Raw genomic sequence first — 126,657 nt, 5'->3', positions numbered from 1 at the left:
GCCTTTGTGCCTTTTGTGCAGTCTTCTTTTGTGTCACTGGCGAGGAGGAGGTCATCCACATACTGGAGGAGTGTCCATGGATTTGGGACCACTGTAGGGGGACAGCTACCTCATTGATGGCCCGCAGGACCAGGTCCTCACCTGACAAGTCTCTTTTGAGTCTGGCAGGAACAGCAGAGCGGGGCCGGTCCAAGGTGACCAGGTGGGAGACTACCAAAGATTAGGCTGGGTGCGCTTTCTCCGTTACAACCCCTTGTTCCGTCACTGCCACACCATTGCCCCCAAACTTGTGGCAACAATGGGCCAGTGCGGTTGGGTTTCCCAGTGAGGGAACCAAATGTTACAGAACACGGACTGGATCCTGGCCAAAAAATCAAGTGAAACTCAGAAACCTTGGAGGATCAGAGCTTTATTTTACACCGGCAAGCTCAGAGGAGAGTAATCTCACAAGGTCTTAACCCCAAGCACAAACAAAGGGGTTATTTTGTACACTTTCACTTCCGTATCTGTGCCACTTTTGTGGCTGTGGCCAGTGGGGCTAGGGGAAGACCTGGAATGCCCCTGGGGCCGGGACTGGGACTCCTTTGCTAGATTGGTTGGTCACCTCAGAACAGAGATTTTATCAGTTCATTATATTTATTTACATTAATTAAATTACATGTATTATTTATTACAGTCTTATTTGGAAGATTCATTCCTATTTGTACAGCTTTCTCTTTCATGTGGGCTCTTGTTCAGGGATCAAAATGAAGCTATGTTTTTAGAAACCCTGTAAACTCATTGCTGTAAGCTCCTTGAGGGCAGGAATTATAACTGTTTCATTCACCACTACAAATCTACTGTCTAGCAGGTGACGAATTTGTATTTGATTAACCAATTCTGGATTTAAATAACATTTTTTTGCCGTATGCCATGTCAGTTCCATTGTACAATCAGCCACAGAACTGGATTACGGATGATGGCTAAATGTATCTCTGGTGTTTTCAGACTGCTGGCTAAAATCTACTATAAAGTACATATGTCTTTCTTTGATGATACTGTGAAAATAAGAGGAAGCAGCAGAGAACTAGTGGATCCTTTCATTTCTGTCGTGACTGCAAGTCTGCAGAACCCTTCTAGTTCATTCCCATGGTATTTTTAAACATCTTTCATTTGTCAGATGCTTCCCTAGGAACTGGGAACATATCTTTATCCTCTAGAGCCTAAATTTAATATGTTTAGAATTTCTTTTTTTCATGAATCAAAAAGAATGTTCCAGGTATTTTTATATCACAGTTTATCAACTTTGTATTCTTAGGCTTTTCTCTTCTCAAATGTACAAGTTTCTTAAAAGTGGTAACTATGTCTAAAAATGTCTTTATCTCCACATAGTTCAAACCATAGTGAATTTCATGGTGGCCATTCAGTCAGTACATGTTTAAATTTTTGCTACATGAGCCTCATGGTTATGTACACATTTTTCTTCTTATAACCTGAGACAAAAAATTTTGTAGCCATGCCACATTGTGTAACTTTGTTTTTCTCTCCTCTCACTAAGTATGCTAGGAACTTATTCTGATGAATTTGGAAACCTAGATTTTGAGCGATCTCAGCACGGTTCTGGAATGAGCAACAGGTCAACAGCAAAAAGATTTATTTCTGCTCTCAACAACATTGCTGAAAGAACTTACAATAACTTATTTCAGTTTCAACAACTTCGGCAGATTGCCAAAGAACTAAACATTCAGGTATGATAAACCAAATGCTTAATACATCTTTTTTATGACAATCTCATGAGGTCTTTAATAAGTATAGAGCTTTTAAATTTCAAAAGATTTGGTGGCTCAGTGGGTATGCCTCTGCCTTCAGCTCAGGTCATGGTCTCAGGGTCCTGGGATTAAGCTCTGCATCGGGCTCTCTGCTCGGCAGGGGAGCCTCCTTCCTCCTCTCTCTCTGCCTGCCTCTGCCTATTTGTGATCTCTCTCTGTGAAATAAATAAATAAAATCTTTAAAAAAATTTTTTTTCAAAGGATTTGGATGACTATGAAAAACAGTACAAAATTTCCCCAAAAAATTAGAAATAGAATTATGCTATGATCCAACAATCACACTACTGTGCACTTATCCAAAAAATACAAAAACACTAATTGAGAGTGATATATGCACCCCTATATTTATTACAGCATTATTTACAGTAGCCAAATTATGGAAGCAACCTAAGTGTCCATCTATAGATGAATGGATAAAGAAGAAACAGTATGTGTACACACACACACACACACACACACTGGAATACTACTCAGCCATTAAAAAGATGACATTTGCCATGTGCAACATGGATGGAGCTAGACAGTATAATGCTAAGTGAAATAAGTCAGAGAAAGACAAATACCATATGATTTCACTCATGTGGATTTAAGAAACAAAAAAAGAGAAGGAAAGACAAACCAAAAACAGACTCCTAACTGTAAAGAACAGATGGTTACCAGAGGGGAGGTAGGGGGAGGGGATGGGTAAAATAGGTGAAGGGGATTAAAAGTACACGTTACCAGGTATACCTGGCTGGCTCAGTTAGGGAGGATGCAACTCTTGATCTCAGGGTTGCAAGTTCAAGCCCCACACTTAGGTGTAGAGATTACCTAAAAATAAAAATCTTTAGGAGCACCTGGGTGGCTCAGTCAGTTAAGCATGGGACTCTTGATTTGGCACAGGCCATGGTCTCAGGGTGTTCAGACTGAGCCCCAAGTTTGGCTCTGCACTCAGCAGGAAGTCTGCTTAAGATTCTGTCTCCTGGGGCACCTAGGTGGCTCAGTCGTTAAGTGTCTGCCTTCGGCTCAGGTCACGATCCCAGAGTTCTGGGATCGAGTCCCACATTGGGCTCCCTGCTCCGCCGGAAGCCTGTTTCTCCCTCTCCCACTTCCCCTGTTTGCATTCCCTCTCTCACTGTCTCTCTCTCTCTTCTCTGTCAAATAAAAAAAATAAATAAAATCTTTAAAAAAAAAATGATTGTCTCCCCCTTTCCCTCTGTCCCTCCTACTCCCGTATGTGCTCAATTACAGGTGCATTCTCTCTCTCAAATAAATAAGTAAATCTTTAGGAAAAAAATAAAAATAAATCCTTTTTTTGAAGTACACTTATTATGAGAGGACTAAATAATATGTGGAATTGCTGAATCACTCTACTGTACCCCTGAAATGAATATAACACTATTAACTATTTCTGGAATTAAAATTTAAAAAATTAAATGGAGATTGAAAAAAATAATATTTGGATGAAAAGAATGGAATAGGATTTTTTGGAGAATTTCAAAATATAAGCTTATTTTCTTTATTTAAGCTATGAAATGAGCTGCTCAGAGCTTTTTTAAAAAGTTATCTAAACCACACACTTACCTCTTTTTCAGTATCTTGACAATTGGGAGAAACATGGCTCACTTTCCATATTTCTCTGACCGTCCCAGGTGGGCAAGTCATCTTAACATCTTTGTTTTTGTTTGTTTGTTTTTGTTATTTATTTGACAGAGATCACAAGTAGGCAGAGAGGCAGGCAGAGAGAGAGGTGGAGGCAGGCTCTCTGCTCAGCAGAGAGCCTGATGCGGGGCTCGATCCCGGGACCCTGGGATCATGACCTGAGCTGAAGGCAGAGGCTTAACCCACTGAGCCACCCAGGCACCCCCATCTTAACATCTTTGAATCTCAGTTTCCTCATTTGTTAAATAGACATATTCTACCTGCTCTACGTACTTAAAAGTTTTAGTGAAAATGGATGTAAGCACACAAAAGTTTACACAGAAAATTGCCCACTTGATTTCAGAATTGAAACTAGTCTAATTTTTGTTTTGAAGCTAATCTAAAACAAAAATAAAAAATACTCTGGGAGTGCCTGGGTGGCTCAGTCAGCTAAGCATCTGCCTTCTGCTCAGGTCATGATCCCAGGGTCCTGGGATCGAGTCCTGTATTGGGCTCCCTGCTCAGCGGGCAGCCTGCTTCCCCCTCTCTCCCGGTCTCTCCCCCAGCTTGTGCTATCTCTCTCAAATAAATAAATAAAATCTTAAAAATACTTTGGATCCTGGTGTTTTTATTTTTTATTGGCTTAGCTAATCAATTAGAATAGAATCTCATAATAGAATTGAAAGCTCATATGTAAGCAGTTTTCTCTGAGGAAATAAAAATAAATTTATTTGCCCAAGAAACTTGAGATTTGTATATATCTGTTTGAGATTCATTTTATAAATCATATTTTTGCATATTACTTAATGGGCTGTTTTTTTATATTTTATTCCAGGTTGCTGATTTTGAAAATTTTATTGGATCACTAAATGACCAAGGTTACCTCTTAAAAAAAGGCCCAAAGGTTTACCAGCTTCAAACTACGTAAAAGGACTACCAAACCAGCACCTCCAGGGATTATTAGCAGTTTAAAACCATCTCAGTAATAAAGAATATGTTAAAAAAAAAATACCATTCTCTAGAAAATGACATGCTAAAAGTAATAGGAAAAGAGTGTTAATTTAAAAAGTAACAAAGTCAGGTGCTTATTTTTTACAGCTTTTCTGAAAGATTAAAAATAAATTGTTATATTTTTAAATGATATGTAGTTTTATTTTTGACCTCTTTTATTCTTAGAAATATTTCATAGTTTTTTTTTTTTATATTAAGTGTTCCATCTGGGTAAGTATTTGCAAAGTTACATCTTAAAGTTTAAATAGTTCTGACATACAAATACTGAATATCTTTCAGAAATAAATTGAAACCAACTTTCCAAAACAAATTGGAAATATTTTATATTGACATATTTAACTTAACATCTTAGCTACTGAAAAAAATTTTAAATGATATGTTCTATTACCCAAGTTAAATATGTACCTGTTTTAAGTCAGTAGCTGTACAACGCTTATATTAAAAAACCAAGCAGCCTCATTAACTTACTACACAGAAAGTGAAAATGCTATTCTAAACCCTTCTGCATGCACACAATTTCCCATTTCGTTCGAATTTAGTTATATGTCATGATCTTATGTTAAATCTACATTTAACCTCAACATTATTACGACTATTGAATATTATTCTTTTCCTTTCTTGTACCAGACTTGTTTTCCTTAGAGTTAATAATTAGTTTTTCAACCATTTAGCTTTCTCTGTATCTACCACTAATTTGGCCCAGAGGCTCCACTGCAAGTCTATGTCTCCTCTTAGAATATGTAAACAAGAGGCGCCTGGGTGTCTCAGTGGGTTAAAGCCTCTGTCTTCAGCTCAGGTCATGATCCTGGGGTCCTGGGATCAAGCCCCACATTGGGCTCTCTGCTCAGCACGGAGCCTGCTTCTTCCTCTCTCTCTGCCTGCCTCTCTGCCTACTTACCATCTCTGTCAAATAAATAAGATCTTTTTTAAAAAAAGAAAAAGATGTGAACAAATCAAATAGTCTATTTTAATTTCTTGGGGACATTTCTCCTGGTTCTAGCATTTTCCAGTCTGAACTATGTAACTGTCATTTTGGGACTTCTCATTTTCTGTCTCATTTCCTAACTTATGTCTTTTTCTTTTGGTAGAACCCATCTTCTAGTAGCTCCCTGAGAACAGTTCATTAGGCAAATTCTACCCTTCCCTCTGGATTGATAGTTTGGACATAAAATTTTAGTTTGTAAAACTAAAAATAGGTGTTGCTCTATTATTTCTAGTTTTCAGTGTTCCTGTTTAGAAATGTAAGGCCATTAATTGTTTTTATTCTTGCCATGTGATCTTTTTTACCTTGAAAAGGTACTGGGGTCTTCCCTTTTCCCAGTTATTCTGAAATTTTATTATGTTTCATAGCTATCCTGGTAGTTTCTTAAGCCAAAATATTGGTGTTATCTTTACTCTTTTTTTCCTCTTACCCTTGTATTAGTCCATCAAAAAATTCACTCAGCACTTTTAATTACTTCTAGTTCCATTATTCTGGACCAAACCACATCTCTCATCTCACCTTGTAAGGACAAAGTCTTTGCTTCATTCTGTAACCGCTGCCCCAACAGGTAAAACAGATTCTGATACATACACCATGAAGTCAATACACATAAATGGGTGATTATATCCCTTATAAATGAGGACACAGAACTTAACCAAAGTAGGTAAGCAATTTGATTTAAGAATATGAAAATTTTCAAGAGAATACAAGAGGTTTCTAGCAAGAGATGGAGGCATTCTCCCCTTTCCTGTGAAGTTGCTCACAACAAAAAGGAAACTGAAAAATAAAAATATATAGTCCATCTTCTGTGAACTAGAAGACAACTAATCCCCAAACCCCAACACACTAGGAAAAGCTGCCAAAAGCTATCAGGATGACCCAGACAGCCTTCCAAGGGGAAGAGGCTGAGATGGTGCCTGGTGGTGAATACTGTAGAAGAAACCCAACAAAGCATATTTCTTAAAATGTACTTTGCACACCTTTTGGGGTTAAAAAAAAACACAAAACCGTTTTCAGTAGTGTGGATATGGCATATAGGTTGGCAGCAGCAGCTTCTCAGGATCTTGCTGGAGTACAGAAATTGATGAAGAGCGGTTGTAGTACATAGCCTATACTATGTTCTAGAATATATAGTATATATAGCCATATAAATATACACATTGTATTGTTCAAAGAAGAAGAAAATAAATACTGTTTAAAAAGTCAAAGGTGAGAACCATGATAGGGAGAAAGTTTATAGGGGGAAAAATTAATAAGAAGAATCTCTGGTTTTCTTCCATCTTGTATTGTTTGTTTCAGTTAATCACAAGGCCAAACTGGCAGCCAAAATTTACATCTCTGTGATCCCAGCTTTTGCAACTAACAGCCTCCAACCACAAACCCCAACACTTGAGTTTCACTTCCTCCCCAGTAAAGGCCATCCCCACCTAAAAACTTCCCACAACTATAGCAATAAAGGCCTAGGGTTCCCCTCACTCTTGTCTCCTGACCAACCTGGGTGCTTCCCCATGTGGCCCTTTGTGACATGGTGTGTGCCCCCTTCTCTTAGTAAATGTAATTAATGCTTTCCAAAAGTGGTTGTCTCTTGTCTGTCAACTCATACCTGATTAAAACAAATCTCAGGTACACATTTTAGAACAAAAGCAGCAAAAAACATTACATCATGAAAAGTGTTTTTTTTTTTTTTAAGATTTTATTTATTTGACAGATCACAAGTAGGCAGAGAGGCAGGCAGAGAGAGGAAGGGAAGCAGGCTCCCTGCGGGGCTCAATCCCAGGACCCTGGGATCACGACCTGAGCTGAAGGCAGAGGCTTTAAACCCACTGCCACCCAGGTGCCCCTCATGAAAAGTATTTAAAATAAGAGCCTAATCATGATGTTAACTTAAACCTAAGTATGTCACATTAATAAATGCAAATAGACTCATCTATTGAAACAAAAAGATTTTCAGATGGGTTCACAAACTGTTGTAAGCAAGATACACCTAAATAAATGTCATGTATTATCTGCAAGCTAACTCTAATCCTGGGAAACTCAGAATACCACTGTAGATTAGAGTGGAGTGGTGGAGCTATGGGGAGTAGCTACTGAACAGAACAACACCTTTCACATCTTACCCCATGTTCACACTCTCCCCTTGATTCCCACTTCTCCCCTGTTCCTCACTCAGTCTGCTTCAGTCATGATGGTACCAGCTAGGTGACAATACCTTGCAAGTCTGGGGTACCATTCTATGTGAACTTCTTCAACTCATACCTGATTAAAACAAATCTCAGGTACACATTTTAGAACAAAAGCAGCAAAAAACATTACATCATGAAAAGTGTTTTTTTTTTTTAAGATTTTATTTATTTGACAGATCACAAGTAGGCAGAGAGGCAGGCAGAGAGAGGAAGGGAAGCAGGCTCCCTGCTAGTGCCCACTTTATGGTTCTGTTTCTCCCACAGCCAGAAGACACGGGCCTAGGAACCAAGGTACAAATTTTAGAACAGTTTTACTGTTACTTCTAATGACCATTCATAAAGTTTTTGTTTTGCATCCTCAAAAAATTGGGCTTTCCTAGCTAGAGGTTTTACTATCTGAAGGAGGAATACATCTGTCAGAGGACACAGCAATGGGCCCAATGAACTGGAAGTTGAGACAGAAGTAGAAAACAGAGGATTAATGGGTTTACCTGAGAATGAGGGGGAAACTGAGTCACTCCTCTAAATGGGGGCGTGGGGGACATTTCTGAATCTCAAAAAGTATCTTCTGGGGAAGCTCCTACTATATTCACATCCACCAGTAAGGGATGATGGAAGGCTACAGGTAAGATCTCTGTAGGCTCAAACTCCTCAGGAATGAAGCTTTGTGTCACTCCACAAGGTAAAGAATTCAGAGCAGCTGAGATGCTGACTAAGCAAAAAGGGAGTAAGGAATGGGAATGGAGGAAGATAGTTCTAAACATTAACAACAACCTCATGGCCTTCATGACTAGTTGGGGAGAGCTCTGCACTGTACATTCACCAATTTACCTTCCCCTCTTATTTTTCTCTAGTGTTTTAAATGGATTGGTGATAATTAATTTGACAATTTAGTCCTAAGGATAGAGGTTATCAAGATGAGAATGCAGCCGAAACAGAAGAGGAACGTGTACCACATAGTCAGTGATGGGCCTGTGTGAATAACTCTCCTTTTATAAAGGAGTGAAAAAGAGTTCTTGTATTAATGTATTATATAGTTGTTATTGTTATACAGAAGGTTATGAATGGGTAGAATTTTGTATATGCCTATTGCCCAGCCAAAGAGGTGAAGGTCGTGAATACAGCGATTTGATATCCAACCTTCATTCCTACCTCCTGGTAGGCTTTCCTATCACACGAAACTTGACATTTCCACACTCCTTTTGCAGCTAGCGTTCTGAGTGAGAGCTGGCTTGCATTGATGAGACGTCCTGTGTGGGATTTGGAAGGTGGAAGCAGGAGAGAGCCATCTTCCTCCAACATGGCATATGCAGTCGAGACATTTAATTTCTCTGCACCAGAATCCTAGCAGTAGTTGCGAAGCACCTTCCTCACTGTCATGGGGGTAGTGGCTCCTGCAGCAAGCCAGACCTTCAACCTTTTCCTGGGAGTCAGCTCTGGAGACCCAGCACAGAGCGCCCACGCCTCCACCCTTCCAACAATATGACAAGCACCCAATTCCACTGTGCAATCCTCCTTACTGTGGCTACCGTCGTTTCTGTTTCCAGCAACTAAGCCCTCACGGATTCATCCTTATCCAAAGCATTCCACCGAGATCATTACACAATACTTATGGTTAGAAGGCAATATTAATTCACACAAACTGCATACTGGCTTTATTTATTTATTTTATTTTTTTAAAAGATTTTTATCTATTTATTTGATAGACAGAGAGAAATCACAAGTAGGCAGAGAGGCAGGCAGAGAGAGAGGGGGAAGCAGGCTCCCCGCTGAGCAGAGAGCCCCATGTGGGGCTTGATCCCAGGACCCTGAGATCATGACCTGAGCCGAAGGCAGAGGCCTAAACCACTGAGCCACCCAGGCGCCCCCTGGCTTTATTTAAAGTTATGGAGGTAATCATTAGAACTAAAAACAGACAAGATGTATTAAGTTTGCTCTAGGGAGTCGGCCTGAGGATGGAAAGGTAGAGTGTACCTATTTGATTTCCATCATCAGCTTTTCTCCACGGTGGAATTAGTTACCATGTGTAGATACAGCTTCGATTATCCTCAGGTTCTAGTCCCCAGAACCTATGACTATGTTGGCTTACATGGCAAAGGAAAATTAAGGTTGCTAGTTAGCTGACCCTAAAATTGGGAGACAGGCCTGATATAATCAGACGTAACCTTGAAAGTGTCAGAGGGAGGCAAAATGACAGCGTCAGTGAGAGGAAGACTGCAGGAAAGACACAACAGATGCAACACGTTGGCTTTTCCGACAGAGGGCGGAGGCATCAGACAAGGAATGTGGGTGGGCTCTGGAATCTGGAAAAGGCAAGGAAACAACCCCCTAGAGGGGATCACAGCCCTGTCAGTGCCTTGACGTTTAAAGCCCAGGGAGACCCGCATCAAACTCTGACCTACAGAGCTCTAAGGTCATAAATTTGTGTGAAGGCACTAAGTGTGTGGCAATGTATTGCAAGTAACAACAGGACACTAATACATTTTGTACGTGGTATTCTAACAGTAGCGGCCAAAATGTAGTCATGACGCTGAAAACCTGCTAGAGAAAAAAAAAAAGGCAAGTCATGTCATTCTGTTGTCTCCTGCTCTCTGAATGTTGAATAATTGCTCAGTGAAAAAAAATCTCAGCTAAAATTTCAGTTGTGGAAGTTTTTAACATTTTTTAAAAAGATTTTATTTATTTATTTGACAGAGAGCGATTACAAGCAGGAAGAGAGGAAGACAGAGAGAGAGGGGGAAGCAGGCTCCCTGCTGAGCAGAGAGCCCAATGCGGGGCTTGACCCCAGGACCCTAAGATCATGACCCGAGCTGAAGGCTCAACCCACTGAGCCACCCAGGCTTTTTAAATATTTTGTTATTGACACTTCCCCTATGATACCATGAGATGCCGCTTTCCCACCTCCCCACCCCCCGCCCTTTGGCTGTAGTTCTGTGCCATCAGAGGTTACCTAAACAGCAGGAAGACTAGAGGTTCTTGAAAGGGACCAGATGCCTCTCGGGCAGTTCTCAGAGAAAGGTCACATGCCTTCACCAAGGCCAAGAATAAAAAGGGAGAATTTCTGGGTTGCTAAATTTTGTTTTGTTGTTTTTAAGATTTTATTTATTTGACAGAAACAGAGACAGCAAGAGAGGGAAGACGACAGGAGGGAGTAGGAGAGGAGAAGCAGGCTTCCCAGCCAAGCAGGGAGCCTAATTTGGGGCTTGATCCCAGAACCTCGGCAGATGCTTAACGACTGAGCCACCCAGGTGCCCCTCTGGGTTGCTAAATCAATGGCTCTAAAAGAAAAGCTGAGGTGACAGCCCTGTGTTTTCTCCACCTAATATATGAGATTAAGGGCTGCAGAGACCAAGCACAAGACCTGACTCCTGGGAACACAGCAAACAGTTCATAAGACCACCTGAACTCTGAGCTCAGAAGATCGAGTGAGCACTGCCTAGTGGTTCTTACCTTAGGGTTGGTGAGTGGGTCTCCTGGGTGACAGGAATCCTTTAAATTTTACACAAAATTTGTGTTGCAGATGTTTTATAGCTTTTACCAGATTCTATAGGAGATCTGGAAAACATTCCTTGGAAGACATTTTTTTTTTTTACCTTTTAGGGGCTGGAGTCTAGATAGTGTGCAATCATGTAAGTTTGCACTTACATGATTGTGTAATCATCTATTTACACAGATGACTCTGTGTAAGACGTGTGCAGGTTACCTAGAATCTAGGACATGACTGGTATACAACAGTTTTCTAAGTATTTGTGGAAAAAGGGAAAGAATACATTTAGGCTAATTTGCCTCCTGGGAAATGGGTTTGGAATTGAAAAGAACAGAAGAGAGGGTTGGCTTTAGTACCAGAAAATCCATCCCAAACTCTGGTTGACATCTGCACAAGTTGACCTTACTTTGGTAATATCTAGTTTTACTGGGTAAAATATGCATTTTAATAAGAAAGCAGTGATCTCTTCCAAAAGAGATCTAGCCCTGTACTTTGTTCATAATGTCCGAAGGGACCTAGTCTAACTGCAATTTTGCCAAGAAACACAACTATTTTTAACGCTATCAGTACTGAGCTGCCCAGCTCTGTCCCCTCTTATCCTATGTATCAGCCTGTGCACCAGAAATAAGGTTATTAAATAACCTGATTTAACCAGGAAAAAAATTAATGCTGAGTTACACGGAGACATGGTTTATAAAAATATGAATAATAACTCTGCTCAATTCTTAAGGACTATGAAGTATGTGCAGAAAACTAATAGCTAAAGAATACGTACCATATTCAGAAACACTTTAAGATTTTATTTATTTATATGAGAGAGAGAGATGCGCACACACACAGAGTGCAGGAGTGGGTGGGGAGGGGCAAAGGGAGAGGGGGAAGCAGACTGCCCACTGAGCAGGGAGCCCAGTGTGAGCTCGATCCCAGGACCCTGAGATCATTACCTGAGCTAAAGGCAGATGCTTAACTGGCTGAGCCACCCAAGTGCCCCCCAAAACACAAAACACTTGAAAAATTATATTTGCATTCCATTTTCAGTAATTACATGAACTCCTTTATTTGTTCTTATGTAATCTCTACACCCAACGTGGGGCTTGAGCTCAAGACCCCAAAATCAGGAGTCACTTGCTCCACCAACTGAGCCAGCCAGGTGTACCTACATGGACCCCTTTAAAATGAACTAAAATGCTTAGGATTCTGTGGAGGAAAAAAAAAATTACCTTGTGCTCATATTTGAAGGCTTTTCTCAGAAGAAAATCACTGAAGGAGTCCACAGCATTGGTTTAATTTTTTTTTTTTTGGTGGTTAATGAGGGTGATTTCTTACCTTCCAAAATTCAGCCACTTGCCCTGAAATAGAAAGGATAGATAAAAACATTAAAACAGGGTACCATAAGCAACAAAAAGGACAACAAGATTCTTAAATTCTTGACAGGAAGGAGGACTAGAATGGAAAGTAAAGCAAGTCATACACTAAATAATGTTAAAAATCCCTTTGTTATTTTTAAACTATTGCAAAGGGAAGAGGGTAAATATATTGAAACCAACCTTTTTTACTTCCTCGTTTGTAGATAATGCCTGTCTTTGTGAGCATTTTTATTTCTTTTAGAGGTTCCTACAAGAATGGACTGCCTAAAAGCTCTTAGGTAAAGCCTTGATAGATTTAGTACCAGCAGTACTTTTGCAGGAAGGAATAAATGAAAAATTAGCACTAGAAGTTGACAAAAATTTAGTTCACTCTTTTTAAAAAAGATTTTATTTATTTGACAGAGAGAGGGAAAGCACAAGTAGGCAGAGCAGCAGGCAGAGGGAGAGGGGGAAGCAGGCTCTCCGTTGACCAGGGAACCTGATGTGGGGCTTGATCCCAGGACTCTGGGATCATGACCGGAGCTGAGGCAGCCACTTAACCGACTGAGCCACCCAGGTGCCCCTAGTTTAGATCTCTTAATAATTTAATCTCTTAATAAATTAAAGGGTGAGCTAAATTACAGAGTTTTGTTGGAGTTAATCTCTGCAAGTCTTGAGGAGGTTGGCCCTACAATGAATTCCCTCTCTTGTGTTTTGAATCTAAATCAAATCATTTTATTCCTTTCTATTTAAGGCTGTTGGTATATTTATTACAATGACTGAAATCTGTGCCTTACTAGTTACTAGATACTGGCTTTTTTGTCAATACTTAATGGCTCACTCCTACAAGACTTAACTTGATTCCTAGAGAAACAATTTCAATTTTCTGGTTTAACTTCCAATCATTATTATTTATATTTATATAAGATCCATTTGCAAAGCTACTTCTTTGCATTATCACTATTTTCTTCTGGTCCCAAGAAACAGAAAGTGGCTCAAGTTTAGTGTGTCCCAGACTAAAAAAATTATTATAAATAACAAACCTATGCCTCATCATATGTCTGATATAAGGGGAAGGCAAACATATTTCTAGTTTCTCAATTTATCAATAGAAAATATTAACAGATTTGGAATAGAGTCCTTTTTTTTTTTTTTTTCCAAAAGCCTCAGATGTGTTGATAGTTAGCACAGCCAGACCTTTAGTGCTTTGCAACTTACCAAGGAAAGCATAAATGTGGCAAGATACTACTACTCTCTAAGGGCGGGATTTTTATTTTTACAACTTCCTCCACAAAGGATCAATTAAAGGATAAGGGCCAAACACAGTATTGCTGTGATTGCACTATAGATATTAGTGGCTGTTAAAAGCATTTATGTTTTCATAGAACTAAAGTACACTGTCAACTTGGCTAATTATCCAAGGTTATTTATTTACAGTCCTTTTTCTTTTCATATTCTTTGTTTCTCTTAATGTTAGCACTTGCATGATTGACTAGAGAAGTTGGGATAAGATACCTGACCAGAATATTTTCACTCTTTAAAAAAAATAATTCTAATAACAAGAGTAGAGAGATAAAAATTTGAAATTAATTTCAAGCATGAGAACTAGGGTTTACATGTGGATTTTTTTAAAGGTTTTATTTATTTATTTATTTGAGAGAGAGAGAGAGAGTGAGTAAGAGTGGGGGAGAAGCAGAGGGAGTAGTAGACACCCTGCTGAGCATGGAGCCTGCCAAATAGGCAGGGTTTGATCCCAGGACCCTGAGATCATGACCTGAGTGGAAGGCAGACGCTTAACTGACTGAGCCACCCAGACACCCCTACATATGGACTCTTATTTGGATTTATGTTACAGACTTCTCTAATTATTTTTTCCCAATTTTGGGGAAAATTTCAGTGACAGAGATTCCCAATCCCCTCAGACATGTAAGCTGCCCACCTATTTAATCTTACTGGATAGAAATGAACAATTACAGATTTAAATGAACTTACTATAAAACAAATACTAACTGTAGAATTTTAAGGTTTCCTTTGCCCTCCTCCAAACTATGTTAGGAAATATATTACACTCTTTATTTACTTTATGTACCTACTATCTTATAGCTGAAATTGTTTTCCGGGGTTTCTGCATTTTCTACCTCCTTCATCCCACATTAACCTGTTAACTTATTGACACCTGTCATGTTCTAGAAAATGAAATCAGAGATTAATATTTGGATATTCTCCTGTCTTAAAATGTTAGGGAAATGCAATGCTAGAAGCACTGTTACTCATATTATTTATTTTTCAAAGATTTTTAAATAATCTCTATACCCAATATGGGGCTCAAACTCATAGCTCCAAAATCAAGAGTCGCACGCTCCACTGACAAAGCCAGCCAAGCACTCCTACTTTTTAGTCCTATGTATTAGCCTGTCATTGTCCTTTAGGCCAAAATGCCAGACCCTTTGCTGTCCTACTTTATATTTCACAGTACTATCAGTAGTTCATAGTAAAGTTGGCTTAATATCTATGTATTTTATATATATAATATATAGGTATTAAATTCTTCTAGTTTTATCTGAACTGTAATTGATATACATCATTGTATACACTTAACATGATCTGAAACAAGTATATACTGGAAAATGATTACCACGATAAAAGACCACATAGTGCCAACTATTACAGGCAGACGCAGCATAGAGAAGAAAACTTCCAAGAAACAGTGAGAAACTGTCTTAAATTAGGAAGTGGAAAGAACGAATAAAGGCAATTTAGTGAGTGAAAAGCAAAGGAGAGATTGAAATACTGCCCATTCTCACTTCACAGGATTATCCAATGTCTATGAGAATTGTAGGTATTTGATTCCAATGTTTTTTTTTAAATTTTTTTATTTATGGTTTAAAAAAAATTTTTCACATTGCTAGATCAGAAAGTTTAACTTTTCTCACAATGTCAGTATTTCAATATGCACATAAGACATTAAAGATTTCTTTTGATAAATACTCAGATCTACGATGATTTTCAAATTAAGGTGGTCTTTTCCTTTCCTAACTACCTGAATTAAGAGTTCAAGATCAACTTTAAAGTGGATCTGTCATCACAGACAGGGCTGGGGTGGGGGGTGGGGGCGAAACAGTGCCGAGGCAGCAAGACCCATTCAAATCCAATTTGACACAGAAGTCAATTAAGAAAACAGTTCTGCAACATTGCAATATTAATGCAAAATATGTCAACAATTAATATAATTGCAATATTAATAATTAATGTATAATAATATTGATCAATGATGAGCTCATTCTTATTTTGGATATTCCTCTAATAAGCAAGTTTCTTAACCTCTCTCATCCTAAATTTCCTATTTTGGAGTTGCTGGAAGGATTAAACGGGAAAATGCACTAGAACCTAGCTGTAAATAAACACTTTCCTGGTAAACTGTCATTTTCTAATACCCACATTTTTGGCGTATTAAACGCTCAGAAGAGGGAAAAAGGCAGGGAGCTTGTATTAATGACTTCTGTACCAGACGCTTTACTGATATTTAAACCTCCCACGAGGACCCCCGGAGCGCCGCACACACCTCGGAGTGGGGGGGGGGGGTCTTCTGCAGGTCACGGGCCTCGGAGGGCTTCAGGCCGAGACCCGAAACGGCTCCTACGCTCTCGGGCCACATCGGCCCCGCCGTCACTCAGCCCTACAGTTCCTGTGCTCCCCTCCCGGCGGACCTAAGCTCCCGACCAAGGCAGAAAGAAAGCCACAGCACCACGAACCTACGGCTCCCAGCAAGCCCAGGGGGCCCAATGCAACGCTCCTTGTGCTACCGCCGGGGGCGCTGGGAAGGCGAGCGCCGACGGTGTCGCAAAAGCGTCGCGAAGGCGTCGTCCTTGGCGGCTCCGGGCCACCTGTATAAGCCAAGCGTGCTGGGGTTTGAAAACTGCTATGGAGGCGGCTGAGCTTCCGCGACGTTGTGGGCACTCTATGGAGAGGCGGCTCGCCGGTGCCCCAGGCTGTTGAGCTCTAGCCGCCTGTGTCCTCGCGGCGCGGCGGCAGGGCCATGCTGGCTTCGCGCGTGGCCCGCGGCTCGTGGGGCTTCCTTCGCAGCGCGGCATGGGCGCCAGGGGTGCGGCCGGGCAAGGGGCGCGCCCGCGGGGCTCTGCTGCGCTCGGTGCCTGGCTGCCTAGGCTGCCTGGTGGAGCGCTGGTGGCTGCGCCCCGCCGCGCTCGGTCTGCGGCTGCCTGGGGCCAGCCCACGGGGCCACTGCTCCGGCGCGGGGAAGGCGGCTCCCGGGCCCGCAGCGGGAGAGGACGCCGCCGCGGAGGCCCGGGGCGGCCGATGGGGCAAGGCGAGCGCCACCAGCCTGGTATGTATAGAGGAGGCGGCGGAGGGGCAGCCCTGGGTCGGGATTGCGGGCCCTCACGGAGGTCGGACTTGGAGGAAAATAACGTGCTCTGACTGCCCCAAGTCAGACATTTCCGTTCCAGAACTTGTAAACCGTTCCCTGAAGAGTAACGGGCAGGTCATTCAGTTGGGATGAATTTCAGAGGTGCCAGCCGAGTCCACCTTTAGTCTCGGCGGTCGAGTTAGAATTCCTCCTTCCCTACCCGCTTTCTGTCCGCACCTTAAGCGGGATCGGCCACAGGATATTGCCTTGGTAAAAATAGCCTTCACTTGTCTTATTAAGTCTATTTTTAATTCTCTGAAGCCATTCCCCAATGTTTAGGGCAAGTCAGTAGGAATCTTCAGAAGCGTATACAAGCCTTTTGGCTTGTGCAGGTTTGGTTCACTATCATTTGACCTTTGTATTACAAGATGAAGGATAATTAAATAATCGTAATTAAAGGATTCTTTAACCTCTAATTATTGAAGAAGATTACAATTCTTTTTTTGAGGTAATAGAACGAAATATTTGTCTGCTTACCTTTTGAAATACTGCCCAAGCAGAAGACACCAGAGCATGAATATGGGAGAGCTTTTGATGTCATGTTAGCAAGGCTCATGCAATTATTACATCTTCAATTGTTATGTCTTCAGTGGGCCCTGTACTGCTTTCATCAGTTGTACAGCATGGGTTGAGGTGGCCACCTCCTGGCCGGGGTCTCAGCTCCACTAATAGCTAAAGTATGTCGGGGTTTGAATGCTGGATGCTTTGAGGTTGCCATATGGTGGCTGAAGTCCTTCCCAGAGCGGCAGTAGTTGGTCGAGTATGCCACAGGTTATCTGGTTGGGTAATCTGAGATTAGCTCTCTTAATTGTAATTTAGAAACTTGCAAATGTAATGATTAGAAATTAATGAGGTACTTAAAAATATTTTATATGGAGCTAAAAAGAAGTCTCTTTCACTGTTCCAACAACATTATAGTTCTGTTGATTAGTTTGCCAAATGAAATGATCTGGCTGTTTGCAACTTTGTCTTTAATTTTGCCCTGTGGGTATTTCTGACATTGATTTTGGGACTCTATTTTGGCCTTTTGTTTTGTGATTCCTTTTTCTCAGTCATGAACTTTTTCCCCCCCTCTCATTTGCTATAATATTGGATCAGTGTTTGACTTACTCGGTACCACATTATGGTTAACAGACCATGGTAAACAGAGTTTTTTCTTTGGGTTCTGAAACACTCTGACCTTTGAACTTGAATTTGGAATATGTTCCCAGAATTTTCCCATTTCATTACATAATGTGTTCTACTTTCAATAAAGGGTCCTTGAAAAGAGGTTTGTGTTGCTTCTTGTTTGGTGATTTGTTTCTGGAGAATTTGAAGTTTTTTTCTGTAGCTTTAAATGGCAGTATTCTGCCCTAACAACCCCATTCTCTTTTCAAATTAAGGTAAACATTTCTTACCCGTTTGTTTATAAACACAGATTTAGTATCGTTAGAGAACTGCTTTTTCTTATGGGATGGTTCATGGAATTTTAAAAGATTTCTTTAGAAATGGAAACTGTCACTGTTTTAAAAAATCAAAGTTAAGGTTCAGATTAATTGGTTACTAATTAAGAGTTGGCTTAGTCTTGTGAGGAGATAGTCCCATGGGGTAGGAGTTGGCAACCTTCACCAGTAGAGAAAAAGTCCAGGCCTTAGGGAGACATTTTCTTGGTATTATTTCTGTATCTGTTGGGCAGGGTATCTTAGCTCCACTAGGGTGGGGCTTTTTAAAGTCGAAATATTCTCATGCAACAGATTTTGTTTGGCAAGTAAGTAATGTTCTTCATAGTAGCTGCCAAAGAGCCCTTTTGTTAGTGCCAACTTCAAACAGCTTGGCTCCAAATGAAGTTTCAAAGAATATTAAAGCCCTCAGATTCTAGGTGGAAATTTTAACATTTTTTTTCATGGCTGTTTTGAGCAGATTTACATAATTTCTCTTTATTTCCTAAAGGTCTCAATCCCTATTTCTATCTCCATTTTCTTCCAGCAATTATCCATTCAGTGATGAGATCATGGAATTAATTTTTTTTTCCCTCTTCATCATATGTCCAATATACTGTATAGCATTTAGCCTTCCTTTGATGGGTATGTGCAGGGGAGGGAGAGAAGTTATTTGCTAAGCATTTTAGGCCAAAATGCCTGGGGTTGGTAATTTGGCTTGTTTTTGTTTATTTGTTTGTTTTTCCCTGATACTTCATCTAGGCTTTCTACTTGAAGTATAAGATATTCTTGAAGTTACACTGTTAAAAGCAGAGTGTTGTAAGGTTTGAATTCTAATCCTGAAGTCCTATATTAAAGCCTTGACCTATATGGTAAATAATACATATTCTTTTCTTTCTTTAGGAAATGTGTGTGTGTGTGTACGTGTACATACACACACTCTCTATATAGCAGATACTTTATGGGCATATGACATATCTTCATCTTCTGTATTTCTGACAGTTTTAGTGCTATGGTCTGTAAACAACAGAATGGATTTTAAAAGTCAAAGTTAATAGAGTTTTTGACTCCTAAGTTGGTATAAGCATATTTTTCTAATATGGTTAAAGTATGAATTCCTAGCATTTAATTTAAATTTTGATGTCTTTGTGTTTCAGTATGAAAACCCATGGACAATCCCAAATATGTTGTCAATGACAAGAATTGGCTTGGCCCCAGTTTTGGGCTATTTGATTATTGAAGAGGATTTTAATATTGCACTAGGAGTTTTTGCTTTAGCTGGGCTAACTGATTTGGTAAGTTGTAAATGCACTTCCCCTGTTTTGCTCCCCTTTCAAATCCCAGGGTCTCTGGTACACTGAAATAGCACAGACTTAGTCCGCTTTTTCCTGGAAGGAAATCCTCAAGATGTGTTTGACCCAGTACTTTGTATAAGGACTTGTCTTTAACGTCTGTGTGGAACTCTTTATTTTTTAAGTGATGTAAAGAAGGAAGTAAAAGGTATTGGGAGGCATAGGAGGAGTGCTTTTTACTCTTGGTTTTTATCTTTTTAGTTAAAGAAAAACCCTTAGAAATTCCCAAGAAGCCAAGTATTTGCTTTAGGAATAGAAATAAAGGAGAGAAGTTATGAGACTATTTTTCTGTTTATTGTAATAGAAATACTCTGATCTTTAACAATTGGTTTGGCTGGTGGGGGGCGGAAACAGTGGGTCTGTTATTGTGACCAGGGAGCTTGTAGAGGTCAGAGCTCTACTCAAGTTTATGCTGGTGGGAGGCTATAAGCATTCACACAGATTTGGTTTCTGATCCCTGCTCTGCAATGTCTCTGACTAACCCAGCAGAAGGTCCTGCCCTGGGCCAGGCATTAGGCATCCTTCCTTCTTCCACTCCCCCAGTAGTTGGACAGATGAAAAAATAGCCCTTTTATATCACTGTGTCAGTTTCAGAGGATTTATTTGGGTTATATCAAATTAGAACTTGGAAAACAATTTTATAATGGAAGGCAGCATATGTGTGAAAGAGGCTTTTGTGGACTACCAGCCATCAGCATGTGAGACATTACTTGTATTTATCACCCGCCTTGTTGCATAAGGGATTTAAAATGACTTTTAAAATTACACGTCCTCTAAAAACGCAGTTGAGGAAAGTGGTGGAAAGATAGAGGAGAAGTTTAAGATCAGAGCAGAGTTCTCATGTAGAAATAAATACATTATATCCTCAGACAAGGCTGGTCTGAGATCTGTGTGAGCACCAGACAGGCAGTAATGTTTTGGTGCCTCTTCAGACTGATTTATGTTTGGAAAGTATTGCTTGATACTTATTTAGTGAGAGTGAAGATAAACTAATTTTCTATAAATAACAGTTGTATAGTATCTATAATGTCAGCTATTCCGTCTGAGGTTCACAGACACAAAATTCCACCTGCCCATTAGCACTGGTGAACAATACAGGATTAAGTGAAGAATTTGCAGGGTAAGCAAAGGAGGACAATTGCATTATATAGCATTTCCAAATATGCATCTCAGAATGGTTCCCACTTTTTTTTTTTTTCAGAGTTTAGCTCCTATTTGTCACTCTTTCTCCCCATTCTCACAATTTCTTTCTTTTCTCTCTCTCTTTTTTTTCTTTTTGTCCTTGCTTTTATCTCTGTAGCCTGAAGGTCTCTACTCAGACACACTCCAAGTTTGTCAAAGGCCGTTATATTGATAATGGATTTTTTTTTTAATGTAAAAAGATCTATTTTTAGTTACTGGATTTGCTCTTTTGCTCAGACCTTTTTTTAGCTGCTACATGAGATTGTAGTATTCCCTGAACTCAGGCCTCATTTACATTTTTCTAAATATACAGTGTATGTGAAAACCTGAGCTATCTGGCACCATATTTCACATTTACTTCATGGAGGTTTTGATGCCTCTAGATTGGCCACTGGGCAGATAGTGGGAGTCGTGGGGAATTTAAGCAGGGGAATGACAAGGCCTGATTGATGTTGTATATGGGAAATAGATTGTAGGAAGGCAAGAATGGAAGCAGAGAGGCTGGTTAGGAGGCTTGCAGTTACCTGGGGGAGTGGCAGTGGTAGTAGCTTGGTCTGGGTGGGAGTTTGGAGAGAAATGAGTGAGTTGGGATATGTTTTGAAGATTGAGTTGATACGTCAGTGGATTGCATATGTGCAGTGAGAGAAATATGTCCGAAAGGCTGTTACTTTTTGTTTTCTTTTCAACAACTAGTGCATGAAGGTAACAGTTTCTGTGATGAGCAACATTCAGGGTAGGACAGAATAGAAAAGTACCAAGAGTTGTTGTGCCTGTAATCAGTTCGGTAGTAGTAGTTTGGAGTTGGAAGAAGTCAGGGTTAGAGATAAATTTGAGAGTTATCAGCATATGGATGGTCAAGTCTGGGTGAAGTGATTTTTGGCTGGGTTAAAGAAGAGAAGGGGTCAGAGAAATGAGCAGTAGGTGAAGCAATAGAAAAGGAGCCCGTGAAGGACACTGAGAAAGAAGAGCTGGTGAGAAAGGAAGAAAATTAGGCCATTAGGTGTCCCAAAAGTTAAGTGAAAACAGTGTGCTTCAATTGTGTTGAGGTCAAGTATGCCAAAAATGTTGAATTCATTGGCAATCTTCATGAGCACCATCTCTAGAGGAGTGGGGACAGTCAGAGTGGTTTGGCAACAAATGTGAGGTATGATGACCATACACATGGCTTTGAGAAGGTTTTGCTTTATAGGGGTATAGGGAAGTAGGGTCAAGGAAGATAGTACTGGGGAAATTTTTGTTTTTTATTACCTGGTTAATTAAAGGACCAGACCAGACAGAAAGGAGGAGATTGATGATACAAGAGAGATGGGGGAGAAGGTGAGAGGGCCTAGGATCATGAATCAGGGAAGGCAGAGAATGTGTCTGGGTACAGGAGGTAGGTGGTGGATTTGTGGGTGGGAATATAAGGGAGTGCTAACAATCTGTTTCTGTTTTTCAAGGAAAGTATAGGTATGATCATGAGTTAGAGTGAGAGGCTTTGGGAGTGAAGGAGAAGTAGTCTTGAAGTGCGAACGGACAGTGTGAAAAGGAAAGGTAAAGAGGCAGGTGTGGGATTGCCAGGCAGTACTGAGCACCCATGGGAGATTTATGATTCCGAATTTGAAGTGACATCAGTTTAGCTCACTTACGTGTTCTTGAGCAATGGTCGGTTGATTAGGTGCAGGCCTGGAGTAAGTACATGGATAGTTTTGGGCGGATAGAGAGTGAAGTGAGAGTTACAGATGTCTGCAAAGGAGCGGTGATGTTGGTCAACCTTGGAGTTTAATGTAAGTAGAAGAACAGGGAGGACCAGACCAGAATGCTAGTGAAAAAGTGGAGGGTTAAGTTCCTTGAGATCAAAAGCTGAACTGAAACCTGAATCTTCCAAGGCCCCAGTTCCCAGTTCTAGACATTGTTACATGTAGTATATTTACAAGAAAATAGGTTCTTTCATTGGCTATAGTAAAAGCTAGTAACTGTTTTTTTTTTTTTTCCTTGTGGATTTACTGACTACTAAATAGTATTAATTCCATTATGTGCTGAAGACAATAAACCCTTTGAGGTAGGTTATACAGATGAGGAAAGGGAAGCTTGGGCCAAATAATTTCCCCAAGGTCACATAGTAAAGGGTTGAGCCAGGACTTGACCCAGTTATGTTCTGCTGCCAAAGGCAAGTTCTTAACCATAGACCTCTAACTCACTCACTGGAGTACTTGAGATACAGAGGACTTATTTATCCTTTAAAATGTACATGTTAAATTATGTCTAAGTCAATTTCTCCTTGGTTCTTTGTCTTTGGAAATAGGACTAGAAAATTCAAACATTTGTTGAAGCTTAAAATTAAATAAAGTGAATGAAAGCCAGGTAGAGACATGGAAAGCCAGAAAATAACCTCCCTTATTTAATGGGAATAGGTGATAGATAGTTGCTTTCAATTCATCTTGTGGCCCCAGGGTAATCAGATATTTCCATTTATCAAATGAAATTAGAGATCTGGGCTTTTGTGGTAAGACTTGAATATTTAAATTTTGGCAATTAATTTATGGTTTTGGTTTTTTTGTTGTTGTTTTTGTTTTGTTTTTTTAAAGATTTTATTTATTTACTTGACAGAGAGAAATCACAAGTAGACGGAGAGGCAGGCAGAGAGAGAGAGAGGGAAGCAGGCTCCCTGCTGAGCAGAGAGCCCGATACGGGACTCGATCCCAGGACCCTGAGATCATGACCTGAGCTGAAGGCAGTGGCTTAACCCACTGAGCCACCCAGGCGCCCTAATTTATGGTTTTGAAAGCTCTGGACAGGTTAAGCAAAAAGCTGCTTGCAGACCCCATTGGGCCCATTGATAACCATGTATGACTTCTGCTTTAAAATATGATTGGCTTCCAGGAATAGTGAGTAAGTAATTTTCATTTGAAGATTTTCAAGTAGGTACAGAGGATTGTGGAGTTTTTTTTTGTTGTTGTTGTTTTTGTTTTTTGGGTTTTTGTTTTATTTTGTTTTTAAGATTTATTTATTTTAGAGGAGAGAGAGAAAGCACACACATGCAGGTGAGGGAGGAGGGACAGAGGGAGAGAGTCTTACTAAGCAGATTCCCCGCTGAATGTGGAGCTGAATGCGGAGCCCAATACAGGGCTGGGATCTCATGACCTGTGGGATCATGACCTGAGCCAAAAACCAAAAGCTGGACACTGAACCAGCTGAGCCACCCAGGCGCCCCTGAGGATTGAGTTTTTTATTCACATACAGTCAAACATGGAATTAACAGTTGCACTAAACAAAAAATAAGTGAGAACTGTTGTGTTGGTTCTTACCATAGAAAAGTAGGTAGGAGTGAAAATCGAAGTCTTAGAGTTAACAGGTAGTCCTTGGCAAGCAAAAGCAGCTATTTTGGCTGTAGTGAAATAACCCAGGGCTCAAGGAGTGGCTGCCAGTCCGTGTTCTGTCCGCCATGCTTTCTATGGCTTTGTTGGGGGTCCTTTAAATCTCTAAGTTTGTGTTTGGATTCAACCCACAACAGGGCCTTATGAAAATAAAAGAAATACTGGAAGGCCTAGAGAAAGAAAAGTACTGTAGAAAAGTGAAATTGTTTTTAGACCAAACCAGTGAAAGAATGAGAAGGTTTGAGGGTAAGAAACAGAAGAGGTTTTATTAACATTTTATGAAAATATACTTGTTATTCTGGTATCTGTTAACCTTCAAGATATCTACTCTGTATCTATTATGACATTTGTTTTAAAAAAAAAACTTCTATTTTCAGTTGGATGGATTTATTGCTCGAAACTGGGCCAATCAAAAATCAGCTTTGGGAAGTGCTCTTGATCCACTTGCTGATAAAATACTTATCAGCATCTTATATGTTAGCTTGACCTATGCAGATCTTATTCCAGGTAAGAACGCCATCCTGCGTACTTTTAAATAGCATAGGGAAGAATAACATTAGTCAGTTTAGAATTTCTCTTGATTGAGAGACAAATAATTTTTGTTTTAAAAATATATTTTTCAACTTTAAACTGTTTCCCTGATTTTAAACCATTGAACTGTTCTGATTGTCAAGCTGTTATTTTACTTTAGAATTTATGTCCTTGTTTTATTAGCAGAATCTGTTGTTTTAGATTGTTTGAAGTTAAATTTAAGCAAATATTATTTCACATTGCTAATTCATATTTAGAATTTTTTGAAATGGTATTTTATATTCCTACTTAGTGCCTGGTTTTTGAAAGCAATTTAAAGTTTTCTTAAGTCTGTTGCTTATTTAGTACAGTTTAATCATAAAAAAATGAGAGCTCTGAAATCCTGAAAATGTTTATAAAACTTCACATTACTAGTTTTACTTAGACATTGTTATGCAACTTGAAATCATATATATATAATATATATTAAAATATGTATAGTTTGTACATTATCTGAATACTCTTTCTAACTAAATTTTACAATCTTTTGCTTTTTATTTTGCATGCGCTTTTCTGGTTGTTCATTTTCTACTTAAGCTGTATTTGTTAATTTTTCTCCCTTGGTTTAGACTAAACTGTTAATTTCCAAGTTTTAGAAATAGAATCCAAGAATAAAGCAAACACTGCCGCATGGTCTTTCCATAGCATGTTGTTACTGCCATTTGATAGGAAGAAGTGTAATGGCATTTCAGTCTAGTATAGTCTCCTCAATCTATAAGCTCTTTTTCTGTTTTATTTCTAGGCTTTTAAATTCCCATGCCAAATTAAAAAATAAACTGGATTAATGTTTATGTGTTTCTTTGAAAGTCAGAATTGTGGTCTGTATACGGTTGGGGATGTTGAAGGGGCAAGGGTACTCTCATTCTAATATAATTTGTGGAGGGGAAAGGAACCTAAACAACATTCTGTTGATTTTATTCAAGATCCAAATGATCTTGTATGTATGTGCATGTGTGCACATACTTTCATGCCTCCAATTTTTTAGAGTTATTTTGCATTTTGTTGTATTATTTTACAAAGGTTGATCAGGTATTTCCCTTTTGAACAAAGAAGTTGTATCCAGGTTTTAGCATAATAGATAATGTTCCTGTGAGATTTACCTGAATAAGTATATGTTGTTTTGTAAGCTGAGAATTCTTTTTTGCTATTATTCTGGGAATTACTGTTGTCTCTCTTCTGTGTTGGGTCTATTTTTCCAAGTTTCCGTGGCTTCTTTGTTGAGAGTTTCCTTTTGGTGGAGTGCAAACTTCTGTTGTTTCCTTTGTAAGGATGTACTATGGCAGCCAGAGTTTCAGAGGTTCATGATGTCTTTATTCTAAAGACAGCTAAAATGTCTTTATTCTGTCCTCCATACTTGATTGAGATTTGAATTGGGCATAATTTTCAGTTGCAGATGATTTTCACTAAGAATTCTGAAGACCCTGTTCTGTAGACTTCCAAATTCCATCTTGCTGTTGAGATGTCTCATGCCATTTGGGTACCTTTTCCTATATGTGATTGTTTTGTACTGGAAAGTTTTTAGATTTTTTTTGTTTGTTTACATTTTTTCTAGTTGATATTTTAGAAAAAAATTATCTCTCCTAAAAATTAATTTTCTAGCTATTTCTGTGGGTATCACATTATCCCAGCACTTTTTTTTAAAGATTTTATTTATTTATTTGACAGAGAGATATCACAAGCAGATGGAGAGGCAGGCAGAGAGAGAGAGAGAGAGAGAGAGGGAAGCAGGCTCCCTGCTCAGCAGAGAGCCCGATATGGGACTCGATCCCAGGACCCTGAGATCATGACCTGAGCCGAAGGCAGCGGCTTAACCCACTGAGCCACCCAGGCGCCCAATCCCAGCACTTTTTTTTTTTTTTTTTTTTTTTTTTTAATTTAAGATTTTATTTTTTTATTTGACAGAGAGAGATCACAAGTAGGCAGAGAGGCAGGCAGAGAGAGAGAGGAGGAAGCAGGCTCCCTGTGGAGCAGAGAGCCTGATGTGGGACTCGATCCCAGGACCCTGAGATCATGACCTGAGCCGAAGGCAGTGGCTTAACCCACTGAGCCACCCAGGCGCCCCTCCCAGCACTTTTTAAAAACAGATTTTTTCTTTTCTTTTCTTTAGAGAGAGGGTAAGCAGGGGGAGGGGCAAAGAGAGAGGAACATGGGGATTCTTGTGTGTGGGAGCCCAGCTTGGGGCTCAATTTCACAACCCTGAGATCAGGACCCGAGCCAAAACCAAGAGTCAGACTCTTTCATCAACTGAGCCACCCAGGTTCCCTGTCCCAGCATTTTTTATGGAAAAGTCTGTATTTCCAGGCTCACTGCAATGTCCGTATATACATGGGTCCGTTTTTGGGTTGTCTTAGTTGTTCCCCATTGATTGGTCTGTTTTTATACTAATACCATCCTTAATTGTTACTCCTTTGCTAAAAGTCTTAATACCTGGTAGAGCAAGTCCTTCCACCTTTGATGTTCTTAACCCTTTCTATTTTGTGTGTAAATTTTATTTTTTTAATGTATTTTAAGTTTATTTATTTAAGTAATCTCTACACCCAATATGGAGCTTAAACTCCAGACCCTGAGATTGGGAGCCCCCAGCTCTACCAACTGAGCCAGCCAGGTGCCCCTTGTATGTAAATGTTAAAATCAGCTTTTCAAGTTCCCCAGAAATGCCTGTTGGAATTTTAATTGGGATTGCATTGAGTCTATAGCTCTATTTGAAATAATTGTTACTTTTATAATATTGATCTTCCAGTCCATGAGCATGATACATCTACTCTATTTAGTCTTTTTAAAATGTCAGAATGGGGGTACCTGGGTGGCTTATTGGGTTAAAGCCTCTGCCTTCAGCTCAGGTCATGATCTCAGGGTCCTGGGATCGAGCCCCACATCAGACTGTCTGCTCAGCAGGGAGCCTGCTTCCTCCTCCCTCTGCCTGCCCCTCTGCTTACTTGTGATCTCTGTCAAATAAATAAATAAAATCTTTTTTTAAAAAATGTCAGAATGTTAGTTTTCTTCAGAGAGGTAATAAACAATTTTTTATTAGATTTATTACATGGTATTTATTACTTGGTAATTTTGATGCTTTTCTAAATGGTAGCTTTTTACGATTTCATTTTGTAATAACTAAAGTCAGTTCTATTTCTGTTGATTTTTGTGCTAGCAAAACTTGTTAAACTCTTATTCTCGGGGTGCCTGGGTAGCTTAGTCAGTTAAACATCTGCCTTCAGCACAGGTCATGATCCTGGGATTCTGGGATCGAGCCCCATGTCGGGTTTCCCTGCTCATTGGGAAGTCTGCTTTTCCCACTCCCTCTGCGCCTCTCCCCCCCATTCCTGCTCTCTCTATCAAATAAAATATTTTTAAAAACTCTTACTCTAATAATGTAAATTCTCTTGGATTTTCTACATCCTTAATTATTGTCTATAATTAATGATAGTGTATTTCCTCTTTTCCAATTCTTTTACCTTTTTTTTCCCTTGCTTTTCCATACTGCACAGTACAGTGTTGAATAGGAATGGTGTCTGTGTTTCGTTTCCAGTTTGAAAAGGAAAGTTACCAGCATTTCACTATTAAATAAGATGTTTCCTGTAGGGTTATATAGATATTTTTAGGTTACGGAAGTTCACTTCTGTTGGGCGTTTGCTAAGAGTTTTTATTATAATTAGATATTGAATTATATCAAATTCTTTTTCTTCATGTATTAGTCATGTACTTTCTTTTTTAAGTTCTTAATGTGTTATGGATTACATTATTGATTTTCTCATGTTAAATCAACCTGAAATTCTTGGTATAAATCTAATTTGCTCATGATAGATTATGAAAATATTGCTGAATTTAGTTTCTAATATTTTATTGAAGGTTATCCAACAAGGATATATTAGGTTTTACTATTAAATTTATACTGATCACATAATAAGAGTTAGGAAGTCTAGGGTTCCCCCCCCCCATTCTTGGGAGATGTTTATGTGAAATTGCAATATTCCTTCTTTAAATGTTTGGTAGAGCTTATTGAAACCTTGAGGACTGGAGTTTAGGAAAGAGCTTTCAAATAGGTGATTCATTTTTTTTGTTATAGGATGATTCAGATTTTCTGGCTCATCTTTTGTCTGTTTGGTAAGTTATGGTGTTTTTCTAAGACCTTGTCCATTACAACAACATTTATAAAGATTTACCATTAACTATTTATGGTATCCCCATTAACTTTTTGATGTTCTTAGGATATGTAGCAGTGCTGTCCCCCTTTTCATCCTGATTATTAGTTATTTGTCCCTTCTTTGTTTTTTTCCCTTGAATTGTCTTAACAGAGGTATATCAGTTTTATGAATCTTTTCAAAGAACCAACTTCGGGCTTTGTCTGATATGCTTACTGCTTCATTAAATCTTGCTCTTTTATTTCTTTCTCCAGGTTTCCCTTCCTGTCCTTTTTCCAAATTCTTTAGATTGGTTCTGTTTAGTAGAAATATAATGGGAGCCATATATCTAATTTAAAATTTTCTAGTAGCTATATTAAAAATAAAAGGGAACAGGTGAAACTAATTTAACCTACTAGATCAAAAATATCATTTCAATGTGTAATAAAAAATTAGTGAGTTTTTCCTCATACTATGCTCTCAAAAGCCAGTGTAATTTTCATTTTACAGCATCTCTCTTTCAGACCAGCCACATTTCAGGTGCTTTATTTTCCCACAACAGCACAACTGTAGATGAATATTTAACTCATACCTTTCAGCTTTTCTAGTTAGCATTTAGGGTTGTACATTTTGTCTTAAGTATCCCTTTCACTGAATCTCCTGGGTCAATAGAAGTATTTTTGCCCTTATTGAGTTCAAAATATTCTGTTTCCATTATCATTCTTTCTTTGACTTAGGGGGTTAATAAAAATTTATTTCTTAATTTGTGAGGTTTTCTAGGTATGTTTTTATTACTAATGTCAAGCATAATTACCTTATATCCAGAGAACATGCTCTGATTTTAGCCCTTCAGGCAAGTATAGGGTCAATTTTTTTTTTTTTTAAAGATTTTATTTATTTGACAGAAAGAGTGAGAGTGGGGCACCTGGGTGGCTCAGTCGTCAAGCATCTGCCTTCGGTTCAGGTCATGATCCCAGGGTCCTGGGATCGAGCCCCACTTCGGGCTCCCTGCTCTATGGAAAGCCTGCTTCTCCCTCTCCCACTCCTCCTGCTTATGTTCCCTCTCTCACTGTGTCTCTCTCTGTCGAATAAATAAATAAAATCTTTTTTAAAAAAAAGAGTGAGAGTGAGGAGAGTGAGAGAGTACAAGCAGGGAGAGCGGCAGGCAGAGGGGCGAGGGAGAGGGAGGAGCAGGTTCCCTCTGAGCAAGGAGCCAGACCTGGGGCTCCATCTCAGGACCGGCTGAGCTAAAGGCAGATGCTCAACTGACTGAGTGCCACCCAGACACCCCTACAGTCAAATTTTAGAAGCATTTTACATGTGCTTCAAATGAATTTTTGAAGTTGTAGTGGTTGGGTGTGATGTTCTCTATATATCCATTTGGTCAAATTTTAAATCCTGATATTTAAATCTTTACTGAGTTCTTTTTTGTTTGGTTTGCTTGTTTGTCAGTTACTAAGAGTAGGTTAGTTTCCTTTGTGTTTATTTTTCCATTATTTTTCTTTGTAGTCTGATATTTGCTTTGTGTCTTTTGAAGTCCTGCTGTTAAGTGTATATAAATTAGATGTTTTTGTCTTTTTGATAAATTAAATGTTTTATTATGAAGTGTGACCCTCCATATTTTCAATAATGATCAAGTCAGTGTTTGCCTGATGGATAAATCACTTTCAATTTCTCTGTGTCTTTATTTTTTAGATATTTCTTGTAAATAGCATGAAGATAGTTGGGTTTTCTTTATTTTTATCCAGTCTAAAAATACTTAATCTTTCCGCTGGAACATTGAATCCATTAACATTTACTGTGATTTACTAGTATTTGTATAGCAGTCTTCCATTTTATGGGTTTCATTTGGCTCATACGTGCTTTTCTACATCTGTATAGATTTTTTATCATCATACTTGTTTTCCCTGTGTGCCAGTTTGGCTGTGTTATATTCTGTTTCCATTTGGTTTTTCTTAAAATTATTCATCCTTATCAAAGTTTGGTGTTTGACCTCCATTTACTCCTTTCTTAACTTTGGTTATTGTTGCCATGCTTTAATTTTATATACTTCTTAAACCCACATGATATTGTTTTAATAGTGTTCATTTAGATGTATCTTCATATTTACTTCTTTCTGGCTTACATTGTTTGGTGTATCTTAAACCCTTTTATCTGGGATCACTTTCATCTGAAGTACATCTTTAGAAATCCTTTTAATATTGGGTAACTGGTGGTACATTCTTGTTTTTATTTGTCTGAAAATAATTTTATTTTGCCTTTATCCTTTTGTATTATGAGATCATTTTATTCTTTTGTATGTGTGAGGATATTAAGTTCTACTCTCCTAGCAGATTTCAATTAATACAATACAGTGTAATCAACTACAGTCACCGTATAATACATTAGATCCTCAGACTTTACTGATCTTAAAAGTGGAAGTTAGCACGCTTTTACCAACCTCTCCCTATTTCTCCCATCCTCCAGCTTCTGGCAGCCACTTTTTTACTTGCTATTTCTATTTCAACTTCTATTTTATTTTTATTGTTTTTAAAATTTTACATAGAAATGATACTGGGCAGTATATTTCTTTCTCTGATTTTGCCTTTGTTCTTGAAGGATATTTTTATTGGGTTTAGAAGTCTGGGTTGGTAGTCATTTCCGCACATTTAACATATCATTCAATTTTCATGTTTGTTGTTGGTGTAAAAGAAATCAACTGCTAATCCATTTCTTTCTTTCTTTTTTTTTTTAAAGATTTTATTTATTTATTTATTTGACAGAGAGAAATCACAAGTAGGCAGAGAGGCAGACAGAGAGAGACAGAAGGAAGCAGGCTCCCCGCTGAGCAGAGAGCCCGATGCGGGACTCCATCCCAGCACCCTGAGATCATGACCTGAACCAAAGGCAGCGGCTTAACCCATTGAGCCACCCAGGCGCCCCTCCATTTCTTTTTTGAAGTTAACTGTTTTTACTCTGGCTGCTTTTAAGATTTTCTCTTTGTCTTTGGGGTTTTCTGCAGTATCATAGTAATTTATCTTGGTATGAATTTCTTTATTTTTATTTTATTTTATTATTATTATTTATTATTAACATATTATTTGCTTCAGGGGTACAGGTCTGTGAATCATCAGTCTTACACAATTCATAGCACTCACCGTATCACATACCCTCCCCGATGTCCATCTCCCAGCCACCCTGTCCCTCCCCCACCGCCTCCCAGCAAGCCCTCAGTTTGTTTCCTAAGATTATTATTATTATTATTATTATTATTATTATTTCCTAAGATTTCATATGGTTTGTCTCCCTTCCCAGTCCCATCTTGTTTCATTTTTTTTCCCTCTGTTCCCCCCATGACCCCCTCCCCTGCCTCTCAAATTCCTCATATCAGAGAAATCATATTTGATTGACTTATTTCACTTAGCATACCACCTTCTAGTTCCATCCACGTTGTTGCAAATGGCAGGATTTCGGGGTTTTTTTTAATCGCTGCATAGTATTCCATCATATATATATATTACATCTTCTTTATCCATTCATCTGTTGATGCCCCCTTCGGATCACTTTGATATGAGTTTCTTTTTTATTTATTTTGTTTGGGATTTGTTGGGCTTTTTAAGGTATCTTTAATCAGTTTGGATTAAAGTAGTTCTTATTAACAAATGTGAAACTGGGAAATTTGTCTTCTCTTCCCATTCTCTTTGTGACTTTGTCTTTTCATTCCTTCACTGTCATTTTAGGCAGGTTTTAGGGGGAGAGCTGTATATATGCTATCTTGCATCTTCTTACTTTTATACTGCCTGCATTTTTGTAAAAGTTCCATCCACCTTGATTTGAACAGCTTTGTTTCCTCAAGAGTAAGAAATGTGCTTTCTTCCTCAATTAGGATAATAAATAATTCTGCTCTTCTTCTTGCTCTCTATGGGAGGAGAGATAAGGATGAAAACAACTTATTTGGTTTGTTTCATTTGTAGCAGTCTGGGATGTGAGTCTAAATTAATTTGTACTTAGGTGCATTTGTTCTTCCGCATTTACTAAATAACGATTCCTTTCTGTATCTTGTATTATTTCTGGTTTACTGTATAGCAAATTCTTATTGCTGGTTTGAATCAATTTCTGTAATTATTCTGTTATTCTCAGTGAAATAACCTATGATATTGAAATGACCACTTGTGATAAAAGTAACTTTGTTTTATTTATTTCTCTTGAATCCTAATAAAATTAGTCTGTAATGTGCCTCTTTGTTGCAGACATTACCTATTTCAGATAGGGTTAGCAAGAAGGGAGGAAAACCTTGGAGCAATCCCTGACACATTTTACCCCCTTCTACCCTCACTAGCACACTGTTATACTCTGATAAGCAAAATGAAAGCTGTTTTAGCCCTGGAAGAAAAGGAAAGGGAAGGCTGGAGAGAAAGGGGGAGCAGTTAGAAAATGCAGAAGCCAGGGAACCCAATAAAATTGCCCAAAGAACTATAGTAAAAGCCTGTATGTATACTGTTAGTTGGCAGAGGCCTTAGAGACCACCTGATGAGGCAGGGTCCCAGCCTGGCTGTGCATGCGAATCCCTCGGGGAGCTGTCATCTGTATTTCTGTGAAGCTCTCCCAAGGTGATTCTGTGGTGGGCAGTTTGGAGAAAACTTGATTTTTGTTAACTTTCCTTTCCTCCGCCAGACTGTTACAGATGGTAAACAGAGTCTACAGATGGTAAACGGAGTCTGGAGGTGCTAATCATGACTCACATGGCTGGGCTGGAGCCTCGCACTCTGGCCTGAGCATAGGCTGAGAATTTCATAGGCCTAGGTTCCACTCCTAGGTCTCTAGCCGTACTGCTTACTGTACTGTTGACTGAGGTACAGTACTAGTACTGGCTGTACTACTCAGTAACTGCCGACCTTGGCCAGATTATATATAATCTGCCTAAGGCTTACTTTCCTTATTTGTAAAATGGCAATAATGACGGTCCCTATTTTGTGGAATCGATTGACAGTATGTATGAAGTGCTTATAAGAGTGCCAGATACTCAATAAATGGTAGTATGGGTGTTACTAGTTAGAACAAGAACTCAAGGATTTGCGGTGTATTGAATTGCCTCATCTCTTCTGCAGAAACTTCTTATTTAAGACTAAGTCCTAGTCTCTTTTCCCTTGTGATGATGAAATACACTAACAAGTGTTTCTTCTAAAGTTGTGTTTAGGAGGTTTACTGTATGTAATTTGCATGAGTGTGCTGCATCTTAAAATCTGATGGTTAGATTTTGCCAGCTAATGACTGCTGTAGAAAAATAGAAGTCTCCTAAAAATCATGGCTATCTTGTTTTGTTACTTGGCTCATACAGCTGTATCTTCTGTGTCTTCCAAATGCTATTACTTGAGTGGTAGATAAGTGTTTTCTCTTTCAAGTAGTCTTGTCATCCAGGACTGGGCCAAGGAGCTACACTTATATCATAGCCATAACCAACACAGATTTAAATTGTAATCTCTAATTAGATTTTGCTGGAGTTGCATTGAATAGAATGTCAGAACTGGGTTATGGACATTGGGGAAGGTATGTTCTATGGTGAGTGCTATGAAGTGTGTAAACCTGGAAATTCACAGACCTGTACCCCTGATGCTAATAATACATTATATGTTAATAAAAAATTTAAAAAAAATTTTTTTAATTAAAAAAAAAAGAATTTCAGAACTGGAGAGGACCATAAATATCATCTCAAAAGTAATTCATAAAAGAGCTGTTTGAAAGTATTATGGAAGGGGGATACACATGACCCTGTTATTTTAGTTTGAAACAATTTGTCAGGATTTTTTTCTTTTTTTTCTTTTTTTTTTTTTTTTAAGATTTTATTTATTTTATTTGACAGAGAGAGAGATCACAAGTAGGCAGAGAGGCAGGCAGAGACAGAGGGGGAAGCAGGCTCCCTGCTGAGCAGAGGGCCCGATGCGGGGCTCGATCCCAGGACACTGAGATCATGACCTGAGCCGAAGGCAGCGGCTTTAATCCACTGAGCCACCCAGGCGCCCCAGGATTTTTTTCTTTTAAAAAAAATTTTTTTTTTCTACTAGAAGCAATATATGTTCATAGTTAAGACCTCCTGTAGTGTAGAAGGATGTGAAATGAAACAGGACCTCTGCCCTCCCATTGTTACTCAACAAGGGAGCAGTGATTCTTTGAGTATTAATCTATATTTTGCTGGCTCTGGCTTTGGGGCCATTTTATAGAATCTTTTGGAGGGGGTGAGGAGGAGCAGAGGGAGAAGGAGAGAGAGGATCTTAAGCAGCCTCCCGGCTCAGCACAGAGCCTAACATGGGGCTCCATCGCATGACCTTGAGATCATGACTTGGAACTAAACTCAAGAGTTGGACTGTTGGGGCGCCTGGGTGGCTCAGTGGGTTAAGCTGCTGCCTTCGGCTCAGGTCATGATCTCGGGGTCCTGGGATCGAGTCCCCCATCGGGTTCTCTGCTCAGCAGGGAGCCTGCTTCCCTCTCTCTCTCTCTGCCTGCCTCTCTGCCTCCTTGAGATCTCTTGTCAAATAAATAAATAAAATCTCTCAAAAAAAAAAAAGAAGAGTTGGACTCTTAATTGATGAGCCACCCAGGCACCCCCATGCTATAGAATCTTAAGAATAATGAGAAAATTATCAACTGATTGGATTTTTTTTTTAATTAGAATTCATTGAATGAATGGGGCAGCAGAAAAAAAATAGCAGTTGCCTGGATAGGAACTGACCAGACAAGAATGAAAATATTTGTTTTTTTTCACAAGTGTTACATACAGCAAATTTTACTGTTTATAAAATAGCCTAGAATGTGGGAGTCATCAGAGCTCTGGAGTTGGCATAATAGTTCGAGTCTTCCAGTATCTTTTCCAGTCTGTACCATCTCATTAATTCCGTGTAAGTATAGTGAGCCTGGTGACCATTTTTCCAAATTCATAAGGCTGAGAGGTCACAAAGGAGTTAGTAGGGGCTGAGTAGGGCTGACACTAATATTAATAACTACAGCTTAAAAACATGGGCAAGAAGGAATAAAAGGCAAGAGGATTGACATTCTCAAAGGCAGGTGTAGTCCTTCACTTGGTTTGAGGGTGGGTTAGAGAAGAATATAAAAATCAGTGGTTCACTATAAGGACTCTAAACGATCAATAAGTATTTATTTACAACATTTTTGCTTCTGTGAAATACCAGTTCATAAGGCTGAATGAGGTTTTATTGTATGTGTAATATCAGTAATTTTCAAAATCCCATTCAAAATTATTTTATATTTGATTTTCAGTTCCACTTACTTACATGATAATTTCAAGAGATGTAATGCTGATTGCTGCTGTTTTTTACGTCAGGTATCGAACTCTTCCAACACCGGTGAGTCTGTTTAAAAAGAATTTCTTTTATTATTACTTATAACTTAATGTAAAAGAAACCAAAACACAAAAAACCAGACCCACTCTATTGTATCTTGAGTTTCACTTCATGGGAGTAATTTATGGCCATTAATTTTATTATACTTTTTTCAAGAATTTTTTAAAACCACACATAACTGTCATCTTGCTCTTTGAATCACCCACAATGAATTGCCCTGTCCCTAGCAGCAAACTGTTAGGAATGTTTGTGTGACCAAGTCCCTCAGCTGCCTGATTTAGCCTCAACCATGGATTGTCTGGAACTAGATTTTTATAAAATCACAGTTGTATGAATGCAGAATGGTTTGTTTGCAGATTTGTTCATTGTTGTACAGATACTTGAGCACATAGGCCTAGGATAATCACCTCATCTTTTGGTTCTCAATCCAGAGAAAACAGCAGGATCTTACTCATTTCATGTTTTAGTCTGTGAAAGAAAATAGCAATAAGGGAGATTTATTGAGTTTATTTAGAAAACAGATGTCATCAGGCAGATTTCAGGATAGTTACTGTGTTAGAGTTTTCTAGGGATTGAGTAATCTATAAATTAAAAAAAAAATCTGTTTTCAGTAACCTGTGTATGATTTATAAGGAATATAGACACTGCTCATTTAGGGTGATAAAAGAAGATGCAGATAAAGGGCTTATCTAGCATAGAGCCAGGCAATATGGTCAATATTCAGTAAACGTGAATGATAAATTGAATCAACTTTATCTTTTTGTCCTCTTCCAGCGAACACTTTCTAAGTATTTCAATCCTTGCTATGCCACCGCTAGGTTGAAGCCAACCTTTATCAGCAAGGTAAGACACACATATCCTTTTAAGTTATTCCCTTGTAAATGTTTATTATAATGAATATAAGCCTCAGTCCGCAGCAGCTGCCAGCGAGATTTATTTCAATGTGCTGACTGTAGGAGATAGAGAGTGAGGTCATTCACCCAATTTTCTTGTCCTTTGAGCTTTTTTGGGTCCTTAGTATATGCATATGTTTTGCATTGGTGGCCTGAGCTTTTAAGCATCCGAAGGAGGTATTAGGGTCAGTGTTTTAGGAAGGTGGATGAGGTGAAATACAGTTGCATCTTGATGAGCTACAGAGAAATTATGGAGGTTCCTTTCGTTACCCTCCTTTCTGTGCGGAAAACACCATAAAATCAGGCCCTTCGTTTTCACCACTGATGATTACGTGGAAAGGATAGGAAAACGTACTTAGTAATAAACACCTCCTACTCTCAGTTGTCCATCTGTTGTCTATTTTCCTGAGCCCCTTTCAGTATGGTAACTGTGCCAGTCTTTGCATACAGAGAACACACCATTCATTAATGCCTCTCAAGGCACATTGTTTTCCTAGTAGCCTTGATAAGTTTGTTGTTATCATCCTTTTGCCCTGTCCCTTGTGACAGTACTTTAACAGGTTAGGGACACAGATCATCTTGGGACAGATGGTTTGTTACCATTATACATAAAACTCGCTGAGGTGGAGTTATAGGATTTTTGTTTTTCTGTTTTTCTCTAGATTCCAGTGATTTACATTTGTATCAAGCATAACAGAGTGTAGCAGTACTTAGAAAGGAACTCAAAGGAGGTGTAAGAAGTTCTTGATACAATTTTATTATTTAATTTCTTAAAGATGAAGTGGAATTCTTGTCTTTTGGTTGCAGAATGGACGATAGGGGTGCTTCTGTGCACATGTCCCCCTGCTACATCCTTCACACCCTCTTCCCCAGCGTGCTTCTCAGGATGAGTAGGCAGTCTCCAGCGCCTTTTTGGCTCTATTTTCTTCCTTCTGTCCTCCATGCTGTCTTGTAGGGTCGGGGAACATATGCCTTGCCTCCCGAGCCTCTTCTCGTGGAGATGAATGCATTTCAATTTTCTGACCTCTTAGGGTTTGACATTTGGGCAAGCCAAGGGCACTGGATGAAGGGCTAGCGAGTCTGGGTTCTGGGTTCAGCCCTGTAACCTGCTATGACTGCAGGCAAGTCACTTAGCCCGTGACATTTTCACCCGTGAAAATGGTATAGGTAGCTTTGTTATTTCTATTCTGTGGGGCTATTTTAAAGACAGCTGAAAAAAGGCCAAGAACATTGCAACATTATTGAATTGCTATGGAAATTCAAGGTAGTAGTATTTTCTGACATCCCCTTAGCCTCAGTGTAGAGGGCACCTATGCAGACAGATGAGCCGGTTAGTGAAGTTCCCCCTTGGGTGTGAACGCCAGCTTCTTTGGCAAGGCTATTCAACACTGGGCATGCCGAGGATGTCATGTTACTGCATGATGGGCTGTGCCTTTGTTTCTCTAGCTTGAAACAGGATCTCCTTGGCACTGCTCATTTATGACTTTTTTTTTTTTTAAGGTAAACACAGCAGTCCAGTTAATCTTGGTGGCCGCTTCTTTGGCAGCTCCAGTTTTCAATTACGCTGACAGCATTTATCTTCAGATACTGTGGTAAGCTAAGTGTAGAATTACTCTCTGAGAATGTCAGCAAAATGGCTTATTGCGACGGTCTTAGAATTTACTTGGTTCTTACCGTGTTTGAGGAGCACCAGCTGGGTAAAGTTGGGAGCTGTATTTTATGACTGATACTGTTCTGAAGTTTAGTACCATGCATGGGATATAGAAATTACAGGATCTTTCATGCAAATTAAAAGGAAGGAGACGTATAAAGTATTGGGGTTTTGGAGGAGGCAAGGATAGGATACTTGATCCCGGGTAGGGAGAAGAGGGAAAGCTTCAGGGAGGAAGTGGCATTTGAGCAGGAGGCCTAGTCCGTTTATACAGGGAGAGACTGGGGGAGGCTTCTGAGGTGAAGGATCGACCCCGAGCAAGGTAGGGTGTAGGAGAGTGGGGAGGGGAAAGTGCATCCAGCCTAGTGGTGCAAGGGCATAATGGGAGGGAGACTTGAGAAAGGAGTTTGATTTTTATGTTACTATCCTTATAGCTTTGAAATGTATCTCCTTGAAAATACATCAAATTCAAACTGTCAGAGTCCAGATGCACCACACTGAACTTGAAGCACCGTATTTTAGTGCACTTTAATCACTTTAATTAAAGCCTTACTTGATGCAGTCTGAGCCCAAAAATGGTTAGTTAACGAAAGTCAGTTCAGCCAAAGAAGCTTTAAAGATGATACACGTGCTAAACATTTTATTTTCTAAAATATATGTGTATACATTTTTCTGATTCATGCTACATCTTTTGATAGAGGACCAATGCCCCTTTTTTTGAGTATAAGTCTAACTGGGAGTTTTCGCTTTCTTGACTAAACTACATCCATAATACAACCTCTCTGACTTTTATTTTCTGTTTTCTTTAAAGTGATATAAGAACTTAAGACATTTACAAAGCAATCTAAGTATAGAAACTTTCTAGATTTTGACCATTTTTCTCTAGCCTTTCAACAATCATATTGCCTTTGACAGTAGTTCTTAGCAACTCACCTTGATTTATAAATTATTTCCAAAGTATTCTACTTAGTTCTCAGAAATAGCAGCTCTTCCTACATGGATGTTGCACTAGTTCAAGTGTGAATTCAGATGATCTAACTGACACAGACCGCTTTGGGATCAAACAGAAACAGAGTCTCCATGACCTTTGCTCAGCTGGTGGGAGCAGACACGCATGGGTGCACCAAAAAGTAATCTGGTGGGCCATGAGCATGACTCATGGAGCTTCCAAGAGAATCTGGTGAGTCTGGCAGTTCACTTAAGGAAAAATCATTTAAAAAAAAAAAAAAAAAAGCTGGATTTCCTTTAAAATGACTCAGATGCTCAAATTCTGCAGGAAATAAAAGCCCAGTACCATCAGCAGCATGGAGCAGTGGAAAGAGCACAGGGCTCTGGACAGGGCTCAGTCAAGGTTCTGTGGCCCTCAGCAAAGTTCCCTGGGGCTCTGTCTGCTGCTCTATAAGAGACGGTTCTTACGAACATAAAACGATGGCAGAAGACACCTAGAATAATGGCTGGGTAAAGGTGACAATCGCTAGTAATTTTTTTCGGGCTCATTAACTAGATTCTGTTTGACAGTTATCTTAAAAGCAGCAGCTTTAGATTCCTGGAAATAAAAAAAGAATCACACGCATGGCCTTTTTGCTTTTTAAGTAACTCTATTACATGTATTCTTTGTGATTCTCATGGTTACTGTGTTTCAGACTTGACCACTAAACCTTTCTTTCTTTCTTCCAAAAAAAGGTGTTTCACGGCTTTCACCACAGCTGCATCAGCTTACAGTTATTATCATTATGGTCGAAAAACTGTTCAGGTGATCAAAGGCAGATGAAAGCCACCGATCATCATTAGCAAGGAAGCAATATACATCATTGGTGGCAGGGCAAGTGGAAATCTACAGGAGTTTCCGTAATTCGGGGTTCACCTTGAAAAAAGGACTTGTCAGAACAAACCATGTCATCAAAATTTAAGTAATGTGCATTGAAAATAAGCTTGATCATGGGCATATGCAGAATTTCCAATGTATTTTTAAATACAAATAAAACTAGAATTTTGTATCTTAGGGTTCTAGATTAATTTCTAAGGTACCAAATTATTCCAATTACCGTCAGACACTTTTTAATACCTTTTTAAGAAACATAGTCCAGAGCATGGAAACTAAAGAGATGCCACTTCTGTTCAACAGAGTTGAGATTGCTTACAAAGCACCAGGGAATTTACTGGGTTTAAGTATCTGTTGGATACAACTTGGCCACACAGTCTTATGTTTGATTTTTAGAACTGTGTACACACTAATAGTTGGCGTGGTTACTATTTGATCATTTAGGATAATGACAATAAAGGTAGCTTAGTGGTGGATGAAATAGACTTGTAAAGAGATTTAAAATGCAGTAAATTTGAAAATAATAAGGTCACAGCAGAAGGTGTTGAAGTTCAAGTTCAGTAGTCTTCCAGCCTCTCAGGTGCCTAACAGTCTGTGTATCAGGTTAGCAGGTGACACAGGGGGTTGAAATAGGAAAGCGTGGCCATTAGGCTGCACCAGCCAGGAGGCAGTGAGTTATATCCTGCCTTTCGCTGTTTCTAACGTAGCAACGTTTGTATGATGTTGGAACCTGTACTTACATGTTCTGTAAATAATATGAAACTGTATATTTTTCAAAGGTTTTTTAAATTTTGGGTATCTTTTGTTAAGATATTAAAGGAATAAAAGAGCTGGAAAAGTGCCTTCAGTGCTGGTGGTCTGTTTAACATGCAGTGATCCTCACTGTTGAAGTTTTTTGATTCCTAAAGTCCATTCAAGTACATCACTTGCCCTGGCATTGTAGAAATCATTTGTTTGGGACCATCTGACTTAAAGTCCTTACTCTCACTCCACCGTCCTGTTTGGAAGGGTGGGAGACACAGAGAGAGGGACGAGGAAGACAATGGCTCTTGCTGGTTGCTTCCTCTTAACTGTGGAGGCCTGTTGCTGCCCACTGTCCCAGGTGTCCTGTGGAATTGTGCAGTGAGCTTGTCTAAGCTGTGTTAAATTAAGACGCAAAGTTATAAGCAAAATACATGCCTCTTGGTAGTGGCATCCTGGGATCAGCTTGCCCCTCTGTTGCATTCGTCCTGGCTTCCTTGTTCCCAGGCGTGAAATGCACCGAAGCCTGCAGCCAGGGACAGTGTCACTGAATCCAATGGAGGGTGTATGAGGGAAGAGGAGGATGACCTGTGGCTGGCCATTCTCCCCTTCTGGAACCCCCTGTGTAGTCTCATAGCTTGGGTGGCGGTCAGGCTGGAGCTGGAATACCCACCCAAGAGGCACATTGAACACATCTTGGCACCAGTAAAGTGGGAGCACAAAGGTGTTTTAAAATGAGAGAAGAGAACTCAAGATAAAGTAATTATGGGGAAAAATTGGGATTTTGTACTTTGTTATGTTTATTTCCTGGTTCAGTGTTGATGCTATTTGGAGTTACTCATGTCTTGAGCTCATAATCTCTATAGTATGAAGGTCTTAATCTGGCTCTGGTTAATAAACCTCAACCCTTAGAAAAATGGTACAAGTTTCTTGAGGGTTTTGGATATTGGACTATTATACAATGTGAATTCTGCTAGTTTACAAAACGCTGGAACTATACTAGGCATGTTTGAGTGTATATTCGTACGGAGCCAAGCACGGCAAATTCATTTCGGTGCCTCCATAGAATGGATTCAATCCTGATAGTAAATTTAAAAAGGCCTTGAGGGGGCACCTGGGTGGCTCAGTGGGTTAAGCCGCTGCCTTCGGCTCGGGTCATGATCTCAGGGTCCTGGGATCGAGTCCCGCATCGGGCTCTCTGCTCAGCAGGGAGCCTGCTTCCCTCTCTCTTTTCTCTGCCTGCCTCTCCATCTACTTGTGATTTCTCTCTGTCAAATAAATAAATAAAATCTTAAAAAAAAAAAAAAAAGGCATTGAGGGGTGCCTGGGTGGCTCAGTGGGTTAAAGCCTCTGCCTGAATTCAGCTCAGGTCATATCCCGGGGTCCTGGGTTCGAGCCCCGCATCGGGCTCTCTGCTCGGCAGGGAGCCTGCTTCCTCCTCTCTCTCTCTCTGCCTGCCTTTCTGCCTACTTGTGATCTCTGCCTGCCAAATGAATAAATAAAAAGTCTTTAAATAAATAAATAAATAATAAAAAGGCATTGAGATGATTACGTGTCTGAAGTCTATGGTAGTCACATTTTTGGCTTTTGCTTTCCAGTTTTTAATCAGGAGCTGGTACGTATCTTAAAAGATTGCTTAGTCCAATTCTCTTGGTTACATATCTGATGAAACTTGGGATCCATCTTAGAATTTTGGAAAGCCTTTTCAAAACTTTAAACACCTATTGAGGTGAGATTTGGGTATATTGAGTTTCTGTAGCATGGTTTTGGTGCCTCAGCACATTTTGGAAGCAAGATATGTGGGAATCAAGCTTGATTTTTGTTTTTTTTTAATTGAAGAGTAAATTTATTAGCGCACAAGCCGGGGGGAGGGGCAGAAGCAGACTCCCCACTGAGCAGGGACCCAGACACAGGGTTCAATGCCAGGACCCTGGGATCATGACATGAGCCAAAGGCAGACACTTAACTGAGCCTCCCAGGTACCCAAACTTAATTTTTTTTTTTTTTAAGATTTTATTTATTAGAGCATAAGCCTGGGGTGGCAGGGAGGGAGGGAAAGGGAGAAGCAGCCTCTCTACTGAGCAGGGAACCTGACCTGGGGCTGGATGCCAGGACCCTGAGATCATGACCTGAGCCAAAGGCAGACACTTCACCGACTGAGCTACCCAGGTGCCCAAACTTGATTTTTTTTTTTTTTTTTTAAACAGAAATAAATGGTGTTTGGGATTGAATTGTTTCTCCCCAAAAGATAATGTTCAGTTCTAAGCCCTGGTACTTGTGAATGTGACCTTACTTAGAAATGGGATCTTTGCAGATATAATCATGTTAGGATGAAGTCCTACTGGCTTTGTGTAGGCCATAATCTAATGCCTGTTGTCCTTATTAGAAGACAAATTTGGAGGGTATGTGCTATGGGGAGTGTCGTGAAATGTTTAAGCCTGATGATTCACAGACCTGTACCCCTGGGGCACATAATACATTATATGTTAATAAGAATAATTTTAAAAAGAGAGAAGTTTGACTTCTGGGTATATCCTGGAAGGAAATTAAATCATCTTGAAGATATGCACTCTATGTTCACCACAGCATTATTTACAATAAGCCAAGACATGGAAGGAACCCAAGTGTCAATGGATGAATGGATAAAATGTGGTATAAATACATAGAGACACAGAGTGATGTTTATTATTCAGCCATAAAAATGGAAACCCTGCCATTTGCAACAACGTAGATGGTACTTGAGGGCATTATACCGAAGTGAGATAAGGCAGAGTAGAACAAATTCTGTATGATTCCACTTATATGTGGAATCTTAAAAACAAAAAACAAATAAAAAACCCAACTCCTAGAAACAGCAGTAGATTGGTGGTTCATAGGAGTGGGAGACAATGGGTGAATGTGGTCAAAGGGTACAAACTTCCAGTTATGAGTAAGTTCTCGAAATGACAATGATCCCCAGAAGACAGCACAATGATTATAGTTAATAATGTATACCTGAAAGTTGCTTAGAAAGTAGTAGGTCTTCAAAGTTCTTACACACAAAAAGGTACCCATGTGTGGGACGCCTGGGTGGCTCAGTTGGTTAAGCAGCTGCCTTCAGCTCAGGTCATGATCCCAGCGTCCTGGGATTGAGTCCCGCATCGGGCTCCTTGCTCGGCAGGGAGCCTGCTTCTCCCTCTGCCTCTGCCTGCCATTCTGTCCGCCTGTACTCGCTCTCTCTCTCCCTCTCTCTCTGACAAATAAATAAATAAAATCTTTAAAAAAAAAAAAAGGTACCCATGTGAAGTGAAGGGAACCTTTTTATAATCATTTCCCAATATATACGTGTATCAAATCAGGTTGCACACCATGAACTTACACAAAGTTATAGGTCAGCTATATCTCTGTAAAGATGGGGGGAGAAATACTTTCTTAAAGAGGGAAATTTGGACACAGAGAATGCCATAAGACAATGAAGGCATCGATTGGATTTATTTGCAAACCAAGGAGCACCCAGGACAGCCAGCAACCAGAACAGGCAGGGAACAGTTCTGAGTCTCCAGAAGAAATCACTCCTGCTGATACCTTGGTTGTGGTTTTCTGGCCTGAACTGTAAGAACAGATTTCTGTTGTTTTAACCCACCTGGTTTGTGGTAATTGTTCCAGTAGTCACAGAAAAGTGAAATAAGTACTAACTTAGAAAATTAAAATCTAGAAGTAATGACACACATTGTAATTTTATAAAAAATGCTTTTTTTAACATTGGTATACAAGTGAAAAGGGGTGTTGAAAGGCATTGCCCACACTCAGATACAAATCATGAAGGCACTGTTTGATGCAATGGAGAGCAAATGCTTTGGCTTCTAGCTAGAGCCTTGACGTTCTTTTTTGTTCATCTCTTCTCTTAAAAGACCAAATCCCGGAAGTGATCCTATTGCGCTTTTTTAAGAAAAGGAGTTCGTAGTTTCTTTGACCACTTACACTCTGGAGAAGTCCAGTAGACAATGACTTTAAAAAGGACAGCTTGTCCTTGTGTTTCACAGAGGTTCCCTGAAGACTGCAGTTTTAACTACAAAGCTAAAAGCACATTTTTTTTTTGCCAAGAGACGCAATAAACCCCAGGCAGCCTCAGGAAACATAACCAGTAGTTCTCCCTTACCCCAGTTCTCAGATTAAGAATCCACAGGAGTTGATTCCTTGAATACCACCTGCTTTAGCCAGACGCTTGACCAGAGGGAACATCCCTGAAATGACTTGAGGATGTCACTTCCAGAATGGCAAAAGAGACTGAATTGTGTGAACTGTTTTATCTCTTCCTACTTACACACCCAATCTATTCGACTGGATTCCAAGGGGCACTAACTGCTGAAAAACAACAACACACAAGGCTGCGCTGTGGCAACGGGAGTGGTCTGGTGTGAACTGTAACGTTTCTGGGCACAGAGAAGACGGCAGGGAAAGCAGTGGTTCCCCGGACAGAGAAACTGCATGGCAAGTTCCCTTTGTGCCGCAAGAGTGCTGGCTTCACAGAAATTCAGAGGCATTCTGAGCTGACAGGGTCCTCTTTGACCCTCTGTCTCTTCTTTTCTAAACATGGGCGGCTAGTTCTTAAGCTCCAGTGGAGGAGGGGGCGCGAGCTAACTGAGCGTCTGGAGCTTCAGCGGGTAGTCGAAGGCTGGGTTTTTGTAGGCCACCAGGTGCGTGTTGTAGCGCTGCAGGTGCACCGTTCTGCTGCGGCGACACAGACATGCTGCCAGCAGCAGGGTGGTGATGAGCAGGAGGCCGCAGGCAGTGCACAGCCCCGCAAAGACCAGCACAAAGCTGGGCTTGGTGGTGAAGGTGGCACACGCCCGCGTCCAGCCCGAGGCCTGGACAGGCTGGCTCAGGCCCGCGCGGTTGGCGGCCAGGATGCACACGCGGTACATGGTGCCCGGTGAGAGCCCATACAGGGGGTGCTGCCGGGCAGTGGCATAGATGTCCGCCACCACTGTCACTGACTGGTTTTCTGTCCAGCCCTCAGGAGAGTAGTGGATCTGGTAACCATGCACCACCGAGTTCGGGGCACACCAGTGCACGAGGGCCGATGTGTCAGTGGTTTCGGTCACTGCCTGCAGCCTGGGGGGGTCCGGGAGGCTGTCCTCCCCGCTGAGTCCAGGGCATCGACACCGTGAGCGCCTTTGCAGCTCCGCACACGGGGTCTGCAGGTGCTTGCAGGGGTGGTAATCACAGGGGACATCCTGGGGAGGTGCTCCCACCTCCTCCTTGTGCCCCTCTTCCTCCTCCTCCTCACTAGATTCGTCCAATAGCAAGACTGGAATCCCGCCCTCAGAAGGACTCGGGTGAGGCGCCTGCAGGGTGGCCTGTGCCCTGTAGTCGGGCTGGGGCGTCTGCACCTGGCTCCAGGGGGTAGGGAAGAGCCCAGGGTGTTTGCCGGCCGAGGGGGTGGAAGCAGCTGACACGTGAGGCGCAAGGACCAGCATGTCAGCGTGCTCTTGGTGCTCTGCCCCAGCTATGTTTGCAGCCCTGCGCGGAGCGCTGGAGGTGCTAGAATCTGCTGTGGGGATGGCCATGGAGCGGGCAGTCCCCACTTTGATGCCACTGTGGGACCATGCGGTTTGTGTGGTGGAATCCGTGGGGAAGGAGAGGGGCTTGGTGACACTCTGTCCAGCTTCCACAGGTCGAGTGGAAGGGGCTGTGCTCCATGGGGTGGTGAGACCCTGCGCTGACGGTTGGTGGGTGAAGGGAACAGCCGGGGGCGAGCTGGAATTGAGGGTGGTGCTTTGGTCCAGATGACACACAGTGGGCAGCTGGGACAGCGAAAGAGGGGCTGAGAAGATGTCTTGGGATCCTGAAGCCGGTACACACACAGTGTCTGCTGCCCTAGAGGGGAGACCAACCAGTTAGAAGGTGTTTGAGTCCTCAGTGCAGACAATCCCTCTCATCAAACCCAAACATGTCTGCTAGGTCCCACCAGCCACACACACTCCATCCTTCACTTCCCTGACCCCTAGGGCAACCAGTGGAGTAGGCTTCCCTCATCATTTCCATTGGGTAGAGAAAGAAACAGAAGCTCAGCAAAAGCAACTAACCGGGACGCCTGGATGGCTCAGTGGGTTAAGCCTCTGCCTTTGGCTCAGGTCATGATCTCAGAGTCCTGGGTTCGAGCCCCATGCTGGGCTCTCTGCTCAGCGGGGAGCCTGCTTCCCCCGACTCTCTGCCTACCTCTCTGCCTATTTGTGATCTCTGTCTGTCAAATAAATAAATAAAATCTTTAAAAAAAGAAAAAGAAGAAGGAACTAATTGCCCAAGATAGCAAGTGGCAGAACCTAAACCCAGGGCAGGTTTGTGAATGGTGGCTCTGATTCTCCAAGTGTAGTCTGCCATTTTGTTGTCACCTATCTACTTCTGGGCTGAGTACTAGTAGTAATACTCATACCAGCTAACATTTTCTAAGTTCTTGCCGTATGCCAGTGACTACTGTTAGCACTTTACTGTATCAACTAATTTAATCTTTAGAGCTTTATGAGGTAGCCACTATTCTCCCGATTTTATGGTGGAAAACAGAGGCACAGAGAGGTTCAGTAATGCAGCCAAAATCAAGAGTAGTAGTGGTGTGCAGAGGTTATCCTCTCAGTCTCTTCATTAATACTGTAATGAGAGCCTTCCCTGCAAAGGGCCTGGGTCCTTATCTTTGGAGATAACATGAGGAGGTGGGGGGTAGACTGATCCCCACTTCACAGCTGGGTTTGGGTGGGACATAAAAAAAAAAAAAAAAAAAAAAAAAAGCAGAGGATGGAGGGAGTGTCTCCTAAAGTGAGCTAGAGGGGCTGGTGGAGCTGGTTTGAGTGTTTTCTGGTAGCCAGCCTGAGCATGGCACCCCATGGCAAAAACAGCCCTTCTAGCCAACAGTCAATGGGAAGTCCTTGAAAGACTTGTTTTTCCCTGTCCCACAAGAGCTCTGTAAGCCCACTGGCCTTGGACTAAATGATGCAGAGGACCAGGCTGCATCTTGGGGACTCACTAGTGGGGCCCAGTAGTGGAGGCAGATAGATCCTGCCTCCTCCACCCAACAGCTGCATGAACCCAAGCAAGCACTTCATCTCTTTGGGCCCCAACCCAACCCATCAGTAAAATGGAACACAGATAAGCCTGTCTCAGCAGAGACAATCTAGCTGTTGACTTAGCCCATTTTCCCCCATACTGGGCACAAACCTAGAATACATTACCCAGCCTCCCCTGTAGTAGGTGTGGCCTGCGACCAACATCTGGCCAATGAGATGCTAGTGGAGATGAGAGGCCCCACCTCCTGTCTCCACCCATTAAAACCATCCTGTCTGTTCCTCCATGCTCTCCCTGCCACTATGCCAACCTGCTCAAGAAGGGCAAGCCATAAGCTGTGAGAATTTCGGCTCACCTCTTAGTCATCTGCTTTGTAAGTATGTTACCTGCTTAGGACAGTCCTCTTTGCATCCCTGAGGAGCCAGGACAATTCACAGCTGCAAATGAGGGGGTTGCCAAAGAGGCTGATGGACAGGACTTGGGAAGAATGCAGGCTCCACGGAGGGAAAGAACTCAAGTTGCAGCTGAAACATAAAAAAAAAATCAAGTCAAGCTTTAAAAACCTAGTCAAAACTATTGCCAGAGAGCCATGGTGGTATCACTGCAAAACCATTCTGTTAGGGCTTAGAGGATACTACTTTGGACGAAACTCTTTAAGGACCTTGGACTACCTTTTTTTTTTGGTCATCTGTAAAGCGGAGATACCAACCAACTCAGTCACTCTCACTCCTCCTATTAAATGGAGACAGTATTCCCCTGCCCATGTGTGATATCGCCAAGAGTCTATGACAATGACACCATTTATAAGTGTACATCTCTACCTGAAAGTAAGATATTGTTATTATAGACCAGTAACAAGAAATGGCAGAAGTTCTTAATGAGAGCACTCTGGAATATGGGCTATTGCAGTTGAGCTGTTGCTGATGGTACTCAACCACTAGTCCTTTGGAAGATGCCTCGCTGGAGTGTATCCTGCTCTTGCTGAGTAGAAATTTCCCCAAAACTTAGTAGCTTAAAACAACAAAGATCTGTTCTTTCTCCTGATTCTGTGGTTCTTGTGGTCCAAGTGAGCTCAGCTGGGGCTGGAAGATCTAGGATAGCCTCACATATATGGAGCCTCAACTAGGTTTGCTGGGGCCTCCCTCCATATACTCCTCATCATTCAGGAGGCTAGCCCAGCCTAGTGCACAGGGTGGTGGAGGGTGGGGAGGGAGGCGGGCTCCCAGGTGGGCTTCCCAGGAAGGGAAAAGCTCCAATCCTCAACTGCTTTCAAGCCTCTGCTTGGGTCACTTTTGCTAATGTCCCACTCGCCTAAGCAAGTCACATGGCCAAGTGCAGCTTCAAGAGGTGGAGGATAGACTCCAGTTCTTGATGGGAGGAGCTGCCAAGTCACATTGCAAAGAGGTGTGTCCACATGGAAATGTAAAGCGCATATATGAATATATACATATATGCATGCTTGCTTTCAGCCGATTTCACAGAGCCAGAGTGGAAATCTTAAAATCAGAGATCACTTAGCACTTTAGCATCCCAAGGAAATATTTTTCATTTTGCCTGAAGGGGGAGAGGGGAAAAGGATTGTCATCTTTTTGAGCAGGCAAGGTTCCCCAGGGCTTTACAGTCATTATCTCAGTGACACATCAGTGAGAGAATGATATTCTGCTCATTCTACAGATAAGGAAAATGAATCCTTTCCTTATCCGGCGTCCCTTTCTGCCACCAGTGTAGCTTGCATGTGATGAAATCAATTCGAATCACCACCTACATGGAGGTACAGGAGGGCCTGGCTCACATCCTGGTGTGGGTCACATTGTAACTTACAGAGCCCTAGTGTGAAAGAAGATTCATTTGCTCTCCTAAATAACCTATTTTCTATTTTTTTTTTTTTTTTTTTTTTTTAGATTTTATTTGACAGACAGAGATCACAAGTAGGCAGAGGCAGGCAGGGGGGTGGCGAGGAAGCAGGCTCCCTGCTGAGCAGAGAGCCCGATGTGGGACTCAATCCCAGGACCCTGGGATCATGACCTAAGCAGAGGCAGAGGTTTTAACCCACTGAGTCATCCAGGTGCCCCTCCTTTTAAGATTTTATTTATTTATTTATTTATTTGGCAAAGAGAGAGAGAAAAAGCAGGGGGGGGGCAGCAGGGAGTGGGAGAAGCAGAGTCCCCATCGAGCAGAGAGGCCAACATGGGGCTCAATCCCAGGATTGCTGGGATCATGACTTGAGTTGAAGGCAGATGCTTAACCAACTGAGCCACTCAGGTGCCCCCTCTTTTCACTTTTTTGCTGAACTATTGCCCCTCCCTCCTGCATGTCAGAGGGGACTGTGGAAGGCTTTGGGCACACTGGGTGGGCAGAACAGCCAGGAAGGTGGCCATCCCCTCACTGGTGGGAGGTGGCCATGCCAGGGAACCCAATATGACTATTTAACACAGGCCCCCCAGGGAAGGCTGTGGGTGAGCTAAGGAGAGCAGAGAGTAGGCCAGGCTAAAAGGGGGGAGAGGGTCCAGCAGGGCAGATGGAGACACTTGAGAGCACCAAGAAAGCAAGTGGTTGGCTCCTTCCTCACGCCCTGGCTGGAACACAGGTGTTACAGTGGGGGTGGGGGAGCCGAAGATGAGCCAGAAGGGATTAAACCTCCTCCTTCAACCACAGAAGGCACCGCAAGGTTTTCATTTGGCAGGAGACTCAATCAGATTATGATTTAGACAGACCCCTTGGCTGAATGTGGTGACTGGATGGTGTAAGTGTTCTTACCCTGGGGTCTGCGAAGGCGGGGTGTTGTGACCAGGGATGGGGTCAGGATTTGAGCCGGGGCAGCATGGCTCCACATCTGATACCTTCCATATGAGTCTGAGACTCAGAAGAGGAGTAGGAGCCCAAGAGGCTAATATCCCTTTCACCAACATCACTACCATCACGATTACCCTCACTGTCCCCAGTTCACCATCATTACCAACAACATCACCGTCACCACCACCGTTATGGCCATCATCCCCATCACCTTCTTCACCACCACCGAATCATCACGAACGGTACAGCAAGTACCGTAATATGTCAGGCACTGAGCTAAGTGCTCCGCGTGTTCTGTTTCCTTTGTTCCCACGCCAAACCCCAAAGTGAATACTCGGGTTATGGCAGGTGCTAGCAGAGAAAAGAGAAAAGTGGCTACTTTGAAAGTGATGAGGGGCAAAGGTGCTTCACGGGTCCAGATGTGGGCCCCTAGGAAAGGAGGTGGTCTGGGCTCACCTTCAAAGGTATGTATGCTGCCCTTCCTGCGGAAGTCAGGTCAGGAGGGAGAGTACAGTGACACTTTGGACAACCAGGCCTGAAAGGACAGACCCTGGGCCGCAACTGCAAGTAGGATACTTCTATCCTCTCACCTCTCCTCCCTAGACCCATTCAAACCTCGGAAGAGCCGAATTGCATAAACTCTTGCAGGTGAGTGGGGGGGAGCAGGTGGATCCAGTAACAGAAGACCCTGATGCCTCCTGCCCTCTTCCCACAGCAAGTTTCTCAACCTGGGCTTAAAGGAAACTTTACACGCATGAGAGTTTGGGGTTTTACTCTTACTCTGGACAAGACTGAGTTGCATGGCTATTAGGCCACTGGACTATCTGGTACCTGACCGAGATATCACCCAAAGGAGGAGGAAGAACAGAAGTCCAGAGAGGATGCAAAGGAGAAGAGGGAGAGGAATGAAGGTCTGATTAGTGTTATAAATGGTTACATTTGTTCAGTTTAGTGTAGTGGGCAGAAATCAGTTACAGAATTCACATGTGTCTTAGAACTAAAACACTTCTGGGGAGGTGCCTAGGTGGCTCAGTGGGTGAAGCCTCTGTTTTTGGACCAAGTCATGATATCAGGGTCCTAGGACCGAGCACCGCATCGGGCTCTCTGCTCAGCAGGGAGCCTGCTTCCTCCTCTCTCTCTCTGCCTGCCTTTCTGCCTACTTGTGATCTCCATCTGTCAAATAAATAAAATATTTTTTTAAAAAAAGAAGAAGAAGAAAGAAAACACTTACTTCTGGAATAGAAGGACCTGTAGGCGAGGAGTGTCTTGGAAGAGCTGTGTGTGGACAGAAGTCAGGGCGGACGAGTCTTGACAATCCAGCTGCTGCAGGTTGGGGGTCATCTTGAAAACGGCTGCCTCCAGGATCCGCAGCCTGGGCATCTTCCTCAGGTGGAGAGAGGTGAGTTTCGGCAGGTCTCTGGTCCACCCTGACTGAACTGAAATACAGAGGGGGAAACTGCCCACTACCCAGGAAGGCACAAACCCATGAGGCCAGCACAGCATTAAGGAAAGGAGGAGACGGACGAGGTGAGTCATAAAGTTCATTGATGAGCATGGACAATTAACAGCTTTGGGAATCTCAGAAGCATAGACCGTTTCAGTTGGAAGAGCCCTTAGAGACTAGGCTGCCTGCCTGCCTTCCTTTCTTCCAGCCCTGGGGCAGCTAAAGTCAAAGACAGGTCCAGGGCCACTCAGCTGGGGAGGGATGGCATGAGGATTTGAACCCAGGACACTGTCTCCAAGGCTGCTGTTGCCCATCCTCTTGTTAAACTTCACAGGGAACTACCCCAGATTTCACTCTGAGGGCTACCAGAAGTGGGGGTGTTTTTGAGAGGTGTAAGGAAGGGGGAGATGAGATCAAGGCCGAAACCTAATTTTGTAGCTCCCCCAACAAGTGGAAAATGTGCTACTTTCCCTGTTTTCCATTCTCGCTCTTTTTTTTCTGTCCACAGTGGAATAGGTGATTATAGGCATATATAGTGTTGCTGTTGTTTTTAAATAAAACCACCCTAGTGAATCAGTTAAAACATGCCAAGTGCATGTGTCTTGTTTGACGATTCAACGTTCACAGAAACCACTTGAGCCAAACCAAGTAGAAAGATCAACGAATTCATGCTCAGGTTAACCTGCGTGTTTGGTGCTAACTTCATTCATTACTCAGCCTCGAAGGGATCCCACTTCCCCATTCTACAAGCATTTGTCAGCTCCGCTAGGTAGCAGTAATCAGAGTGGCTAAGGCTGGGCTTTGGGCCCGAATGCCCGGGCTCAGATTTGGAGTCACCACTTAAACCGCGGGCCGCTCATTCCGCTGTCCGCGCCTTGGTTCCCTCCTAAGGAAAACGGAGATCCCTACTAACAGTCCCCCACCTCTCGGGCCTCCAGAAGTTAACCACCCTGTGCCCTTCGAACCGGGCTGTTGCGCTCCGCAAACCGAGGTGGGGCCCTTTCTGAGCCGCACGGGGAGCTCGGTGCCCTGGTCGCCGCCCCACCCCCCACCCCGGAGGAAGCTCTTGGCCCAGCCCCGGGAGCGCCCGCCCAGCCCCGCTCCGGCGCCGCCGGGACTCACCGCGCTCCAGGAACGTGCCGCTGAGGTCCAGGACCTCGAGCGCGCCTCCCGCTCCCGCGAAGGCCCCGTCGGCGATGCCCGCCCCCAGGTCGCGGCCCAGCGCGGTGCCAGAGAGGTTGAGGAAGCGCAGCGCCGGGAGGCAGGCGAAGGCCCCGGGCTGCAGCGTCTGCAGCGGGTTCCCGGCGAGCGCCAGCGAGCGGAGGCCGGGCAGCGCGGGCCCGGCGCACGGCGGCAGCGTGGCCAGCTGGTTGTAGCTGAGGTCCAGCGTGTGCAGCGCCGCCGGCCCGCCGGGGCCCCAGCGCAGCTCGGCGATGCGGTTGTGGCGCAGCGTCAGCGCCTGCAGCTGCGGCAGGGCGCCGAGCTCTGCCGCGCTCAGGGCGCGCAGCAGGTTGTGGCTGGCGTCTAGGTTGCGCAGCGCGGGCGGCAGGCAGTTGGGCAGGCGCTCCAGGCTGCGGTTCGCCAGGGTCAAGGTCGACGCTCCCGCGGAGGGCAGCCCCTCGCAGGGCGAGACCGTGGCGTTGGCGGCCCCGCTTTCCCGAGAGTCCTGCCGAGTCAGCCAGAAAAGAGGGCCCCTCTCCTGGGGAGGCCCTGCCAAGCAGAGGCGCAGCGCCGTGGGCAGCAGGACCGGCAGGGCCAGCAGGGCCCACCACATGGTGCGTGGCTGCGGAGAGAACAGCGAGACAGTCCCTTCAATGCGCAGAAATCCCGAACAAAGGGGCAGACGTGGTGCTCTATCCTCCTGCTCTGCGGAGAAGCACAAGGGCTGGCTGTTCCCTGAAGGACGGGGCAGGGATGAGGGGGAGCTCCTGTGGCACCTCGTGCCCTTCCCGCTCCCAGATGCCTTTCCCTCTAATTCACTTGTGGGTTAGCATCCACGAGTGACTTCTTGCAGAAGGCCTCCTACGTCTGTCCCCTCGGGCCCAAACGTCCAAGTAACCTCCTCCCTTGTCCCCATTGCATGAGCTTCTGGAGGGAAGAGACTGTGTCCTTTATTGCCGTAAACTTTCCCCAGGTGCACAGATGCTGCCCCAGAAACGTCTATTAATAATGAGCCGGTGAATGACCTCAGTCAGGAGAAGCTCTGCTGGAACAGGAACATGGGACTTACGGAAGATTTTGTTGCCTCAGTTTTTCCCCTTAGAACTAATGGGCCAGCCACAGGTGAGTCGGATTTGCGTTTGACCTGGTTTGCAGGTCATGGTTTAAAATGAGTTCTGAGGGCAGAACTTTCTCTTCAGAGGGCTCTTTCTTGAGATGGTACTCCGAGTTGCCTTTTGGGAGGAAAAGAGCCCCCAGAAAGCTGGGAGGCTTGGAAACCTGGGTTCAATGGTCATAGCAACAAAAGCCAGAGCCCCTGAGCTCACCCTTGCCCTGGAGAGGTGGGTGAAGCCTTCTGGGTGTGGAGTTTCTAGAGTCCTCAGAATTTCTTAGGGCAGTTGGGAGATCAGGTAGGGGTAGATCAAAAACCCTTTCACATGGCCCCATCTCTGCAGGTGTGTATCCTCTACCATTGTCTCTGCCGACCTCCAGGTTTCTGAGCAACCACCCAGGGGAGGGGCTTCTCTCTTGCTAGTTGGGGGTCCAGGCAATGAGAAGGATCCTGGAAGCTGGGGCCAGGAGTCCATGCATCTGGCAATATGTCATACTCACCCTAAGCTGTCCTTTTGGAGTGTGGCACCCCTTTGCAGTCCTCTATCTTATAGATTCCAGAGGTCCGTGACTTAGACAGCAGCTCTGCTCCGAATTCCAGAGGGAGGCCTGTTTCCCAGGTACTCCTGCTCCAGGCCCCACCCACTGAGAGGGCCTGAGATACTCCAGTCCCTGCAGCTCCTCCTTCCCCACCAAGACTGGTTCTTAGCCAACACTTTCAAGGCCTGTTTCCCTCCTCCCCTGCGCTGGGCTTGGGCCTGCCCCTTTCTAGGTCTGGCACTTCCTTCCCGCCCACCCCCATCTTTACCTTTCCCTACACTACCTTTCCAGAGCCTGACAAAGGGAGGGAGGCAGCTCTCCCTGGCCAAGGAGAGGGTGCTAAAAGGTGCAGTGAGGGAAAGGAATCTGATCTTCCTGCCCTAACACAGCTGATGAAAACCCCTCAACTTAGGAACCCCAAGGGGAAGCTCCACTGGAGCCGCCCCCCCCTCGCTGGGAGCTTTGTACTATCGCTTGGTAAGCTTTGCTGCCCACTACACTTCATCTGGTCGACCTCTTCATTCTTCAAAGCAGTGGGACCAAGAACCATGGACTCTAAAGGCAGAGAAATCCCGCAACTAAACCAGATCAGGCGTTCCCAGGAGTCGTTAGATTGGTTTCTCTGGGTCCCAGTTTGGTGAAAGCATGGGTGTGCGTTTCTCTGTTTATCTTGTGAAGAGAAATAAAGATGGCGGAAATGCAGCAAGAAGGTTGCTGCCCTGTGCATGGCTGGGGCGATTGATACTGGCTACCAAGAGGTCTCCCAGGCTACCTAGGTCTCCCCAAAGCAGTGATGTTAAATATGCTTTGTTTAGTGCAGACAGAGCCCTCCTTCCCCAGAGATCCAAGACTGGTCATTTTGTCTGAGAGCCTTTGAGCTCCATCCCCCATCTCTTTTTCTGACCTCCCTCCTTGCACCTTCCCCACCCCCGCCCCTGCCCCAGCCGGTGGTTAATCATCCCCAGCATTGTGTACACAGACAAGGACCAGAACTTCATAGATCTTTCCGCCCACCGTCAGTCCTTATCTGAACAGCCCTGAGGAACTCCAGGACACCTTGGAAACTGGCATGTTGTGCTAATTGGATAATTGCAAGTCCCCTGGGGTCTCCTTTGAGGACTTCTCTACTGAAAGCCTCAAAATACCAGCCTAAGTACCAGCCCGGGTCTTGCTGCTCAGAAGCATTCCTTCATCTGCCCTAGGTGGGGGAGGGGAGAGGCCTGTTCTACACAACACTGCCTGAGGCAATGCAAGTCCAGGGTCCAGGCCCCAGAGCCTCTCCCTGCCAACCTTCTCTTGTTAAACCAGCCAGGTCAACCCTCTAGGCCAGCAGGGGTTTGGGGAACACAGGCAAGGCTCTCAGATGAGAGAGAGAGGGGTCAAACTGAGACCCTGAAACAGAGACCCTGAAGAGAAAGAAGCTGCCCCCCTCCCATAAGCCTATAAAAGAGGATCCCAGGGAGCAATGCTGGGTCCTCTGCACACCAGTGGGGCAAGGGGGCTGAGGAACCCCACTGAGGTAATTTCCCTGTACTGCCCAGAACCCCAGGCCTTCTGAGCCAATGTCTTCTCCCTGCTGCTTGCTGGCTAGCTCACCCATGGTGGCAAAGGCCCGGCCTGGGCAGGATGACTTGATGTCTGAGCTTGGCCATCTGGTTTGCTCTTGTCATAGCCAACCCAAGCAAACACACCCTTGGTGGGCTGGCAAGGTTGGTGGCAGACTCTTCATGGCAGAATTTGCTTCCTGGTCTTGCCCAGGTAGCCAGTTGGCTTTGCCCCAGTGGGTACACTCAGCTTGTCACCACAGCCATCTTTTAAAAATCTAGCATCTAAAAAAAAAAAAAATCCGGCATCTACTATAGTCAGAGCCTAGTGCCATATGCGTGTACTATTATTCCCATGGTAGAGATAAGGAAACTGAGGTTCACAGGTGCTGCCTAGGTTCTGGAGCACACAACTACCTAGTCTGTCTGGCTTAACCACTGCTTTATATTGACTTCCATAGGCCTCAGCATTTGACCATGTAATATGCCCTGTAAGCACAAGAGAACATTTTCCAAATATTTAGATAGCCCCAAATCATGCAAGAAGCCAGGACAGTTGGGAAATTCCTTTTCATAGGTGAGCAGCTCATTTTCAGAAGAAACAGAGCCAGATTCTTGCACCCTTGAGGGCCCAGGACAGAGGCAGACATCTGGCCAGGGCCTCTGGGTACCTCTCAGGATGCCCCGGCCTTCTTCTTCAACCCCTTCTCTTCTAACACCTCTGGGAGGTTAGGAAAATATGACTGAAGAGTTCCTCCCCCCCCCCCCCCCCCGGACAAGGATGCTAAGGTCCCAAACAAAGTCCTGAGACCAACAAGTTTGCCATGCCATGCCAAATGCCACACAATGTCCTGTCCACCATCACTTTACCCAGGTGGCTCCCTCTGCCGAGATGCTCTCCGCCTTGACCACCTGACTCCCCGTATAAGCTTACTCTTCTATATCTACTGTGGGTTCTCTTGAGAGTTGACCTTGAGCGGCACCTGGGTGGCTCAGTCAGTTGAGTGTTTGCCTTTGGCTCAGGTCATGATCGCAGGGTCTTAGGATTGAGCCCCATGTAGGGGCTCTCTGTTCCGAGGGGTGTTTGCTTCTCCCTCAGTGCTTGCTCCCTCTCTCTTTCTCTCAAATAAATAAATAAAATCTTCCAAAAAGAGAGAGAAAAGAGTTGATTTTTGAGATAAGGACCTGGGGGCAGGTAGTTTATTTGGGAGGTGACCCAGAGGAGCATGGAGGGGAGCAGGAAGTGAGACAGGGAAGGGAAGGCACTGCAGCTGTGTTAATGAACAGCTCAGTCAATCCCACTGGGACCCCCGGGAGACATGAGGGGAAGCACCCCGCAGGAGGAAGTGGTGAGAAATTGGGGCTATTTACTCACTAGCTTCTGCTTCTTGTTGGCTCAAGGGTTCTTTCTTGTGGCTTTGGGACCCCCGGGAAACATGAGGGGAAGCACCCCGCAGGAGGAAGTGGTGAGAAATTGGGGCTATTTACTCACTAGCTTCTGCTTCTTGTTGGCTCAAGGGTTCTTTCTTGTGGTTTTAAGTCCCTGACACTCCTAGTTTGTCCTGAGCACGAGTCGAACAAATCTGATAGGAGTGAGCGTCTACAACGTCAGCAACAGCACCCTTCATGATTTTGCCCAGGCAGGCTCTCCCTTGGTGGGCCTCTCCCAGGTGACCCAGGCTAACTGCCATCAGGTGGGTTGGCAAGTCTCCTTAATTTAGGCATTAAACTTCCTGAGACTTGAGCCACATTGTTGTTCTCAGTAGCCCTGGTGCCCAGGGTTGAACCTGGCACTTGTGAGAAACATTGCACAAATGCGTAGGAAGACTACCCAGCGAGTCACAGTGTCCTCCGCAGTGACCAGGAGAGGAAAGGACAGGACTCCAAACATTAAACACTGAATCCCCAGGCCCCCCCCAGCATCCCAGCATCAAAAGAGCTCAGGTTAGGGTGGACAAGGGGTCTGGTGGGTGGGATGGGGGTGGAGGGAGAGAACTGAGTCATAAAGATTTTTCCAACCCAGATTCCCCACACGCTTATGGATTTGGGGAGGAAAGATCTCATGGAAGTAGATCACAAGGTCAGAGTGTTAGTGAAACCAAATCCTGCAGGGGGGGGGGGGGAAGAACCAGCAATTAATTATACACTTGGCTACACTTGTTTTCTGGACTCAGTTCAAAATCAGACATGTGGATTTTTGGCCTTAAAAGTGCCTTTACAACTTGTCTGGTTCCACTCTTCCCTGTTCATTTTAGAGGGAGGAAGCTGGGCCCTAGGGAGGACAATTGAGTTGCCTGAGGTCACAGAGGTGAATCCCAGTAATCCAGTGAGAAGGAGGGGTGGCCTGATTCTCATTATTCTAGACTGGGCTCTGGGCTCATTTGCATAGTGGACCAGGTCTCACCAGCACTGGCATTAGCATTGTGGGTCTTTCTCACCTTTTCAAAGGTATGGCTAAGTGAACACACCTGATGAGTTGCTAGGCGGAGTCTCTGGACGTTCTGATCCTACTCTCCCCTTTCCCATCCCCAGAACTCCAGAAATAAAGCCCAATAATATACGTTGGCCCTGAGATTCAGAACTGGTGCTTTCCCAGGGGTCCTGTCCAGCTCTGTTCGCAGCGGCAGCAGCCTGGGATGGCCCGAGGGGGGCTGGTCTGGGCGGCAGGTGACTGTTCAGCCAGCCACCCTTGCCCTGCTTTCCAGATGCCAGACGGCTCTGCTGAGGGCCCTTCCCCGGAGTGCTGGAGCCGGAATGTAAAAGTGTACGAGCGCCGGAGACTGCATTCTTCTCTGACAGCAGAGATAAGCTGGAGGAATGGGAGGGGGCTTGAGGGAGGAGTCGGTACCAGGTTATGGAGTCTCGGGGCAGCCAGCTCTCAGGGAATGGTATGCAGAAAAGAGGCCTTCAGGTGGTAGGGACCAAGACGTCCGTGTGGACTCCGCTGACGCGGCCCACCTGCCTATGAGGAAATGATCTTCAGGGAATAAAATAGTCATGGGTTGAGACTCATGGTAGTTTCCTATCGAGGCAACCCTCAAGAGCAGTTAGGTTTTTAGCATAACGACTAGTAGAATGCTTAGAATTAGAAATATATATATCATTTGCAATTCTGGAAAAATCCACAGTGATAAAATCCCGCCTGAAATGAGAGGTCAGACTTAAATCTGCCGCTTTATTTGGCAGGCAGCACGTGGAACAAGACAGTACCTGGGCTTTATTATAAAACACATTCTGGAATTTATTACAGCCTGAGGCAGCACATGAGGGGAAAGGTCCTGAAACTGGGACAAGATGCCAGGTTAGCATTTCACTTCTAAAATCGGGTACAGTATCTGTACTCTGAAGCTTCTATCTCCTATTTTTCATCTATAAAGTCAACAGACGGGTTCAGCTACCGAGCATGCCCCAGGTGAGCAGTGTTGAAATGGGGACTCAGAGATGAATGGGACCTGGACTAGAAGGGGCAGTTCTCAGGCTAGGACGGGCAGAAGACAGAGAAGAGCCACCAGCAGCGTGAGCATGCTGTCTTGTCCGGAGAGGCTGAGATGCAAGCTCTGGCCTAGGCTGACTCAGTGTCTAGCTTGTTCTCTGCTGAACCTCAGCGCCTGGCAGTGCCTGGATACAACGCGTGTTTTTAAGAAATATTTGCTGAGTGAATGAGTGTTTATTAACTGTGTCCTCCCCTTCTTTGGTTTCTGATCAGCTATATTTCCTTGATCGGGATTTTGCACAGAGCAGCAACGGTTTGCCTGCATATTTATGTAGATTTTTAGTATGTTAAAGAAAATCCCCCCTGGGGATAAAAATATATGTTTATAAAAAATAAAAAATTTAAAAATACATATATATCTTTAAAAAAAAAAAAAAAAAAAAAAAAAAAAAAAAAAAAGAAAAGAAAATCCTTCCCAAAGCAAAAGCGTTCAAGTTAATCTTGCAGAGCTTGGGTGATGTTTATTTCCCATTGCCGCAGTGACCTACACACATGGTAAGACTTCGTTGAAAAGGAAAATGCCTGCTGTCCAATGAGCGTATGGGCATGTGCTACTTACCGTGGAAACGCAAATTCAAACCACAGTGAAACACTGCTATGCACCTGCCAGAATGGCCAAAATTAAAAAGACTGACTGTACCAAGTTTTGGGAAGGGTGTGGAGCAACTACAGGGCTGGTGGGAGTGTCAAATGGTACAACTACTTTGGAAAACTGTCCGTTTTCCAAAGCATATGTCTAAGCATATGTCTATGTAATGACTCAGCAGATGCACTCTTTTTTTTTTTTTTTTTTAAAGATTTCACTTATTTATTTGACAGACAGAGATCACAAATAGGCAGAGAGGTAGGCAGAGAGAGAGAAGAGGAAGCAGGCTCCCCACTGAGCAGAGAGCCCGGTTCTGGGCTTGATCCCAGGATTCTGGGATCATGACCTGAGCCGAAGCCAGAGGCTTTAACCCACCGAGCCACCCAGGTGCCCCAGATGCACTCTTTATAGTCAAGAGAAAGGAGCATATAATCCACCGAAAGAATGTAACAACCATTCAAAAAAGCCCCAAACTGAAAATAACCCAAAGGGCTGTAAATAGGAAAATGAATACAAAAAGTGTGGCAGAGTCACACAATGGACTACTACACAGTCACAAAACAACAACCACCACCAGCCAGATGAATCTCACGGACAACAGAAGGCAGGTGCAAGAATACATTCTGTATGGTTCCATTTATGTGAAGTTCAAGAACAGGCAAAACTAATCCATGGTCAGAACAGTAGTTATTATTTTTTTTTTTAAAGATTTTGTTTATTTATTTGACAGGGAGAAATCACAAGTAGATGGAGAGGCAGGCAGAGAGAGAGAGAGAGAGGGAAGCAGGCTCCCTGCTGAGCAGAGAGCCCGATGCGGGACTCGATCCCAGGACCCTGAGATCATGACCTGAGCCGAAGGCAGCGGCTTAACCCACTGAGCCACCCAGGCGCCCAGAACAGTGGTTATTTTTGAAGAGCATCCCAAGTACAATGGTCCAGTAGGTGTGAATTGCAGGTATGACAAGACATGGTGGATTGAAGGAACAGGCAGTTCAATATGGCAGGAGGCTAGTGGGGGCCATGGTGGAGTAGTGTAGGGAGAAGACATTGGAAACATTACTTGGGCTTATTTTGTAAAAGACCCTGTGGTGGTTATTAGAGCTATCTGCCACATATGTCAACATTTCTCTCTCTGGTCACTCAGAATTGTGCTTCCTAATTCCTTATTGTTGAATGTTTCCATATTTTGTTCTGCTCAATGAGTGGTAATAGGAAGCTATGTTCGTCACTTCCAAACAATGCATTTAATTGCTGGTGTGAGACCCTCCAGGGCAATCCCCTTGGGCATTGGAAATATTTGGGAAAGTGGTTGCTGTATCAGCCTGGCTCCCTGGGAAGACTGGAGCTCCCTTGTTGCTGCTGTGCCTGTATGGGGGAATGGACAAGAAGTCAGTGAATAAGATAATTACATATTGCAATTAAGAATTATAAAAGTGGGTTAAGCCACTGCCTTCGGCTCAGGTCATGATCTCAGGGTCCTGGGATCGAGTCCCGCATCGGGATCTCTGCTCAGCAGGGAGCCTGCTTCCCTTCCTCTCTCTCTGCCTGCCTCTCTGCTTACTTGTGATCTCTCTCTGTCAAATAAATAAATAAAATCTTAAAAAAAAAGAATTATAAAAAGAATTATAAAAGAAATCAGGGGTGCCTGGGTGCCTGGCTGGCTTAGTGGGTTGGGCCTTTGCCTTCAGCTTGGGTCATGATCCCAGGGTCCTGGAGCCCCACGTGGGGCTCTCTCCTTGGCAGGGAGCCTGCTTCTCCCTCTCTCTCTGCCTGCCTCTTTGCCTACTTGTGATTTCTCTGTCAAATAAGTAAATAAAAAATCTTAAAAAAAAAAGAATTATAAAAGAAATCAAAAGGCTGATGTCATATAAAGGACTTGGGGAGGAGTGTAGGGGTGGTGTTGGAGAAGGGTTGCTTCATTTGCACCGAGGCCTGAGGATGAGATGGAGCCATGGGGGCCATGCAAAGGGCCAGGGGACTGATGTTCCAGGGAATAGCATGAGCAAAGGTTTGGAAGGGAAAGAGCCACGAAGCAGATCTTTGTGGCTGGAGGATAGCAGGGCAGGGATGTGATTACATAAGTGGGTTGTGTTAAAGGTCACTCTAGTTTCTTTGTCTGTTGTAGGCCAGAGCAAAGCTAGACTGCTCCATGAGGGAGATGTTGAAAGTGTCCCTGGGGGAGGAGATGATGCCAGTTAAAGAGTGATGATGGTGAAAGTGTAGATAAGCGTTCACATCTGAAACATGTTGTGAAAGTGGAATCTGTAAGACTTGTTAATGGATTGGAAGTGAGGTGTGGTAGGCTGAATCAGGGCCCCCAGAGATACACATAGTTCAATTCCTAGAAACTAATATGGCAAAAGGAATTTGCATATGGGATTAAGGTGAGGATCTTGAGATGGGGAGATTATCCTGGATTATCTGGTTGGGCCCCCGGCTAGAACAACAGGTATCTTTATGAGATGAAGGCAGAGGGAGAGTTTACAACAGAGAAGGCCATGTGGAGACTGTAGGAAGATGCTATGTCGTTGGCTTTGAAGATAGAGGAAGGGGCCTGGGAATGCAAGGAATGCAGTGTGGAAGCTGGAAAGGCAAGCGCATGGGTTGTCCCCAACCCCTCCCAAGTTAGTATGGCCCTCCTGGCACTTTGTAGTTGGCTCAGGGAAACTGATTTCAGAATTCTCACCTCCAGAACTCTGAGAGAATAAATGGGTACATCGTTGGTGTTTTTATTGTGGTAAAACATAAAAAACGACCGTATTACTTGAACCACTTCTTAGGTGAACTATTCAGTGACATTAAATACATTCATAATGTTGTGTAAGCATCACTGTTATCTATGCCTGAAACATTTTCGTCATCACAACAAAAACTCTACCCATTAAATAATAACCCATTAACTAATAATAATCCCCCTCCCCAACTCCCGCTAACCTCTTTTTTTTTTTTTTTAAGATTTTATTTATTTGACAGACAGAGATCACAAGTAGGCAGAGAGGCAGGCAGAGAGAGGAGGAAGCATGCTCCCTGCTGAGCAGAGAGCCCGATGTGGGGCTTGAACCCAGAACCCTGGGATCATGACCTGAGCTGAAGGCAGAGGATTTAACCCACTGAGCCACCCAGGTGCCCCTTGCTAACTGTCTCTATATTTATCTATTCTAGATACTTCCTGTCAGGGGAATTGTGTAGTATTTGTCCTGGGTTGGCTTATTTCATTAGGTTTGATGTTTATGCCAAGGTCCAACATGTAGCATTTATCAAAATCTCATTCCTTTTTAAGGCTGAATAATATCGTTTGTTGTTTTAAGCCACCAAATTTGTGGTGATTAGTTATAGTGGCCGTAGGAAACTAATACATGAAGGATGAGAGAAAAGCTATCAAGGATGATCCCTAGGCTCTCCGAGCTGAGGACTGGATGGATTGAGAAGCCATTTCTTTGGAAAGGGAAGCCTAAGAGAGCAACAGATTTGGGTGAGGAAAATCACAGACTCTGTCTTGATCATGTGAAGTTTGAGATGTCTGTGAGACCTAGGGAGATGCTGAGGGAGATAACAGGACATCCAACTGTGGAATTCTGGGCAGAGGTTAGCACGGGGGAGTGACATTTGGAAGGCATCCCCACAGAGATGGTGCTTAAAGCCAGCAGACTGGTTGAGACTCAGGCAGGTGTGCAGAGAGAGAAGAGAAGAGGACCAAACCAGCATCTGAAGGTGAAACAGAGGAAGAGGAGTCAGCCTAGCAGGCTGAGAAGTAGCAGCCAGGGAGGTGGGAGGCAAATCAGGAGAATTTGGAACCATGAAAGTTGGGAGAGAACAATATTGTATTAAGGACAGCACAGCTACCCAGGCTGTTGTTGGTTTTTTTGTTTGTTTGTTTTGTTTTGTTTTTAAAGATTTTATTTATTTATTTGACAGAGAGACATTGCGAGAGGGAACACAAGCAGGGGAGTGGGAGAGGAAAAAGCAGGCCTCCTGCTGAGCAGGGACCTCCCCCCCCCCCCCCCCCGCCCAATGCGGGGCTCGATCCCAGGACGCTGGGATCATGACCTGAGCTGAAGGCAGACACCTAACTATGGAGCCACCCAGGCACCCCAGCCAACCAGGTTTTGACAGAGTGAGTAATGGAGGACATTTATGATGGGGACAAGAGTAGGGTTTAATGGGGGGAGGGACAGAAGCCAGAAAGGAGTGAATTAAGAGCACGAGAAAATAGGTACTAGCCTTCCTAAGTATTTGGAGAACTTTTGCTGTGAGCGGGAGCAGAAAATGGGGAAAAGTAGAGTGTGAACCTTTTATAATGTGGAAAATATTGTTGTAGTTATCTATGGCTACCCAATCAGTACCTCCGAAACTTAGTGGCTTAAAGAAAAGATTATTATATTCTATTCCATGATTTTTGAGGGTTAGGAATTTGGTCATACTGTGGCTGGATGATTCCTTTGTTCCAAATGCATTGACTGGCATCCCTGGTAATATTCAGCTGTTGAATGGGCTGGTTTTGAGGCTTCAGGATGGCTTTACTCATGGGTCTGGCACCTGGGTGTGGCTGACTAGAGGACTGGGCTCTGTTGAGACGGTCAGTTGGAGTGCCTACACGTGTCCTCCCTAGCATGGTGGCCTCAGGGCTCCAAGAGGGAGTATCCTGTGAACAAAACAGAAGCTACATGGCTTTTTATGACCTAAGGTTATAAGTCACATAGCATTACTTTAGCATTACTTTAGCTGTACTCTATCAGCCAATAAGGCCATAAGCCTACTCAGATTTAAGAGGAGGGGGACATAGATCCCATCTCTTGATGGGAAGACACTCAAAGAATTTGTAGCTATGTTTTAAAAGCTCCACAGATAGAAAAGGTGTTTGCAATCTGGATGGGTATGTACCAGGAGACGGAGAGAAGTGAATGATGCCAAAGAGAGAAGAAAAACTTCAGGAATCAAGTCCTTTGGAGGTCACGAGGGGACAATACCCAGAAGGCTGGGGATTAGGTGCTTTTACAACCGGGGCAGGAGGGAAGAAAGACGTTGTGAAGACAGATGAAGGGTGAAAAGATGAGGCTCTTCCCATCTGATGACATCACTGTGCTCTACAATGTACAGGTCAAAAATTTGTACAGGTTACAAATCATCAGCTGAGGGTCGGTGGTGAGGTGGGTTGAGAAGAAAAGAAGGTACAAAATAGGAATTTCAGAGACTTGGTATGTTAAGTATTCTAACAGTGATGGCTTTTTGTCATTGCCGAAAATAGTATAGATTGTAAGTACATGATTATTAATCTTTAATAACACATTAATAACAAAATTACTTTTTGGTGTTTATTAATTATGCTGAGTGTTTATGGAACCTATCTGTAAATTCTAGGAATTTGCTGAGCAATTCTTTTAGGCGGGAGCCACATGATATTATATTTCCATTTTGTTGCTGGAGAAACTAGTATTAATCTCACAAAGTAAATCTGAGAAAGAACCCAAGATTAGAACTCTTGAGGTCATTTCTTTTTTTAGGAGAAGAGAGAATATGGAAAATACCTGTTTGTTTTACTTGAGGAAGATATTTGAATCCACTCTTGAGACTAATTAAAAAAGTATCTGGCAAGGGTTGGTCTTGAACAAATTTATTTGGTAGATGATGTCATTTTGCAAAGGAAGCTTTTAAGTGTTGAAAATATGTTTGTAATTCTTTGTTCTGGAATTGCTTTCAGAATGAGTTTTTCACACACACACACACACACACCAATCACCAGGGTTACTTTTGTTTGTTCAGTTGTTCACCAAAATATTTTATTAGTCACAATCTCGTAACTCACCTTATTTAGACTTGGATAGTTCCAAAAATTGAACCCCCATGAAAGTAATGAAGATTCATCAGCAGTAAGGATATCCCAAATAAGATGAACCAGGCTTGGGGCGCCTGGGTGGCTCAGTGGATTAAGCCGCTGCCTTCGGCTCAGGTCATGATCTCAGTGTCCTGGGATCAAGCCCTGCATCAGGCTCTTTGCTCAGCAGGGAGCCTGCTTCTCTCTCTCTCTCTCTCTCTCTCTCTCTCTGCCTGACTTTCTGCCTACTTGTGATCTCTCTCTGTGCCAAATAAATAAATAAAATCTTAAAAAAAAAAAGATGAACCAGGCTTTGCTGAGAATTTCCAAAGGGGAGTTCTGAGGATCTTTAGAAAGAAGCACTGTTGCAAAGGTCCACACACACTTCAGGGTCATACTGTTAGGAGAGATTGAGATCTTAGGGTCCCCCAAACCGAACTTACTAGCTGTGCCCACTGACTTCCGCTCTCCCTGGTATCCTTTAGAATTATTTACTATTTGGAATTACCTTTAGAATTATTTACCATTTATCCCCTGCTGATCAACTTGAGCTTCTTTTCCATTACTCCACAAATTCACTTCTTTACTGTTCACCACAATCAGGAATATGTTCAGCTGCAAGTTATGGAAAGCCCAATTAATAGTGGCTTAAACACATCTGTTTATTTTTCTTCTATAACAAAGAGTCTAGAATTAGGGGGCTGATGGTATCCCTTCAGCCACTCCATAATGACACAGACGTCTTCTGTTTGTAGGCTTTCCCATCTTTCGTGCATTTCCTTTATCCTCAATCTTGTTGCCTTCTGGCTGCAAGTTGATTCTGTACCTCCAGGCATCATATCCAGACATTCAAGGCAGGCAGAATGGGGAACAGGGAAGGGGGAAGGTGAAGCCAGCTGCCTCTCCCTTCTCTCAGAACAGAAAATCTTCCCCAGAAACCTCCCTGGCAAATTTTTCCTCAGGACTCATTGATTAGAACTGGTCACATGGCCACCCCTACCTGCACAGGAAACTGAGAAGTTGGGCAATAAGATTGTCACAATTGGTGTGGATCATTAAGATCCATCATTGGAGGCGGCCACATTGGGTCAGCCAAAATCAGGTTCTGTTAGCAAGGAAGAAGGGAAAATGTTTTGGTAGGTAATTTATAGTGTTGCTCACAATTGCAGCGTGCCAGTTTTACTTCTGAAACAGCCCTCAGTTTTTCCCTACCTCTCTTTCCCTTGGCTTAGCTCTGGTCCTCAGGGTCTTTTAATTTGACTACCAGAGGCAGCCTCTGAAATGACCCATCAACTTCCGGTGTGACCCTCCTCCAGCCATTCTCCATCTGTTGCCAGACTGACACTCCTAAAATGCAAGTCTGATCATGGCACCCCGTGGATGAGTACTTTCCCTGGCTCTCTCTCTACTAATGGCCCCTCTCCTAGGCTTGACCTCATTTCCTGTCCTTCTCCCTACTCTGAAAACTCTCACTCATCCCTTAGGACCAAGTCTAAATGTCCCTTTGTTTAGGAAATCCTTCACCTTTTGCTCTTGGCTCTAATAAAACAACTCCCTCCCATTTGCTCTATATCTTTTTAACATGTCAAGAATAATGCCTGTTATATACAATGTTATTTTCTCAGAGGTTTGTCTCTTGCTAGATTGTATTATCCTTAGCAGGTAGCATAGCACCTACCACACAGCAAGTGTTTATGGGCAGAGAAAGCTACTTGTTTCCTAATATCTATTCTCACCCTCTTTATCAGTAAATGAACTCTGATTTTTAATTGAACCCATGGTGACTTTGATCAAAGACCAAATACTTCAGTCTGCCTTGTAGTTCATTGAAGCCATGAAACTTAATGCCTTGAGCTACAGCAGCCATGTTGGATCATGAGATGACTTTGTGAATTGAAGCTGTAAGTGGGGATGGAAACAGTGAAAGGACTTGGGTCATTGACATGGGATATAATGCTTAATTGGCCTGGGCTTGCCTTTGGAGTTTCTGGTGGAAAAGAGAAAAACTTCTCTTGTTTGAGCCACTATTATTTTCAATTTTCTGTCACTTGTAGCTAAGCAATTCTAACTGATAGAAGAAATAGATATATATACATATATAATTTATATAATATGTAAATAGTATAAAATAATGTTCACATAAAATATGTAAATAGTAAATAAATGTAACAAATTATATCAACTATATATATGTCATATAGCTTATATAAAATAAAAAATATATGTGTGTATATGTATTTTTATTTTTATTATTAATTTAAAAAATTTTATTTGAGATTGAGAGAGAGACAGCAACAGAGATAGCGAGAGAGAGCACGAGCAGGGAGAGGGAGAAGCAGTTTCCCCACTGAGCAGGGAGCCAATCTCAGGACACCAGGGTCATGACCTGAGCCGAAGACAAACACTTAACCGACTGAGCCACCCAGACACCCCTCTATATGTGTTTTTAACTGAATTGGTTGAAATACAGTTGGCTGAAACTTAGCATGGCTTGACAACTGTAGGCCCATAGGCTACATTAGGTTCTCAGACATATTCGCTATGTATTCATATATGTTAAGATATGTGACTGCTCGGCAGGGCATGCCTCCTTCATCCTCGTGGTTGCACAGCTGGCTGAATGTGCCTGCGTACAGGACCCACCCAAGCACTTTAGCATTTGTAGCCACTTGTTCTTTTTTTTTTTTTTTAAAGATTTTATTTATTTATTTGACAGAGAGAGATCACAAGTAGGCAGAGAGGCAGGCAGAGAGAGAGAGGAGGAAGCAGGCTCCCTACTGAGCAGAGAGCCCGATGCGAGACTTGATCCCAGGACCCTGAGATCATGACCTGAGCCGGAGGCAGCGGCTTAACCCACTGAGCCACCCAGGCGCCCTGTAGCCACTTGTTCTAGAATGAACTTTGCTTAGGTTATAAATAATGGATTACTCAACAACTTCTTGCCAAGTGTTTGGCTGCCCAGTTGCTCTTCTGATGTCTACCTGACTCAAAGAGCCATTAATAAAGGGAGGAAAAGGTCAGAATAAAAATCATTTCACCCAGCCTCTAAGAGCAGAGCTCAGTCCCTGAGGGAAAGTCGCTTCTCTCTGGTGGAATTGGCATTAATCACTTAAACGCAATGGCAGGACCCACGCCAACACTGTTCATGGGGATGGGGATAGAGGGTGTTGTCTCCAGCCATGGGTTGGTGTTTTCTCTGCTGGGACGAGGGCAGAACTCTTTCCCACCCTCCTGAGTGCCACCTCTGACCCAGATTTGCAGTCAAATGTCATATTGGACAGGGGGCCAGCAGTTGGGGTCTGAAGATTTTCTTAGTAGAAATTGTCATTATTTTGACTTAAGAGATCTGGTATATTGTAAATGAAGGACAAAATGTCTATGGAGTTCTGTAGCCCTTGCCCAAATATACTGGGGTTGAGGGGGCGGAAGTCACCTCAGCAGAATTATTAGAAGTAAAGACAGTCTAGGGCTCATGGCTCAAGAGGCCTTGCCATTCACATGGAATTATCAAGAGCAGTGCTGAAGAGCACAGCTCAAGTTGGGAGGGTCTGGGTTCGAATTCCAACTGCCTACACTCTGGCTGGGTGACCTTGACAAGCTGCTTGTCTTCTCCGTCCACAGTAGATCTGCTGTGTCCTGGAGCTGGGTTGTCCCTGGCAGAGGGCTGGGTGTTCAGGTGTCTTCCCAGTTGTGTTCACTGATGCCACACTGGCTATGGTGGGAGTTTTTACACCAGGAAGATTGGCAAATCAAGTCTCCCATTGCTGACCCTTACACACAGAGCATTAAACCTTTACCAGCAACCGCTTCATGTTTCCTCATTTGTACAGTGAAGTTGACAACACCCATCACACCCCGAGGTTGAATTGAAAGGACTCCTGGAAAGCACACGTGAGAGTCCCTAATACACGTTGGTGTTCTAATTCTTTTTTTTTTTAAGATTTTATTTATTTATTTGACAGAGATCACAAGTAGGCAGAGACACAAGCAGAAAGAGTGAGAGAGAAGCAGGCTCCCCGCCGAGCAGAGAGCCCGATGTGGGACTCGATCCCAGGACCCCGAGATCATGACCTAAGCCGAAGGCAGAGGCTTAAACCACTGAGCCACCCAGGTGCCCCTGGTGTTCTAATTCTTTAAGCCATGTAATAATAGCTCTATTACTATTGAGAATATTCTTTGGGGAGGGTGGCACAGGTGCAAGATTTGACTTGCTCTCACACTGGTTGACACAACCATTTAGCCTCCTGGTGTCTGGCCGCTGGGGCTCAACTGTCATGGCAGCCTGTTAACCTCAGAAATTCGAGTTCTAGAACTATGTGTCCTGACTCAGATAATGGGCCAATGGTGGCAGAGTGAGGCCAGAGTTTCGGAGGGAAAGTATGTGCATGGTGCATAGGAGGGGGGATGTGCCTCAACCCGACTGTGGGGAAGAGGGACCACAGCGAGAGAGTGCTGGAGTACAAGGGGCTATAAGAGACCACACAGTCCAAACCCTTGTTCTATAGATGAGGAGACATACACTCTCAGATGAGGGCTTGGCTTTTCTTCCGCTATTGCTGCTCCAGGTTCCCTTTTCTCCCTTCCTTCCTTCCACCCACACACCTACTCTTTCCTTCCTTCCTTCCTTCCTTCCTGGTTTTGTTAATTTGAGAGAGAGAGAACAAGCATGCATGAGTGGAGGGGGGCAGAAGGAGAGGGAGAAGCAGACTCCCCACTGAGCAGGGAGCCCGACCCTGGGCTTGATCCCAGGACACCAGCATTAATGACCTGGGTGGAAGGCAGACACAATTAACTGAGCCACTCAGGCATCCCTTCTTTTTTTTTTTTTTTTTTTTTAAGACTTATTTATTTATTTATTTTTAAAGATTTTATTTATTTATTTGACAGGCAGAGATCACAAGTAAGTGGAGAGGCAGGCAGAGAGAGAGGAGGAAGCAGGCTCCCCGCTGAGCAGAGAGCCCAATGCGGGACTCGATCCCAGGACCCTGGGATCATGACCCGAGCCGAAGGCAGAGGCTTTAACCCACTGAGCCACCCAAGATTTATTTATTTTAGAGATCATACAGTGGTAAAGGGCAAGAAGAGGGGCAGAGGGAGAGAGAGAATCCCAAACAGATTCTATGTTGAGTGTGGAACCCAACATGGGGTTCAGTCCCACAACCTAGGATTATGACCTGAGCTGAAACCAAGAGTTGGATGCTTGACGGACTGAGTCACCCAGGTACACTTCCAGTTTCCTTTTTGACCAGGCTAATGCAACACTGTCTGGAAGAGATATCTGTATCCCCATGTTCACTGCAACATTGTTCATAATAGCCGAGATATGGAAACAACCAGTCTTTTGATGGGTAAATGAATAAAGATAAAATATATGTGTATATACACAGTGGAATATTATTCAGCCACAAAGAGGGAAATTCTGCCATTTGCAACAACGTGGATGGACCTTGAGGGCATTACGCTAAGTGAAGTAAGTTAGGCAGAAAAAGACAAATACTGTATTATCTTACTTATATGTGAAATCTAAAAGAAACAAAGTCCTAGAATTAGAAGATTGATGGTTGCCAGATGTGGAAGATGGAGGGTGGAGGAAATGGGTGAAGGTGGGGGAAAAAATGTCTTAAGAGGATGCATCATGTTCCACATTAGAAGTTTTAAGCTGCCTTTGGGCTGCATCATAGCCCCATACTTTGCATTCAGCCAGCTTAAATAGCTACTTTTTTTTTTTTGCTTAGTGACTCTCTCATGAATTAGCCAATTTCCATGAATATGGAATGACTTACTGGATGTCATCTTAAAACATAAAAACAAAAACCAGTACACGAGATGGTATAAAGGCTGGAAAGACACAACACAACCCAAAATGCCAACAATGTGTGTCTTTGGATAGTGTTAGTAAGATGAAGCTGGCTTCGAATTCTGGTTCTGCTGCTTCCTGGTGGTGTGACCTTATGCACGTGGTTCACCTTCTGAGCCTGTTTTCTCCTTTGTGGAATGAGAAGGCAAGCCCTTCCTGTCCCCCCATGGGTTGTTGTGAGAATTGTGAAGGGACATCTATAAAGTGTACGTCACTATCTGTTACAGATCCTCTACCACTAAATCAAAGAACTGTCCTAGACATTCATCCATCAAATCGGAGGCCCTCTGATGCTCCCCTGCCTCTGGCTATTTCTTTGATTTCTGGTGCTTTTTCCAAAAGGTAGACCTGGGAAAAAACAACTCATGATGTCAGGAAATCTAGGGACCTTCAATGGGAAAGGAGTTGAAGCCAGCATTTAAGTGAGGTTTCTAAGTCCATCTCACTGAGAAGAATGAGCTCAGATCTTGGAATTATGAGGGTAAGTATGCCCTAAACCTGAAAGTTGCAATCCTTTTTCATAGGGGGAGAAAACATTCACCTTTTCAGAGGTAGCAAAGTAGAGAGGACATGACCAGACCGTACTCAAATCCATATAAAACTTTTATTTAAAAAAGTCCTATAAAATAATAAATGCAGATTTCCCCATCTATTGTAGCTAAGAAAAAATAGGAGGTTGAAAGGCACACATTAATTTAAAATTTCATCATAGGGAGTCAGATGACCTTTTGCAACCAATGTTAAAAAAAAAAAAAAAGTCCTTAGTTGCTCTTTGGAATAGCAGCATTTAAGGTTTTCTTGTCCCATTTGTTTATTCCTTTGGGATGTGGTGGTGTGTTCAGGGAAGAAACGTTCCTCGGAAAGTTTGGTTAAAACCAGTCCACTCCTTTGAGTGTTTTCATTGAACTGTCAGACAACCGTGAAGAGCTAAGGATGAGGGTCCCACCGAAGGTCTAGCTTTGTTAAATGAGGCAGAGCTGTCCCGGGCAGCAGACAGGTAAAGTGTGATGTCCAGGAGCATCACTTTCATGTAGGGCCTGATGTTCTCTTAAAGACCGGACTTAGGTTCTAAAATAGTAGAGCCCAAGGCGATACCCAAATGACCAACACTGAGATGAACAGTAGGCTCAGCACTAGTTTCTATACAAACATTTCAAACGAAGGTCTTTATGATGTGGACCAGATCTGCCAAGTGCCTAAGCCGCCTCCGAGTTTAAGTGAGGCCTCGGAAATTCATTTGGTGCCTCGGAAATTCATTGGGTTTTCATGAACCTGCGCCTCTAAGGAGAGGCTGAAAAGAGGAATTTCCAGGGACAGCTTCCAACCCAGGGCCCGGGGTTCCCTAGACCAGGCTGTCCTAATGCGGCTCCCAGAGCGGTGGAAGATCTCAGTTTCTCAAAAGAAAGCAACAGGTGACGTTTTGGGGCATCTGAGCCCTGGCCAGGCCTCCAGAGTTTTGCATCATAAAAGAATTAAAAATGGAAATGGAGCCTGTGCTTTACTCCTGCAGCCAAAGTCCTTTCTGGGACAGAACATTTATCAAAACATAATTAAATACTGTCTGGTATTTCCCTCTACCCTGGATATCGATTCTTTCCTTCTCAAAACCTACTCCTCTTGTAGGTGACAAACCAAAGCAGAAAATGACAACTGAGGCAGCGGTTACCTGGCTCATGCCCGTGGCTTGAGGCAGAGATGACAGAGCGAAAAGCAGAGAAAACAGAAGTCTGTTATCGGCTCCTGATTTACAAAATACACGCAGAAGCCAGAAGGGAAGCCACCAGCCCTTGAACTTGGTGGTTTTTGAGAATGGGCTTGTCCTTCTCTGCCTGACCAGCTGGGAGGAAGACCCCACAGTAACCGCAGATGTGGGGCCGTGCTTCTTAGGAACAGAGAAGACTGGACCCATCCGGCTCCGAGGAGCAGCAGGTGAGATCTGCAGCTGGGTTGAGGAATGGATTTCCCTGTGCCTTTGAGTCACCCCATCATCAAGAAAGGCATGAAGGTGGCTGAGGGACCTCCCAGGAATGGAATAGGACTCGCGGTATAACCTCAGGGGGCCAATGTCCAAGGCCAGATGGGTCTGTAGTCACCTCTGCAGAAATCACTGTGAGCTGATGACCTTGAAGGCCACTGCTCTGACGCCTTGTCACCAACCAGCGCGAGGTAACTCCACCTCTCCCTTCCCCACCCCCAGGCCTTGACCCATAGGGAACAAGTCTGTGTGTACGTGAGGACCCCCTCTGTCATTTTCAGAGGATGGGAGCTAAAAGCAGTTCTGTTAGGAAAGACTAATTACTTTTTATACCTGAGTTATGGAATAAGATCTGTCCTTGGCCACCCGTGCTTTCGACCTTTCTGTCTTTCGCCGACTTAGCAACGAAGCAGAGGAGCACACTGGTGGCTTCTAGCCATAGACCTGCAAGTTCTGCAAGTCAGAGAACGGTGGCTGCAGGCTGGGCCATAGAGTAATCTTTTGAGTTCTAGCCTGTCTCCCACCCATCCATTTTGCAGAAAAGGCAACTGAGGGCCCTTCCGTCACTGGTAGGATAGAGGAAAGTAAGGAAAAGGAGGTAGCGGGCAGGGTATCTGGAATGAGATGAGGTCCTCATCTGACGGACCAGTGGTGAGTACGTGCTGTCCGTCAGGCTGCAGTGCACACTGTGCGAGCCAAGGAGCCCATCTGTTCAGGGAGGACCATCCTTGGCTCACCGTCTGTGTGTGGGCAGGTCAGTTTTGCTTCATTCCTGACCGCCAGTCAGCTTGTGGAACAGGTCCTCGTCAAGGGTTTCATTCTGGTCCTTAGACCGAGTAGACAAGAAAATATATCCACCGATGTACTCATGCACGATCTTGCAATCTGCACTCAGGCAGGTGAACGCAATGGAGACGTTCTGGTCAAATTCGATTGCCACCTGGAAGAGGAAGGCACAGGTGAGCCTGAACTCTGAGCTTTAAGGTCAGCTTAAACATTTCAAAGAAAATGAGGGAAAAACTGCCTTGGGATGGCCCCCAGAGCTGAGGACTGCTTAGGTGACTTACAGTTGATTTCCCTCCCCTTCCTGGCCCCCAAAATTTGCACAAAAATACCACACACACACACAGACAGACACACACACAGACACACACCACCAGCACCACCAGCACCACCAGCACCACCACCAGCACCACCAGCAGCACCAGCACCACCACCACCACCACCACTACCCCCCCATCTCTTCCATTGAACGCTTCCAGCAAACAAGTCTTTGCTCTCTGCGCGCCCTCTTGTGTCAACTATGCCATACAGCAGGCAAAACATTCTAACTCCCAGCACGCAGAGGTATTTTTGGTTGCTCTTGTTTACTACAAAGCTGTAATCACCAAGACAGCATGGTACTGGCATAAAAACAGACACATAGACCAGTGGAACAGAGTAGAGAGCCCAGATATGGATCCTCAACTCTATGGTCAAATAATCTTCAACAAAGCAGGAAAAAATATACAGTGGAAAAAAGTCTCTTCAAAAACAGTGCTGGGAAAATTGGACAGCTATATGTAGAAGAATGAAACTCGACCATTCTCTTACACCGTACACAAAGATAAACTCAAAATGGATAAAAGACCTCAATGTAAGACAGGAAACCATCAGATTCCTAGAGGAGAACATAGGCAGTAACCTCTTCGATTTCAGCCACAGCAACTTCTTTCAAGATATGTCTCCAAAGGCAAAGGAAGCAAAAGTGAAGATGAACTTTTGGGACTTCATCAAGATCAAAAGCTTCTGCACAGCCAAGGAAACAGTCAACAAAACAAAGAGGCAACCCACGGAATGGGAGAAGATATTTGCAAATGACAGTACAGACAAAAGGCTGATATCCAGGATCTATAAAGAACTTCTCAAACTCAACACACACAAAAGAGATAATCATGTCAAAAAATGGGCAGAAGACATGAACAGACACTTCTCCAATGAAGACATACAAATGGCTATCAGACACATGAAAAAATGTTCATCATCACTAGCCATCAGGGAGATTCAAATCAAAACCACATTGAGATACCACCTTTCACCAGTTAGAATGGCCAAAATTAGCAAGACAGGAAACAATGTGTGTTGGAGGGGATGTGGAGAAAGGAGAACCCTCTTGCACTGTTGGTGGGAATGCAAGTTAGTGCAGCCAATTTGGAGAACAGTGTGGAGATTCCTTAAGAAATTAAAAATAGAGCTTCCCTATGACCCTGCAATTGCACTACTGGGTATTTACCCCAAAGATACAGATGTAGTGAAAAGAAGGGCCATCTGTACCCCAATGTTTATAGCGGCAATGGCCACAGTCGCCAAACTGTGGAAAGAACCCAGATGCCCTTTAACAGACAAATGGATAAGGAAGATGTGGTCCATATACACTATGGAGTATTATGCCTCCATCAGAAAGGATGAATACCCAGCTTTTGTAGCAACATGGATGGGACTGGAAGAGATTATGCTGAGTGAAATAAGTCAAGCAGAGAGAGTCAAGTATCATATGGTTTCGCTTATTTGTGGGGCATAACAAATAACACTGAGGACATGGGGAGATGGAGAGGAGAAGGGAGTTGAGGGAAATTGGAGCGGGAGATGAACCATGAGAGACTATGGACTCTGAAAAACAATCTGAGGGTTCTGAAGGGGTGGGGAGTGGGAGCCTGGTGGTAAGTATTACGGAGGGCACGTATTGCATGAAGCATTGGGTATGGTGCATAAACAGTGAATTCTATTACACTGAAAAGAAATTAAATTAAAAAAAAAAAAAAGAACTTCCTAAGCACGCCCTCTGTCAAGGGGCGGGGTGCTCTGCAGACTTTTGAATGGAATAAAAAGTCTCACCTGAATTTTCCTACCCCCCCACCCCAACAGCCCTGCACCACTTTCCAGCTGAAAGTCGTAAACTCTAAACTCTAGAAGAAACAGATTTCCCTGCTTCTCAACCCTGGTTGCCCAGTGGAATCACCGGTGAACCTTTAAAAATTGCTGCCAGGTGCCCACTCCCAGAGACTGGGATTTGAGGGGTCTGGGGTGTGGCCTGGGCCCGTGTGTTAAAGCTCCCTGTGCAATCCTAATGTGCAAGGTTTTAGAGCCACTGCCTTAGAGGTCACCTAATCTCAAACTTTTATTCTATAAATGAGTTAACAGCCCTGCTGAGAGGATTCCACGGTTTAAAAAAAAAGGTGGGAGTCCGTTCCCCTCCTTCTAAGGTGGATGGCTTTCTACTGGGAAAACGAGAAAACGAAGGAGGAAGGATTCTAGATCAGCAACATCAGAATGTCTTAAATCAGCTGGATGCTCAGGTGCCTCTGACTTGATCTAGAATTTCCCATGCTATAGCCTTGGCTTGGACTTAGCTCCCCGGGTGCAAGTGCAATGGATGGGAGACAGAGAGCTTGCAGGCTACTTAACTCAGGAGGCAAAGTTCTTCTCAGTCATCCCTGCTCCCCTCACTTGCTTCTCTGGCAGCCTATCCCTGTGGGGACTGGAATGCTCCCCAGGTGGGCAGTTGAGCCTCTGAGTCCTCAACCGGTTAGACCTCCAGGCAGCCAGTCAGTGCAGCCTCTTTGGACTCCTTTTGGGTGACAGCGCTGACTCTGGTGATATCTGTGAAGCACTTTTCAGTGTCTTATATAAGCCTATGCTGAGTGGAAGGAAACTAATTGAACTGCTCGGCGGTTTAGAGTCTGTATGGAAAGTCTGGATGGAGACTAAACCAACTTGCGGTGTTGATTCTGAGACCATTTGGCCTGTGCTTATTAGCAAACTGCCCAGACCTGCATGTGATTAGTTTAGCAGACAATGAGCACAGGCTTATGGTTTCTGAGTTCTAAATATATGAACAGAGTAATCTACAATTCGGATGGAGACACATTTATAGCCTCGACACTGAATACACCGAAAACGTTATACCTGCCGGATTTCCCAGTTTACGTTCCACTGTTTCATATTTGTGAATCTCCATGTTGTCATTGGAATCCCGGTGGCTGCATCAATTCTAATCAGCCTGTTATATGAAACTCCCAGGATATCATCTTTCTTGCTTCCTTTAAATCTAAAAAAAAAAAAAAAAAAAAAAAAAAGTGAATGAAAAGCAACTGCTACATGAGGTTCATTCATACACAACTTAAAGATAACAGGAACATTTCTAAATGACATCCGAAGAATGGACAGTGAGGGTTTAACTCTTCCACAGTAAGAGCATTTTTATTGTGATAGGAAGAGAATATGAAGAGTGGAGAGAATTAAGGCTGTCCTGCAGACACCCTTTATGTGAAACTGACGTCAGAGGGAAGCAAAGTAAGAGAGGGTCAAGTCAATGAATTTGAAATCCACCGTGTCTGCCAGGCACCCTTCTAGGCACAGGGAATACATTTAGCGACCTAACTGGATAGACAGTGTCTCACTTCTGGAGCTTGTATTCTAGGGGCGAGCGGGTCATGAATAAGGGAAAAAGATATGGCAGGTTAGATCACGAAGGCAAATAAAGCATAGGAGGGGGACAGGCAATACTAGCAATGGGGGGGTTACCATTTTAAGAAAAGGGAGTCAGGGAAGACGGCCGTGAGCAAGGACATTTGATTAAAGATGTCTGTCAGGGAACAAGCCACATGGGTGTCGGGGGAAGAGTACTGGGGGGCAGAGGGCCCGACCAGTGCAAGGCGGCAGCTTTCTTTTTTGGGGGGGGTGGAGTGGGGGGATACTCATGAACCTGCCAGGAGGCCAGTGTGTCTGGGCACAGTGAGGGAGGGGCAGAGGATGTGAAATCCCCAGAGCTAAGGTCTTACACGGCCATTGTTAAGGATTTGGCTTGTGTGCCAAGTAAGCCAGAAGGCCTTCAGATGGTTCTGGGCAGATGCCTGCTGTGGTTTGACACAGGTCTTAAAAGGATCACTCTAGCAGCCAACCTGGAAACTCAGGGGGACAAGGAGAGAAGTAGGGAGCCCGGGTAAGTACTGTGAAGAGAAGGTATGGAAGATCGTTACGAGCAGATGATGTGTTGGGGCCATTTGTGAGAGGACAGTATTCTTTCCTTTCCTTCTTTTATTTATTTATTTTTTAAAAATTTTATTATTTATTTATTTGAGAGAGAGAGAGAGAGAGAGCACAAGCTGTAGGGAGGAGCAGAGGGAGAGGGAGAAGCAGGCTCCCTGCAGGAAGTCGGATGTGGGGCTGGATCCTAGGACCATGGGATCATCACCCCAGCCAAAGGCAGATCCTTATCCGACTGAGCCAGGCACCTGAGAGGACAGTGTTCTAAAAATTACAAAGAGTTCTACATTCTAGACTGAGAATAAACGGGGCTCTGAGAAAGGCACCTGGAGACAAACAGGAAGTGAGAGGGGCTGGTGAACAGTGTGATACCTGACAAGGTAGTAGGTGAGGCCAAATTCCGGAAGAGACTGCCACGCCTGGATGAACCGCAGCTTGGCTTCAACCAGCGGCATCTGGGCCACGTTCTGGTGGGCTTCTAGAATCCGGGCTGCCAGCTGAGCAGAAGTGGAGAACATTGAACCGTTCTTAGCATACTCTCACTGTTCTGTAATCATCCTTTTACCTCAGGCCCCCAGGGAGAAACATAAATGCAAGGCCCAACTGCAACTCTACAATTAATTCCCATTCATTCATCCTCTGTAATTCACTGGGGAGAAGAAGGAATAGCATCAGCCAACACATAAACCCTGAGGTTCATGGAGATGGAGGGTTCTGGCTCCCTCCTTCTGTATGGTGTCCATGGACAATGGTTTCTCTTGAATCAGTTTATCTGTATAACTTTTAACCCCCTCTCATGGAAGCATCATTTAAATTTTTAACTTGTGGGGACTCAATGATTTTAATGAAATCTGGGAATGCTGCCATGTTCAGTTAGCAGTAGTCAGCTCTACCAAAGGGAAAAATAATTTCTTTTTTTTTTTTTTAAAGATTCTATTTATTTATTTGACAGAGAGAGATCACAGTAGACAGGGAGGGAGGCAGAGAGAGAGAGGGAAGCAGGCTCCCCGCCGAGCAGGGACCCTGATGCGGGACTCGATCCCAGGACCCCGAGACCATGACCTGAGCCGAAGGCAGCGGCCCAACCCACTAAGCCACCCAGGTGCTCCGGGAAAAATAATTTCTTAACATCATCTAATACCGAGTCTATAGGCAGAAATCCCCATCAGCCGATTTTTTCATGCTGATGGCCTCAATCATTTTAATTCCTCATTTTATCTCAGAAAATACAGCATTTACTGCAAACAGTCTGCTCCAACAAGATTGGCGGTACCTGCTTTGACTTGTGTTTTTTTGCACACCGAGGTGACACAAAACTTTCAGGGTTCATTTCCATGGTTTCGTTATTGGAAGCCACCTGAGATGCCGAGTTCCGATTTTTCATTCTCAGGAATGAAAGGATGTTGAGGACCTCTGGCTGGTAGGAGCTGTCTGCCATGGTTTTGCCCTTCGATGCCAGGATGCAGGCAGCCATCCATTGCGCATACTGGTTCTCCTGAAGCAAACATCAGAGGGCTGAGACACAAATTCAAGTGCAAAGTGCCCCCCTGCTGGGAACCGACCAGGACGTGAGCTCTCAGCTCTACAGTACACAAAACTGTCAGCTACTGAGTGAGGCAAGAGGTGAAGTGCCCCATGTTCTGAGTGGCTGTCAATCACCTACTTGAATACCCAACAGGAATTGGGTGTTTTGAGTCCTGTGTGGAGTTTCTCTATGCTAAGGGGCTAGAGAATAGGAATGTCAGTTGTGACCCATTCCACACAGAGAATTTTGCATTGAAAGATGAACCCAGGACACAGGTGTACCATGGAAGACAGGCAGGTGAAAACCCAAGCTACCTGACAGCCTTCCTTGATACCTGTTTCCATTTTCATATCATGTTTGATATCTGTGACAGAAGGAAAGGAGGAGAAAAAAAATGAACTGATTTCCCATATTTTGTCTACCCTGGCCTATCCTTAGTAAAGATTCTGATCTCAAGGGAGGAATCAGGTCCACTGCTGGGCTCTGAACCAGTCAGTGGTGGTCTCTATTGCTCTTGAATGTTTGTGTAATTTTTTACCTCAGGGAGCCAAGGGGCGTGGTTCTAGAAGCTGAGGGGATGTAACTGGAGAGAGGAAGTCTTTAGAGCAACAGTCGCTGTGGTGCACTGAATTACTGACCTCAGTCTTCATCCTCCTAGTATCTGTACTTTTTGCCATGGAATTTTACAGTCTGTCTCATTAGAGACAGAGTGTAATTTCCCACCTCTTGTCTTTGGACATGCTTTAGCCAACAAAACGTGGGTGGAAATAACAGAGTACTACCTGCCGGCCTAACCTTTAGGTCGTCTGCCATGTTTGTAATTCCTCTCTTGCATTTCTGCCATCATTATGAGCAGAGCCTCCCCAGGCAGCCTGGCACTTCCAGCATAAATACAAGGGAGTTTCACTTCCAGCAAGGAGCCAAGCCTAGCCAGGCCTACAGCTAGAAGCAGATCTGTCCAGGGGACGTGTGACTGGATCACTGAAGCCCTAGCCTACTCGCCCTCGGTTCAGAGGCAAATGTTTATTGGTATATGACGTTTTGATTTTGGGGTTGGTTGTTACAAGGCAGTAACTGACTGATGAGTGCTCTGATTGGAAAAAAACATCTCAGCTGGTTTGTCCTTAGGCTGAAGAAAAGTAAAGGGACTTAGCATTTTTTTTTTTTAATTTACTTACATGGTCACATCTCAGATACACTTCATTCATACCATCGGCAACAGGGATTAGTAACTTGATTCCAAATTTTCTCCCTGCTACGTTGACGTCTGGCACAACTTCACAGCCTGAATGATAAAAGGCAGGAACAAAACTGAGTTCTGAGAAATGTGTTCTGTAAATCAGATGTGCATCTAAAAGAAACACTTTGAACATAAGCCCTTGGCATTTGCTTCTTTTCTGAAAAATTGAGGACAAGCAGACAACATTAATTAAAGAGGAACTAAATAAGACTCATGAACAATGCATGTGGATAACAAAAAAAAATCTTCTGTTATGATTTTCCTAAATATGTCATCAATTGAATTCATTTTCCAGGTCAATTTGGCTATGCTAACTCATTGTAACATGGAGTTATGAATATGAACTTTTAAATAAACCCACATAGAGGGAATTCTCTTACTGTCACAATGCTAAGGGAACTGAGTGCCCCGGTTAATTAAATATTTCAGTTCATGGAGTTACCAGCACAATCATGGCCATTTTCAGAAATTAGGACAGAAACTAAAGTGACATTGAATTAAACATAACCCTTCTGGAATGCAGGAAGCTTTTCAGGACCCTACAGTCCCTCATGTACTATGCGGATGGCACCAACTGTCACCACTTCAGAGACTTGGACACGCCGGGGAAGAAGGGACAGCAGAATGGAAATAATCACATTTATCGCTCCACATTTCAGGCCCATGCTCCATGAAGTGAAGCTGAAGGCAGGCTGCCATGCGAGAACCAGTGAAATAGAGGGGCCCCCCTCCTTCAGGGGGTAAGAGTTGGTCTTTCCTGGCTGGGTGATGACAAGCCATACCCAGATATAATACTTTCTTACCTCTAAGATTTAGTTTTTCTACTGGTTCTCCTTGCTCAAGTTCCTTATTTTTAAAGTAGGCTATAGATGTGTCTTTAAAGATGAACCAATATTGTTTGAAAGCCTTTAAGATCAGCTTCTTGGGCCTGCAAATTAAAGTAAATTAAGCATTTTAACAGCTATCCAGAAATGGAGGGACACAATGCAAATTTCACGTGGCTCGAGATGTTCTGGAAACCTGTTCAAATAACACAGTCTGTATTGTTGAAAATAAATTTCATATTGCTAACTCATATCTAAAAACTGAAAATGGGGTTTTTAATAGACGTGGTAGTTACTTCAGAATCTCAGGGTTTCGACCACTTTGGCTTTGCTACTCCTGACATGTGTCCCTGAGGAAGACACTTGCTCTGCCTGCCCACATGTCCTGCCTCTGTGTGATGGGGACAGTACCAGCCTCCAGCTCATAGGGCTTCTGTGAGAATGGGAAGAGGTAATCTCTGAGGGTGCTTATCACAGGGCCTAGCATAATTCAATAAATAATAATAATGATATATAATATAAGTAATATAATAAATAAACAATGATAAATTATTTATTATTAGAGAAACATCTAGGGATCTGGAGACATCTGGTGTCCATCAGAATTAGAAGGGAGCTTGTTAAAGGTACCTGAGCCTGGGCCCTAATCCCAGAGACTCATAGTCAGCAGGTCCAGGTTAGGACCCAGGGTTCTGCATTTTAAGTAAGCTTTCCTGTGGTGATTTCCAAGTTTGAGAAATGCGAGTCTAGGCCAGTAATCTCCAAACTAAAACTGGGTACACTCAAACTTTAAAATGTTTTTAATATTTTAATATATAATGTTACCAATATATGTTAGGTGAATATAATAAATACCCATCCCTTAACATATTTATATTTATGTGTAATATTTATAATATATGTACATTATAATCCTATACAAATAAATTAAAAATGAACATGGAAAGTTCAATTTGTTTCAAAAAGGGAGATCGTTACTCAGTGACATAAATCCCAGTTGAGGAAATACACTATTGGCTATGCTCACTAAATCACAGTGTCCATGGTAGAATGCCATCTACCTCATTTTGAAGGTTTCTGTTACAACAAAGCTACTGAGTTCCATCTTCCCTGATCTCAATCACTCACTTATGCAAATTAATCAGAAGAGGCTGCATTTTTATGTATTTAGTAAGTGGGTTTCAAACACACTAGAACTTCATTTAGATGACGTTTAACAGAGTTTAAAACTCTTTCCAGGTTTAAAGGTGTGCAGATAACATTGTTTTATTATTTTTTAAACTAAAAATTGGTTTTATTCTAATTGGCTTTATTAAGTGATTCATAAATTGGGCAGCATCCCACCTGGCAAGCAGAGAGAAGCTATGGGGAGGGGTACAAAATGGAAGGTTGCCATAGGAAGGAAGGTGGGGTGAGAAAGTTATTAGTAAAAGAAAGGACCATCCCAGGCAAGGCCACCTTCCTTGGTGGGGAAGGGCAGGAGGTCTTATTAGGTGATTACCTCATCTTTTGGGAGATGGAGGGCCCATGTGACAGATGACCTCATTGGTGCTGATCAGAAAATTCCCTTCTGATTGGTTAGGACTCATTTCTGGGGGAAGCTGAAATTGCAACTAGGTTAGGTGTTAAGTCCTAGTTTGGAGATGGGATCTAAGTGATGCTGTTTTGAGCTTGTGATTTTCTTTTTTGCAGTTCTCCCATTTTGAACAGACTCTCAGCTTAATTGAGAGATATGATCAAAATTCAGGGCAAGAGAATATAGTTTTAATAGGCGGTATCATTATTGGCAACAGTGTGACAATGGAAACATTTCCAAATAAGTGCTTTCCAAAACGCTCTCTTCACAGCACTAATCTCTTTAGAATACCAATTGCGTTCTCACTCATTTCACACTCACCTTTTTCTTGAAGGAGAGGTGAAGTGTGTTCATTATTTTGAAAGCATCTGCAGGCTGACCACGGACAGCCACTTGTCATCACAGGGAGGTCATAAATTTGGAACACATTCTTTTTTTTTTTTTTTAAAGATTTATTTATTTATTTATTTATTTGACAGAGAGAGAGAGAGAGAGAGAGAGAGGGAGAGATCACAAGTAGGCAGAGAGGCAGGCAGAGAGAGAGAGGAAGGGAAGCAGGCTCTCTGCTGAGCAGAGAGCCCGATGTGGGACTCGATCCCAGGACCCTGAGATCATGACCTGAGCCGAAGGCAGCGGCTTAACCCACTGAGCCACCCAGGTGCCCTGGAACACATTCTTTTGAAAAAACAAGAGTGCACGACTCCTCTTAAAGGTATTTTTCCATGTGATAACCAGGGTGTCTTAGTGGGACTAAAGATTTTAATGGTCACTCCCTCTTTATGAAGTTTCCACTGTATTTTAGGTGTCTTTTATTTATCAAGAATCTCACCGATAATCTCCCATAGACATTGTGTAAGTCAGCCTGGAACTTCTTTGGTCCAGTAGAGTTTGCCTATTTACCTACAGTAACTTGTCTGTGAATGAGGCAATGAATGAATTTTACATGTGCTCCTCTCTCTAATCCTCTAGAGGAGCCATTTTATTTATTCCAAAGTAATCTCTGCAACAGTGGTCACACCTTACAGTTTGGACATAAATAACTGTTTTTATCAAGTATGTAACTTAGCAGTAGGATTATAACTTGTCTGATCTGTACTTAGGGGTTTGCATAAAGTAGAATCTTGAAAGCCTGGTTGGGCAGGAAGTTCTAGATTGACTGTTATTTTCTCTTAGCACTTTCAAGAGATTTTCTAGCCAACAAGAAGTCTGCTGCCCACTTAACTGTTTTTCCTTGCTAGGAAATCTGTCTTTTCTCTCTGATTTAAAGACTTTCTCTTATCAATTATTGGCCTTACTAAGATGTAGATTTATAGAGATGTATTTTGATTGGAATTTATGATTCCTGAACTTAAGGATTTTTGGCTTCAACAATTATGGAACACTCTCAAGCTTTCTGTTTTGAATACTTGCTGCCTCTTCCCCATATATTCTAGAACTCCTAGTAGGTGTATATTGAAACTTTTCATTCTACCTATAACATTTTCCATTTCTACCTGTGTTCTCTATTTAACTGTGTTTTCATTTTTATTAATTATTTTAATTATTATTACTATCTTTTTAGAGAGAGAGTGCACACATGAATGAGTGGTGGGGGAGGGGAAGGCAGAGAGAGAAGGAAAGACAGAATCTTAAGCAGGCTCCACGCTCAGTGTGGAGCCTGAGACAGGGCTCGATCTCACAACCCTGAGATGATGACTTGAGCTGGAATCAGGAGTCAGAGGCTTAACCGACTGAGCCACTCAGGTGCCCCTTAACTGTGCTTTTAAACTTGACATTCAGAGCACCTATTCAATTTTAAATTCCTATGACTAAATTTTTCATTTCCAGAGTTTCTATTTGGGTCCTTTTCAATATTATCTCTTCTCTTTCATGAGGATTTTTATCTGTTAGTTTCCTTAAGGATTCTAAGCATATTCATTTTACTGTTTTTTCAGATTGTTCTATTATCTAAACTTACTGAAACTGCTAATCTTCTTGTTTGCTGGGTCTGTTGTCTTTCCTTTATGGTGGTTCATGAGCTCACGTGGCTAGTCATTTTTACAGGGAGGTCAGTTTTTTGTTTTTTTTTTTTTGAAGAATTGAGTGGTTTTATTTATTTTTATTTTTTTAAAGATTTTATTTATTTATTTGTCAGAGAGAGAGCGAGCGAGAACGAGCACAGGCAGACAGAGTGGCAGGCAGAGTCAGAGGGAGAAGCAGGCTCCCTGTGGAGCAAGGAGCCCGATGTGGGACTCGATCCCAGGACGCTGGGATCATGACCTGAGCCGAAGGCAGCTGCTTAACTAACTGAGCCACCCAGGCGTCCCGGGAGGTCAGTTTTTAGGGGGTTACTATTTCCTCTGGAAGGCCCATGCATGCTAGATTGTGGATATTTCCCTCCAGGTATTTTTGTAATTTCATTTGCCAGGGCTTCATGGGTTTTGTGGTCCTGGGCCCATTTCTATTTTATTTATTTTTTTTTCAGAATTCACTTCTCATATAAGACATTTAAATTTAGATCTACCTCTATGTGGGACATAGGGTTTGACTCTTGCTTCTCCAGAGACTTTTCATTTCCCCAAGTAGGACCCCACTCGGGAAGAACTTCCTCCTTGCTTCCTGGGGCAGATGGACAGCTTTTCTACCCCTGGCTAAACAGAGAAGGCCACCTTTAGCAAGTTTCTGCCATTGGGCATGGGCTTCGGGCCAGCATCAGTACCTTACAACAGGCCTATAGGGTCCTCTCCTGTCTCTCCTGGGGATTAAAATCCCAGATTCTCATGGGAATGTGGTCTTGGCCCAAATCCCTCTGTGTGTCTGAGGTTTCATTTGTAGAATCAGATTCCCTCTGCATCGCCTGCAAGCTGAACCTCCCCGTCTCACCTCAATTTTGTATTCACAATGCTTTTATTTTCACTTTATCTAGCACTCATGCATATTCAGAGCAAGACTGAAGTTCACGGCTCCTTCTACTGCTCATTCTACTGTTGGTCTACTGATAAGGAAAGGAAGCCCAAGGAAGTGAAATGAAGGGTCTTTAAGGGTCACACGCTAAAAAGTAGGAGGGGTGGAGCTCGACTCTCCTGCCTTCCTGTCTCCTTTCTTCTTTGCTTCCTTCTTCCTTCCCTTCCTCCTTCATCTCTCCCTTCCATGAACTGTATTATCTATTAAAGTCAACCTCTTTAGACCTTTGGTAGATACAGTGACTGCTATGAAACAGAAGACAGTTCTGTGTGTTTGAGCAAAGCAATCACATTAAAGTGAAGTGGATGGAGGGCTTAACCCCGGAATGTTCTCTCCTTCTCTGGAAACATCTAGAGGAAGGAAAAGGTCACCTTTTGGTTTGTGAAGCGCTGCATTTGCTCTAGACAGAGAATATGGCAACTTACTTTCTTCATAGAATGATTATTAAAAATTATAAAGATGTATTTGTGGATTCAAATTACTACTGTAGCTCCGACTATAACAATATATGTGGTTGCAACCATGTATGCCACAAAAGTTAAATTTAATTAATAAGAATTAATGAAATTGACTTAATTTTTAAAAATGGGCATTTCTGTTTTTTTATTTTTTATTTTATAAAAATATTTTATTTATTTCTTTATTTGACAGAGAGATAGATGGCACAAGTAGGCAGAGCGGCAAGCAGAGGGAGAGGGAGAAGCAGTTTCTCCACTAAGCATGGAGTCCAATGCAGGGCTTGATCCCAGGACTCTGCGATCATGACCTGAGCCGAAGGCAGCCGATTAACTGACTGAGCCACCTGGGCGTCCCTTTTATTTTTTAAATTTTTGTTAAAGATTTTATGTATTTATTTGACACAGAGAGAAATAGCGAGAGAGGAAACACAAGCAAAGGGAGTGGGAGAGGGACAAGCAGGCTTCCCGCCGAGAAGGGAGCCCAATGCAGGGTTTGATCCCTGGACCCTGGGATGATGACCTGAGCCAAAGGCAGATGCTTAATGACTGAGCCACCCATTGTTTGAGATGACATTAAAAAAAAAAAAAAGAAAAAAGCAACTTATAGAAACCCAGTGATAAAAATTGTTACCTTTGGATGCTTCTCACTTATACCTGATTCGCTGTTCTCGCTTTCTAAGTCTTTCTTTGCATCATATGTTCCCCAAACAACTCGTGTTTCTTTTCAAGTCATTGACCCGCTGAAGTGTCAGTGTGTTAAGAAAAGTCAATGAACCATAAAGTGACATGAGTAATTGATAGAACTTCAAAGGGGCCTTATTCTTTTCATCTTAACACACCCTGGCACCATCACAAATGTTTTCTTTCTTTCCATGAAATAAAAAACTCCTCTGTCTTTTTAAGTCTCAGATCTGAGGTGACTGGGGAGTTTCTCAGAAACACTGTCATAGGCAAAGGTTGATAAACCAAGGAGACTACTTCTGTATAAGCTCAGGACCAAAGTTCTAGAGACAACTGACTTTTCAACCACAAAAGAACCTTCGAATGATGCCCAGTCCTGAGCCTTGCGGATGACCAGTCTAGCATAGGCGTTCACTAGTCTCAGACACAGGCCATGTTTACACCATTTATTGAGCACATACTATGAGCAGGGACCATGCTCAATGCTTCATATATGTTATCTTCTTCAACCTCCCCAATAAACCCAAGAAGAGGTATGTCCCCATTTTATAGATCAGGAGACTGAGGCTCAGACACATGACAATGCCCGAGGGGACCCAGCTAGTACAGGTTGTCGAGCCAGGATTCAGCCCATTGTCTGTCTGATGCCAAATCTCGAGCTCCACCTTTGAACCAGGAACTTGCTTAGTGCGGCGGGTTCAGTTTAAATTCCTGCACAGTTGACCTGCGAGGCTTTGTTAGGAGAAATCCCTTTCCCCGTTAAGGGTGACTTACCTAAATAATTTGAGATGATCTGCAAGTTTAGGGATATCAGTAATGTCCTCCTAAGGAAAAACAGATAACATTTCATAAGTGGTTAATTAGGTGGCGTTGATCCTCTATATCTGCACCATCTAATACTGTAGCCACTCACCTCATGGGGTGATGAAAATGTGAATTAATCAAAATTAAACTAATGAGAAACTCAGTACCTCAGTCACACGAGCCACATTTCTAGTAGTGACCCCAGCAGATGGGGAGTGGGCAAGGGATGGGGGTGGGAAGGGGCACAACATGAGTTTCTGGGTGGCTGACAAAGTTCTAATTCTTGATCTGGATGGTGACTTGGATGACAATACAAGTTTGTTAAGTCGTACATTTCCTCCCCCACTTTCTGTATGGGTCATGGGTCATAAAAATGAAAAGAGATTAAAAAACCTGACCAAACACTACCATTCAAGGTAAAAATATGAGTTAGAAATTGCTACTTTTAGCAAAATATTTTGCAAGTTTTACCTCAGAAAGGGTAAATCTAGTTACATCTAGTTCACTGATTAACTTCTCAAAAGGAACCTGGTTCAGAGTTCATTCTGCGGTGTAGGCCGGTGCCTACTTTCTAAATGAAAAGCCTATTGTTTAGCATCACGTGAAAATATTCAGAGAGGGAGGAGGGAATTTTTCATTTATTCTGAGAAGGATCACGGTCTACCTATTCAGTGGAGGAAGCTGACAAAAGAGAAGTCAATACAATGAGTCCTGTGTCTCCTATAAACCTGAGACAGGGCTCTGAATCTCCACAGAATCTTGGCATTTAGTTTGTGTGAAGTATTTGCTTTTGCATAATACCAACTTCCCATTTTAAGGAAATCAATTACAGGGAAACATGCATTAAATCCACAAGAATATAGTGATTCATTTTTATCTCTTACTATTTATATCCAATGACAATAGATCCACCTCTGATTCAGTGTGCATTAAACTAATAATTACTCCCATGACTGAGGTACTTAGTTAAACAAAAGGGTGGAACTCAACAGGTGAATCAAACAGGAGAGGCATTCCGATTATAAAGCCACCATTCTGCCACGTTTCATGGATAAGGAGATGATAAAATACTTGTATTACTTTATGTCTCACTGGAAGGTTTTTGTCTATTTCCTGAAGTCAAAAGGGTTTAGGAGCTTTTTCGAGTGTCCCAGAATAAACGCCCTCACTGTGTCAACCTTGCCCAGTTGCAGTGCATGGCTAGGTCAGTAGATAATAGGCTTTGTATCTGTGAAGCATCTTCTCCATTCTCACAGCTAGCTGTACAACAGACTGGGTGGTTCTCTCCACATCTGAGGGGAGGGACTGCCTCAGTAAAGAAAAGTCCTTGGCGGTGGCAGTCTTTGCCTCCTACTCCCCAGCTTCTCTCTAAGAAATACATATAAAAGTACTGCCCTTAACAGCACCGAACATATCTCATAGTCCCTTCCAGAACTAACCTGAGAAAAGCCAGTCAGGTCTTGCTAGCTTTAAGCTGGTGAAAAGTATGTTTTCTTTTTTCAAAATCAGACACAAGATTCTCTTATTTCTCATAAAAAAGAGCTCATTTAGATGTGTCAGCCCATGAGAACGCAGCCACAGTTCTGAGTTACCAGAAAAGTTCATACCAAAGCGTTGTCTGCTTTTCCACCTTCTAGGGTCACTTCCAAATTAGAGAGTGCAGCTTCTACTTCGTCGACCTCAGACTCATTTGCAAAATCCTGTGTGTCAGCTGACAGCGAGAGTTTGCTAATGTGATACTAGGATATAAACAGAGGTTTCAGCAACGTTATAAACACACATGCATCCCTCAGCACTTTCCTCTTTTTGAAGACAATCTCTTCTGAACGTCTCCTAGAAGGAGGTCTCCCTCCTCTGAAGGGAAAATGACATTTTCATCTGAATTATTTTGAGAAGGATGCTTAGTCATGTTCAAACTTGGTTCTTCTCCAGCACTGGTTGAGCTTGTAGTAGGGATGAGATAAAAATTACGAGACTAACGCCTTAGAGAAGATGGGCGCATGTGTGGGTTATGAGGGATATTTTAAATTGAAATGGGTTCCCCTCACTTTCAGTTCTTTCTTCAAAGAAAAGAAACAGTATGAGGAAAACGAAACTTTAAGAAAACAAATTTGCTTTGTTTTCTTGCAGAGAGAAGGTACTGAAGGTCCCATACTTGCAGTGCTGCAAAGATCAACATTTCTTCTTCCGTGCAGTCAATTTCTTCCAAGAGGATGGCCCACCTGGCTTGTTCATAGAGTTGGTTGATTCGGACAGCGTCGTACTAAGGGAAGAAACAGGTAGGTGTGTATGTGTTGGGGAGGGGACATATTTATATTCCTCAGTACGAAAACACTGGAAACATGGAGGCCATTCCTTGTTAACGCAGAAAACTTGTGCTCAGGTAAGTGAAAGAAATACTTCTCTTTCCACTGCCCCAGCTCCTTTTACTTCTGAACTTAGAAACTGCTTTGTCAAAATATTTTCTAGAGCTTCTTCAAGGGGCCAAATTGACCCATCTCTGATTGCATTATTTCTCCCTCTCTTTTATCACACTTCCACTGATAGGAAAAATCACTGTCACCACCTACCTACAGGACTCTCTTCAACTAACAAAACTGCAACTCTGTACCCATTAAACCATAACTCCTACTCTGCCCCCACCCCCCTGCCACGGTATACAGTTTACTGTTTCCTTAAAGAAAAAAGGTGAGGAAAATATGGAGGAGGAATAGAAAGATAGAGTGCCTAAATAGATTTATCACAGGGTGATTAGCATTAGTTTATTTTTCCTTTTGCATTAACCTTGTACACACTAGAAAAAAAGGTGATAGGGGATCTAAAAATCCACAGCGAGCCCAAACCAGCAAAGAGCATTGCTATCAGGTCAGCTGGAAATGGAGCCCACCGTAGAGGCACGGTCCTTCCTGGTAGTGCTGAAGCTGCCGGCAGGGCAAGACAAACACGAGCCCACACGTGTGGCCCTTGGGAAGCTGGAGGACTGAGAACATTAAGAAAGTCTGTCTTTGCTTTGTGAACTTTGTGGGACACCCCTCAGGAGCTGGGCCCAGGACTTGCCCCAAACAAACCAAAACAGAACACACGTGAGAATATTCACAACAGCGTTGCTTATAACAGCTCTGAACCAGAAAGGTTCCAGGGGGGTCCCTCGACTGGTGAAAGGCTAAACATGTGGGCCTCGTGAACAAGGGGACGCCACTTGGCAGTAAGAAGGAATGTGCTATGGATACAAGTGAAAACACAGAGTGGGCTCAGATCCACAGGCACAAGATGATATACTGTATGAGTCCATCCATAGGAAACTTCCAGAAAAGGCAAACCTGGAGACAGAAGGTGGACCAAGTGGTGGGCTGAGGCTAGGAGCCAGGACTGACCATAGATGGGATATGAGAAAACTTTTTTTGGGTGATGCCAAGTGTTTTACAACTGGACTGTGGTGACGGTTGCACAACCATAGGAATGCACTATAATCATTATAATAGAATTTTATGGCATGTAAATGACACGGCAATCAAGATAAAAACAACTGAAAAAGCACATACCATGCACACCAAAAATGAGGCAACCCTTGCCCCTCTCCCTAACAAAAAGACCCTTGCTTCATGAACAGTTTATAGGCAAAATCCAAATAGTATGTGCGGCTACTAAAATTTGAATTGGACTGTCTGTCTGTCTCGGTCTGTCCCCCAGTCAGTCACAGTGTCTTCAATCCTAATGCTGTAGGAGTTTTGGTGAGAGTAAGTCAAACCACCCGATCAGGTTTTTCTCTCAAATGCAGTCAGTAAAGACTTACAAAAATGAATCAGAGCTTCCACACCTGAACAAACCTAATTCCCCTACCCACCCCCCCCCCAAAACCAAATAAAACAATATGGTGGAAGAACATTGGCCAAACAGAAGTTGGCCCACATTTGCAGACTGGCAGTAGGAGAACAGGCTCTAGTACAAGATGTTATGATGGACAGGATGAGCCCTGGCTCCCACTGAGGAACACTGGATTGCTCTTTGACAGCCAGCAGAGCTCCGGATTTCCTTCTCTGGAGTCTTGTTCATGTTCCCCCTGAGGCTCTAGAACATCGAAAGTTCCCAGGTTTTGGTGGGTCATTTATTAACAGGCACCCTAACAGATCTTTCTCTCTCTGAGAACTCTGTCAGTGGTTTCCCTGACGCAAGAGACAAATTTTCTTCCCTTGGTGGGGATTGGCTGTTCTTACCCTTCCTTGGCTCTTGATTTCCTTTGTCTTCTGGTTTAGTGAAAACAGAAATCCTAGACTGGGAAGCACATGGTTTCTGCCACCTCCATTGCCTGAATCCCTGTTTCTTCTCATCCAGACAATTCAGTTAACGCCTCACTCCATCTACCAGCTACCAATACAAACAAGTACCAAGACCTGTTTCCCAGAGATTCACTCCCTCAAGAAAGGCTCATTATAGAGATCTCCTCACAAAGGGTTCCCAGTTAGCTGGGAGGAACTTTCAGTGCCCTCTAGGACTCTTATTAAAACTGATGTGCACCTTTTCTCTACTGAACATTAAAAAAAATACTATGAATTACTAGAGTTGTAACAGTTTTTTTCTTCACAACTGAAATGGGGCAAATGAATAGATAATGAAGGAATTTGGTTTGCATGAATTCTAAAGGGACAAAAGAACGGACAACAAAAAGTCTCTTTCTCTTCCTTGTTCCCTACAAATGATAGTTTCTCTATGGACTGTTTTGTACCTTGTTCTTTTTCATTCTATAATATGCCTTGAATGGGTTCCACATCAAAAGAAAGCTGATTCATTCTTCTTAGCAACCACACTATATGGATATATCATAATATATTTAACCACTTCCCTATTGATGGATGCTTAGGTAGTTTCCAACTTTCTTCCTCAAGCCTTATTTCTGGTCAGTTTTTGGTTTAGATCCAACTTAATGCCCCTGGACCTAGCTTGTGTCTGGAGTGCCTCACTTCCACTGAATCATGGCAAATGAGCAAATTTTGGTAATAACTGTTCTCATATACAGACATATCAAAGCACATATTTGAGTATAACTGTGGCATATATACAGTGCAGTGGATTTGCTGGGTCAAAGCTATGTAGAATTGTAATTCTGATAGATATTGCCAAATTACCTTCAATAAGGATCAGATTAATTTGTACTTTGGACTACAAGCAGGGTATGAGAGCCATTTCCCCCAAACTCTTGCTAAGACGGTATATGAAACTTTTTGATCTTTGCCAGTATAAGGCTAAAAGTCAGTCTAGTTCCTTTTCTATGAACTACATGTTCACATCCTTTGCTCATTAGCTTACTGGGTGGTTGCTGTTCTTCTTCTTCTTCTTCTTCTTTTTTTTTTTTTTAAAGATTTTATTTATTTATTTATTTGACAGAGAAAGAGAGAGAGAGAGAGAGAGATCACCAGTAGGTAGAGAGAGAGAGAGAGAGAGAAGCAAGTTCCCTGTTCTTCTTTTTTTAAATTGATTTTCAGGAGCTCTTTATTAGGGAAATTAGCCTTTTGTTTGTCGCATGTGTTGCAAAGACTGATTTTTTCACTGTGTATATAGTTTTTTGTCATGCATAAAATTTTAATTTATGAAAATGTATCAATCTTTTATGGATTCTGGATTTTGTATTTTTAAAGTATATTATTTTTGAAATTTTGTATATCCTAATATTTTTGTGTATCTGAGATTTTAATCAGTACTTGTAACCCTAGTGCAACTGCCTGCCTACATCTCTCCTCTGAAAGCTGGAGAGGAGAAGCTCCTTCATTCTACTATACAGTCTTGTTCTCTTCTGTGGGGTGTCCTGTCTGTTTTACCTGGTTTCATGGGTGCTATCTTTGCTCTTCTTGCTTTGATTGTAGATTCTATAAAAACATGAACTGCATCTTAAGTTTCTGTATCCCTCTATCTACTCAGTATCTAGTAGAAAGTTGGAACTAAACGTGGTTATATTTATAACATTTCATACTTTAGAAGAGGGGAGAAGGGAACTCTGAAGTGGTTTTTCCTGTGCCCCAAAGCCATATCCCCAAAGCCCGAGTCTTCTGGCCATGTTTGGGTTGACAGCTTCTATTTGTCTGTTAGATTTAAACAGGTTTCCTTCATGAGCCATGTGGAGAGAACTCCTTAGCAATTAAGCAAATCTGATCATTCAAAGCATCCTTAAAAAAAATCAAAACCAAAAAAACCCCCTCTATTTTGGAAGAAGCTGTAGAGTAGTTTCTCCTGAAGGTTTTATCAAAGAGCCAAAATTTGCTTGTTTGCCATGATTCAGTGGAAGTCAGGCGCTCCAGACACAAGCGAGGTCCAGGGGCATTAAGTTGGATCTAAACCAAGGACTGACTTATTTTGAAGAAGATGCCAGTTAAGGAAGCACTAGGACCCAAGTTGCACCTTTGAAGACCAGACTTAACATCAGGATCCAGGAGAAGACAGTGCCATGAGAAGCAGAATCACTATTGTGGGTGAGAAGGGCCTGCCAGTGAATGGAAGAAAGCAACAAGCACCAACCTGGGATAAAATCACCCTGTGCACTTGGAGGGCCCGTTTATATTCTTGACATGTGGCAGGTTAAGTGCTGACTCACAACTCCACAAACAGGCCAAGCAGGCCAAGGAAGGGGCAGAAATTCAGAGGATTTATTTCACCCCTCAGTTGTCCTAGTAAACGTCGGGAGGCAGATGGACACTTAATGGGAGTCGCTGACCAGCTGGGGTCTTTATTCATACAGATGATCTCTCTTTCTCATCACCAAAGTCTTATCTGGCCCTACAGTGGGGAGTGTGGCGTGCACCATCATGGGGTCCTGGCTTGTTCATGAGAACCGGCTCTTAACCTTGCTCAGATGCTCCTTCCTTCCTAGAAGGAGAGTCCAGCTCTGTGAGCCACTCTCCTCTTGTTCCTCCATTCATGGGGATGGAGAGGGGCAGCGCACACCACACTGGGAGGGAAGGCCCCGAGAGGCTTCCACTAACTCAGGGGCAGCTGGTCACGTCATTGCTTTTATGTAAAAAGACTAGAGAGTTTAGCAGAGCTAAACAGAAGATTATACAAATTAACCCTAATTTGGAGAATTAAATGACTGGATCTTCCACTTCTAGGCCTTCATATTGAAAAAGGGAGAGGGAAAAGAGGCACCTGGGTGGCTTAGTTGGCCAAGCGTCTGCCTTAGGCTCAGGTCATGATCCTGGGGTTCTGGGATCGAGTCCCACGTCTGGCTCCCAGCTTGATGGGGAGTCTGCTTCTCCCTCTGCCTCTACCCTCCTGCCCCCTGCTCATTCTCTCTCTCTCAAATAAATAAATAAAATCTTTAAAAAAATGAAGAAGATAAACAGTATCTTACTTTGGGATTCAAGTCAAAGAAAGTGTAGTATTTAAATCGTAACAGCAGCTGCTCATCCTCCTGGATGCCTTGCTCCATAAGGGAACGTGAGGAGTCCAGCCAACTGGAAAAGAGTAGGATGAGTTAGGATGAGTTTAATAGTCAATCAATTTTACACACACCTATTATAGCATTACCTAATATGTTTCTATACATATTTACATTTATATACATGTATTTCCATTTATATACACATAGATGTAGATATACACATACGTGTGTATGTATTTCCCTGAACAATGTCCGAGTAAGTAATATAACCAAAAATCTGTAAGGGAGAGGACTTGATAATATCTTATATCTACATTTTATTTTATAGCTCTTAATAACTTTCCAAGTGTTTTTTGTATGCATATTTTGTTTACACTGATACTTTAAAGTAACCCAGTGAAGAAGCCAAGGCAGTTTCTATTTTCTCAGTGTTATGGGTGGGAAAATGGAGTCTTAGTGACATTAAATGCTATGTTCAAGGTCATGTGCTTCCTCGTGGAGCCAGAATGAAAATCTCTACTTGCTGACTTCCCGCACTGCTTCTCCTCTGTCTGGTCTGACTCAACGCTGGGTCTATCTTATTGGCTAGAACTTTCTATAACAATGTAAATATTCTGTATTGCCCTGTCTGACAGACTGCCCACAAGTCACATGTGGCTAATGAAGATTTAAGTGTAGCTAGTGCCACACTTTAATTTTAATTAAATTCAAAGTGAAATGTAAGTATCCACCTGTGGCTAGTGACTCCTGTCTGGATGGCACAGTTCTAGAGCTGAAAAATAAATACTGGGTCATGGTAAGGGGTGGAGAGGTGGAGAATAAAAGTGAGCAACAGAATGAGATGGGGATGAATGCCATCCAGTCCCATGGAGTGAAGATGGCCTGAATGTCTGTTCTATCAGGTCTTGGGGGGCAAATAAGGATGACTGAGATACAATCTCCGGTGTAGTGGGGGAGTGAGGTCCAGTGGGGGAGAGTGAGTCTCATAACAGATGAATGTGGTGACCGAGAAACAAAATGGAGCCATGTCCTTACCCTGCGTTAAGCCTGGCTTTGTCAACCAGAGACCGAGGCTGGTACATATCTGCCAGTGCTTCTGGTGACTGGGGGGGTTGGCTGAATGCCAGGATGCTGCAGTTTTGTTCTGTCAAAGGGCTGTCGCTGAACCAAGTCATGGTGGAGGATGCGGGCGTTCCACTGATGGGGTCGTACGTGGGAGTCATGGTTTTACTGTATAAGCCAGGACTTACTGCAAGGCAAAGGGAAGCATGCACTATGATACGAGATTCAGGAGGAAGGGTCTTTAGAAAAATAGGTGCTAACATTGCTTATACCCAAATGGATTTTGAATTTAAATGTTTGTACCACTTTAGCTCCTGAAAAGGCAGAGAACTCATAGTCCATAAAAACGCCTAAAACCAACCCAGGCAAATGTTGGGAACTCTCTCTTTGTCAGTTCAAAATCTTATTTCAGCAGTGAGTTTTGGCATCATCAGAGAACAGAAGGTCCCCCAAAAGTGCATGTACAGACTTTATTTTTGGGCAAATCCTTTAGGCAAATAATAGTACCTGCCAATTTTAAGAATCCAGCTAGTTGATGGTTTATAAATCATATGGTCTGTGTAAGGAAGACGCAAAGAATGTTTTTATTCTTTGCATTGGGATATACTATGCAAGAAGACCTTTATTGCAAGCAAGCTAGAGATTGATTTATGACTATGTAAAAAGACAAGGATAGTGTCTTTCCAAAATTTTTACCTGCCCACTTGTTAAACGCCCAATGCAAAATTTAAACTGAATTCAGGAAAGAGTCACATGAAGATAGAATCAGGGAAAGTATTATTTGAGTGATCCAACTAATCTATTTTCCCCCAGATTCACACACAGCCAATTCCCCTAAAGTTTTGCATTCATCAACAACTTAATATACACAGTGAAACCAATAATGTATACAGTGGGTAGAGCACGTCTTCATCTCAGGGTCGTGAGTTCAAGCTCCACGCTGGGTGTAGAGCTCACTTCAAAAAGTAACGAGCCATAAAACAAACCTGATTAAAAATATTCTGTGAGTTCTAAGATTAATTGCATATCCTTTCTTCATCACAGGAACCCTGAAATTTTAGTCTTTCTTTGGGGGCAAGGGAGGGGAGGGATGGGAAGACGAGGGAAAGAGGAGCAGAGGGAGGGAAATGTCTTGGGATTTAAGAAATCTTTGTATTTAAGAATGAAACACAACAATAAAACAGCTGACACGAATCATACCCGGTGGACCTGAAGTCGTTGGAGAACCCTCCAGGTTCAAAATATCTTCAATTATGGGCTCCCTGTTACTTTTGTCTTTTTTTTTCTTCTTTTTAAAATAGTCACCAGATGGCTTTAACAAGGAAAGTTCTTCTGATCTTCTGATATCTAACAAACAAATAAATATAAAGAAAAATGAAAAACTATCAAAAAGGAAAAAGAGGGGGTGCCTGGCTGGCTCAGTTGGAGGGGAAGGTGACTCCTGACCTCAGAACTGTGAGTTCAAGCCCCACAATGGGCATCGAGATTACTAAAAAGAAATAAAATAAAACTTAAAAAAAAAAAAGTACAATGAAAATTCCTTCTAAGACTCAGAGTCATGCTGGGCATCTGAAATCATTTCTCAGGAAATTCCTGAGAAGTCAATGGAACTAAATTACACCTCTTTGGAAGAAACAGAAGGGGACCAGAGACTCCTAAAACAGGTGCAGGCACGTGTGTGTGTGGGGGGGAGGGGAATGTCCAAGAGGAGGGAGATTTAGTCTAATAAAAGTCCTAGTTGTTTTTTAGTGTATTATGAAAATATTTCAAAGATAAAGGGAATAGTATAATAGGCCTCTTGTGTTTTCATCAGCCAGCTTCAACCATCATCAGCACTTGGCTGTTCTCACATTATCTGTTCACTACCAAATTTTCCCTCCTTCTCTTTTGTCTCTTTTTTCAGTGTTTTTTTCTAAAATAACAACCAAGAACTCCCCTTTTTCTTTATAGAACATAGATCCTGAAAGCCTTTCTCTTACACTGTGCCCGATCACTAATTTCATCCCTATGGCAGGAAGCCCGGGTGCCCTGCGCATCTCTTCGCCGCCTTCACCACTTCCGCACGCTCTGACGCAACTTCCGGTGGGTGCTAGGACAAGTGTGTCTGCGCCATGGAGGTGCCATAGTCTACATAGGAGTGCAGAGGCCACACGAGTTCAGGGAATTAACATTCCCCGAGGGCAGCCCTCAATGACTGACTAGGGATGGTATATTAACCCTCCCGGTCCCTCACCCCTTGGCAGGCCAGCTCGAGGCATGTTACGTTGTCTCCCAGGAGCCCCCAACTGCCCCAAATGCGACTGGGTTGGTGACACTCTCTTATGGATGGCATTCTCTTTCCAGTCTTATGTCCTCACCCCCAACCAGTGTCTTCTGGAATCATCTTCCTCCCTCTCACCCAAATAATTGTTTGTCCTTGAATTCTTGTCTCAGGGTCTGCTTCTGGAGCACTCAAACCAAGAGGATTCCCAGTTTTCTCCATTAGTCAAATATATTTATAATTGCCATTGCCAATCAGAACACCTGATGACCGTTAACCACACTGAGCTGCTATGTGATTCCAAGTAAAAGCCAGGGAATGTGCAGGTTAGAATCTGAAAGCAGCTTTCCTGGAGGCGGATGCACCCATTCCATAGGTCCTGCCATTTTTCAGTTCAAACACTGCTTCGTGCCGAGGCTGAGGCTAGCAGTTCAGCTTCATCCTCTTCCCCTGTAACCAAGGATGCTTGATTGTCAGGTTGCAACCCACACATGTGCCCATTCCAAATGCATAATTTATAGATAAGACCAGGAGATGAATCAGAATTTCCAGTAGGAGCATTAGAAACAAAACAACCAAACCAAACCAAACCTGCATCTCTAAGGCCAAGATTTGCATCTTGCCTTTTCTTTGTGAGAACACCCATCATGTTGCTAAATATTATTTAGCTTCAGTTGAATGGATACAAAAGACAATAATCAGAAATGCCAGGTTGAGCCCTTTAACGACTATGAAGATATATTCTGGAAAAGAGAAGAATGTCTGACTTCTTCTCTTTTCCAGATCTATATATGTTGCAACCTCAAGTTTTTGGCCCCAGCCACGATGTGTCTTTCTCATCTACTGTGGACTGGGCTTTATCATTTCCTTTGTTTTCCAATCCTCATTGGAATATTGCTGGAAACAACATGCCCTGGTGCTCGCCATTTTCCCACCATGTACCAGAGGCACTGCTGTGAAATGGAAGGCTCTGAAATGGAAGGTTCCATTCACTTGTTCACTTAATAGTTAATGAGCAGCAAACGTGTGCCCGGTGTTGTGCTAGGTGTTAGGAACTCAGGCATGCTCAAGTAATGGTTTCTGTCTTCACCCTATTTAATACCATAGCAGTCCCAACTGCCCAACATTGGAACTCCCAATCCTGCATATACTGTTAGAACTTTTCTTTTTTTCTCTACCAAATATCTCCTTTTAACATCTTATTTTTAAATTACTTTTACATTCATTCTTTCTTGTCTCTTCATATTAGCATATCAGCTCAAGAAGGGAAGGGGTTTGGTACTGTTTTTATTGTTCACCAATCCCTAGCACTCACCACAATGCCTGCCTAATCAGGATATATTTGTTGAAGGAATGAATGAATGAGCAGTTTATAGTTTAATGGGGAAGAGAGATCACTCACTCATATATCATAAATACTGTATTCAAATGCCAAATCTTAGCCTTAGAACCAAAGAATGCACCTATACACTTTAAAAAAATATTAAACAAGAAAACAAGAAAAATATTAAAAAGAAAATATTAAACAAGGACGTAGGGTTCACTTCCATTATAGAAGTTCCCCAAATACATAGTTTGGGCAGTGTTGTCCCTAAAGACTGTTAAAACTGTAAGGATTAGTTTTCAATCCATAATGAAGTATAACTTCCAGCTTTAAATAAATTCCACAGATAATTTTTGTGGATAGAGTATTTGCTGTAGTGAAGTGTTAGTAAAGCAATTAAGACACTGAAACACCATTATCTCAAAAACAATAAAGATACATCAGCTCTATGGTGATGATGATTGAATGGAACTTCCTGGTTTGCCTTAAAAATAATGATGATATTAGCACAGCTTAAAAGAATTAATTTTTTTGTGTGTGGGGGGGATAATCTTAATGGGTTTGTTTCTTCTGTTTACAGATCTCTTTTGAAATAGTGTTAAGCTTTGTGGAAATGAATCTGATTTACTCCAATAATGTTCCATTTGGTTTAACTCTACTTGCACGGCGAAAGTCCCCAGAAAAAACTTGAAAAGTATATGCTTCCTAGTAAAGAAAGTTTTCTGTAAAGCCAACCGCTTGTAGACAGAAAGCACACATAATATCTCTGTCCTCCTTCACCAACAGTCCAAAGGGCAGAGGGCCCCTCTAGGGTACTCACTCAGGATTTTGCAGATATCACTGACAGCTTTAAAAACCACAGCGGAGAAACTGACTCGCAACCTCACTGTCTTTGCGTTTGGCAGGCGGAGGCGAAGCATTTTGTGCTGAGGGGTGAAGAGAAGTTTTGCGTCTGCCTGGACCCCACATTTGTCCAGAGTCCAGTGTGTTTTCAGAAGCCAGCAATGTTTCTGTTCCCACCAGAGGGCAAAGTCTGACCAGTCTTGGGCTACGTCTGCAAAAATGGAAAATACCATGAAGTGAAATGAGAGAGAACTCTAGAGTCCGTTTCATTGTATGTGAGAGCTGAAAACTACAAATGGTCTTCAGCTCCCCATCTCCTTTTACAACCCGAGGCTCAAACAAGCCTTGGACAGTCTTCAAAGTCTCTAAGGTGGGGCAGGTAGAAAACAGAGACTGAACCTTATCCTGATTACATGTGAACACAGTGAAAGGAACGGAAACATACACATTTTGTTCCTGATAAAAAAGCTGGAGTTCTTTTCCCTAAAGTCCTTTAGGGGCATGGTCCTTTGTGGGAAAGCCAGGAGTTTTCGACTTCAACCAAGATTATTTCCCTACTAGAAATGAATCCTTACATCACTGCTCTGCAGAGGAACATCAATATCTCCCAAAATCTGCATAGAAGGACTATAAAGCCGACATTCCCCGCCCCCATAATGTCCAGCTCTCTTAGCACTGCCACCAGATTCCCAGTTTCTGAAGTGTCTACACTGAGATCAGCTGAGTATTTTCTCTCTCTCAAAGTCAGCATCAGTGTGGACTCTTTCCCCTCCTTCAATGCTGACATCAAAGTTGAATCTTCTTCCTTTGTCAATGTTGGAGCCAATATTTCTTCCTTTATTTGTTTTTTAAAACATGTTTCTCTTTCTCTTATTCTCTCTCTTCGTTAGAAAACTTTTCTTTCAATGCTGTTGGTAGAAGTATAAATTCTGTAACTATTTTAGAAAGTCCTGTTGTGCAGTAATTCCTCTCTGAGCTATACCCCAATGAAAATGCCTCTATCTACTCACCAAAGACCCCGAAAATGGAAACAACCCAAATGCCCACCAATAGGTAAATGGATAAATTGTGGCCTAATCACATGATGCAATATCACACAACAATGAGAGTAAATGAACCAAACTATATGCAACAATATGGGTAAATCTCACAGATATAACGTTAAGTGAAAGAAAGCAGATGCACAAAAGTATGTTCTATGTAAGTGCACCTATATACAGTTTTAAAACAAGTAAAATTATTCCCATGGTGTTAGAAGTCAGGATAGTGGTTTCCCTTCGTGGGGCAGTGACTTGGGGAGGGGGGTGTCTGATGTGATACTTGGGTGGGGGAAGTCAGTAATATTCTATTTCTTGATCTGCACGGATGCTACATGACTGAAATTTCATTGAGCAGTACACTGAATGATAAGTGCACTTTTCTCTGTACGTATTATACTTAAATGAAGACTTATTTTAAAAAAAATCTCTCCAGCTCATTAGTGTAAATGAAAAGTCAGCATCTGGACAATTTTGGATAGAAGGTAAAAACAAATAAGAGAAAAGAAAAACACTGTTAAGTTTTAGGTCGATCATGTTGATTCCTGATGTGAAGACTGTCACTTAAGACTTCTCTTCCTCTATTTAAACAGGGAGAGTAGCAAATGGTGGATATGAATTAGAAGACACATTAGCACTGAGCTGACTTTCTCCCTGAGCAATCAAACTTTAACAAACAGAATCAACACAGTCAACTAAAGTCATGCTACCTAAAGTCACCTGAGATGCCACCAGTGGGATGAGCCTGTGGGGACATGGTTTCATACCCACTGGGGAGCTTTAGTTTGCCACCAGACTCAACTTTTTATGAGGGTGGCCGAAGGGTTCCGTTTATGGCTTTTGCAGGATCCTCTATTCCTCTTCTTCCTGTGGGAAGGAGCTTGTTCTCTGATTGGTAAGATAAATAAGTAGAAAAACTCTGACAATCAGACAACCTAGATCAGCCATTGACTGTTGATGCAAGAGAAAGGGTTTCAAATACAGGGAAACCATAAAGAAACAATAACTTACTGATCTGTTCTACTAACTTGAGCATCAACCCCCCAACATGCAGGTCTCCAGACACTCTCAGTGTGACCTCTTTGGGCTTCTCCTCGTTTGGATGGTCAACTCTGACGATGAGCTCCCAAGAAGCAGACGCAAAGTCGCTGGATGAGAGCATCATGGCAAATGCAGGCGTCTGCCACAGAAAAAGGAGGACACGGATCAGAATGTGAGAAGGATGCTGGAGCTTGTTAGTAGATTCTGCAGGGCAAAACTTTTTCTCATGTTAGCCTCTTCTTCAGAAACTCAGCAGGGTGTCCAGTGCTCCATATTTGATTCAACATCTTTTTTAGTTTAATTTTATTTATTTGTTTGACACAGAGAGAGAGAGGTCACAAGCAGTCAGAGCAGCAGACAGAGAGAGAGGGGGAAGGAGGCTCCCTGTTGAGCAGGGAGGTGATTGTGGGACTCGATTCCAAGACCCTGAGACCATGACTCTGAGACCACGACCTGAGCCAAAGGCAGAGGCCTAACCCACTGAGCCACCCAGGCACCCCTTATTCAACATCTTAACTTTAAAGACAAAATGGTCTCAAGTCTCTAAATTTATGTAACTTTATCTTTCCGCAGGGACCTGACTATTTATTTTCTGTGCCTGCCCAATGCATCAATTTTCACTTGCTGTCTCCATTGACTTCTCTTGACTTTCTTTGAACTATTTTGAATAGTTCTCTGACTTATTGTGGCAATAGGCAATAAATCATGGGAATCCTTCATATCTTAAAAAAAAAAATCAACTTCATTGAAGTGTAATTTGCATATGACAAAATGCATAGACTTTTTTTTTTAAAAGCATGTTCCATGCCCAACATGGAACCAAACATAGGGCTTGAGCTCACAACCCTGAGATCAAGACCTGAGCTGGGATCAAGAGTCAGATGCTCAACCAACTGAGCCACCCAGGCACCCCTGCTCAGATTCTTTTGTGAGTATAGTTGATATACAATGTTACATTAGTTTCAGGTGTACAATATAATGATTCAACAACTCCATATGTTATGCTGTGTTCATCACAAAAATGCACAGATTTTAAATGTATAATTTGATTGCAGTTTGATGCAAATTATGCCTTGATAAAGTTTATTTTAGAAAAGGATGCCATTAAAATCCTCCTCTATCTACATTATTATATTCCTCCTATAAATATATATATATATTAAAGATTCTATTTATTTATTTGGCAGAGAGAGAGAGATCACAAGTAGGCAGAGAGATCACAAGTAGGTAGAGAGAGAGAGGGAAGCAGGCTCCCCACTGAGCAGACGCAGGGCAAGACCTCAGGACCCTGAGATCGTGACCTGAGCCAAAGGCAGAAGCTTAACCCACTGAGCCATCCAGGCACTCCTCCTCCGATAAATACTGATGACATCTTCTGCTATGAAAATTCAAAAAATGGAAATATAGGAAAATAGTTTCTATTTCAGTCATATACTATGTAGTTTTACCTTAAATGCATATAAAGATAAAGGTCATTAATAATTATTGTCATGTATTTGACTTACTTGAGCTACCAATTTATGATATATAAAAGTTAATAAATTAAGTGCATCAATTAAAATTGTGGACATAGCTCCGGCAAAATATTTAAAACAGGAGTGAGAGACATACAAAGCCACTCTTCAAAATACAGATGGGGTGAGAACTTCAAAATCAGAGTTTTCCTCTTAGTGGAGGAACAAGAATAAAATAAGCTACACAGAATCAAGACTGAAATGTGTCGGGGGTAATAGGAACACTGGAATCTGAAATTGGCAGAATTAAAATGAGGGCTCTTACTTCTAAACAGAAAACAAATGATACTACCACTCCTGACTATTTTAATATTAAAAAAAATCAGTCATTTAAACGGTAACACATCTTTTTCACTTCACTATGTAAAGACATCTTATGAGATGCCCATGTTTTCATAAGGCCTATTTTTGAGAAACATCAGTGCACTCAAACTCCTAAAAAGGGACTTCTTCAAGGGAAAGTGCATGAGTCCTCTGGGGTCTTCCTCACCCCAGATTCTGTTCAGCAAATATGCGGTACACCTAAATTTTTTATTTATAAGAATTTATAAGAAGCACCAGGTACCACTGGTCTGTGGCTCACAGTTTTGAGTCCAAACAGCCACATGAAAAATAAGCGTCAGGACTCCGTTCTGCCCTTCAATCTACCCAGATCAATATTAAGCCAGGGACTGTGGTGACACCTGAGGAACATTATTTGTTTTTTTTAAAGATTTTTATTTATTTATTTGACACAGAGAGATCACAAGTAGGCAGAGAGACAGGCAGAGAGAGGGGGGGAGGCAGGCTTGATCCCAGAACCCTGAGATCATGACCTGAGCCAAAGGCAGAAGCGTAACCCACTGAGCCACCCAGGCACCCCAGGAACATTATTTTTAATATTAATTTCACCCCCAGTGGTATACCAGTGTTGTTTGCATTTGAAACCATTCACATTTGAAAGCATAAGAGGGGGCCACCTGGGTGGCTCAGTCCATTAAGCCTCTCTGCCTTTGGCTCAGGTCATAATCCCAGGACCCAGGGATAAGTCCCACACCAGGATCCTTGCTCAGCAGGGGGCCTGCTTCTCCCCTGCCTGCCTGTTTCTCCCCTGCCTGCCTTTCACCCTGCTTACGCTTGCTCTGTGTCTCTCTCACTCACTCTGTGTCAAATAAATAAGTAAAATCTTTATGGAAAAAAAAAAAAAAGAAGAAGAAGAAAGAAACCATAAGAGAATCTCAAAATACACAAAAAATACACTGCAAATCTGAATGGGCTTAGGACAGATTTTATTTGTCGAAGTCGCATTCGAGAGTTCAGAAGTAGCTCCTTGTGTGTTTGTATGACCAAAAGGGATGTAATGCTTGTACCTCCCCATGCACAGATCTCCTGCATGGCCAAGTGAAGGCTACATAATGACTGTATTGGGCCTAACCACTTGCATCACTATCATCATCAGGCTCAAGTATCACTGTGTGATATACTCTGTTTGAACCACTATTTTGTGTTATCTCTTTCATCGGCTCAGCAGTCCCCTTGGAAAGGAGGAAACTCAGGCTCAGAGGTTAGGCAACTTGTGGGAAGCCACACAGCAAATTAGATGGCGGCACCCAGACAGAAATCCAAGTCTTTCCAACTCTAAACTCTTAGCCTCTACCCTGGAGCAGATCCTTCATAAAATTGAAACACCAGTATGAAATAAAACTCTTAAAACCACGTTAGTTAAACTCTCAGGAGGCTTCACTAAGCATTTCTACTAATATCCTTCCCAGTGAGGAAGCAATAAAGATAACTCCATTCCGTGGCATTGAACTACTTGACTTTAAGACCCTCACAATTTCTAAACTGCTACGGTTCGACGTGTAGTTATTTTAAACATTTGTACTTTAAAGTGACTCTTTACTGCTTGTTTCTGCAGTATTCCACATTGGTCTCTTCCTAACTTAGGCAATCAAAACCCTTCTCTGACAAAAACAACAACAAAAAAAGAAAACCCACTTCTCACGCAGGTAATAATATACGGTGATTCCCTTACAGCGAAATTCAGGCTTAAATTGGACGATCTGGTTTCCCCGCATTCCTCTCCTATCTTTCTGCACCTTCAGTTTTCAGTGAACTTCTCATTCGCAACAAGCTGCTACTTGTTGAGGGGAGCAGCAAACTCCAACTGGGAAAACAAATCGAAGGAGCCCAGAACAGAAAGCCAAGAGCGCCAGTTGACCTGCCTTCCCTGGGTGAAGCCCTGCAGTCCACCTCCTCCTGTCCTCCTTGTCTGCAGAAAATGCAACGAAGGACAGCCAGCCAGGCAGACAGAAAGATGAGGGATATAATAGCCCCTATGCTTCTCCTGGAAGATCAGAGAGTGTGCCTGTCCAAAGGCCACTCCACCTGTCGGTTGCCAGTCCTGCAGGGTCCTGGGGGCCAGAGCGGGTGAGGTGGGTGGACAGAAACCTGCCCCTTTACCCATAGGGCGGCCCCCGCGGCTAAACGGAGAGTTTACGTTGCCGGGCCAGATACACAACGCCAGACAGAGTGGCCACATGGACGGTATTTTTAATTCCGCAGCTATTTACGTGCAAGGGGGGCTGAAGAAAGGAAAGCAGGGGTCTCCAGCCAGGGCGGCGCCCGTCTCAGCCTCCCCGCGCCCCGAACCCCAGCCCCAGCCCTCCGCACCCACCTGCTTTCCGGGCGCGGGTAGCGCGCAGTTTTGCGGACGCGCACGTGGACGCCTGCGCCCCCGGAGTCCAGGCGGAGGCGCCCCAGGCCGGGCGGGCGGGCGCGCGAAGTGGAGGGCGGGGGTGGGCGCTCGCGGCGGCCGCTCGAGGCTAAGGCTGGGCCCGCGGGGAAGCCGCCCGGGACCTCCCGCCGACGCTCGGCGCCCGCCCCCAGCAGCACGCGGGGCGCGGGGTGCGCGGTCTTTGCCCTGCGCAGACCCCGGAGGCCCGGCCGAGGCCGGCGCGCGGCGGGGCAGGTGAGGGCACGCCCAGCCCCGGGCCTGCTGGGTCTCGCTCGCGGGGAGGGGAAGCGCTCGGCGGCAGAGTCGGGAGGGCTGAGGGTGCCCGCAGGGCTGCGGCGCGGCGGGAGGGCGGGGAGAACCGGGGCGGGTGCCCGTAGCCTGCGCCCCTCGAGCGAACTCTCCCCCGGCCCCTCGCAGGCCGCCTCCTGTTTTGGGGTTCCCGAGACCCTGCGGGGCCTAGCCCAGGTGGCTGAGGTCCGGCTCCGTGCCCTGCCCTCCAGGTATACCCATCACTCCCACCCCCGTGTGCGTCCGGGTCCGGAGACTCCCTTCTCCCCTTTAAAGAGCCTGGGGGACCTGCGAGCGAGGGGTGGAAGAAAGGAGAGCTGCTCATCTCTGAGTAAGAGGGTGATGTAAACCCCCGACAAGGGCGAGGCGCCCGAAATACGTACAATGTGAGACCGGCCCAAAATATGTACAATGTGAGACCAGGGCAACTCAAGGACACACCCCAGTCCGGAACTGGGCGGCCTGCCTCAGATTCACCGCCTGGTCTCGCGGGTCACCTTCCTGTCGGATTTCCTCCCAAAGAAGGCTGGACCACCCTGGAAGGGTGGGTGACTCTGGCCAATGTACACAACCTGTCCAAGCCTCTTTGGTTCATATTACACACCTCTGTGGAGTGTTTACTACATGCCAGGCATCGGGCTGAGTTCTATGGATGCAGTGGTTTAATGAGACAGTCAGGGCTTGATAATCTTCCTCATCTGTGAAATGGGTAGAGGTGGAATGTCCACCACCAACCAGTGTGAGATTTCATTTAGTCCATGGCAGAACTTCCTGCAATATAATATAGACTTTAGCGATTTACACCAAGTACATAAGGCGTGTGATAATTTAAAATGCTATCAAATTTAGAAATGGAATCCTTGTATTTCTTGCACATTACCATAGTCAGCCATTATAATGGTTTTAAAATATTTTACATTTAATTTTAAAAAAGGTTAGTTGAGTTTGATTTCAGGGTTGTAATTTCGAGCCTCTGTTTGGGTGTACAAGTTACTTAAAAGAAAATAATAACATCCTTAAAAAGATCAGTTGAGGGGCTCCTGGATGGTTCAATGGGTTAAGCATCTGTCTTCAGGGCAGGTCATGATGCTAGGGTCTGGGATGGAGAACCTCATCGGACTCCCTCCCCAGCAGGGAGTCTGTTTCTCCCTCTACCCTTCCCACCTGCTCATGAGACTGCTTTCTCTCCCTCTCTCTGTCTCTCTCAACTAAATAAAATCTTTTAAAAATTTTTTAAAATAAAAGGATAAGTTGAATAATTGTTAGCAGATGTGGGATTTTAAAATTAAACCAAAATAATTAAAACACAAAACTGAATTTCCTGATTTGGTAAATTTTGTCACCTATGGGAAGGGTGTCAACTATCATCTGGTCCCACTTCCCTATGGGCCCAATACCAACAGCACAATTATGTTATCTTAGGCAGAAAGTGTCTAAAGCCTTGCTTTGTGGAGACTGTTCGTGGCTGCTTAGAACACAGACATTCTTTAAGATCTCCTGTGTGAACTTGAAGTACTAACGGCTTTATTTATACCAAATTGGTGTCTCATATTAGTTGAAAATATCTGGAGTTTACTGAAGAATTTAACTGGCATTAAGCTTTATGCTTGGTCTACGTTATTTTTTCAGCTTTTAACTAAAATACTATATATGCAAGAGCACAAATTATGATTATATAGCTGATGAGTTTTCACATACTGATTACACCTGTGTATGAGCGTCCTCGTCAAGAAACAAAACTTACCAGTCCCCAGAAGTTCCCTAGTCCCCCTTTTTAGTTACTAGCACCCCCCACCAACATAAACATTGTCCTGACTTGTAACTCCTTACCTGGGTTTTGTTAATCTTTATACTGTATATACATGGTACCAGATGGTATGTACTATTTAATGTCTGGTTTCTTTTGTTCTATATTATGTTTTTGAGTTTCATCCATATTGTGTGTCCTAAGCTTGCTTTTTTTTTTTTTTTTTTTTTACTATCTGGTTATTATCATTCTTGTGCATGTGTGTGTGTGTAGAGAGAGAGAGAGAGTGTGAGAGTAGTAGGTAGGGGAGGGGCAGAGGGAGAGAGAATCCCAAGCAGACTCCATGGTCAGCACAGAGCCCAACATGGAGCTTGATCCCACGACCCTTAGATCATAAACCAAGTGAAAAGCAAGAATCTGACCCTTAACCAACTGAGCCACCCTGGAACCCCTGGTTATCATCATTCTCGAGACACAGGTTTAACACATCCCTAAGGTCCTGGGTCAGAAATGAATTAAAAAGTGTATTCTGGACTTGAATATATATATTCAAGTCCAGAATACACATATATACGCATATATGTATGAACAAGCAATATATATATATATATATATGAACAAGCAATACTCACCCTTTCTGTCTCTTAAAAAACAAGCAGAATCAACACTTTGAATCAGTTATTTAATTAATTTACACATCCTGATCAAGTAATGAATTAGTTTAATAAATCATTCAGTCATTGTGTTCCTTTGGGCTAGATGCTGTGACATGTGCTGAAAATACTCAGATTATCGAGGCACAGAGACTTTATCTTCAGATCACAGTTATGATGCCAGGGAATTCAGAAGAGGGATATCTACTACAATCAACTTTGCAGAGTTGGGAGAAGTGTGAGAAAAGATTTCGGAAAGGAGATGATTTTTGAGATGGATTTTGAAGCATTGGATAAAAGCTTGATAGTTGCCTATAATAACCTGTAGTCTCTAGAAAACTGTTTTAAGATTTTTAAAAAGATTTTATTTATTTGAGAGAGAGAGTGTGAGTGAGCAAGTGAGAGAGAGTACAAGCCGGGGTGGGGCAGAGGGAGCTGATGTGGGCCCCAGTCCCAGGACCCTGGGATCATGACCTGAGCCGAAGGCAGTTGCTTAAACAACTGAGCCACCCAGGCACCCTGTTTTAAGATGTTTTTAAGTTAGCAAATAGTTCTTGTTAGCTTCGTTGGCAAAATATGGAGGATAAAGAGGAGGTCTCCTGACCTCAAAATGTTACGTGTTCACGGTACAAATAAATATTGAAACAATAACTGTTATCAGACACCCGTATGCTGAAAAACTGACGTGGGGATTAGTGTCCTCCAGTTGTAAGTTAGTCACGTCTGCTTTATCATATGGGATATGAGTGGATTGGACTGGTAAGAGCTGTGACCCTGTTCTTATTCACTGAGCAGGAAGGGGAAGTAAACAAGTAGAGGACCTCTGAAGGTCCTAGTTGTCTTGTTAAATACTAGCAACTTCCCTCCTCCAGCACCTTTCCACTTCCACTAAATGAGCCCTCAGAGCTTTAAAGAATTATATATAATTGAGAGAGAATGAGAAAAAGCTGCTGGGAGGAGAAAAGGGGCGGGGTTTCTCTGGATTGATGGTTTTATTTGACCAGACAGGATGTTGTCCAACATAAACTTCTTAATTAAATATTATCAACGGGCTAAATGTCCAGCCACTAAGAAATGACAATGGGTCCTTAAAATGTGTTTTTATTTTCACCCAGTCCTTGGGACTCAGGAGCTACATTCATGTTTGTGGCGAACATGTTCCGTTCAGCGCAAAGAATCCAAATGTGCCTCCTTTCCAGCTGGATGGATAATGAGCACTTTCTATGCCCAGGCAAGTTCTGTAATTTTCTCCTTGCGAGGGTGGAGAGGGTGTGTCCTGATGTATCTCCAGGCACTGGATGGAGAAAGAAAAGTAAGCAGGCCTTGCTGGAGGCCACAATAGATCCGACTATCAAGGATGAGAGGAGCAAGGAAGATGGTCAATGTCTCCCTTGTTCTGTCCCTTCTTCTCCCTTCTTTCACTTTTCTTCCTTTACATCCATCTCAATCAATGGGTACAAAAGAGTATACAGTGATAATCAAATCTTCCTCCTCTTTGATAATAAAGTTCTCTTGCCCAGAGAAAATGGTTACCTATTTCTTCTAGAACCTTCTAAAGATAGTCTATGCATGTAGATTATTTTTGCTTTTTATACAAGTGACTGTATTCTATGCATACAGTTCTGTGTTCTTGTTTTTCTCATTTTAAAATAGCTTGGTGAGTATCGTCGGCATCGTGACTACCGACCATCCTTGGAAAGTCCTCTTTATGTTTGTAGAAATCCTTATGTTAGCATCCCCATCTAGAAATTGGAACTCACATTCCCAACCTCCCCTGCAGCTGGGGCACAGGCCTATAACCTGGACTCTGTCCCTCAGATACAGTTAGACTTTAATTTGGAAGTGAGTGAGATGTGGAGACAGGATGCATTTGGGGTTTCCACCCAGTCATCGCAGCCCAGAATCATTGATAGATTTAAAAATTAGTGAATAAAAATATGATGAGAAACAGGATATTGGCAGTTTCAAGATATCTTCCTACAAAATGTCAATGACCTATAGAAAGATAGTAACACCAGCGTAGAAAAAACTGGTAGCTATCCCCTTAACCAAGTGATCAAAATGAACATCTTTGGTGATGATGCGGATTGACCTCCCCCATCTCTTGATAGGATACACTGAGAAGGACACAGCATCATTTCGTGGAATTCTTGTCCAAAATGTATAACTTCAATTTAACCGTGAGAAATGATCCAGCCCAAATGGGAGGACAGTTGCTAATACTCTCCAGAAGTATCAGGCTCCTGAGAGTAGACAACCTGAAGAACTTTCTCAGATCAGAAGAGACTGAGGAGAGATGGGAACTGAATGCCACACAAGACCCTGGACTGAATGCTGGAGCAGAGAGAGAATATCAGACTTTTGGAAACTGACCAGTCTGGGTTTACCTGCTTGTACTGCTGACTTTAAATAGATCAGAGGGCTTGGGCATATTTTAGTTTGTTTCTCTTTAGTTTGTTTCAGTTTCTGTAAAATTTGGCATAGTAATACCCACTTTGTTGGGTGCTATGAGATGAGAGAATGTGTGTAAAGCACTGAGCACAGAGCCTGAAACATGGCAAATGTTCAATAATTAATTTAGAGAAGTCAAAAAATAAGAAGGAGTGAGGATGTTCTCAGGGAGGTAGGACTATACTCACCTCTCCTCTTTTCTTGCTCACATGTAAGGGATCAAAGAAGGGGAGGACCTGGCATTCAGGTGAACCTGTGTAGAGTGCACCACAGGGAAACTGAGAGATTACATCCAGGTTAGTAGCAAAGGGTCACAGTGAACTCTTTCCAAATTCCAGTGCAGTTGCAGGGTGCTCCAGAAATGTGGGAATGACTTCTATGTTACTTTCTGGCAATGGATGTTCAGTAAACACTGGTTATTTATATGGTAGCGGGCATGATTTTGAAAAAAATCTAGAATGCTGAGTGTGAGAATGGTCATCTTTATTTTTCCGAATCTAACTTAATCTGATTGATTTTTGGTTAAAGATGGTTGATAGGCTACTCCTATTTATTGTTTCTCCCTATTGAGTTCTCTGTTAAAATAATAGTCTCGGGGCACCTGGGTAGCTCAGTTGGTTAAGCAACTGCCTTCGGCTGGAGTCCCGGGATTGAGTCCCACATTGGGCTCCCTGCTTGGCGGGGAGTCTGCTTCTCCCTCGACATCTCCCTTCTCATGCTCTCCCTCTCTGTCATTCTCTCTCTCACTCACTCTCTCTCAAATAAACAAATAAAATCTTAAAAGAAAAATCGGAATAAGAAGGTCTAAATCTACCATGACAAAGGTTAACAGGAGAAAGGTCATCAGTCAGTGAGAGATTTCAAAGATTTTCTATAGGATAGAAAATTGAAGAAGAAGCGTTTGGCAATGAAGAAGGGTAGTACAATCTATAGTCTAGGAGTTTATGAAAATGGGGATGTCCCTGAGGTTTTCCAGAATATTTTCAGAGAAACTCAGGACTTGGAAATGCCGGGTAAGGCAGACAGTGGAAGTGAAATATGTTGCCCCCCCAAAAAAGGGAATGAATAGAATGTCTCTCTACAAGACAGTCAATCCCCCACTATCACATATAGGCTAAGTGTGTGAATGCTAGAACTCCACCCTGCTAGCCCAAATCCAGGGGGCTCTACTCAATAGAAGTTAAATGTCTCTTTGGAAGGGTTACCTGGTTTAAAGGCTAACTCTCCTCTCATTTACCCTAAAGCATACCTTATCAGTAGAACCTTGGACACTGAACTTCCAAACAGATTAAAAAAAAAAATTCCCCATCCTCAAACATTATCAAACATTTAAGGAAATCCTCCAATATGCAAGAGAGACAAAAAAATTCTTTTGAATCCTTGCTTTACTTTTTTTCTGGTTTTATGAAGTAAAATTAACATGACAAAATTTAACCTAGAAATAAATGAATAAAAAGATAAGAAATCTGGAAGATTAATACAAGAGACAAAAACAGAGTGGAATAAATTATCACAGAATTAATATGAGAAACTGCCCAGAGATAAGGAACATGAACCTCAGTTTAAAGAGTTTACTGGATACCCAACAAATGAATAAGCAGCTACACCAAAGGACAGAATTGTGAAACGTAAGCTCACCATGGGAAAAAAAATAAAAATTCAAAAACTTTAAGTAAGAAAAATCAGGTTACTTACAAAAGAACACAAGTCAACATCCTGTACCCAGATGATCAGTCAAGATATTTTTCAGACATGCAAGGACTCAGAAAATTCAATTCTCACATAACCTGCCCTAGAAAACAAGCAATGTTTTCTAAAACATCTTCAAAAACAAGCAAGTGAATCAAGAAAGGGGAAAACTCAGGATGCAGGAAATAGTAAATCCAATCCAAAATGAGGAGAGAGGGAGAATCAAAGGCCCTGGGGAGAGGTCTCCCGGGCAAATGAAGACCTCAAAGAAAATCTGGCATTATGAGAAGTTAGGGAAAAAACCTGGGATATGGTGAAAGGAAAATACAGCAAAAAAATAATAAAGTCAGTCAGCAAATTCAGGAAAGCAAAAGGCTGTAAGAAAAGGATACAAAATGATAACTCTTTCAATTTCAAAAAAGTAATCTATAAACAAAGCAAATACGGATTATAGTTATGAAACAGTGTAAACATTGTCATGGTATAATAAGGAAGACATTGGTCTTCCGCTGTTCTTGACACACAACTCTGAAAACCCTTGGAATTTCCCATATGATACAAATGACAGGAGTGTCTCTTGTTCTAAGGTGGTGACTCTTGGTGGGGCCCTAGATAGCTTCAGGAAGGGGGTTTGGTGGCCAGAAGACCAGACCTTGATTAAAATCTTGGAACTTTCGGCACCTCTGTCTAATCTCCGGGGAGGGAAGAGGGGTGTGTCATTGAGTTAATCACTAACTGCTATAATCCTGCCTATGGTAAGAAACCCCCATAAAAACCTTTAAATGTGGGTTTTGGAGAATTCTGAATTGGTGAGCACATCCACATGCCAGAAGGAGTGTGCACCTCTAACCCCAAGGGAACAAATGTCCCTATCTTTGGGATCCATCTAAAACTACACTCTAAACTACCTCTTTCATCTTTTTGTTCATTTGTTTCCTTTATAAGTAACTCATAGAATAAATACAGCATTATTCTGAGTTCTGTGAGTTGTTCCAGCAAATTATCAAGCCTCGAGGGTTAGGCAACCCCTGGTTTTGTGGCCAAATCAGAGTATAGGTACCCTGGGGACACAATTCTTGCAAATGGCATCTGAATAGGGACCCTTCCTCCCATGCCAATAGGCAGAATGGGAAACAAATAAGATAATTTTTAAAAAATTACACTGCATAAATCTTGCTTAGTTAATGGAGTAGAGATACATATATTTCCATAATACTGAACAGGACTTTCTGTTCAGTAAACTTTCTGATATCTGATATCTGAACAGCCACATGCTGTTATCTGTATATACATAATTTATTTTAATCCTGTAAACTTACTGTTTTGAATTGTCCTTTTCCCTAACTTAAAGCCGTCCTGGACATTTTGGTAAAGTGTAGTGCATGCACACAAAAATTTAAAGAGTATTTTTCCAGAGAGATTGCACCCATAAATAGACTCTCAAGCAATATATCAGAACTCCTCTAAGATTATTATTTATTGTTATCAGGCAGTGCCTTGTGTTAAATATTTAAACTGTGCTAAGTGCTCTACCAGGGCCTTGGGAAACCTGCTGTTGACACGTAGGTGAAATAGCGAAGGTACTTATCGCAAACAGCTGTACAGTCATAATAATATGTGCTTATTGCCATATAGTTTATAAAGCATTTGTATATACCTTTGTTCAAGACTTCTCAAACTATAATGTGCCTACGTGTCATTTGGGTTTCTTGTTAAAATGCAGACTCTGGTTCAGTGGATCTGGGTTGGAGCCTGAGAATCTGCATTCTAGCAAACTGCCAGGTGATGCTGATGCTGTTGTCTCCAGACTACGTTTTTTTTTTCCTTTTCAAATTTTTATTTAAATTCTAGTTAGTTAACATACCGTGCAGTATTGGTTTCAGGAGCAGAATTCAGTGATGCATCACTTACACATAAGATCTAGTGCTCGTTACAAGTGTCCTCTTTAATACCCATCGCCCATTAGCCCATCCCCCACCCTCCTCCCTCCACTATCCCTCAGTTTATTCTCTATCTTTAAGAGTCTCTTATGGTTTGTTTCCCTCTCTCTTTTGTCTGTTTTTCCTCCTCCCATGTGTTCATCTGCTTCGTTTCTTGAATTCCACACACGAGTGAAGTCATATGGTATTTGTCTTTCTGACTGACTTATTTCACTTAGCATAACACCCTCTAGTTCCATTTACATCACTGCAAATGGCAAGATGTCATTCTTTTTGATGGCTGAGTAATATTCCATTATATATATACTCCACATCTTCATCCATTCATCAGTCAGGGGACATTAGGGTTCCCTCCATAGTTCGATTATTGTTGATAATGGTGCTATAAACATCAGGGTGCATGTACCCCTTTGAATCTGTATTTTTGTATCCTTTGGGTAAATACCTAGTAGTGCAGTTGCTGGATTGTAGGTAGTTCTATTTTTAACTTTTCTTGAAAAAGATTTATTTATCAGTTTGAGAGAGAGTACATGTGTGAGGGGGGTGGGCAGAGGGAGAGGCTCCTGCTGAGTGCAGAGCCTAAGTGGGGCTTAATCTCACAACCCATGAAATTGTGACCAGGGCCGAAACCAAGAGTCAGAGGCTTAACTGACTAAGCCACCCAGGTGCCTCTATTAAATTTTGAGGAAACTCCATACTGCTCTCCAGGGTAGCTGCGCGAGTTTGCACTTCCACCAACAGTGCAAGAGGGATCCTCTTTCTCCACATCCTTGCCAACACCTGTTGTTTCTTGTGTTGTTAATTTTTGCCATTCTGACAGGTGTGAAGTGATACCTCATCATGCTTTTGATTTGTGTTTCCCTGATGGTAAGTGATGTTGAGCATCTTGTCATGTGTCTGTTAGCCATCTGGATATCTTCCTTAGAAGTGTCTGGTCATGTCTTCTGACCATCTCTTAACTGGATTATTTAATATTTGGGTATTGAGTTTGTTTAGTTCTTTATAGATTTTGGATACTAAACTTTTATCAGATATGTCATTTGCAAATATTTTCTCCCATTCCATAGACGTTTTAGGTTTTTTTTTTTTTTAATGATTCTATTTATTTCTTTGACAGAGAGAGTAATCAGAAGCAGGCAGAGAGGCAGGCAGAGAGAGGGAAGGGGAAGCAGGCTCCCAACTGAACCAGAGAACCCAATGCAGGGCTGGATCTCAGGATCTTGAGATCATGACCTGAGCTGAAGGCAGAGGCTTAATCCACTGAGCCACCCAGGTGCCCCTGCCTTTTAGTTTTGTTAATTTTTTCCTTCACTGTGCAAAATGTTTTGGTCCTGATGAAGTCCCAATAGTTCATTTTTGCTTTTGTTTCCTTTGCCTCTGACACCATATCTAGTAAGAATTTGCTGGGGCCCAGTGAGGAGTTGCTGTCAGTGTTCTGTCAGTGAGGTTGCTGTCTGTGTTCTCTTGTAGGATTTTGATGGTTTCCTGTCTGACTTTTAGGTGCTTCATCCATTTTGGATTTATTTTTGTGTGTGGTATAAGAAAGCGGTTCAGTTTCATTCTTCTGCATGTGGCTGTCCAGTTTTCCCAACACCATTTGTTGAAAAAGCTGTCTTTTATCCATTGACAAGTCTTTCCTGCTTTGTTGAAGATTAGTTGACTGTAGAGTTGAGGGTCCATTTCTGGGTTTTCTATTCTGTTCCAGGGATGGATGTGCCAATTTTTGTGTGAGTGCCATAATTTCCAGACTACATTTTGAATAGTTAGCCTTACTTCATCTTAATTCCTGTAATTACCTAACAAAGTAGGTTTTAGCATTCCCATTTTAGCGATGAGGAAATTAAAGCTCAGATAAAGGAATTTGTTTGCAGTGCTAACAGTATAGTTGCTTCGAAGCTTGTGGCTTTTATTCATTTCTTCATTCTCTCATTTATTCCTTCTGGTGCTGTGGGTTCAGCAGTGAATGAAACCAAGCCCTTGCCTTTGTGGAACTCGTCTTCTAGTAGAGAAGACTGACAGTGGGTAAGTAAATAAATACAGATAAAGTGTACTTTCAGGTTATAGAGGAAAATAAAGCAGGATAAGGGATTGATTTTTAACTGAAGGGGTCTTTTTAATCTAAAGTGTATTGCTCGAGCCTCCTCATTTGAAGATATGGGCCTTCATTATTGTGTAACACCTTGTAGCCCATGTTTTTTTCTTTGAAATCTGTTTTCCCTGTTTAATTGTCACAATAGCCCTGTGATAAGCTTAGGCAAGAATTCAACACAATCTAGCTGGTGAACCATCCAAGCTTCTTGAACTAAAATACAGAGGGAAAGAGGTACCCTTGTTAAATAAAAAGTCACTTGGCAAGTCCTTCTGTTTTCTTTTTCTTTCTTTCTTTTTTTTTTTTTTTAAAGATTATTATTTTTTTTTTTAAAGATTTTTTAATTTATTGTCAGAGAGAGAGCGCAAGCAGGCAGAGTCACAGGCAGAGGCAGAGATGGAAAGCAGGCTCCCTGCTGGACAAGGAGCCTGATGCGGGACTCGATCCCAGCACCCTGGGATCATGACCTGAGCAGAAGGCAGCAGCTTAACCGACTGAGCCACCCAGGCGTCCCCTTTTTTTTTTAAAGATTATTTATTTATTTGGCAGAGAGAGAGAAATAGAGAAAACAAGCAGGGGGAGCTGCAGGCAGAGGGAGAGAGAGAAGCAGGCTCCCCACTGAGCAAGGAGCCCAATGTGGGTCTCGATCCCAGGACTCTGGGATCATGACCTGAGCCAAAGGCAGCCGCTTAACCAACTGAGCTACCCAGGCACCCCTGTTTTCTTCTTCTTCTTTACGTTTTTAAATTTATTTAAGTAATCTCTATGCCCAAGGTCGGGCTAGAACTCATGACCCCGAGATTAAGAGTTGTATGCTCCTCTGACTGAGCCAGCCAGGCACCCCATCCTTTTGTTTTCCTTTAAGTTGACAAAGGAAACCCTTGGCCTCTTCTTGCCAAGGTTAGTTTTAAAAGTCCAAAGGGAAGGGAGGTGCGAGCAATAACACTGTGCATGTGTGTAGCACACTTAGCCCTTTTGTCTTGGAGGACTGGGTTTAGCTGTTAAGGGACTTTGGTTTTAGGCAGCATGAACCAATTCTGTCTTAAAAGGGTAAAAAGACAAAATTGAAAGGAGTTTATGGTAAGGATATGAAGGTATAGTTCATTGAATCAAGGAAAATCTCCCCATTAGACTTTGGAAAACAGAAAGACCAAGGCACACCAGGGATCCAGGAAGTCTCTTCAGGCTCCCCTCTCTGGATGAATGAGTTCCATATGGTTTTAGACTTCATGTCTACTATGGGTTGGATTGTGTCCCCCCCAAAAATATATGTTGACATTTTATCCCTCCATTCCTGTGAATGGGATCTAATTGGGAAGAAGGATATTGGTAGATGTACTCAAGATGAGGTCCTGCTCATCCAGTGGTGAGCCAGTAGGGTAGCGATCCAGTAGATCCAGCAATCCTGGTGTCCATATAAGAGGAGAGACAGTGGGACGCCTGGGTGGCTCAGTTGGTTAAGCAGCTGCCTTCGGCTCAGGTCATGATCCCAGCGTCCTGGGATCGAGTCCCACATCGGGCTCCTTGCTCGGCAGGGAGCCTGCTTCTCCCTCTGCCTCTGCCTGCCATTCTGTCTGCCTGTGCTCGCTCTCTCCCACCCCCCTCTCTGATAAATAAATAAAAAATCTTAAAAAAAAAGAGGAGAGACAGTGACATGCAAGGGCATGATGATGTGATGATGGGGCAGAGACTGGGTTGATACATCCAAAACCCAAAATACAATGAGGACTGCCAGCAAACACCAGATGCTAGGAGAGACAAAGAAGTGTTCTCCCCTATAGATCTCCAAGGGAGCATGTGGGCTCTGCCAGCTACTTGATTTTGGAATTGTAGCTTCCAGAATTGTGAGATTAAAAGTTTCTGTTGCTTTAAGCCACCTGTTTGTAGTGCTTGCTTATGGAAGCTCTAGGAAATGATTAGTGTTCTTTTGCTCCAAGTTCAAATCCCAAGAGACAAACATCTGGGTAGCTTAGCTTATATCGTGTGACCACTCAGGAAATCATATTGGGAGGAGGAAGTAATTCTTCCAATGGTAAAGAGATGCTATTGTGAGGAGTAGGGAAAATGGTGAGGAGAGCAAAAACAGGAGGTACTCTTGACATTGACCCATGTGTGCTGCTGGAGCCCCATGACCTGGGATGACAGTTCAGCAATGTGCAGGTCACTTCCTGGCCATGGGCTGCTCCAAACTCTGATGGTGTTTCTGTGATTGGAGCAAATTCAAAACTCTACAAACTGAACATTATCATAAGTATCATGGCCACTCTACTGAAACTTTGCTGTTTTTTTAATATCACCCAACCCACATAAGCACCAACCCAACCACACATCTATTCACCCGCTCATTCATGTCACATTAACCTTCCCTACCTTCTCCTTGTCCACCTGCCATTAACTCACCCATATACATATCCATCCACTCCTCTATCCACCACCTGTTCATCCATCTAACTTCCACAAACCAGCGCCTACCATCTACCAGGCAATATTTCTAGGTTCATTTGTTTATTCATTCATTTAGTAAGTTAATCTTTGTTGAGTGCCGCCTAGGTGCCAGGCACTGTTCTAGGTGCTGCAGATAAAGCAGTGAATTAAAAGACATGACCCCTGTTCTCATGGAGCTTGACATATACTTGCAAAGGTAGATTTTAGACCAATAATTAGGAAGATAAAATACGAAACAACTTCTCTTCTCCTAATGCCTTTCCCCCTGGTGCCTCTCTCTCTTCAGTGTGCGCGGGAAGCTTTGATTTTGGAACATTTACAGAGCATTTAGCATAGAAAGATGACAAAAGGAAATAATTTCTAGAGGTGAGTGAGATTTAACTCCACTATATTCTAAGGTCCCTTAAGGCAGGAAGAGTGGTTTTAATTAATCACTTTACTCCCAGGGTCTGTCATGTAGAAGGCACTGAGCAAATAGTCGCTAAATGATAAAGAGGGATCAGACTTGAGTTTTGACCCATCGGAATGTTTAAAGACTATTTTTAAAAAAGAAATTAGGGAAGATCTTAGTACTAACTTTATAAATTTCACAACTGTTCTGTGCCAGCCATTGTGGAGGTAGGAAAGCAGCCAGGAAACTGAGAGGATGTGTGGACTAAAGAATCCTGAATAGATGATTCAAAGCTGATTGAATTCGAAGGATCCCAAAGAGCAAAAACAAATGCTAGGGAAAAAATATTCTCAGCACTATGAAGCTTGACAGGATGCAAACCACTTCTTTGAGTATATTTCCAACATATGTTTAATGCTTCGGTGGAACAAACATTTGCCTTTAAAAATGCATTTTTCTCTATTATAAGATGCATGATGATGGTAGAAGATGTAGAAAGGAGAGCCCCTGTGTGGAACCTCACTCTTTCCACCTCGAAGGACCACATGGGCTCTTTCACATGGAAGAGATCCCGAGAGAGTGCCAAGCTGTGAGTGCCCCTCTGACAACACTTGACTGAGGAGACACCAAATGGAAGTGAGAGGGACTTTGATGGCACCTCTGGGAGGCTTCACTCTAGCAGCTTAGGACCCACTGGGAAAACTGGGACAGGTGGCCACACCAAGGGGGTATTAACTAATGTTTCTAGATTCAAGAAGATTCCCTCAGTCCATTTTCAGCTGAGGTGATTCCTAGGAGCCTGACAGCTCTCAGGTAGCAGTAGGGGAGGATCGGGGGGAGAACTCTGTCAACACCCCACATCTGTCAACTACTGAGTCTTTGGAAGTCTCTGAATTAAAATCCCAGACACACGCACAAAGGTTAACTATAAGCTTCTATTCAGCAATGATAACCTTGTTAACATTTGGATATAAATTTCTACAGTCATTATTTTCTTGTCTACCTGTAGAAAGGTGTACACAGAAAGTATTTTTGACAACAGAACTTTATATATAAACACTGTTTTGTGTTGGCATAGCAATGAAATAGCTAAATAATACAAGATAGCATTAGAAGAGTCCACAGTACAGTTTGAGGAAGAATGTTGACATTATCTCAGCAGTGTTGCCCAGTAAATGATTCTGCCTCGCAATCATTTTCTGTCTCCTCATCTACAAAATGGGGATGAAGATAAAAATCATACCTTCCCTGGCAGGTTGTCTTGGGGAAAAAATAATAATAAAAATAATGATAGTCGTGGTAATAGTAGATGCTTCTATGGAAACTACCATGGGCTGGACACTGTACTCAGAATTTAACATATGTTAATCAACCAAACATCACAGCAGCCCCGGGAGTAAGGAACTATAATTATCCCCACTTACAGATGAGGAAATGGAAGCACAGGGAAGTTAAGTAACTGGCCCAACATCATACAGCTCAGAAGTGGCGAAGGTAGGATTTGAACTCAGGCAGTTTAGCTCTTGTCTTGACTAGGCATCTAAGGAAGACTTAGCAACTGAGAAGCTTAGAGGCATCGCTAGATGCAGAATTTCAGCAGAGTCCTGCCTCTTTCTCATCATGTCTTGGCTATGTTTTCTTCTGCGGTGGTGTCATTCTCAGGCTGACTCAACCTGGCGAGAGGATGACCTTCACCGTGTTCATTACAAATGCACAGTTGACAATGCTGAGTAGTTCTGACAGTGTCCTGGGAAGGCTGCCCATAAGCCTGGCTTGGGGCATGTGCCTGTTTTGGGGAGGGTAGAACCAGCCTTAAGTGAATCACTTGGAATGAGGCAGATTCCTATGGAATGGGAGTGAAATGGGTTCTCCAAGAAAATGCAGTGCCAGGCAGACGAAAATGATGTCTCTCTCCTACAGCCTTGCTACTTGCAGTGTGGCCCACAGAAGAGCAGCAGCCTCAGCACCTGGGAGTTGTTAGAAATGCGTGTTGTTGCTGCTCCTGCTGACCCACTGAATCAGGATCTGTGTTCTGACAAGATTCCGGGTGATTCCCGAACCCAGTGATGTATGAGAAGAGCTGTACTCCAGAGGCCTTTTAGAAAGAGAGGTGTGGTTACTCTCTCCCACTCCTCTTCTGCAGTGCCTAGATGAATGTGTAAACAGTTGTTGCAGTCACGGTAATGGTACCAGCTGGGAACTCTCACTGTAAGAGCAGTAGTACCCTTAAGTCTTGGCAAGAGCTCCCTTTCCTCCCCCATGGTTCTCCTTTGGCTTCTCACTGTCTGAGGAGTCCATGAAGGCTAAGAGGAGTGTCTACTTGGAGCCCCCCCACTGCCCTTGTAGACCTTGTTTTGGGTGCCTGAGACTCAGGAATTCCTTGCACAGATGGTCCCAAGCATATCTCTGCATGGGCCTCTCCTCCAGCCATTAGACTCTGAACACCCAGCTTCCAATGGGTCTCCAGCCCGCTGTGAGGTGTAGGACCTCAGCACAAGAGGAACAGTGCCTGGGGCTCCCCTTTCTCTGCAGAGTGGATCTGTCACAAGGGTGTGCACCTTTAGGTCCAAGGGCCAAAGGACCTCCCTTTCCTCCAAACCCTGTCTGTTTACTTCTTCCCCTTCCTTTCTTCTCTCACAGCCCTTGTATTGTCTGTAGGGTGCTTTGTGTTTGTTGGAGGAAGAACACAGGAATGATCACAGGGAACAGAGCATGGAAGTAGTTTGTGGAGTAGTGAATGACCCCACCCCTAGGGTCAACATCTTAATTGACCTGAGTGCACATGTTTTTCTTTGTCCCCATGAAAAAATATCCCTTGCCTAGATTTGGTAGTCTCATAACCCACATGAGTTTTTGCTTTGGCACTGACTCTGCAGTCAGTTCGTTTTAGAAGGTTAAGAATAGCCAGAATCATTTTCTTTACCTACCTTGTGTCTGGGACTTGGCTGAGGTATGTATACATGAGGCTATTATGGTGTGGAATAGAGCCAGGGGCTTGAAAAGAACACAAGTGGGCTGATGGCCTGGACCAAATGAGATATTAATCTATAATAGGTGCTCAATAAATGTTTAACGAGTGGCTCTCTGTTCTTGCTTTCAAAATCTGTAGCATTTCTTGGTAGGTACTTGAGGTGCCTTAGCACATGAAGCCCACTAGATGTCACTGTTGTCATGTTCATTAATCCTCTACCTCCTGAGTCCTCCCACCCCTCCCCCACCCTGGTTTGATTTCATTAGATTGAGAACCCAAATATGCCCATTTTTAAGTTAGAAGGCAGATTTGTCTCAATAAATTATCAGAATCCTTGCTTTGTTTGTATATTGTCACTGACTTTCCATTACGTTTGTGGGTTTTGTTTTTTTTTTGCTCGTAGTGGGTATGTGGAGGTCTCTGTGCAAAGTAGGTACTAAATAAAATTTGGATTGAATTGGAAGGGACAGTTTCCAGAAATTTGAGGAGATAGTGTCCTAGTACTTTAATTTTCTGAAGTACTATTTTTGTAATAAAAGAATTTTATTTATTTAGTTATGAGGGGCAGGGGAGAAGCAGAGGGAGAGGGACAGGCAGAGTCCGTGCTGAGCTTAGAGCCCATGAGGGGCTTGGTCCAAGGATGCTGAAATCATTACCTGAGCCAAAATTAAGAGTAAGATGCTTAACCAACCGAGCCACCCAGGTGCCCCCCTATTTATTTCTTTTAAATTAAGTAAATTCCTTGATTCTACCCAGGTTCTCAACCAGAGCTTAATCCAAATTTGGTGTGAATTTGAGTAGGGAAAAAAAAAATCACTAACCCCAACAGAAAAGTAGCATTGCCTTTGAGTATAAATGGGTATAAATGTAGGTAGTAGTTGTACTACCTAGGACTCTGTCACCAATAGAAATCACAGTTTTTATAATACACGATTGTAGATTTTGAAGTAGCATATATACTTCATCTCCACTTTGAAATTAACATTGTTACTAGATTCACTGTTAGATCTTATCATGTGTTAGAAGAGAAGTGCATATATTTCTGTCTCACACATTTACTTTTAAAGGATTTTGATAATCATATTTAGTGGGGTTGGTTTC

The 126,657-nt window shown here is 42.9% G+C and overlaps 4 protein-coding genes and 2 long non-coding RNA genes across 12 annotated transcripts in view; 3 read left to right on the top strand and 3 right to left on the bottom strand.

Moving 5' to 3' along the window:
• The window catches only part of MCM8 (minichromosome maintenance 8 homologous recombination repair factor), a 46,497-nt gene extending 41,928 nt beyond the window's left edge, over nucleotides 1–4,569 (top strand). For all 3 annotated transcript variants that reach the window (XM_082744421.1, XM_082744424.1, XM_082744422.1), the window contains 2 exons: nucleotides 1,538–1,727; nucleotides 4,264–4,569. In XM_082744421.1, coding sequence (XP_082600547.1) covers nucleotides 1,538–1,727; nucleotides 4,264–4,356 — 283 coding nt within the window. In that variant the 3' untranslated portion in view covers nucleotides 4,357–4,569. The remainder of the gene's footprint in view (nucleotides 1–1,537; nucleotides 1,728–4,263) is intronic.
• A 7,312-nt stretch (nucleotides 4,570–11,881) lies between these two features.
• LOC309871456 lies at nucleotides 11,882–16,100 on the bottom strand. Its single transcript, XR_014315290.1, has 2 exons — nucleotides 16,000–16,100; nucleotides 11,882–12,440 (listed from the first exon to the last, which is right to left on the bottom strand). It is a non-coding gene; the product is annotated as an uncharacterized lncRNA (long non-coding RNA).
• Nucleotides 16,101–16,156: 56 nt separating this feature from the next.
• CRLS1 (cardiolipin synthase 1) lies at nucleotides 16,157–41,403 on the top strand. 3 transcript variants are annotated; one of them, XM_082744478.1, is made up of 7 exons: nucleotides 16,157–16,779; nucleotides 19,436–19,573; nucleotides 24,546–24,675; nucleotides 36,108–36,193; nucleotides 36,965–37,033; nucleotides 38,584–38,675; nucleotides 40,418–41,403. In XM_082744478.1, exons 1-7 carry the CDS (start codon nucleotides 16,474–16,476, stop codon nucleotides 40,503–40,505), a joined length of 909 nt encoding a protein of 302 aa, XP_082600604.1. In that variant the 5' UTR covers nucleotides 16,157–16,473; the 3' UTR covers nucleotides 40,506–41,403. The 3 variants fall into 3 exon arrangements, with proteins under 3 accessions (XP_082600604.1, XP_082600606.1, XP_082600605.1); XM_082744480.1 differs by lacking the exon at nucleotides 16,157–16,779 and adding an exon at nucleotides 17,516–17,537; XM_082744479.1 differs by lacking the exon at nucleotides 16,157–16,779 and adding an exon at nucleotides 17,612–17,631.
• Nucleotides 41,404–44,749: 3,346 nt separating this feature from the next.
• On the bottom strand, nucleotides 44,750–55,507 carry LRRN4 (leucine rich repeat neuronal 4). Its single transcript, XM_082744425.1, has 5 exons — nucleotides 55,345–55,507; nucleotides 53,695–54,355; nucleotides 52,360–52,564; nucleotides 48,722–48,859; nucleotides 44,750–47,156 (listed from the first exon to the last, which is right to left on the bottom strand). The coding sequence occupies exons 2-5, from the start codon at nucleotides 54,344–54,346 to the stop codon at nucleotides 45,914–45,916; spliced, it is 2,238 nt and encodes a 745-aa protein (XP_082600551.1). The 5' UTR covers nucleotides 54,347–54,355; nucleotides 55,345–55,507; the 3' UTR covers nucleotides 44,750–45,913.
• On the top strand, nucleotides 53,401–102,732 carry LOC309871457. 3 transcript variants are annotated; one of them, XR_014315291.1, is made up of 4 exons: nucleotides 53,401–53,563; nucleotides 54,707–54,855; nucleotides 91,857–92,005; nucleotides 102,647–102,732. It is a non-coding gene; the product is annotated as an uncharacterized lncRNA (long non-coding RNA). The 3 variants fall into 3 exon arrangements; XR_014315292.1 differs by lacking the exon at nucleotides 53,401–53,563 and having other exon boundaries at nucleotides 54,362–54,855; XR_014315293.1 differs by lacking the exons at nucleotides 53,401–53,563; nucleotides 54,707–54,855 and adding an exon at nucleotides 75,545–75,634.
• Nucleotides 73,261–109,332, bottom strand: FERMT1 (FERM domain containing kindlin 1). Its single transcript, XM_082744459.1, has 15 exons — nucleotides 108,833–109,332; nucleotides 104,633–104,801; nucleotides 102,562–102,795; nucleotides 99,358–99,504; nucleotides 98,131–98,344; nucleotides 97,066–97,168; nucleotides 91,882–91,989; nucleotides 91,334–91,465; nucleotides 89,697–89,746; nucleotides 83,244–83,368; nucleotides 82,379–82,485; nucleotides 80,949–81,170; nucleotides 80,048–80,172; nucleotides 78,596–78,737; nucleotides 73,261–75,590 (listed from the first exon to the last, which is right to left on the bottom strand). The coding sequence occupies exons 2-15, from the start codon at nucleotides 104,784–104,786 to the stop codon at nucleotides 75,417–75,419; spliced, it is 2,037 nt and encodes a 678-aa protein (XP_082600585.1). The 5' UTR covers nucleotides 104,787–104,801; nucleotides 108,833–109,332; the 3' UTR covers nucleotides 73,261–75,416.
• Between the last annotated feature and the right edge of the window lie 17,325 nt (nucleotides 109,333–126,657).

This window comes from Mustela nivalis (genome assembly GCF_964662115.1).
Source record: "Mustela nivalis genome assembly, chromosome: 8".
Taxonomy (NCBI): Eukaryota; Metazoa; Chordata; class Mammalia; order Carnivora; family Mustelidae; genus Mustela; species Mustela nivalis.
Note: the sequence above shows the minus strand (reverse complement) of the source record. Positions and strands in the feature narration are given on the sequence as shown.

Coding starts and splice junctions, on each gene's coding strand:
- FERMT1 (XM_082744459.1), bottom strand. CDS start 104,786: ATGATGCTCTCATCCAGCGACTTTGCGTCTGCTTCTTGGGAGCTCATC. Junction 99,505..102,561: donor TGATATCTGCAAAATCCTGA/GTGAGTACCCTA, acceptor TTTGTTTGTTAG/ATATCAGAAGATCAGAAGAA. Junction 91,466..91,881: donor TGATCTTTGCAGCACTGCAA/GTATGGGACCTT, acceptor TTTATATCCTAG/TATCACATTAGCAAACTCTC.
- LRRN4 (XM_082744425.1), bottom strand. CDS start 54,346: ATGTGGTGGGCCCTGCTGGCCCTGCCGGTCCTGCTGCCCACGGCGCTG. Junction 52,565..53,694: donor CGGCACGTTCCTGGAGCGCG/GTGAGTCCCGGC, acceptor TCTGTATTTCAG/TTCAGTCAGGGTGGACCAGA. Junction 48,860..52,359: donor CAGGTCCTTCTATTCCAGAA/GTAAGTGTTTTC, acceptor TTTATGTTTCAG/CTGCAACTTGAGTTCTTTCC.
- CRLS1 (XM_082744478.1), top strand. CDS start 16,474: ATGCTGGCTTCGCGCGTGGCCCGCGGCTCGTGGGGCTTCCTTCGCAGC. Junction 24,676..36,107: donor CTATGCAGATCTTATTCCAG/GTAAGAACGCCA, acceptor TTTGATTTTCAG/TTCCACTTACTTACATGATA. Junction 38,676..40,417: donor ATTTATCTTCAGATACTGTG/GTAAGCTAAGTG, acceptor TTCCAAAAAAAG/GTGTTTCACGGCTTTCACCA.